The following is a 144,179-nucleotide window of genomic DNA, read 5'->3' on the forward strand; positions in this document are numbered from 1 at the left end:
TCTTGTCTCCCTTGTCATTTAGTAGAGAATTGTTTAGTTTGCATTTTTTTTTATTTTTGCTTGTCTTATTGAGATCCAGCTTTAATACTAGATGGTCAGAACATATGAAGGGTGTTATAACAATTTTGTTTTATCTGTTGAGACTTGCTCTTTGTCAGAGTGTGTGGTTAATTTTGGAGAAAGTTTCATGAGATTCTGTGAGGAGCATATATTCTTTTTTCCACATTTCTTATTAGATATTTTCTTCATTTACATTTCAAATGCTATTCCCAAAGCCCTGCACACCCTCCCCCCTCCCTGCTCCCCAACCCACCCACACCTGCTTCCTTGCCCTGGCATTCCCCTGTACTGAGGCATATGATCTTCTCAAGACTAAGGGCCTCTCCTCCCCATTAATGGCCAATTAGGCCACCCTCTGCTACATATGCAACTAGAGACACAGCTCTGGGGGTACTGGTTAGTTCATATTGTAGGAACATATATTCTGTGATTGGATAAAATATTCTCTAAATATCTCTTAGGTTCATTTGGTTTTAGATGTCATTTTGCCTCAGTATCTCTCTGTTTAGTTTCTATCTAGATGACCTGCCAATTAATGAGTAATGCGTAGAAGTTGTCTACTATCAGTGTGTGAGGGTCAACATGTGGTTTACTCTATAGTAGTATTTCTTTTATAAACATCAGTATCTTGTGTTTCCAACATAAATGTTAAGAATTGCAGTGTTCTCTTGGTAGATTTTTCTTTTGATGAATATGAAGATTTCTTTCTTGCTTCTGATTAGTTTTGGTTTGAAGCCCATTTTGTCACATATTAAAATGGCTATCTATACCAGCTTGCTTTTTGGGCCCATTTACTTAGAATATCTTTTCCATCCTTTTACTCCCAGGTGATACTTATTCTCGATGTTCATGTATATTACTTTGATGCAATAAAAGGGTGAATCCTCTTTTTCTCTTCTCCTTTTTCCTTTTAATTAGTTCATTGTGAATTTCATATCATGAACGCTAATCCCACTCATCTCTCTCTCCCATCATACCTACCCTTCACCCTTACAAGTCCCCCCTCCAACAGAAAAAAAAAGTTCCTATATTTTTCATTTCCAGAATTCCTTCAGTTTGGGATGTCTTTATGATTCTAGTTCCACATTCAGGTACCAAACAATTTTATTTATGTCTTTTCACTGCTTGTGTTTTCATAGATTTCTTTAAAATATTTATATATTCCCTCTAAAAGGACATGTCATCATATTCATAAAGGCTATTTTAAGTTCTTTGTCTTATGCTTCAACTATGTTGTAGTACTCAGGGCCTATTGTAGTAGAGCTGCTGGGTTGTAATAGAGACATATTGTCCTGGCTGTTGTCGATTGTGTTTTTGCACTACCATACAGGCATTATGGTTTGGTATGAATAAAATTATAGGTGCTGGTATCTGGTCTTGTCTTTGTTGGGTGGGTGTTTTCCTCCTTGTTTTCTGTTGACTCTTTCCTGTTCTTAGGAAGGTATTTTGGCTAGCTGTGTGTTACCTAGAAGCGGATTCTTCTGAGATCCTGCTAGGTGTGGCCACTCTAAGTTCTAAGTAAAAAGAAAGAAAGAAAGAAAGAAAGAAAGAAAGAAAGAAAGAAAGAAAGAAAGAAAGAAAGAAAGAAAAGAAAGAAAGGAAAAAGTTTTCTGAGTATTGTAAGCTGGAAACAGTGATGGGCTGCAGGTGCTGAGAGAATTCACAAGAGGGAGAAAAGCAGGTTTTCCATCAAATCCTGCTTAGCTTTCTGGGAATGGATGCAGAGAGTGAGGAGGGGCTGCAAAAATTAGACTTGTACAGTGCTTGCAATGAGACAAGGGATTGGAATTGGAGGAGACAGAATGAAGACCTGAAGCTTGCCTATTTACTTCACTACCTACTGCTTCTCAGCCAGGCTTGCCTGATGCTTTCCCAAGGAATACCTGATAGAATAACAGTATGAATTGGAAGGGATGCTGTGTAATCTTCTGCAGATGGAGAACAGAGAGGAGCAGGAAGTGCAGCAGATGGTCTTCTATAAAGCTGGGGGTAGGACTGGGGAATTGGACTGGAGGACAGGAAGGAGAAATTAAGATCCTACCTGCTCACCTGGCTGGAATGGTGTTTTCATCTGACATTCTTTTCCTCCAACACTTCCCATGTCCCTATCTACTTCCTCTCAAATTCATAACCTCTTCTTTAATTTTGCACACACACACACACACACACACACACACACACACACACACACACACACACATATCAGAATCTTCTGAAACCATTTTTGTTGCTACTATATATGTTTGTTTAGGATGAACCATGTGGGTTTGCAGAATCGATCAGGGGTCTCATGCCTGATAAAGGCTTTCATCATACACTACTTGTCTGTATCTCTTCAACTAGTTGAGTGGGATTTTTTATAATCTGTGTTGTCACATCAATTGATATTGTTATTGTTCACGTCTTGTTTAGGCAAATGTATTAATATTCTATGGGCACAGCTTTCCTATCATGAATAAAATACATAATCTTACAGCAGACATTTGAGCATCTGGCTATTACAATCTTTTCATTCCCTCATGGTGATGTTTCCTGAGCTGTAAGGGTGGTATTGCAGATCTATCATTTGGAATTGGCTGTTCTATGGTCAGTTAGTTTCTTTATTTTAACCACTTGTGCTATTCTGCAGTGTTCTTTATCTCTTGGTGATTCAAATACACAATGTAATTCTAATCATCTATAAAGAAAAATGAAATCTGTAGATATACTAAGAAACATCATAGAGAGAGAGGTAACCAGGACCCAGAAGGACAAATACTGTGTGTTCTCTCTTTTCCTTGGTTTCTAACTGTGAATCTTTAGATGAGAGCATAGAACCTGCAGTAACTACAGAAACCAGAAAATAAAAGGGTACCACACTTGCAGTCGGATTTGTTTACTCCTTAATGCAGTTTTTCCAAAAATCCATTACTTGTTTAATTATCTGGAAAATTTATCTTTTTGACATATTTTGAAGTCAAAATCAGATCTCTCATCTGATCACCTAGCTCTAGCTCATTTCATCCCAACCTCTATATTACACAAATGCATACATACATACATACATACATACATACATACATACATCATTTCATTTTCAGTTCTATTAAATCTCTACCTCCTCCTCAAATTTGTTCTTATAAATATGCATCTTGTGTCCTGACTCCTTGTACAAATGTCCAAATAGGTCTAGGCATACTTCATTCCTAAGAGTTCTCCAGTTTTTAATATTTCAAACTTCATTTTAAATTGTTTCATAACAAATTCAGATCTTTCCAAGTAATTGTTTTGGGCAACTCACAATTGTTTATACTTCCAGATCCACAGGGACTGCATGCACCAGCCCCCTGCCTTAGGTTTTAAACCACATCCATTTGAATAATAAAGTCTTGCTTAAAAATAGTTCAAAGAACCAATTGTCATAGCATTTCTATGCAGTGATTTTACACAACTTCAATCATTAGAATTACACTAAGAAAACAAACTCAGAATAAATAGTAATAAAATTTATAACAGTAAAGTTCATTATCTATGATGTATCAAACTTATAAAGAAATATAATCAACAGGGAAATGCAGAAACAAACAAACAGACAAAAACAGACCAGTAGAAAATTAATAGAGTGAGAAAAAAAATCAATTTATTGAAAGTAAAACAAAACAATGACAAACTAATAGTAATAGGCATCAAAACACCATGGTATCATGTCATTTTTTTTCTTTTCCATTTTTAATTAGGTATTTAGCTCATTTACATTTCCAATGCTATACCAAAAGTCCCCCATAGCCACCCACCCCCACTCCCCTACCCACCCACTCCCCCTTTTTGGCCCTGGCGTTCCCCTGTACTGGGGCATATAAAGTTTGCGGGTCAAATGGGCCTCTCTTTCCAGTGATGGCCTACTAGGCCATCTTTTGATACATATGCAGCTAGAGTCAAGAGCTCCGGGGTACTCATAATGTTGTTCCACCTATAGGGTTGCAGATCCCTTTAGCTCCTTGGGTACTTTCTCTAGCTCCTCCATTGGGAGCCCTGTGATCCATCCATTAGCAGACTGTGAGCATCCACTTATGTGGTTGCTAGGCCCCGGCATAATCTCACAAGAGACAGCTACATCTGGGTCCTTTCGATAAAATCTTGCTATTGTGTGCAATGGTGTCAGCGTTTGGATGCTGATTATGGGGTGGGTCCCTGGATATGGCAGTCTCTACATGGTCCATCTTTTCATCTCAGCCCCAAACTTTGTCTCTGTAACTCCTTCCAAGGGTGTTCTGTTCCCAATTCTAAGGAGGGACATAGTGTCCACACTTCAGTCTTCATTTTTCTTGAGTTTCATGTGTTTAGGAAATTGTATCTTATATCTTGGGCATCCTAGATTTTGGGCTAATATCCACTTATCAGTGAGTACATATTGTGTGAGTTCCTTTGTGAATGTGTTACCTCACTCAGGATGATGCCCTCCAGGTCCATCCATTTGGCTAGGAATTTCATAAATTCATTTTTTTTAATAGCTGAGTAGTACTCCATTGTGTAGATATACCACATTTTCTGTATCCATTCCTCTGTTGAGGGGCATCTGGGTTCTTTCCAGCTTCTGGCTATTATAAATAAGGCTGCTATGAAGATAGTGGAGCATGTGTCCTTCTTACCAGTTGGGGCATCTTCTGGATATATGCCCAGGAGAGGTATTGCTGGATCCTCCAGTAGTACTATGTCCAATTTTCTGAGGAACCGCCAGACTGATTTCCAGAGTGGTTGTACCAGCCTGCAATCCCACCAACAATGGAGGAGTGTCCCTCTTTCTCCACATCCTCGCCAGCATCTGCTGTCACCTGAATTTTTGATCTTAGCCATTCTGACTGGTGTGAGGTGGAATCTAAGGGTTGTTTTGATTTGCATTTCTCTGATGATTAAGGATGTTGAACATTTTTTCAGGTGCTTCTCTGCCATTCGGTATTCCTCAGGTGAGAATTCTTTGTTCAGTTCTGAGCCCCATTTTTTAATGGGGTTATTTGATTTTCTGAAGTCCACCTTCTTGAGTTCTTTATATATGTTGGATATTAGTCCCCTATCTGATTTAGGATAGGTAAAGATCCTTTCCCAATCTGTTGGTGGTCTTTTTTTTTATTGACAGAGTCTTTTGCCTTGCAGAAACTTTGGAGTTTCATTAGGTCCCATTTGTCAATTCTCGTTCTTACAGCACAAGCCATTGCTGTTCTGTTCAGGAATTTTTCCCCTGTGCCCATATCTTCAAGGCTTTTCCCCACTTTCTCCTCTATAAGTTTCAGTGTCTCTGGTTTTATGTGGAGTTCCTTGTTCCACTTAGATTTGAACTAAGTACAAGGAGATAAGTATGGATCGATTCACATTCTTCTACATGATAACAACCAGTTGTGCCAGCATCAATTGTTGAAAATGCTGTCTTTCTTCCACTGGATGGTTTTAGCTCCCTTGTCGAAGATCAAGTGACCATAGGTGTGTGGGTTCATTTCTGGGTCTTCAATTCTATTCCATTGGTCTACTTGTCTGTCTCTATACCAGTACCATGCAGTTTTTATCACAATTGCTCTGTAGGAAAGCTTTAGGTCAGGCTTGGTGATTCCACCAGAGGTTCTTTTATCCTTGAGAAGAGTTTTTGCTATCCTAGGTTTTTTGTTATTCCAGATGAATTTGCAAATTTCTCCTTCTAATTCGTTGAAGAATTGAGTTGGAATTTTGATAGGGATTGCATTGAATCTGTAGATTGCTTTTGGCAAGATAGCCATTTTTACAATGTTGATCCTGCCAATCCATGAGCATGGGAGATCTTTCCATCTTCTGAGATCTTCTTTAATTTCTTTCTTCAGAGACTTGAAGTTTTTATCATACAGATCTTTCACTTCCTTAGTTAGAGTCACGCCAAGATATTTTATATTATTTGTGACTATTGAGAAAGGTGTTGTTTCCCTAATTTCTTTCTCAGCCTGTTTATTCTTTCTGTAGAGAAAGGCCATTGACTTGTTTGAGTTAATTTTATATCCAGCTACTTCACCGAAGCTGTTTATCAGGTTTAGGAGTTCTCTGGTGGAATTTTTAGGGTCACTTATATATACTATCATATCATCTGCAAAAAGTGATATTTTGACTTCTTCCTTTCCAATTTGTATCCCCTTGATATCCTTTTGTTGTCTAATTGCTCTGGCTAGGACTTCAAGTACAATGTTGAATAGTTAGGGAGAAAGTGGGCAGCCTTGTCTAGTCCCTGATTTTAGTGGGATTACTTCCAGCTTTTCACCATGTACTTTGATGTTGTCTACTGGTTTGCTGTAGATTTCTTTTATCATGTTTAGGTATGGGCCTTGAATTCCTGATCTTTCCAAAACTTTTATCATGAATGGGTGTTGGATCTTGTCAAATGCTTTTTCTGCATCTAACGAGATGATCATGTGGTTTTTGTCTTTGAGTTTGTTTATATAATGGATTACATTGATGGATTTTCATATATTAAACCATCCCTGCATCCCTGGAATAAAACCTACTTGGTCAGGATGGATGATTGCTTTAATGTGTTCTTGGATTCGGTTAGCGAGAATTTTATTAAGGATTTTTGCATCGATATTCATAAGAGAAATTGGTCTGAAGTTCTCTTTCTTTGTTGGATCTTTCTGTGGTTTAGGTATCAGAGTAATAGTGGCTTCATAAAATGAGTTGGGTAGAGTACCTTCTACTTCTATCTTGTGAAAAAGTTTGTGCAGAACTGGAATTAGATCTTCTTTGAAGGTCTGATAGAACTCTGCACTAAACCTGTCTGGTCCTGGGCTTTTTTTGGCTGGGAGACTAATAACTGCTTCTATTTCTTTAGGGGATATGGGACTGTTTAGAAGGTCAACTTGATCCTGATTCAACTTTGGTACCTGGTATCTGTCCATAAATTTGTGCATTTCGTCCAGGTTTTCCAGTTTTGTTGAGGATAGCCTTTTGTAGAAGGATCTGATGTTGTTTTGGATTTCTTCAGGATCTGTTGTTATGTCTCCCTTTTCATTTCTGATTTTGTTAATTAGGATTTTGTCCCTGTGCCCTCTAGTGAGTCTAGCTAAGGGTTTATCTATCTTGTTGATTTTCTCAAAGAACCAACTCCTCATTTGGTTAATTCTTTGAATAGTTCTTCTTGTTTCCACTTGGTTGATTTCACCCCTGAGTTTGATTATTTCCTGCTGTCTACTCCTCTTGGGTGAATTTGCTTCCTTTTTTTCTAGAGCTTTTAGATGTGTTGTCAAGCTGCTAGTATGTGCCCTCTCCCGTTTCTTCTTAGAGACACTCAGAGCTATGAGTTTCCCTCTTAGAAATGCTTTCATTGTGTCCCAAAGGTTTGAGTACGTTGTGGCTTCATTTTCATTAAACTCTAAAAAGTCTTTAATTTCTTTCTTTATTCCTTCCTTGACCAAGGTATCATTGAGAAAAGTGTTGTTCAGTTTCTATGTGAATGTTGGCTTTCCATTATTTATGTTGTTATTGAAGATCAGTCGTTGGCCATGGTGGTCTGATAGGATACATGGGACAATTTCAATATTTTTGTATCTGTTGAGGCCTGTTTTGTGACCAATTATATGGTCAATTTTGGAGAAGGTCCCGTGAGGTGCTGAGAAGAAGGTATATCCTTTTGTTTTAGGATAAAATGTTCTGTAGATATCTGTCAGGTCCATTTGTTTCATAACTTCTGTTAGTTTCACTGTGTCCCTGTTTAGTTTCTGTTTCCACGATCTGTCCATTGATGAAAGTGGTGTGTTGAAGTCTCCCACTATTATTGTGTGAGGTGCAATGTGTGCTTTGAGCATTACTAAAGTGTCTTTAATGAATGTGGCTGCCCTTGCATTTGGTGCGTAGATATTCAGAATTGAGAGTTCCTCTTGGAGGATTTTACCTTTGATGAGTCTGAAGTGTCCCTCTTTGTCTTTTTTGATAACTTTGGGTTGGAAGTCGATTTTATCTGATATTAGAATGGCTACTCGAGCCTGTTTCTTCAGACCATTTGCTTGGAAATTTGTTTTCCAGCCTTTCACTCTGAGGTAGTGTCTGTCTTTTTCCCTGAGATGGGTTTCCTGTAAGCAGCAAAATGTTGGGTCCTGTTTGTGTAGCCAGTCTGTTAGTCTATGTCTTTTTATTGGGGAATTGAGTCCATTGATATTAAGAGATATTAAGGAAAAGTAATTGTTGCTTCCTATTATTTTTGTTGTTAGAGTTGGCATTCTGTTCTTGTGGCTGTCTTCTTTTAGGTTTGTTGAGGGATTACTTTCTTGTTCTAGGGCGTGATTTCTGTCCTTGTATTGCTTCTTTCTGTTATTATCCTTTGAAGGGCTGGATTCGTGGAAAGATATTGTGTGAATTTGGTTTTGTCCTGGAAAACTTTGGTTTCTCCATCTATGGTAATTGAGAGTTTGGCCGGGTATAGTAGCCTGGGCTGGCATTTGTGTTCTCTTAGTGTCTGTATAACATCTGTCCAGGCTCTTCTGGCTTTCATAGTCTCTGGCGAAAAGTCTGGTGTAATTCTGATAGGCCTTCCTTTATATGTTACTTGACCTTTCTCCCTTACTGCTTTTAATATTCCATCTTTATTTAGTGCATTTGTTGTTCTGATTATTATGTGTCGGGAGGAATTTCTTTTCTGGTCCAGTCTATTTGGAGTTCTGTAGGCTTCTTGTATGATCATGGGCATCTCTTTCTTTATGTTTGGGAAGTTTTCTTCTATTATTTTGTTGAAGATATTAGCTGGCCCTTTAAGTTGAAAATCTTAATTCTCATCAATTCCTATTATCCGTAGGTTTGGTCTTCTCATTGTGTCCTGGATTTCCTGGATGTTTTGAGTTAGGATCCTTTTTCATTTTGTATTTTCTTTGACTGTTGTGTCGATGTTCTCTATGGAATCTTCTGCACCTGAGATTCTCTCTTCCATTTCTTGTATTCTGTTGCTGATGCTCGCATCTATGGTTCCAGATCTCTTTCCTAGGGTTTCTATCTCCAGAGTTGCCTCGCTTTGGGTTTTCTTTATTGTGTCTACTTCCCTTTTTAATTCTAGTATGGTTTTGTTCATTTCCATCACCTGTTTGGATGTGTTTTCCTGTTTGTCTTTAAGGACTTCTACCTGTTTGGTTGTGTTTTCCTGCATTTCTTTAAGTGCCTGTAACCCTTTAGCAGTGCTCTCCTGTAATTCTTTAAGTGACTTACGAAAGTCTTTCTTGATGTCCTCTATCATCATCATGAGAAATGTTTTTAAATCTGGGTCTAGATTTTCGGTTGTCTTCGGGGTGCCCAGGACTAGGTGAGGTGGGAGTGCTGCGTTCTGATGATGGTGAGTGGTCTTGATTTCTGTTAGTAGGATTCTTACGTTTGCCTTTCGCCATCTGGTAATCTCTGAAGCTAGCTGTTATAGTTGTCTCTGTTAAGAGCTTGTTCTTCAGGTGACTCTGTTAGCCTTTATAAGCAGACCTGGGAGAGTAGCTCTCTCCTTAGTTTGAGTGGACAGAGTATTCTCTGCAGGCAAGCTCTCTTCTTGCAGGGAAGGTACCCAGATATCTGGTGTTCGAACCGGACTCCTGGCAGGAGTTGTGTTCCACTCACTAGAGGTCTTAGGATCCCGTGTGGAATCCTGTGTGGGCCCTTGCGGGTGTCGGGCGACTCCGCTGAGAAGGTACCCCGGGGCTCGAGTGGAGCGAAAGGGGCTTGTGCTCCAGGTCAGGCCCGGGTAGTCTGCTTCCCTATTTACCGCAGTCTCAGGTTCTGCGAGATTGGATTGGGGCAGGGGCTGTGTTCCACTCACCAGAGGTCTTAGGATCCTGTGTGGAATCCTGTGTGGGCCCTTGCGGGTGTTGGGCGAGACTCCGCTCTATCATGTCATTTCTTAAACTGAGGTCCAGCAGTGTTTTATGTTTATTTAACAACTTTCTTTTCTTCTATCTCTCTTTATATATTTATTTTATTATATATATGTATATATATATATATATAACTTACACACACACACCCACACCCACATATGTGTATATATATGCATGCCTGTATGCGTTTATGTGCATTACTTTTATACAGAACCCTGAAGAGGACAGGTTTGGGGACTGCTAACTTGGAGTTACAGGTTGATGTTATCCTCCATATGGATACTGAGAACTGAGCCCAGATCATCTGCAAAAAACATTAAAGCTTTTAGGTTCTAAGCCATTTCTTCAGCTCTACATCTACAGTGTTTTATAGAGGAGTGTTAGTTTATGAGAGATAAGTAACTTAAACTGCTAGTAAAATGTATTTGGTATCATCAGAGGAAGTATTTCAGCAAATTCTAATGATACTTGAAATGTTAAAACTAGAAAACTCCTAAAAGTGAACTAGGTATAGAAATCTTAACATAGTGAAAACAGCTATTCTACCAAAATGAATCTGAAGATTAATTGAAATTCCCATCAAAATTCCAACACAATTCTTCACAGAACTTAAACAAATAATTCTCAACTTCATATAGAAAATCAAACCAATCCAAACCAAACGAACCAAAAAAAAGAAAAAAAAAAAAAAACAAATAGTAATAAAACTCAGGGAAACTATAACAATCCTGACCAATAAAAGAGTGTCTGTTGTTCTAGCCATATCTAATTCAAGTTGTACTACAGAGCTATAGTAATGAGAGTCACATAACATTGCCATTAAAACAGACACATTGATCAGCAGAATTGATTTGAAGACCCAGACATAAATCCATACACATAAAGACACCTGATTTTTGTTTTAGATTCCAGAGATACTAGAAAAACACAGCTTTAACAAATGGTGCTAGTCAACTAGATGTTGGCATGTAGAAGAATGTAAATAGATTCATGCTTGTCAATGTGCACAAAACAAAAGTCCAAGTCGATCAATGACCTCAACCTAAAACCAGATACATTGGACCTAATAAAAGAGAAAGGGGAGGGGGGAGGAACCTTGAACAAATTGGCAAAAGAGAAGGCTTTCTCAACAGAATATCAATTGCACAGTGAGTTGTCAAGAATAGACTCAATAAGGCAAAGACACCATAGATAGGATAAAATGTCAGCTTCCAGAATGTAAAGGTTATTTTTTATCAATTATATATACCTGATAGAGAATTAATATCCAAAATACATAAAGAAATCAAGAAACTAGATATCATAAAACCCCAAGTAACTCAATTCAAAATGAGGTACGGATCTAAACAGAATATTCTCAATAGAGAAAACTCGACATTGGGGAAATGCATTGGAGAAATCCTGTTGGGGAAATGCAAATCAAAGTAACTCACAATGAGTAAGATCAGCAGAAGTGACAGCTCATGCTGACAAGAATGTGGAGTGAGTTGGATACTCCTCCATTGCTGATAGGATTGCAAGCTTGTAAAGCCACTTTGGAAATCAAAATGGTAGTTCCTCAGAAGATTGGGAATCAAAGTACTTCAATATAAAGCTATATCATTATTGGGTGTATACCCCCAAAATACTCCATCCTACCCCAAGGATACTAGCTCAAACATGTTCATTGAGGTTTTAATTCATAATGGCCAGAAACTGGAAACAGCTTAGAAATATTTCAACAAAAGAATAGATAAAGAAAATGTGATACAGTCCAAAATGAAGTATAACTCCACTGTTGAAAAAAATACGATAATAACATTTATAGAAAAAATGATTCAACTAGAGAAAACTACCCTAAGTAACGTAACCTGAAAGATAAATACAGCATGTATTTGCTTATATGTAAATATTAGGTGTTAAGTAAATGATACTAAAGCTACAATCTATAGACCCAACAAGTTTAGGTCTAGAGAGTCTAGAGTGGACAAATGGATCTTCCTCTGAGAGGGAGAATTAGAGTAGATTTTACAGGTGGATTGGGGCAGGGTGAGAACGTAAATGTAAGGATCAGATGGGGAGGGGAAGGGGACATATGGTAAAGGGAGGAGGTGTGGAGAGGGAAGCTGAACTTGAAGGAATTTTGAGGAGTAGTAAAGAAACATAGTACAGTTGGAAAATATTCAAAAGTGGTCCTAATGAGGCCTGCTAATAAATGTGAAATAAGGAGTCTTAGCTGGCCATGTCTTGTAGGCAGACAAGACTTCCAGTGACAGGTTTAGTTTGCATTCTCTTGAGTGACTGGCCAAAGGGGGTCTCTTGAATGTTTCCCCAAACCTCTAGACTATTGCTAAGACAATATTTTGCTCTCTGCAAATGACAGCAGTGTCCTATTTCAAAGGACAACACTCACACACTAACTGAACACAGAGAATCCAGGCTGGTGCCTACAAGGAGCATTTATGTCTATATTCTAGTGTTTTTGGTTCTGGAAGGTACTCTGCAGGCTACCAAAAGAGAAACTTAAACACCATCCAAGCAACAAAACCATTGACCTACAATCTGTCTTACTTGAAATATATGGCAGGGCAATGGTGGCATAGAGCTTATGGGAAGCCAACTAATGTCAGATTTGACTGAAGGCCCACTCCACAAGAAGAAACCTATACCTGACATTACTTGGGTCACAAATATCCAGAAATTAGATAGCACAGAGAACTAGAGTAAAACAAAATAATACAGGCCACAAAAAGAAATGTATCAATAAAACAACTCCTAATGATATTGTGCTATACTCATAGACCAGTGTCTTATCCAGTAATCACTGGAGAAGATTCCTATGACAGCATCTGGAAACAGATACAGAGATCCACAGCCAGACCAGACCCTATGTGGTGTAGGAGTCTAAATAGGTTATCTCCATCAAATCCTTCCCTTCAGGGCGCAGGGAACCTAGCATAAGAGGAGGCAGAAAAAGTGTAATAGCCAAAGGGGATGGAGGACTGCAGGAGAATGAGGCACAAATCAACATGCATATGAATTCACAGACACTGAAGTGGTGAGCACATGGCTTAACTAGATCTGTCTCAGGTCCTCTGCATATATATCACACCTTTTTGCTTAGTATTTTTATGAAACACCAAGTATGAGAATGAGTGGTTCTCCAATTCTTGTGCCTGCTCTTCCTCCTGTTGGGTTGACTTGTTCAACTTTTATATAATGGTTTATACTTTATCTTATTAAATTTTATTTTGTCATGGTTGGTTATTATCTCTTAGAGGTCTTTTTTTTCCCCCCTCTTTCTAATGACAGGCAGAAAGGGAGTGGATCCAAAGGAGATGGGAAGTGCAGAGGAACCAAAAGGAGTAGAGAGAGGAAGAAGTAAAATAAGTATATGTTATTTGACAAAGGAATCTATGTTTAATAAAGGAAAACATGGAAGACATTTAAAACATAAGTTAAAATGGAACATATAACTAAACACTTGTTGAGGCCGACCAGCGGCCCACATGTCTGGGTTCTAGCCTGGGAGGCATCTTGGAATCTGGAAGAAAAGAGGGAACTAGGCAGTGCGAGAAAGGATGGAACCAAGACATTAGTCTGATCAAGGTTCAATTTTACTATTCCAAGACACTGGGTTATGAAGAATGGGGAGGGGCCCATTCCCGCCAAATTATCCTTGGAGTCCAGTTTCAAATGACCACGTTGGCTCCAGAACAGCTAGGTGGCAGGTAGTAGCAGTGGGAGTGGCAGAACAATAGGGTGGCAGGCTCCACCCTGATGCTCTCTTAGTGCTAACAATCAAACAAGATCAGCCAGATTTCAGGCTGAGGTGGGGGTGGGGGAGGTTACATCTCCTCCCTGTTGTTAATATAAAATGAAAGGCTGGGCTGAGGCATAAAATTTATTTATGCTCTATAGTTCTGCCTGAATTCTTAGGGCCTAGTGAAGAAACCTGTCTCAGTGGGATCTCCTAACTTTTCTCATGGTAAACCCTTATTTGGATAAGACTGTCTTTTCTGTCCTAGTAAACAGACTAGCCCTGAGGTGTTGGCTCCATCTTTTGTAATGCTAATTAGTTACTGAATAGGTAACTTCTTTGCTGAATTCCTACTGAATTCTCAGTAGCCAGTTTACAGGGTCTTTCTAGGGCGTTGGAACACTGGCGAAGACTAACTGTATCAGGATACAATTTAAAAAAGCAGTATAGTAAGATAACACTAAAGGAGAGTACATGGATCCTCCTTAACAGCCTTGGGTGACAGGCAGGGAACAGAGAGGAGGGGGTGACTACCAGCTCCATAGCACAAGGCCATTTGGCTTGTTAGGGTGGGAGGCTGTGAAGGGCTTGCCCTTTTCATGGTATGGTCTCCAACCTCTCTCCCCCCTTTGGATTAAATTTAATAAGGCCACACTTAACTGAGGTGATCAAATGATCTTCTCATCCTTGGATGAGTGGGCATTAACCATGGCTGGGGGAGCATTGACTCGATTCCTCCCGTGGGTGTTGTTATGACTCACAATCATGGCTCTTGGTATCTTTGGGGAGGGGAGGCAGAGCCTTAAAGATACTTTTGGTTGTAACTGGAACTAGATACCAACCTCCATCCAAACCGGGTGTGTCTCTCAGGGAACTCAGAAATGGTCAAGTTGGACCTTCCACTGCAGTGCTTGGCCTCGTACCCACACTGGTACCCATACTGTATTCGTATTATCACAAACCAGCATGCACAGTTCTGAGTACTGTGCAGCATTTTTTTCTATAAGTTGTATACGCATAAGCAATTGCAAATTTGAGAATTAATAGCATCTGAGGAACGAACAATCTTAAGCAATTGTGAGCTCAGAGATAGAACATTGACTATTAATATACAAATTAAGGTTTGATTGTTCAGCATTTTCAAACACCATCTACAGCACACAACTAGATAATCTGTGCTGAAACAGGGGGAAACTCAAAAGAAAAAGCATGTGATCTAATTCACATGTACTTACTTCCCATAGAGGGGTTGTTTTCAAACACAATAATTGGGATGTATGCATGCATGAATTTATAGAAGATACAAAAGCATGCATAAAACAATTTTTAACTTATCTTTGGGATATTGATTGTCAATCTATTTAAAATAATGGTATGTAATAGGTCAATTATTAATATTTTGTAATACAAAATTAATTGCTGTATTGAACAAGGAACATACACTTAGTCAGGTATTTAAGACACAGTTTTTGTTATCGGTTTTCTAAAAATACACAAATATTCTTTACAATTCTTTATTAGAACCACAGTGGTTTTAATAGGATGTTGAAACTCTCTTTTGAGGTGAGAGCCACCTTAGCCTAGCCCACACTCAGCCTTGTTGTGGCTCCGAGGTCTTGGGCCTGTCACCCACAGGGTACCTCGGAGGGGCCCGTATGTCTTAAGTCCTCCTCTGCCCTGGCTGCCTGCCACCCTGGCATTCGGAGTCACTCTAAAATAGACTCTGGATTTTAACCCGCTGCTGAGCCCCACATCTCTGAAACACAGGCAGTGTATGTAATGTTAAGTAGCAGCTCCGCAGTCCTGTGTGCCCTAAGGCCCTGTCCCACAGCAGCCAGCAGCTAGCTGGCTCCACGTGGGCCAACGATCAGCTGGGAGGATGAAAAAAATGGCTTTACAATAATGTTTTCTCTTGCCAAGGAATTGTTGAGGGCACATTTAATAACCAATACATAAAATAGGCAGCTAAGATTTAATTCCTATTGATTATAATTGATAACAATTATAAAAGCTTTTCTTTATTTTCTGCAAACTAATTTGTGTTCTTTGCCAATTAATTTGTGTCTCACTAAATAGCACCTGACAAGGGTTTAAGTTTTCTTGTGGTGAGTTTAGGGTGAGGTCTTAGCCGATTAACATCTCCTGGAAGCTTTTGAAAATAAAATTTTGAAGCAAATCAATTTTTTCTTTTTAGATTTTCTGGACCATGATTACTACATTGTGATATTTGGCCTGCTATACCACGTGCTTGAAAAGACTCCAGAGTTGCCAATTTTAAGGCTAACTCTCTGTTACCAATGTAACAATTATTTAATCTTAACCAATAATTTATGAGCTGATACTCTACGATGAAGACACACAGAGCATATTACACCTCTAAGACCAGTAAAAAACCAAATGAAGCAGTTACACTAGACCAATCAGAAAATATTAATTTTTCTAGCTATAATCATAAAATAAAAAGCACTTTGTCATTTGCCAAACACATTAATCACGATTGCAGAGATCCGTCCAGGAAAAAAACATTTATCAGCTTTTTTACCCCAAAACTAAGAGGCTGCAGACTCTCTTTTTTCCTATAAAGAACAGTTTCTCCAGCAGGGGCCCTCCTGCTGTGTTCCTGTTTCCTGGTTAAATCGTGTGGCCACTCTTGGCTTTGATGAACCACCAGATAAAGTTTTAGCCATCTTTATTTTCAAACATGAAACATAGAACATTCATTCATTCAGACCACTAGACACAAACACACATGGATTGACATGTGAACTACTGGTGCACCAGACATTAGACAGAAACACAAAGAGGGCAGAGAACTTCTGCTGTAAGGCCCAGAGAGAACAAAGCAGGGCACCCCTAAAATTTTTCTCTGCTTCTGGGACATTTTCCTCTCGCCTGATGCAGTTTCTGACTGCGGCCATCCGCCTGATTATTAAATCCCTTTTATTAAACATTTTCTTTTCTCATGCCTAAAAAAAGCAGCTTCTGGAAGCTGTTGCTAACTGCCTGTTACGTTCTTAGCTCCTAATAATCTCACTGCTGAACCTAAGTGAATCTAGCACACAGGTTTAGCGCATTTTCACCTTAGCCTGTACCAACCTTCTCCGGTACGAATTTTCCTTAATTATTTTCTTCTTCCATGGAGCTCCAAACCAGCAGTGCTTCTTCCAAATGTCCTCTGCCCTTTCCCAGTCCTGCATTGGTTTGCCAATCTGTTGAGGCTGGCCAGCTGCCCACATGTCTGGGTTCTAGCCTGGGAGGCATCTTGGAATCTGGAAGAAAAGAGGGAACTAGGCAGTGCGAGAAAGGATGGATCCAAAACATTAGTCTGATCAAGGTTCAATTTTACTATTCCAAGACACTGGGTTATGAAGAATGGGGAGGGGCCCATTCCCGCCAAATCATCCTTGGAGTCCAGTTTCAGGTGACCACGTGTTGGCTCCAGAACAGCTAGGTGGCAGATAGTAGCAGAGGGAGTGGCAGAACGATAGGGTGGCAGGCTCCACCCCTCGATGCTCTCTTAGTGCTAACAGTCAAACCAGATCAGCCAGATTTCAGGCTGGGGGGGTGGGGGGGTGGGAGGTTACAAACACTTATATTTCATCAATTTTAATTTGATTTTTGCTAAAGATCATCCTTGGAAGTTTATATGAAAGGACTCTGTATATAATTTCCCAAATTGCAAATTAAGGGAGATTATTTTAAAGATGTTTCAACTTATGCTAAGCTCCCCCTAAAACAAGTGTATTCTTTTGTCTACGGAAATTGGGAAGAATTAAAGGGCACATTAACATACAAATCATAATTTAAAAAAAGAAACAGTGCAGCAATTAAACCTTCCTGTTGTCAATTGTAACTGTAGAAACAGCCCCATGGGGTTAGCATACTGTGGATTTTGCCAGTACGCTAAAGGTTAAACAAACTTAAATGTTAGGCAGCATTTTCTGCCCAATGTGGCTTTCAGTTCAATTTCCCTGATGGATAAAAGGAAACAGAAGTTCATGGATGCCCCAGCTCTCTGTGGGGGCTGAGTTCCATTCTTGTAGATGTTGATTTCTAAATATTAATTTCTTTCTCTTTCTGAATTTTGTTCACAGTTAATATCCCACAAATGCCAAGCCTTCATGAAGATCTCTACAGTTTGAGAGGGAGGGAATTCAGAGTTCAGTAAAGGTGTTATTTTTTTCTTTTTCTTTCTTTCTTTTTTTTAATAGGGTTCAAGAGTTGATGTTTTAAATATTGCAATTTGAAGTGCTTGTTTTGGGAACCTTGAGTTTCTTCCAGAACATAATTTTAGTCATAGTCCCTTTCTTATAAAATTGGCACAAAATACTCCTTGCATTTTATCAGTACAAACTGTCCATTGACCTAACTAATTAGAGGTGCATTTTTCTGAATTTTTTGCTTGTTTGTCCCCATATGGCTCAGAAAATTCCAGTTGGCATACTAAGAGGATGAATTTCGACTTCCAAGCTGCTTTAAAACTTAGCATAAGAATGGGTCAGCCTAAAGCAGAGCACTAGAGTAGAAAAAAGTCCTCTCCAGTGTCACCTAGCTTCACTCTTTCTTTCTTTATGCATCCTCCCTGCACCTTTCCTGACTCCCTTAGGTATGTCTTTTACAAGCAGTGCTACACACACACACACACACACACACACACACACACACACACACACACACACAAACACACATACACACACAAACTCATATGTATACTGTGCCCTTGTGAACATACACACTTGCAAACACACACACACACACACACACACACACACACACACACACACACATCATGTTCTTGTCAACATACACACACCATGGCATTGTGAATATATATACCTGCTATGCCTTTGTGAACACATACACATTCATACTCTTGTGGACCTGCCCAACACACACACACAGACATACACACCATGACATTGTGAACATGCAAACGCTGCTCTTTTGAACAAAAACACTCCACATCCTTGTGGAGAGAGAGAGAGAGAGAGAGAGAGAGAGAGAGAGAGAGAGAGAGAGAGAGAGAGAGAGAGAGAGAGAGAGAATAGTCAAAGAAATTTGATCTTTCAAAATTACCATTTAAGCAGTTTGCTGTTGTACTATGAAGCTAGATTTTGTCCACTTATAGGAAATGTGGATATTGACTTGTTTAACATCTACCAGCAATTCCACTGTACCTTTTTTCCTAATGGGCTGCCATTCTGGGCTTTGCTTTTGAGACTATTTTCTCTCCAGATCCTAAATATCCATGACTGGCAATTTATATTTGCCAAACTTTCCTACCGGAAATTGCTAGCTCCTAAGAACCTGTGTTAACTTAATTCTTATGCAGTTTAGCCTGTCCCCTGGCTGGGGTAACCAACTAGTAGTCTATAAGCTCTTAGCTCTCTGATTAAAAAATACTTAATGTAGAAAAATACAACATTGATAACTTTCTTTTCTATTAGAAATAGAATCTTCTCTTATGCAATACATACTAACCACAATTTTCCCTCCGTCTACTCTTCTCAACTCCCTGGCACCACTCCTTTTTCTCAGATCTACCAACCCTCCATTTCTTTTGGGGGAAAAAAAAAATCAGGCCACCAAGAGACAACAACCAAATATGACAAAACAAGATACAATAAGACAAAGCAGAAGCCCTGGTATCAAGACTGGACAAAGCAATTCAGTAGGAGGAAGAGGCTCAAGAGCAAGCAAAACAGACACAGAAACGCCTGCCGCCACTGTTAAATGTCCCACCAAAACATCAAACTAACAAACATAACATACACACAGAGGACCTGGTGAAGACTGATGCAAGTCCCATGCTTGTCACATCAGTCTCTGTGAGCCCATATGAAACCTACTTAGTTGATTCAGTGGTCCATGTTCTTCTTCTGGTGTCCTCTATACCTTCTGAGTCCTACAATTCCTCCCTGTCTTCTGTAGCATTGCCTGAACTTCAAGAGGAAGGACCCAATGCAACCTTCTAACTTAGACACTCTACAAAATGTCTGGCTGTGGGTCTCTTCCCTGTTTCCTATGTTCTGACAGAGGAAGCCTCGCTGATGGACTGAACTGAATCAATCTATGATTATAAGAGATTACCATTAGGAATCATTTCATTGATGGTTTTAGCTAGTCATGTATGATTCTAGGTCTCTAGGCAATCCAGTCTCCAGTTTCTTGCCACCCAGGCAATGTAAGGCATTGACACCCACCCCTCCTACAGCATGGGCATCAAGTAAAACCAAACCTTTATTGGCCATTCCCACAAGTTCAGCACCACCATTGCCCTGGAACATCATGCAGGCAGGACAAGTTGTAGGTCAGGGGTTTTGTGACTGGATTAGTGTCCAGGTTTCTCTTTCTGTAGCCTAAGCAATATCTTTTCTGATCAAAGAGACTAGAAAGTAGGCATAAAGGCTCCAGTTTAACCTCTATATCTTCAATGAACTGTGTGAATGATGTCCTTAGCAATGGAGCCCCATCTGTCTCTTTTTGGAGAGTGACCCTTTATCCTAGCGTCAGCCTGCATTGTTTAGAAATCTACACAGGGCTCTTTCGGTCAACAGTTTAACTGAATGCAACCTAGTCCCACTATTAACTTCTGAAGATGGCCAGTTTTTCCATGAGAGAGTAACTTACATTAAATATCTAAAATTAAAAACTAAGTTCTTATCACTCAGTGGCTGTATGGTAATTATAAAACAAACTCAAAGATTTACATTCTAAGTTTTAAAGGATTATTTAGTAATTGTTTCCTAAGTTTCTAAGTTTCAGTGAAAGTTAGTCATTTTACAAACCAGATTTTACAAAAAAATTATTCTTTTATAATTATAATTTAAAGAATGTTTATGATCTTTCCATGTACCCAAAAGATGTGTGAGTTTTCTGTAATTTCCCTTATGAATATTGATGCAGAAATACTCAATAAAATTCTTGCAAACCAAATCCAAGGACACATCACAATGATCCTTCACCATAATCAAGTAGGCTTCATCAAAGGGATGTAGGGATGGTTCAACATACAGAAATCCACCAACATATCCTGACCCAGGATAGGGGAACTCTAGGCCGCTGAAGCAGACGTGGATGGGTGGGTAGGTGAGCACCCTCATAGAGGCAGGGGGTGGAAGGATGGGATAGGGGGCTTGTGGAGGGGAAACTGGGAACAGGGATAACATTTGAAATGTAAATAAATAAAATAACCAATAAAAAAAATTGAAATGTGGGATGAAAAAAGTGGATCAGCACTTAACAGCATCTTCTACTCTTTTATTAAAACCAAGATTAGCTACCCGCACCCAAATCAGCTGCCCCCCTATTTTCTATAACTCTAACTACAGGGTATCTAGTGTGCTCTTCCAGCCCTTATGGGCACACACACACACACACACACACACACACACACAAAAACACACACACACAAATACATAGATAGACAGACAAATAGACAGATAGATAGATAGACATACAGATGATAGAATTACAATAAGACAATTACAATATGACAGACAGTTTGTTTTCTCAAAACATAACAGCTGAGCAGAACTGAATACTTTTAAATCCCTCCTTCGGATCATAAAACAAGAATAGTGAGTAATAAATCTACTAAGGCTCTTGGAAATGATTGCTTATAAATGTGCTCATGCTGTTTTTAATATTACTTTGCTAAAATGTACACATCTTTTTATTTAAGAACAAAATGCTTGGATTATTCTGCCATATCTTATAGCTCTGTCACCGGTTTTCTCTTTAGCAGAGCATCTGTATTAGCATTAAATAACAATGGAACATGAATGAATCTACCATCTTAGAAGTCTACATCTATATAAGATGTTAAAACATTCCAGGGTTTAAAGAAATAGTGGCTTGTATTGAGAAATATGAATGGACTTGTGTTGTTGTGAGGAATTAGATAGTTGCTTTGTTTGTTGCTTTTCATGTTCTTGAAATGATTTTTACAAGGTAAACTACAAATAAGGATAATTACCATTTGCAGATGGTATATTATTCATATGATGTAACCCAAAATTTCATTAAAATTTCTTCTAGATTCTATGATCAACACTTTTGTCAGTAGCAGGATAAAAATAACAACTTTTAAAAAATAGTCGCACCATGCAATTCAGACTGGCAGAGGACACAGAGGCGGCCCACCTTCCATCACATAGTGCAACATCAAAAGAGAAAGACATCCAGAGTCCCACCACCTTATGGCCCACCCACAGAAGGAACCACTACAATGTACAAATATGTAACAGACATAAAAAAAAAGAGAGAGAGAGAAGCAAAATGGTTTGGGCGTCATGAGGCAAGTCAAATTGGAGATGTGAGGATGGGGAGGAATAGTCTGTTGTGAGAAGGCAGCACACCCTCCCCAACCTGAGCCACGATAAAGTCTCAGCCAGTGCTGCCACTGAAGGCCATGTCTGGATAGCATGGGATCTGTGTCAATGTCCATGGCTGATATTATTTCTAAAGACAATGCAGAGTCCCTGGACTGGGCCTTGTTCTGTATGGAACAGACCTCACCTCTCACTGTTTGGAGCACCCTGGAGACTGCCAGCTGCAGTATGAGTGAGATTGGGCCCTATACCTCATATGGCCTGTGAGTTGTTTCATGGGTATTCAGAGCTTTTGAGCTAATATCCACTTATCAGTGAGTACACTCCACATGTGTTCTTTTGTGACTGTATTAACACACATACACACACACACACACACACACACACACACACACACACACAAAAATGCATTTTTAAGTACTCTTATATAGTTATGTCATATAAAATGATAATGCTTCTTCCCAAAGCCACGACAAAACTCCATGGGAAAAACAGACATAGAAAACTTCCATGAGTTGTTGGTTAGGGAAGTCCAACAGACAATATAAGCTCTTTCTTTTGCCTTTGGTTTCCTCCAAGTTTGTGAAGATAAAACTTGGTTGCTGCAGATACTTTGGACACAGGACTTAATAGAAACAGAGTTTGAACTGACTGCAAACCTCCCCATTCTGAGCACTAGCTTTTTATATAATAAGGTCCTACACACACTACTAAGGGAGAAAAGAAGTTAAAATACTAGCCTGCTATGACATCTGTGAACCATAACAATGGCCAGCCAAGCAAGATGCATTAGTGGCACTTGTATCTTGGAGGGAACTAAAGCTATCTAATTGAAATTAAAGCTCACCCAATAGGAGGGAATTCTTGGATAGACTGAAAACCTAGCTAACTGTTTATGGCTAGAGAGGTCTCAAATCCTACAGAGAAACCTATTACTGCCATTTTTCTAAATGTATTCTAACATACTTCTGACTGTATTTCAAATAGTTATGCTTATACTCAATGATAAATGCAGTTCTTATCCCTTATCAAAGAATATTCTTTTGGTAGCAGATAGAGGCTATTACAGAGATATGAAACTTGTCAAAATGCAGAGGATAGTGAGTGACATTTGCGTTCCCAACCCAAATTGATGTATTTACAACAAAATCCCCACATCTAAGGCTCATGGAAAAATCATGGAGTGGGGAGTGGAAACATTGTAAAAGTTAGAGAACATTTTTTGCTGCTAGATTCTCTCTTCCAGACATGATAGGGAAACTATACCCCCAAAATCTCAACACCGTAGTTACCTAAGCAAGAACTACATGAGGACATCATGTAATATCATTCATTAGAAAAATCATTTCACATTTCCTTAAACAAAACAAAGAATTCTATTTTTGTTCTTAAAACTCTATTTCACTCATATCACTAAGATTCCATTTTAAACATTTTTAATGAATTATTTTTAATTTTTTTATGTATGAATGATTTGCCTGAATAGGTCTTTTCTTATTTAAACCACTTGTATGACTGGTGCCCTGAAATACCAGAAAAGGACTTCAGAGCCCTTAGAACTGAACTTAGAAATGGCTGGAATCTCCATGTGGGTGCTGAGAACCACACTCCAGACTCTAAAAGGGCAGCACATGCTCTTAACTATTGAGCGAAATCTCCAACAATAAGCTATATATCTCAATGTCTTCTTCTATTGAACATATTTGCATTGAATGCTTATTACTAAGCATTCAATTATACCTTCTATTATACCAAGCTCGTCTGTAACAAGATGTATACAAATTATAATTAAAATTTAACCTGGGACTGGAACACTTTACACACTAAAAATATATTTTATGGAATTATTTCATTGTATTGTCATTAATACACAATGAAATATATTAAAATGCTGGCAATTTAAGAAAAATATGTAGCTTTTAATGAAAGCTAGAGGTGTTTTTAATTAACTTATGTATTCAAGGACGCATATTACTTGTTATTAAAATAGGCTTGTATTTCAGTACTAATTCTATTCTAATTATTCAATTTATACAGATTACATTATTTGAAATATTCTTTACAAAAATATTAATAATAGAAAGAAGTTTTTTTTATTCTTCTCTAATAATGCTGCAACTTGCTTCTACCATCCCCTGACCAAGCACCCATGCCCTCTTGTCTGGAGTATAAACAAGTATTTTTTGATATTACTATATACTATCAGTCATTCCTTCTTCCTATCAATCTGTGCCAATATTATATAATAGCATCATTCCTCTGTTAAAAAGAAATCCAAATCACTTCCGTATGTAAAACTCTTGCTTAGTTTTCCATCTCATTCACAGTGAAAGCAAAAAGCACTTACCATGACTTTCAAAATGGCATGACCTCCCTTTCTTTCTCTGATTCCACCTCTGCTATGTTTCTCAACACACCAAGACCTCTCCAACCTTGCTGTTGGTCCTGCAGTGACAAGCATCCTTTCCTATGTCTGAGCAGCAGTGTACTCGGTTTCTCTTTGTCTGGAGGTACTACTTCCTCAACATCTAGTTATCTTCCTTCCTACAAGACCCTGTCTTTTCTCTACAAACCTATACTTTGAATACCGCCCTTTTTAAAGCTCGTTCCCTCCTACAAATTATTCCCCATTGTCCTTCATTTCTTTCACCCTTTAAAAAGGCTACTGTCCTGCATATTATACATTTAACTCCTGTTATAGTTATTCTGCCCACTATGTTTTATTTGCCTCATAAAACATGTATCTTTAAAAGTATTATTAAATATTATTCAGTGCTTAGAAGACATCGTGTGCTAAATAAACCATAGAACATCACACTGGTATACCACACTAATCACATGAAACTGAACAGTGTTTGGGGGTGTGCATTAGTGAACTTGATGTCAGCAGGTCAGAAGGGTCTGTTTCACTAGGTCCTTGGATCACATGGCTGTAGGAATCCCAAGAATCATCAGACTGGCTGTGATATTTGTTGAACTTCATAGTTTTCTCTCGGGATAATTCTTATCAAAGTTCATCCTCTTGCTTTGTTTCTGATGTCATAAAGGGTATACTACCACAGTTTCTTACCCTGTGCCCTATTCACAGTGTGGTAGCTTATAAAGTCTAGGGCTAAAAAGGAAATTCCCCTCTACTCTGAGGAATCCTAGAATGTAGATTAAGTGAACATTTTCCCATCAAACCCACTGGTGGAGAGAATATTACATAGGATTTGTCAATGTAGGCAAGGGAACCATGTTGCCAACCCAGCAACCATGCATATAACAATAATTGGCTGAAAATGGGAAGATGAATCTTCTCGTATTTATGGTGTCCTGCTTAAAAAGCACTTAAAGACCCCTTTGTTTTATGTTCTCCTGTTATTTGCAATGTTGTCAAACCTCAGAAGAAAGAACTGGTTAACCGGAAAATTCACTGTGCAAGGAAAATCAATAATCTTCTCTGAGCCATTTCAGGAATCAGAGATTCTGTTAGTGGGATGCTTTAAACCTACCTGTGACCATAGGAGGTTCTTGACTACTGGTCGTTTGAATATTTTGCATTAAACATGACCATGAGGACTTGCTTACACCTATAATTGATTCTAATTGCTTCAACAGAATTAATTGACAGCCTTTCTGAGCAGAACTAATGTCCACCCACCCATGCCTAATCCCAGAGTGTCTGCTTCTTCTGATTCCTTGTCCTTTTACTGAAAGTATGTCAAGTAGCCTTCCACTTTTCTTTTCATTTTCTTCCATGTTAATGTTTTATAACAAATCCACTTTCTTCCATCTTACTGTTTTGCTTGATTTACAAATCCAACCACTGTCATTTTTATTTAGTTTACCAGTCCTTAGGTTAAATGTATAACATAAATATGGCAACCATTTCAGACACAATCTGTACTTACAAACTCCATACTGCAGGATGCATTTGTGTTTGTTGTAAACAAACATGATGAAGGTCATTCACCAGTCAGAGGGCTTGAAGTCCCATCTTTAGAACAGAGCTAACTTCCACAGACCCACAAAAGGAGAATGCTATGTGCAAATAAACATGTGCATATGATCAAATAACATCAGTGAGTATTAAACACTCAAGCAACTTCAAAGAGTGCATTATTATATTCAATGGAATTTATGCTCAAAAGTGTGTGTGTGTGTGTGTGTTTGTAACAATTGGTATTTGTATAGCAAATCAGCCTATGTAGGTGGTGTTAAAATAAGTTTGTGCAATTAGCAGAAGTGAGGATAGATGTAAAATGGCATATGGTAGGAATAAGATACATGAAGTTGAAGAAGAGTTTATATTTAGCATGAGAGCTGAAAAAGCTTCGACCACCTACCAGAAGTACATCCATTCCTAAATTCCTCTAGAAAATTATAAGTTTGAAAAGTAGCCTGGTTTATTTCTGTTCTTCTAAGAGGGTTAGTAGTTCAGGGAGTTTCATTTTTAAATAACTTAACGTGCCTTACATATTCCTAAATGCATAACTTTACCACAGAATTATAAGTACACTCAAATACCTTATAGAAATAGGATTTCATTCACTGAAATAGGCAGTGATGTGTGTTGGAAAGTACCTCAAAATAGAATTTACTGTTAATTCTGGAATTTCTAATATTTTCAATTTAAGCATTTCATTCTTGGGCTTAATCATGTTTTAATTTTTCTTTAAAGTTTAGAAACTTTACCACATTCTGCCTTAAAAACAAAACAATCCTTGTTTATTTGAAAATAATTGAAATGAGAAATTTTAATTTTTTAGAAATAATATAAGGATTAAATATATTTCATTAAACATATATAAAACCAAAATATTCAGATAGATTACTGGAATATTGGACAATCATAGACGATGATCTTTCAATCTGAAGGATCTCTGGCCATGTGTTTTCATTTTTTTTTTTTAGGAAGATAATAAATACTGATTTCCCCTTAGAAAACCACTGGAAGCATCAATAACTTTACACTTATCATTGGATAGCTCTCATGCAATTGTAATTAACTTAAGAATTGTAAACACAGTGATTTTTGTCTATTTTCTTAAGACAGAAATGACCTCAAGGGACTGGGGAGACAAATCAGTAGTAAAAAGCACTGAGTTCAGTTCCCAGAGCCCACACTCCATGGTTCATATCCACCTCCAAATCCAGCTGTAGGAAATCCCTCTTCAAGACTCTGTGGGCACTTGCATATGTGTGGCATAAAGTCACACATCCACATGCATATTCATAAGTAAAATATAAAAATGAATATTTTTGCAAAATAAAATAACTTGAAATAAATAAAATATAATAGTACAAGTTTACAGAAATGTTCTAGATGCAGACACATAAGATAAGACCAAGCTAGGAGCAACACTATATTTTCTAGAAGGTCTGTCTGTAACTCCTGGAAGAATGGCTATTGTAAACAGCTCTGTGAGAACCACTACACTGCAAAGATATCCACATGAGAAGGCTACACATTGCCTGAAGAAAGAGACCTTAAGCCGGGATGTTGTAAACTCCATGCATACACACACTATGAATGCTGCTTAGTACTTCTGAATGGGAAAAAATATCTAGTATCTCACACTGGGTTAAGTTTGTGCCACCTTCTATCACATCTTTTCCTTTTCAATGAGCTGACCTTGGAAAGAGCTTGCTGCCTGTTCACTTGAAAATGGAAACAAGTGTTTATCCATTAGATCACATTCTCAACTCTGATTGGATTTTTGAACCTCAAGGGAGTTTAAAAATGCTGGGAAGCAGACCCAACTCCTGGGTGACCCTTATGAGTTTTGCTTGATGGGGCTTGGAACTGTGTGGTTGCATTTTCTATACTTTGAGTTAATTTAGCATACACCTAGGACAGAGATGGTTCACCTTCAAGTGTGGACCTGTGCCATGTTTGTATCTTTTAAGCCCAGTATATTCTTTCACACCTGGTGTCTAGAGGTGCCTTTATTATATTTTTAATTAATTTATTTTGTGCTATTGTTTGGAAGAGTGACACCTACACATTGCCCAACAGGTCCAAATGTAGTGGCTTGATCTTCCACATAAAAGTTTGAGTTGAACCTTTTGAGGTGAGGCTACTAATAGCACTTGTCTGTGAGAGTAAAAGCTTGATTCTAAGGACTCATACAGGTCTCTGTGTCACTTAGAAATGTCATCACTTTGCACTGACACCCTCTCCTCATCATTGCAGTCCCATTTGAAGGTGACTTAGTCTAGTTGCATGCTTGAATAAGCCAGTGTATCAGGACCTCCAAAATTCTGAGGTAAATACATGTTTTGTGTTTATAAAGTATGTTAGTTATTGTTGTGGTTGTGTGAAATGCCCACATATAGACTCATGTGTTTAAATCCTTGGTCCCTGACTAGATGCACTGTTTTGAAAGGTTGTGAATCTATTATAAGGCGGTAGATAGCTGATGCAGGTATTGAGGGCTTAATGCTTCCTGCCTGCCACTCAGATATAAACCTGCTCCTTTGAACTCCTCTGCCCTGCACTGAACAAGCATTCTTCAGTTTCCAACCATTCCGCCACCAAATAGGCTATCATGTCTAATCCATGACTCAATTAAACTTCTTTAAGCTAGTTTTGTCATGTTTTTATCACAGATATGAGAAAAGTAACTTTGGGTGTTTTACTATATTAACAACCAAATAATGAAAACAACTTGAGAAGTATAAATGATATCACTTGAAACTTGAGTGTACTTCTGACTCATATGTACCTATTTATGGCTTTAAGAGATAAACCAAATTTTCTTTTGTTTCAGTCCTGTGATTAGAGGCGATGATAAAAATTTAAATGTTTGAGGCTCAAAGTCAATTTATTCTAATTGATTCTAGCACCCAAACAATTAACTGAAGTCAGGGACCCCTGTGGTTGAATTGGGGAAAAGCTGGAAGAAACTGAGGAGGAGGGCATTCTATTCTGATGGAATGAAAGTTGTGAATCATTTTACATTTTATCCTTTGCCACATTTGATATATATGAAATATTATAATTTAAAGTGACAATGAAATTTTTGGAGTGTGCTCTATAGTATGGGATCAAACCCTACACTGTTGTTTGGTCTGGAGGTGCTTGCTGACAAGAACATGGTTTGGCTGCTCCTTGGGAGGTCTGGCAAGCAAATGACCAATGCAGATGTGGATGCAATCAGATTGAGATCAGCTGCATGGCAGGGGAGCTGGCAGAAGGACTGGAGGAGCCCAGGGGGATTGCAACCTCATAGGAAGAACATCAGCTGGCCAGACCACCCAGTGCTCCCAGGGACTAGACCACCAAGCGAGGAATGTACAGCGAGGGATCCACGACTCCAGATATATATGTAGCAGAGGATGGCCTTGCTGGACAGCATTGGAAGGGGAGACCCTTGGTCCTGTGGAGGTTTGATGCTCCAGCTTAGAGGGATGCTTGAGTGGTGGGGCAGGAGAGGGCGAGTGGGTGAGCACCCCCATAGAGGCAAAGGGGAGGGGAGAGAGGGTGAATGTGGGATAGGGATTTGTGGAGGGGTAACTGGGAAGTGGGATATCATTTGAGATGTAAACAAATGGAATGATTAGTAAATATGTTATCTTCAGGAAAGCCAATAACTCCTGTGAAATGTGAACACTGTCACAGGAGTGACATATGTGCACACTGGAAGGGATATTCAGATATTCTGAGGACAGAACTGAACATATCGTTATAATACTGGAAGCTAATATCTATGAGGAAGATTTTGAAGTGACAGCAGACACTAAGTTGTGCCCAGAGGAGATGAGAGTGGCTATGGAAAAGAGATGAAAAACTGAGGTTTAAAAGTAGGAGTGGAAAGAAACTTGACCTACTATCCTGCTGCTGCTTATTCATCAAAACAGAAATGACAGGTATTGCCCCTTTTGATAGATAATTACACATATGTGAGGTATGCTAAAATGTTTATTGCACCCCTAAACAGAAAGGTATGCTTTAAAATGTTATATGTTATACACTAATGGTAGTAAATCAAATGAAAATTAATATAATTCTCATACAAAAGGACAGAATAACAAACTGGGTTAAAAATAGTCTTTAAAATGAATACACCAAATATAATGTAGTCAGAACTTAAGAGTTGTTCAAAAAAGTGCTAAGTGATTGAAATAGAACATCAAGAGTGGCAATGAGAAGAATAAATCTAAATTTGAGGATGCAGAACAAAGCAAGACAACTATGCAACATTACAATAAAACACATTGTTATTAAGAAAATATAATAGTTTAAGTCCATGGACCAAATAATGTAGCAAGTATGTGCTTGTTTTATTAGTTTTAGAAACAACTATTATGAAAATATGATGGGGACTGGAGAGATGGCTCAGTGGTTAAGAGCACTCACTGCTCTTCCAGAGGGCCTGAGTTCAATTCCCAGCAACCACATAGTGGCAAAACCATTTGTAATGGGATTTTATGCCCTCTTCTTATATTTCTGAAGAGATCTACAGTGTACTCATATACATAAAATAAAAACATCTTTTATAAAAGAAAATATAACAATAATGCATTTATGCCTTTCTCTTAGGGAACCTAACTGTGCCTTTCCTAATCTGAGCTAAACTAGAATATAAATAAGTGATGTCACTTATAATTGACTAACCCTATAAAAAACAACCTTTATTTTATATATGCAGAAACTGATTTATCTATGAGCATCGATGTTGAATATCCAGCCCAAAATCAAGAATCCAGGATGCAGACAGCACAGATCATTCTTCCATGTCAATATCTGTTTACAAGTTGAGAGTGCAAATTTGTGTCTGTGGACCTATGCATATTAGGAAATGATGTTTCTTTAGCTGGGCTCTCACTTTGCTTATTTTAATTATAATGGATAAACTGTGCCAGAACATTAACAGAAACTATTTAAAGAGATTCTAATATTACCTGAGCACAGGGTCTGAAAAATATGAGTTAGTTGCCTAAGACCCCTGAGTGTAGCTCGAGGATTAGAGCTTGCAGAAGAAAAGGGAAAAATGAGGGACCCTAAGGGCTTTTTCCAGTCCCACATCCTCCCTACAGCTTCCCCTTCCCACATGGGGTAAAGGCCAGGCCAAGTTCCATTCTCAACCCACAGGAACATTCTGGGAATGTATTGACAGTCATCTACCCTCTGGAAAGTCCTAGGTAGAGTTCAAATGCATGTCATGCTTGCTAGCCAATAGATTTAAAGGTCAATATGCTTAGCCAATAATTTTGAACTGTAATCTTGCTGATATAACCTATGCCCCTTAAAGGTATAAAAATTTCTTGTAATTACCATTTGGGTCACCTTCTAGTCACTCACCTTGAGGGACTAATTGAAGGTCGACCCCAATACACGGGAAATAAAGTTCTTGCTTTTGCATTAAAAAAAAAAAGAAAGGAAAGGAAAGGAAAGGAAGGAAGGAAGGAAAAAAGAAAGAAAGAAAGAAAGAAAGAAAGAAAGAAAGAAAGAAAGAAAGAGAGAAAGAGAGAGAGAGAAAGAGAAAGAGAAAGAGAAAGAGAAAGAGAAAGAGAAAGACAAGTATACCTGGGATTAAGTGCACTACTTATACTTCCTAACAAATGTGATGTGTCAAAAGGTATAAAATTCTAAAAAGACATGAAAGCTGAATTCATATAGCTTTATTGGTCTTTGAGAAAAAACCCAGGTGGCCCAATTCACAGACTTAAGAAGCACTACCAGGTAGTCATTCCCAAAGCATAAATACTCTTTACATTACTTTGCCTAGAGCAAAATCAGAGGCCCACATGTGGTATCCAATCACATTCTTTAGTTCTGAGGTAGATTTGCAACTGATATTAAATCACAAAGCCCTTAGTCTTCTTTAGCAACAAAAGATAAGATATTGCTCTAGTCTATAAAAGAAATTTCTAATGGCAAATACATATAATTGCTAGACAAAGAGGTATTTCTCACAGGAATTCACCATATGTGTAATTTGTCTTCCATTCCTTTTACAGTATGTGTAATTTACCTGTGGGAAATCAATGAAAAAGGGCCCTGCCATCATTGAGGCTGGTTATCAGTCAGAGCTTAGTCATAGACTACCCAGGGGAGAAGGGAAATTTTATTGCATTCTGCAGGATCTTTATGCCAAAGTCCCAGGACACCCATGCATGATTTTGCCAAGTGCTCCTACATATAATCGTTAAACTATATATTTCAAGTTTCTTTGCAAACTTATTAGAATATACTAAGAAAGAAAAATGTTATATTTCTTCCAATCTATCAAACCTTTCAATAGTTTCTAAGAAATTGTCTTGAACAAACAGAAGATCTACAAGAAAAATAAATGCTTTAGAAAAAAATGGTTTGCAGAACTATATGTGTCTAGGACAGAGACAATTAATTAGGTTTATTGATCAGTTTTATAACAGGTCCATGTGATGCAAGGTGTTTACATATGCTTCAATGTATATATACTGCAGCACAGGGATGCTTCTTAACACCTACAATTTATTGCTTAGCTTTTAGCATAAAAAGAAGATGTGACTTTATCTGCATTGATTTTGATATACCTATAATAACAAGTGGGACTTTTCTGCATTCCCAAGTGAGCAGCTGTACATGTGAGCCCTAGTTTGTCACACTAAAGCAGTCCCAAACCTACTCTTTTGTTTTCTATAAAATGTTTGAAGTTGACAAAAAATGATGTAGAAGGATAATTTGCCTAGAAATAGTAGTTATGCTGAGAAGGACCTGCTGTGATATCAGCTTGCACACCATCACTACCAAAGTTACAAGAAGAGGATGAATCCTGGAATGCAAGTGCAGGTGTTGACTTGACTACATGTGTTCATAACTCTCATAATTGGAGCATAGAGATATCATCCTTGATATGTGAAAGATATTAGTATAGTAATATATTTCTCTGTGGCTTATGTCTAATTCCTATGCACAGTTGAATATTTTAGCCTTCTTTAGCAGTTTAGGAAAATTAGGTTGCTACATGACAGCCCTAGACAACCTCAATCTTTTTTTATTTTTATTTCGAGACAGGGTTTCTCTGTGTAGCCCTGGCTGTTCTGGAACTTACTTTGTAGACCAGGCTGGCCTCGAACTCAGAAATCTGCCTGCCTCTGCCTCCCAAGTGCTGGGATCAATGGGGTGCGCCACCACCGCTCGGCGACAACCTCAATCTTTTAAGGAAAGTAAATACATTTAAAAGGTTATTGCTTGCTATTAATGCAAGTATGCAGTTGACTGCAAAGAGTTATGTTTGGAACAAAAACTGTAAATAGAATGGATGCTTGGGAAGGTTTGGGATGTCACAAATCAAAGCAGGCAGTAGCGACTGCATCTGGCAGTCCAGAGCAAAAAGATTGCAAACAAAGTTGCAATGGTTTTCATGGAAACTGTGGTAATGTGCCAGTAAATGAAAAGACTGAGATATAGTGGAAATGATTCAGATAGAAATGGGAGGAGGCTACTAATACTAGACCTGGATCAAAAGGTAAAGAGAGTAATTAATAATTAAGATGATCCAAAGATTTTTATATACCTATAATAACAAATTGTTGTATTATTGAAACGTCACTGCCTCCCAAATTTGCTGTCATTATCAAATTTAATCACCTTTGTTCTAATTCTATGAGATGATTTAAAATACCTTTTGTCCTCAAACACACACACACACACACACCCCTTCAATGGATTTCAAAAAATAAAACCCAGAATAAGAATTAGATTTGGGTGAAAATGGAATACAATAAAAGACCTGAGTGTCCCAGTGAAGTTTTCAAATGTGTATGACCAGCAAGCAGCTGGAAGCATATCTGTAGGATTGGCAAAGACTGAAAAAAAGCAGGAATAAATTTTCAATTGTTATCCATAAAGTGGCTATGAAGATGATAAGAGTTTACTGCTTTCCTCTGTAGAAATTGGATTTCTAATTATTGACATTCTTTAAGTGGTGTTTTATTTTCTAAATTTATGTCTTAGAGAGAAGATGCAGATGTAAATTATAACACCCTAAGTGTTTGAATAACCATTCTTTTTTGTTGTTGTTGTTTTGTTTTTTTTTGTTTGTTTGTTTGTTTGTTTTTTGTTTTTTTTTGTTTTTTTTTTTTTTGAGACAGGGTTTCTCTGTGCAGCCCTGGCTGTCCTGGCACTCATTTTGTAGACAAGGCTGGCCTTGAACTCAGAAATCCACCTGCCTCTGCCTCCCGAGTGCTGGGATTAAAGGCATGTGCCACCATGCCCAGCTATTGAATAACCATTCTTGTTTGTGGTGGTTAAGTTGCTGAAAAGTCTCTTAAAGCAAAATATAAATTTTAGTGTTAGAGTTTCCACATTTAAGCTAATGTGCAAGTACCAATGTGCATGTATACACATGAGAGAGAGAGAGAAAGAGAGAGAGAGAGCCCCATGTTTGGTTAGGAATACAGAAGAGCCCTTACAAATATCTCTTAAGTCATAAGAGAGGAAAGATATAATCATGACTTTAATGTGACAATGATGGGTTTTTCCCCAACTCTATTCAGTTCTGTTTTCATCCATGGAACTTTGATCTTCTTTCCTGTATCTTTCTTAAGCATAATCCATGGGCCTAACAATGTAAGACTACAATGGAAGTGTTTCCATGGGAGCAGAGGGAAAATAGGCTCTCCATGTCTTCCCCATCCTTCCTCATTCTCTTCTTGAATTAGCACTTCTCTTTCTATATCTACAACTAATCTCTGAAAGAAGAAAGATTGTTCCACAAGCTTGTTCACAAGAGTCTTTACATTCTTAGACTTGTTCTTGCTTTGCAATAGGCTGGAGAAAGATTATGTTAGTCTGATAATAACAAAGAAAACAAAGACAGAATATTCATATTCACACTAAGTCATAGCTACTTTTCACTTTCTCTGATCAAAAATATTGCATTGCTTGTTTATTTTTCATGAGACGGACCCTTAATAGTAGAAATCATGTCTAGCCAAGTCCACATGTTTAGTGAGTGTGTTATTGAATGGATTTACAAGTGAATGAACTTTTTTTCTGGAAATTAAGCATATTTAAATAAGGCTATCCACTTACAAATTATACTACATTGTCACATGGACAAAAATACATTAAGTAAATTTAGAGATGACAAATTAAATGTCTGAAGTCAAGGCTTGAGTCTAGGTACTTAATAACTTGCCTTTTTAACTCTGGCACAATGTGTCTTTTTGGAAAAACGGATGCATTTAAAATAATATAATTAGAATAATGATGTTTTAGACTAGGGAAAAGGCTATTGTCAGCCATCTAAGCCTGTAGGCATAGCACCCCAATAAACTAATTGTCACTTAGTATATCTAGCATGGCTCCCAGGTGCTTGTGATTTCATTATATGGGTTTATCTTATTTATTAGCACTGATAGGTAATAAATTAATATATTATTTGTCAACTCTAGCTAGTACTTATGAGCTAAAAGAGCAGGAATTTGCCATTGTTGTTTATTCCTGACAATATGGTATGTTGGCATGTGTGTTGGAGTGCTTCTTCTATATGTATTACTATTTTGAATATATGAACAATTTTAGAGCATCTATTATTCCAGTCTTTAAAGGTAATTTTCTCGGCACTTTATTTGTGAGACAGAAAGAAATGACATACAGAAAGATTCTGAAACAGTATGAGAGGCAGCCTGGTGTTGACGTTTTAAAATTAATGTTTATTTTTCTTTGTAAAGTATGTCCTATTTGTTTCTCCTTGCTACAGTCCAGACTTACTCCTTTCTTGCTTTGTTTCAAAAATTGTTGTATTATTAAAAAGTCACAACCTCCCAAATTTGCTGTCATTATCAAATTTAATCACCTTTGTCCTATTCTGTGAGATGATTTGAAATACTTTTTGTCCTCAAACACACACACACACACACACACACACACACACACACACACACACACATACACACACACTTTCATAATTGTTACAAAACAAAATCAACAAAGAATTTGGATCTTTAGCTACAAAATATTGTACCTGTTTAGTCAGGAAAGAGTCTCAGTTTTAAAGGCTTCTTTAAAGTCTCATAACAATTTTGGAATGTTGAAAGAACATCATCAATATTTCATGGTGATCACCTTCACTGCAGGAGAATCTAAGAGAAACATTTTGTTAATGTCTTAGTTAGGGTTTATTTGCTGTGAAAAGACAACATGACCAAAGCAACTCATAAAGGACAAGATTTAACTGGGGCTTGCTTACAGGTTCAGAGGTTCAGTCCATTATCATCAATGCAGGAAGCATGGCAGTGTCTAGGCAGGAACAGTGTTGGAGGATTCAAGAGTTCTGCATCTTGATGGGAAGGCAGCCAGGAAACAATTGTCTTCCAGGCAGCTAGGAGGAAGGTGTCAAAACTCACCCACACAGTGAAACACTTCCTTCAACACCCACTCTAACAATGCCACACCTCCTGATAGTGCCATTCCCTGGACCAAGCATATTCAAACATCCACAGTTAAATATGGTGACTTTCTTATTGCCTCTCAAATGCTATGACCATACAAACCAGACTGATTAGGAAAAAAATGGCCACATTTAAACACCCTGCTCAAGTCGTAGATTTGCTCCCTTTGCTTTTTTTTTTTTCTTTTCCATTTTTTATTAGGTATTTAGCTCATTTACATTTCCAATGCTATACCAAAAGTCCCCCATACCCACCCACCCCCACTCCCCTACCCACCCACTCCCCCTTTTTGGCCCTGGCGTTCCCCTGTACTGAGGCATATAAAGTTTGCGTATCCAATGGGCCTCTCTTTCCAGTGATGGCCGACTAGGCCATCTTTTGATACATATGCAGCTAGAGTCAAGAGCTCCGGGGTACTGGTTAGTTCATAATGTTGTTCCACCTATAGGGTTGCATATCCCTTTAGCTCCTTGGGTACTTTCTCTAGCTCCTCCATTGGGAGCCCTGTGATCCATCCATTAGCTGACTGTGAGCATCCACTTCTGTGTTTGCTAGGCCCCGGCATAGTCTCACAAGAGACTTGCTCCCTTTTCTAATGGTCTCAATAACTAAGCATCTCAATTTGCAAATGAAGATAAATGTTAATATAAGTTGTATGTTCTTACTTGTGTCATCAAAAAGATAGGTAAAGGGTCTAATTGCATAATGGCTAAAAGAAATACCCACAAAATCTTGAGACAACTTTATCTGCTTTCTATTTTCTTGGACTTTTTTCTGTTAAGCTCAGTGTTTTTATGTATTTGGAGTTCATCACACATACATACACACACATCTTACACACACATATATGTATGTACGTGTGTGTGTGTCAAAAATTACACTAGAATCAGTATGTTCGGTTAAATACATATCAAAACAATGAGGCAAACGAGTAAATTTGCAATTAGAAACTAAGTGCATGCTGTACAAAAACTGTTGTGTCTCAACCACCCCAAATCTAATCTTCCCAACATCATCACCAGCAGAATCCTGACTGAGTTCAGAGTGATAACACTGCCATATGACTTAAAACCTTGCTCAATAGATTAAAAAACACCTAATAACCTTAGCAGAGCAGAGAGATTGTGGATGTTCAGGAGGACATCATGACTTATTGTAGATACTTATCCAGCTGAAATCTTCGATCCTTTAGACTTCTTCTCATGCAGAAAAATATATCTCATTATTTAAGCCAGTAAAATTGAATTTCTGCTACATGTTTTTGAGCTAATCTTCAGTTCATAAATATATGTTTTGGGGTCATTAATATATTATTTAGTGTAATAAATACTGTGAGGATACCCACTTTATTTTTATAGTAATCTTAAAATTTCTTTATCATTTTATTATATCCAATATTTCTCAATATTCACTTTCTTCAAAGATCTCACACTGTAGCATATACATTTACTACTGTGGAATCACATCATAATCAAATTCTAGTGCTATGCCCATAGCCATAACTGATTTTTTTTTTTTTAAGAAACCATGGCTACCAGTGAGATTTATTTACATGAACCATTACTCAATGATTTAGCATCCTGGTTTTGCATGAACTTTGGTATGTCAGTGATAGTGGAAAGCATAAGAAAATCTCTAAACTTACCTGTCTATATTTTCTGACATATAGGGACACCTTACATATATAATGATTGATCTAATTCCTAAAGAAGAGAAAACTGCATAGCCCAGTTAGAATTTAGTCAATGCTTCCCAGTTTCTAATATCTTAAACCTGTGATGAACACTCTCTTACTAATATTTGAGCCTCATTTTCTAGTTATCTACTTTACAATTAGCAGAAAACAGCTATTCAATTTTCTTTTTAAGCGTATACAGACATTTATGCCAAATCTACTAGCTATGAGAATATCAAACTAATCAACTCATAAAAGTTTCACAACTTCCTGAAACAGCATTCCAGCTGGTGTGCAAGTGATCAAACACATGGTTCTATCTGGTAATTCAAACCAGAACATATTTCTCTCCTATGCTCTATAGGTTCATAGCTAGCTCATAATGCAGCAGTATATTCAATTCACCTTTAATAGTCCCTGTAATCTTATAGTTACAAAAATTCTAACTCCAAATCTGCAGACCCCGGAGATCTTTCAAACACTGGACCACCAAACATACAGCATACACCAGATGATATGAGGCCCCCAACACACATACAGTAGAGGTATTCCAGGTCTGTGTTCATTCAGAGATGAGGTACCTAACCCTCAAGAGACTGGAGACCCCAGGGAGTTTAGAGGTCAGGTGGGGTGGGGGGTGGAGGAATCCACATAGAGACAGGGTGGGGTTGAGAGGAGTTGTGGGATGTGGAGCAGTCGGAGGGTGGGAGGGAAGGGTGGAGAATGGAATATGGAGTGTAAAGCATGAATTACAAATAATATTAAATGAACAAAAGGCCTAAGGCAATCTCTGAACTGTAAGAACCTGTACATGAATAATAAATAAGTTATGTACTTCCAACATAAAATTAGCATAGATAAATTTTTCTGTTTCAAAAGAGAGAAACGTGGGTATAGCAAGAAAATATCACATTAAAGCAAGACTAAAGCCCAATATTTTAAAAGCTAGCCCCCATAACTTCATATAAAGCATCTAAGGTATCTTTTGAATACAATAGACTTGTATAATCCTAGTTCTCTAACTTAGGCATGTGTTAAATATAGACTTTCTCTTGCACTATCTAAATCCATTGTCCCAAACTGTATTAAATGAACATCATGTTTCATACATCTCCAGTGTACTAGAGTCACCATTGAGATTTCACAGCTTCATGCAACAGCCTTTCAAGACCCTTTATGGGGACTTCACCCTACAGCACATTTCCTTAGCTGGGTAGTATTTGAATCCTTCACAAAGTCACATTCTATACACATGAAAGACCGGCAGCTTGCAGAGGCCATTGCGACATTTTGCTTCTAGCTCAAGACATATTTTGGTCATTTCTACCACAGTGAAAGCAATATCTATGCCTACTCTCCTGGCTGAATCTTGGACATCTGTCCATTTGGCAGATGATTTTTTTCCTTTGTTGGCTAATAATTATTTGTTTATTTTGTTTGTTTGTTTGCTTGCTTGTTTAGCAATACACTATTATGTCAAGAATATTTTTAGTTCATGTTTTTTTCACAAATATTTTGCCATTTTACAAATTGAAGGCTTAGATGGATAGAATGACCTACTTAAAATATGTTTTTCCTAATATTCTCATAAAGAGAATATAGTTTTATTTTAATGACTTCAAACTCTTCAACAATGACTGCTCCTTTGTCTGCAACTTTAATTTCACTCTTGCATCCTCCCTGGATGTGCTGAATGTTTTCTCATACTTTTCTGCTCTGTTTTATCATTGTAATCTGACTCATGACAGTTACCATGTCACAGCCTTAATGCTATATTGTCTTGAAATTTCCTTCACTAGAAAATTTAGTGCATTTCTTTTGAATTCAGTCTCATTCAAGTCTTCAGAAAACATGAACAAGGTAGACACTTGCCTGATGGAGTCCTTCTTTTCTTCTGAAAGCTCAAGAGCATAGTCTGTATATATCTCCTTCCTATCAGCATTCTGTTTCCCAGCCTCCCAACAGAACAAACCATTGAGCTTTGTTTCTGCAGCTCACGCCTCCAAATTCCTCCACATTCACCACCAGTAAATGATTCCAAATATCTGTGAACAACATAATTCATAATTGCATTTATTCCAGAAATAGCCCCATTCCTTGGTACTAATTTGCTGTAGTAGCTACTTTACTAGGTACTGTGAATAAATATTTAATAAGAGGATTCCTAAGAAAGACAGAGGGTTTTATGGAACATTTTCATGAGAAGTGGGTAATGCATTAGGAGTTTTGTGATGTCTTGACATCCCAAAGGAGCATTTTCAGTGGGGATCCAACTGTTTACACATTTGTGCTTGTGAAGTGCATTTGCATCCACAGCATATAGTATATTAAAACACGAAAAATGCTTTGTCAGTACTAGCGTCTTTCTTGAAGGAGTATCTAAAAATGTCCACCACTTACAACAAATGTTCTACTTTCATATCTTCCTACTAAATACAAGTGAGTCTCAAAGGGGGTAAAAATTTTCATTCTTCTACTATATTCTAGTGAAAGAAGTACATACAAATAAGTATAAAAACAATTGAAAATGTTGATTCATTCTATTTATAACAGTTATATTTTTTATTTTTATAAGAACATATTTTATATATTCTCTCAGTGGCTGTTTTATTAAAGATAAAATATAGTCATATGTGGACAAATAAACTGGAAATAGGCTGAGCTTAGGACAGTTCTGACCCATCACTGTACTGATTACTCAGTTTGTCTTACTCCTCAGTAATACTTAATATCACTACTAAGACCACTTCCTAAGGCAAGAGACCATAAGATATCCGAGAGAGCAACCAAATTGGGAACACAGTGATTAACTTATTGATGATTCCTGTTCTTGCAGCAGTGAGGGCAAGTCAGGGAAGAAACTATGATGTAGATGCCGTATTGGACTGAGACAGGAGAGATCTTGGCACTGATCAAGAACCTTGGTGGAGCTACTGCACATACCTGAGACATCAGTTGAATGGACATGACTGGCAAAAGTTTTCACTGAAATAAGTCACAAAAGGAACAATGGCAACTGTAAGAAAAGGAAAAGAGGAAAAGAAAAAAAATATATAAGTCATTCAAGGTGATTCACTGAATGTAAGTGGAGAATAATGGAGCAGGTGGCATTCTCAGAAAACCATGGAGCTGTTAACTTACTTTTACTCTATGACCTTTCCTGTATAAAAATAAAATCTTAGCAATGCTGAAAAAAGAAACAATAGCATACATCAAATACTCTTAAACAAAACACTTGGCCTTGGGATCTTCAGAAGGTCATATGAGACAGTAGTGAGGTCAGTTCTCAAAAGTAGAGAATAGAACAATTATCACTAGGTTAGGAATAAAGAAGAAGAGACAACACTTTTGCTAAAGTTATCCCAGATGAATCTAAAGAGCATACATAAGAAATTGAACACACCAAAGGTTCCACCATTTAGAAAGTTATTCTCAATTTATCAAGAGCACATGTATGTTGACAAGGTACTTTCTGATTGCTAATGCCATTGTAAGGAAAATGGGAGAACAAATATATTGAGAGGCACTATTCTTTCCAGTTTTCTAGGTGATTTTAGAGCTGGTTATAGGTATCTGGGAGACACCCAGACAAGAATGCATGGTAAAATAGTGCAGAAGACAAAGATCCAGTAAAAATTAGAAAACAAAATCTTGTCACAGTGAAGTCAGAAAAAAAAAAATAAACTTCAGAAGACAGGAAAGATAAAGTATTCCTGAAACCATGCTGAACATAGTTGGGAGTTTCTGTTGTTAAATATATGCACCCCTTTATCATCTTTTAGTCTCCATCTGGGTGAAACTATGATTGAACCTTGGATAGCTCAAGCCTTGTATTAGAATAGCAAGGTGTATTGGAGAAACACCAGCAATCTTAATAAAATAATAAATAACTGAACTTCACATGTTTTGGGTGAATTCTTGGATAATTACTGATACTTCCTCAACAATGAATTTGGTATTGAGGAATATGAACATATAAAAAGTACAGTATACATTTCAAGATAGTCAGACCCTTAAGCATGTAATGTAGTCTTCCATAAGTCACCCTTGACATTAATAGAGAAGTTAGACTGCTAAAACAAACAAACAAAAATATGATATTTTGATGTACAAAAATGTAGCAACCACATACTAAATACAGGAAGCATTCTGTAATAAACACTAATATTTGAAAAACTGTAAACCATGGGTGTAAAGAAAACATGTCTTATCCTCTGGACACACGCAAAAGCAGAAGAATATCTTTGGAGTTTTGTGGTTATTTTATAAAACACTCTACCCAGAGTTTTCTGACAAATCCTTGTATAATACTAAGTACTGAAAATAAAAAATTCCTGTCTCAACAAAAATGTCAGCACAAACTCATAGAATCAGGGAGACCTTAGAAAGAATCACAAACTCGGAACACACAGATGCACAAGCAGAGTCATCAACTATGTTAAAACTCACTGGCCACACTTCCATCTAAGCTCTCAAATTGATGCTTCTACAAAGCATCCTGACACTGCAGGATATTTTCTAACAGACCAATGGGCGATAAATAAATGAGACTGGGGATTAAAGCTAGAACTCTAATCTTTCTGTTGTTTAAAATCTAAGCATAATAGACTCTCAGACCTTCATGTAGTCCCCTTCACTATGCCTCTCCTTTTATTCAGGAGGAAACAAGCATGAAGTGCTCAGGTGACTGGCCCAGGCCATAAAGCTATCAACTGTCCTAATTACCAGATGAGGGTTCAGAATATAGAAACACCTGGCAAATAAATGGTCACAAGTGAGGAAATTTATAACTATTCAGTAGTTAAGCCATGGCGCCTCATTAGATCTGTGTGACCAGAAAATTCCAGGCATGTAAACTTTGGGTTCCTAACAGACAAAGACTCCTAGGAGATAAGCCAACAGCAGACTCAGAGGTTGAGCGAAGGAATGTGACACAGACCAATTGTTTAAGTATGCATGATTTGAGCACCATAGACAGGGAGGACTAAGTGTGCCTAAGTAGCAAGAGCCCTTCTGAGTGGCTCACTATGTAGTAAGCATGGAAGACAAAGGCCTAAAGAGTTCCTGACAGCATGAGGATCAAAACAAAGAAAAAGTTGATCAAATCAGCCAGATTCTTATCCATTTTACAGCATAATCTACAGATTAGCTACTCATTCAGTCATCTCCATGGATTTCTAACTATTTCAGAAGTCTCTAGAATCTTAACACCTTCAAACTTGTCTCTTTAGAGCTAAAGCTTTGTGTCATTGACTAAATGGATCTCAGTCAACAAGAAGGTAGCTAAGAAATTATAAAGATCACAGCTCCATTCATGTAGATCTATCTATTCCATTTAAGTCCTTAGATTGCATCTCTTCACTGTCACATGGGAAGTCTAGGGTAGATACTTTTTATTACTGAAGACTTTATGCTATGTAAGTGCTGAAACCTATGATGACTGTGTCTCTGCTTGCCTACTATTGTATTAGGGGTATAATCACAGACTCAGATTTGTGTTATCCACTTCTCAAGACATGATCTGCAGACAGACTCTCTTGCTTGTCTGTTCTCATGATGGGGTATGTGGTGGTTTGAATATGCTTTTCCCAGGGAGTTGCACTATTAGCAGGTGTGTCCTGTGTGGAGTAGGTGTGTCACTGTGGGTGTGGGCTTTAAGACCCTGGTCCTAGCTGCCTAGAAGCCAGTGTTCTCCTGTTTGCCTTTGGAACAGTATATAGAACTCTCAGTTCTTCTTACATCATGCCATGCTCCCTCCTTGATGATAATGGACTGAGCCTCTGAAACTGTAAGGCATCCCCAATTAAATGTTGTCCTTTTAAGAGTTGTCCTTAAAAGATACCTTGGTTATGACATCTGCTCACAGCACTAAAACCCTAAGAAAAATTCAAAGTAATGCTCAAGTTGTGCATCACAAGCAGGACCCACACCAGCAGCTCACACACCAACAGGATGCACATACTATTTCTTCTTATATCCCATTTTTGAGGTAGTAATGTCTCTTCAGGATTTCCTTGGTAAATTGAAGCTGAAGATCAATTCACATTCTAACCATGCCACTTGATACTGAAGACTCTTCACGTTTAGACAAGGCCTTAGTAGACTTAAGCACTTCATGTGGCCAGGTGACACCACAAATGAGCCTTACTTTGTTCTTCAGCAGCTCTGTGATGACAAATGACAGCAAGAACAGTTTGGGCATCTAGGTCATTGGATTTCTTTGAAAGATGTCCAAAAAGAAGTTTCCTATGAACCACTTGTCTGTCAATCATAATGGCATAAGCATCTCTTCCATCATGTGTCCACTTTCAATCACCCCAGTGATTCTATTTTTTTTTTGAATAATGTCTCATTCTTCCTGTAGTCACAAGAAATTGTCTATCAATGTAAATGATCAGTCCATAACGTTCTGGACTTTTGTTTTTAAATTTGTTCCATCATGAGATGCCTCTCCATTGAGAGTAGTTAAACTATTTAGCTGTAGGGTCCATGGAATTTTCTTGAATTTTGAAATAGACATGCACCAACTTATTTGTTATATAACCAGCTAGCAGGGAATCAGCTGCACAGTTTCCAACTCCCTTCTTATATTCTGCCAAGAGTTCATGATGTTTTGCTAAGGATGGCAGTCTTAGATGAACCATGGCCAGAACCCCATGAATATTATGCAGCATGTGCTGGTCGGGTGTCAGGCACAGTCAGCCTTGGTGTACAAAAGATGTCCTGGAATGTCCTGGAATGTCCATGCGCAGCCCTCTGCTGCCCAGGTTATTCTTTTTCTCGACAACAGACACTAACAACCTTGATAAAATTTAGCTTTATCCTTCAGAATCCTTCTATATCCCTGAAGCAGACATAGAGGTTGAGGCAGCCTCTCTTTGCTTGGGGTGTGGCTGATGCTCACATAATTTGAAAAACTGCAGATTTCTAAATTAATTCCCCCTGTTAGAACTCTCAAACTCCCCTCAGGGCATTATCACCTTACTAGCAAATGTTAAGTATTATTCTGGGTGCTCTATACTTATTATCTAAATTACTTCACTTCATTATAAGATAGGAGCTATTATGAAACACATTTTTGTGACAAGAAAAGTTTCCAAAACCTCTGAAGAAAGCAGCAGCACCTGGGAACTACATAAGAACTACATAAGAACTACATAAGAACTACATAAGAACTACATAAGAACTACATAAGAACTACATAAGAACTACATAAGAACTACATAAGAACTACATAAGAACTACATAAGAACTACATAAGAACTACATAAGAACTACATAAGAACTACATAAGAACTACATAAGACTCCTTGGTGGGGGCTGGAGAGACGGCTCAGCAGTTAAAGCACTGACTTTCCTTCCAGAGGTCCTGAGTTCTATTTCCAGCACCCATATGGTGTCTCACAACCATCTGTAATGGAATCCGATGCCCTCTTCTGGTATGCCTGAAGAGAGTGACAGTGTACTCAAATAAATAAAGTAAATAAAATTTTTAAAATGTTAAAAACCAGATTTCTTAGTGTATGATATATTCAAACTATAATATTCCAATAAATATTACAGTTATGTATATATTATGTAATATGTGCTATATTATATAATATAAATAATTAAACTAAAATATATTACTTATTTATCACTGTTATGATGGCTTTAAAATTCTACAGCTGAAAAAGTGCATACTGGTTTTCGATAGAATTAAAAATCATTGGTCCTCCAAATTATTTCTTTCTCAAATTTCTTACCATAAATGCTGGTTTCCTGACTATCTCATTGGTTTTCAAAGAATTTTTAAATTTTTTAAAAAATTAAAGGGCCACAATAGTGAAATTAATGACCTCACCAGTCCTTGAAGGTAGCATTTAAATCGTAGGAGTCATGAGACATGGATTTTAAAATAATGCACTAGCAATTTAAACTTAAAAATTCTATTTGTTCTCTCTAGATGCCTTGAACTTTCCCATTTTCCTAAAATAACTCCATTAACCCAAGAGCAATGCTTGTATAAAAGAGACACAGAAAAATTAATTAGAAAGTAATATATATCATATTTCTGATAAATTTGGAATGTTTTGTATTTTACCATTTTACCATTTAGCCTCATTCTTTCTTAAATTAGTGTTAAGAATAATATGATGTTTCCCTGGAGAAACAATTGCTTTGCATGGGATTTCAAGTTATTGCTAACACCAAGTCGGGTTGGTAACTGGCAAGAATAGTTCCAGCCTTGCCTGTCAGGCTGACAAACAGAAGTAATGAGTGGTTCAAGTATGCAATCCATACTGTCTTGTTCTGCAAATCCCAACCAACCTCTCTAGTTTGACTTTCCAAGCTTCACTTCATTGCTTTTGTGTAGTCTGGTGATTTGAACTGTACAGCTTCGATCTGTATTTCCCTTTTCTTCTACTCTTACCTCTTTATGTGGGCATAAAATCACAGTGAAAATGCCCTTGTGGGGCTAACCATTTGGATGAGGCCCCAGTCTTTGAATTCTTGTCTAACCGCATGTTCTGCTATTGGGAAGGAATTGTATGTGTTCATTTTATTACTTGCTCACATTTGTCTTCTGCCTGATATAGTTCATGTTCAATTAAGTGCTAAATGTGCTCTATTAGGACATAAGAGAAGGAAAGTACACAAGGTATGTAAAAACAGAGAGCAAATGGTTCTCTGTGCTTTTGGGCCTCCTGGATGCTTGCTTTCCCTGTTCCCCTCTCTGCTCTCCCTCTTCTCCCTCTTTCCCATCTAGTGCAGATCAGTCTCATTATGACCACTCTGCACTCTACGCCCCTGCAACTAACTACAACCTTCCTTTTATCTCCCCCACCTCTGCCTTTTGTTAACTCATCTGATGCCAAAACTCAGGAATAACTTAAAAGAGTTTTCTTTCAAGGAACTGTGTTGCTCCAAACACGCTGCTGAACTAATTCTCCTATGGTATGTACAGATCCCTTTATTCTGCTGCCTTTTACCATCCACCAAATTTTGCTCTGTATTCCTGTCCAGTCTCTCCTTCATTCCACCTCCCCTTGCCTATTCAGCTCATATTCTCTCTCTCTCTCTCTCTCTCTCTCTCTCTCTCTCTCTCTCTCTCTCTCTCTCTCTCCTCTACAGCCTTTTGGGATCCCCACAACACGGATTTGCTCTCTGGGCTGCCTAAAACCTGGGTATGTTCTTATTATGCCCTTTTGGGCCACCCACCATGTGGGCATCTCTCTTCTATGCCGTTTTTGGGTACTCACCCTGTAAGTATCTCCCTGGAATGATCTCAGGGTTCCATCGTGTCGGCATTTCTACCTAAGATGCTGTACCTCTCCAGTTATTTTCTCCCCTACATACTCTAACCACTTGTCTCTCCCCTATTGGATAAGTGTCCCTTCAGATGTTTATGTTTTTGACTATTCTTACTATGAGAGCCACATCAGGGTACCAGGAAGGCTCCTCTTGCCCTGCTGTGCACCCATCGTATGGAAAGAGTTGCTTCTTCTCTGTGACTTGGGACATTTTCCTATGACAAGTCTCTCAGTTCACTTGGAGATGCCCTGGATTGAAATTCTTGGTAGCAAGTCACTTATCCACTCTGCTCCAAAGGACATGATAAAGCAGAGAAGTACAGCAGAAGCTTCCTTAAACATGACAAAGCTGGACATTGGGTGAAAAATTCCCTTCAACTTGCCTGCTGCCAGGACCTTCTCTAAATTGTGGACAAGCAGGACACTGGCGATTTGGTTGCCCCATTTTGCCTGGACAAAGTAGGCTAGTCCTCCAAAGTTCCCACTCCACAGGAAAGTCTGAGATCTTCTAGACCTGGCAGCCTAAGACTGATCCTCTCCTGGGTCTCCTGCCCCCAGTGAGTACAGAGGAACCAAGGGTGACTGCCCAGATAGCTGGTAAATCTCTTCCATTTTTAATGGATTCTGGAGTCGCTTGCTATGTACTTCCTGCTTACTCAGTTGATATTTAATGGTCTCAGCTCTCTGATGATGTTGCTAACCAAGTGAAAGATAGCTCTGTCAGTTTATAGGCAGCAACCAAGGCTTCTCCTGCCTTCCCAAGTTCTTTTCATGTGTAAAATTCAGGGTTCAAGCCTTACTTTCTTAGGCCTCCAACTGAGAAAGACCATTTAGCTTGCTACCAGACTCTGAAAATAGAAAAACTCACAAAATAGCTTTTAAGGTGAAATTTTACTCTTCTTTTATTGAGAATAAATTGGTTTATGATGACGGCTTTCTGTAATCAACCACCTGTGTCTCATGGGATATAATTGGATTTTTTAAAAAATTATTTAAGATATATAAAAATAAAAAATAAAACACTTCAGATTTCTTTTCCTCACTATGCTATTATTATACTAATACTTCAAAGTTCAACATTTTAACATTAATCAACAGAGTTCTGATAATCTATTAATCTAGCTCTGGTAAAAACATGGCTAATGATTTCATAGTCACAAGCTAAATTTTCTTTGGTTGTCTAAGTATAATAATATATAAAAATTGCTACTGCTTGTGATAAAAAGCATCTATTCAGTCTCTCTATGCCCAGTCTTGTGGATAGAGGAAAGAATGTTCATGCCTTTAACCCAAAATCATTTTTAGGTCTCCAAGATTTTATTATGATTCAAAGGCTTGAGTCTATTGATCTTTGTGCAATGTAAATTTTAATAAAGAATACAATCAGTGATAATACTAACATAATTAAAAAATGCCTCCTTTTATAAATTAAAAAAAAAGATAGTTTCAGGGAATCAACTGAATCCACTTCTCACAGGTCAAACTGACTTCAGATAAACACAATTAATCAATAATCTGTTCCTGAGTGTGGAATCTCTCTCTCCCCTGATCTTTGGACTTTTCTCCCCCAACCGCCCGAACCATGGGCCTAAAAGTTTCAAATTTACAACCTGGATAAAAACTTCCCCCTAAGATTCTTGACTTTACCTTCTCTCCCTATTCTTTTACTCCAAACTCTACTACCTCCAGCTCCAGACAAAACCAGGAAGTCTACAGTGTCAGCAAAAGAGATAGAAAAAGGGAAAAATATGTTTTTCTGAGTAAGGACTCAAGAACACAAGTGGGTTTAGGTTGGGACCAGGAAAAGAAGCCTTTAAAGTGAAGGAACATGCTAAAAGAAAGCCAAGCCATTTGTAGCAAGAAGGTAGAAAAGAAGAGGCCTGAAGGGTATCCCAGGAACTGACTAGGGCCTGTCCAGCATAAACTCAAGGATGTCAGTGCTCATTTAAAGTATTTAGCTTTGAGAAAAGAGTTCTCAGGACTCCCTATTTTCCCAGGACTGGCAACATTTTCCCGTTTGTGGTACTGGCACATAGAAGTTGTTATACCTATGATCCAAAGGGGTGCAGCTGCTAATCTAGCCTATGACTTGCGATGCACATATGCTGCTGCCTTTCTAGGGACTCAAAGATAAGAACTTGCCTTGAACTTAGAGCAAATTTTGAACTTGGAATTTTAAATAATATTAAAAATGTATGACTATGAACTCTTGGAGTTGGCCTAAATACATTTTGCATTATAAGGTAGATATGAAAATTTTGGAACTCAGAGTAGAATGTTATAGTTAACGGGACATGTTTGGGAATCAAGATGACAAGAAGTAGAAATCTGATGAGTCATCTTTACTGTCAACTTCAATAGACTTAGAAACTAGGTTAGCAAAGCACAGCACTGCCTACATCTGAGGACATAAACTTGTCCTGGATGGTGGCACCCCACGCCCGCCACATTAGGCTGGGATCTAGGTGAAACACCAAGAACAAAAATAATCCCTACTAAATTCGCCATTCTCTTTACCTCTCCTCCACGATCAAAATGCTACCACATCTTCCTTACTCTGATGGATTAAAACTCTGAATCAGAGTAAATTTTTCCCCTTTAAATTGAAAAAAAAATACTGGAAGCACATGGGAACATAAATTATAAAGATACTGGCACATTGTATCCCCAGATATAGAGTTACTACAAAATAAGTAGTTACACAAAGTAGAAAGAAAGATATCCCAGAAATATATAAGGTAAGTAAGTGGAACAACTACAAGCACAAAATGACAAATGTGGTCAAAATAAAGAAAATACATTATAGACATAAAAATTAAGATGAAGCTCTGCTATACAGAGCAGTAGTCCCTCTAAAATTTAAACCTGATAATGGGATTCTCAGTGCTGATAGGGAAACAGGTAAGTATAGTTATTAAACATGTTGACAAAATAAAATTAACCCCAATGATTGTGACTTGTTCATCTTCTAGATACCCTATGGTGTATGGCAAATGAACATGAGTTAGAAGATGAAAGAGATACACTGATTGTATGAAGTTTAAATTTTTACATATCTCTGAGTATACCACTGTTATTGAAACCTTGAAGTGAACACTTGCTATGTGAACTCACAGTTGTCATTTGCTTCTTATTCATTTCCTCTCTATCTCCATGTTTCCAAATCCAAGGTAACTTCTCTCCAGGGATTCCAATTAATATTCTGTACATAACCCATGGTAATGATTTTTCAGTCTTCTCTCAGAAACACTTTTATTTCACCATGACTTTTGAAGGACTTTTTCATTCAACATAGGACTCTAGCTTGCTGATTATTACAATTTTTAATTATTATTATTGAAGAATTGTTCTTTTTTTATTAGATATTTTCTTTATTTACATTTCAAATGTTATCCCCTTTCCTGGTCTCCCCCTGAAAACTTCCTCGACTTACCCTCTCCCCCCTCTCCCTGCTCACTAACCCACCCACTCCACTTACTGGCCTTGCCATTCACCTACACTGGGGCATAGAGCCTTCACATGACCAAGGGCCTCTCCTCCCATTGATGACCTACTAGGCCATCCTCTGCTGCATACGTAGCTGGAGCCATGAGTCCCACCATGTGTACTCTTTGGTTGGTGGTTTAGTCCCTGGGAGCTCTGGGGGTACTGGTTAGTTCATATTGTTGTTCCTCCAGTGGAGCTGTAAATCCCTTTTTAAGTCTAATAGTTTCCAATTATCTGACTTCTTCAAATCTCTTGAGAAGTCAATCAATTATTGTTAATGTCAGAATTAATATATTTTTGCCTTAGATTCTTTATAATTTAAAATTTATCTTTGTCTTAAAATAATTCTCTGATAGAGCTAGTGGATTTTCTTTGTATATATGTCTAATGTATCTGAGTTTGTTTTCAAAGATCTTTACAAAACTCCAGCTTCATTTCTTTTATCATTTTGAAACATTTTCACACATGTTGGCTTTATACACTTTCCCAGAAGCTTTCTGTCTTTCTTCTGTGGTTTTATACACACACACACACACACACACACACACACACACACACACACACACACCCTTTCTGTTCTGTGTCCAGGTATCCTTCATAGTTTTCTGTCATTTCATTTGTAGTCTTAACTTCTGTAGTTCCATTTTTTATGTGCATCATTTTTTAAACTATACCCTTATGCTTTTAAATATATTAAACATCTTTGAGTTAGAATTTTTTGTTTACAAATGCCAACTCCGTAGTTAATTGACTTGGCAACCTCTATCATCTTGAACATAGTACTTTGCATTCATTTAAAGTTTTAGCTTTCCTCCTGTGTCAGTGTATTTCAGGCACAAGGCAATTTCTGTTGCTTTTTATCTTTGATAAATTCCCTGATATATCATGAACTTTTAAGGACTTCTTTTCATTGAATACAACAGACACACAGACTATATATAGGACTCTAGACAACCAACCTTCAGTACTATCCATCATACTGAGTCATAGGCAGAATGCTGACAGATTATCTCGGCTTTAAGAAAACTTATATTTTCAGATATTTTAGGACTTGGATTTTATCTTCTTGTGTGTAGAACTATAAGCATATGGTACTTACAATGGCCTCTTCTTCAGGGAGAACTTTTTTTTTAACTGTAGTTATTAACTTACCAGTGAGGAGCTTGCTTAAATCCAGTTGACTTCCATCTTTTGTTTAGTATTATATTTCTTGTTGTGGATACCTATAAAGGAAATAGCCGCCTTCTTATCCCACTTTGAATAATGTTTCCTATGTATCATTTATCTCAAAAAACTTGCAGGTCTCTGCCTTACCACTCATACTGGATATGTTCTTCAGGATGCCGTGCTGTGCTTCATTAATAGCTACTTGGTTAAGAGCTGAAACTGTTCAACTGCCAAATATTAAAATCTCTCTTGAATATTTTTCTAGTTACATAAATGTATTAATGGTCTTTTAAATGGATTTAATGGATTTTTGTCATGCCAAGTACTAATAACTTAGATTTCTTGTTAATCAAAATAATACAGAAAAATAAAATGGAAATCCAACCACCCTCTTGACTTTTAACATTCCCATCATGTAAGAGATTACTGTTCAGCGTTAGTTGAAACCCTGTTTACTTACTTATGGTTTAAGGAAAAAAGTTTTTGTTTTCAAATGAAGGATGCTAGTGGAGCTACATTTAGAACTTGGGGTGAGGAAGGTTTCACTCTAAGTTTGCAAAGCTTTTCCGTAAATGTCTGTCACATAATCCAGATATCCCGATTTGGAACTGTTTTTAAACATTTCAACTCTGCACAAAAAAAAAAAATGCCCTTATCTCTTATTCTTTGCTGACAGAGCATCTATCTAACATCATCTGGTAAATCAAAAGATTAAAAAGCCTGTAAACATGGGTCTAAAATTACATTCATGAAAATATGTTATCCATTATAAGCTTCATCAGTGCTTGGATCTGTCATGTACTGAGCTCTCTAGAGTTATGACTCTCCTCAAGCTCCTGCTAGCAGTAGCCTTTTACTGAAAATACTTTCTTAAGACAAAAAAAGGCTATAACTTCTAAGAGATTCCTATAAAACATTAAATAAGTTTTGATTGCATTCATAGAGAGTTTCCATCTAAGTAGTCCTTAACAGCAGACTTGTCATTGGTTGATATTTTAAATTTGGCTCCAATGCCTTCCGTTGGCTCCTCCTTCAAACATCAAAGCTACAAATTTGCTTTCGCTGCCAGTGGACTAACCCTGCCTTTGCAGCTGCACAACCCTCTTGCCCAGATCACTTCTGTTTTAGTGTTTACTTTTTCTAAAAAGGAGAAAATATTTTGTCTATAAATTCCTTCAAGGATATCAGATATTTTCACAACATTTCTCAACTGCTTAAATTTTATCATAATTTCTGACTGAGTGTGAAAGTCACAAACTTTCATTAAACTGGTCTCCCAGCTGCCTTTGCTGCACTTTCATATTTGTGTTCTAGCTTTGGATCACTGTTGGGTGATACCCTCAATACATCAACTTTAACTATCATTTCCAACTATGAGGAAAAATAAACACCTCTACAAAATACCTAAGAATATGTCAGAAATTATGTATATGGAAAGGCTCTATTTATTAAAAATATAAGAATAATCATAGGAGTGTAATGAAAATATCCCAGAACATTAAAGTGAAGCACTACTTGTGAAAACTTACAAAACTTGGGGTCAAGTTGATCATATTAATGAAGTTTATAGCCTTAGCTTTCTCCTGATACACAAAAGCATAACTCTCTCAAGAATGAGCTAGAAATAGAAATCAAATAAAGTGAAAATCCTCACTAGTTTCTTTAAGGTGTGATTCTACTTGACAACAGAGAGTATAACGAAATGCTTTAGTTAAAATGAGGCTGTAAGTGTAGGACCTGCTCTAACCTAACTTGTGTTTCTGTAAGACAAGGAGACTTGAATAGCTAAAATACCATGGCTTGTTCACAGTCAGGAATGCTCACATTAAGATGTAGAGAGAGGAAATTTGCAAACATGGGAGAAAAATAATTTACCACTACTTCCATCTTAGATTTCCAAACTCCAGAATGTCAAAAAATAAAAATAAACTGTTGTTAAGTAAGCATCTATTCTGTGACATTATATTCTAACAGCCCCAGAAAGCTAACATGCTCCAATAATAGGAATCCTAAGTAATTTTTGAATCCTAAAAAACAGAGAGGTAAGAGAGAAACCCACCATTAACTTTAGGCAGCAGATAAGTGTCCTTTTCATGCCAAATATGTAGAAGACTCAATGAAACCAAATGTTACAGCCATAGTGTTTTCCATAGTTACTAAAGTGGGATTCAAATTTCCACTGCTCCCTTCCATAATTCAAGAAAAATGACTTAAAATCTTGCCATTTTAAGAAGGTATCCATTAAGATTCTCAATGAATGACATTTGTACTGAGATTGAAAGCAATGTAGTCACATTGGCATCAGCCAAAAAAAGAGAAAAAGAAGTACACACTAAGGTCCCTGGGTGAGCCTACTTTCTACAGTGGCTCTGAAAGGGCTATGCTCAGTTCCTGCATTTTTGTGCCTCCTATCTAGTCATGGTATGTGGCTCTCTTTCTGGTGATTATACGTGTGACATGTCAACCAGGCTACAGTGTGCCAAATCCATTACAGAAGGTAGTGATATCAGTTCACATCAGGCGAACATGAACACGAAGCTTTGCATTTAATATTGCCAACACAATATACATGTACAAATATTTCTCCCAAACAGCAAGACGCAGCTAAGTATGGATATGAGCACATCTCTCAGGCCAAATACTGTATTCTAAGACAAAAATCATGGAATGAAGTATCCTAATACACGTATCTTAGGAGGTATACGAGCAAAGTACAAAGAAAATGAAAAAAAATTGAATGATTCTGATTTTCCAAAATAAATGATTTGAAATTCGTAGATTCGGGAAAGTAAACATATCTTAAATGGAATATTATATAATTTCAAAGCTTATAAGTTCAAGAAATATAGCGTGGGAACATAGAAACAACAAAGACATAAAATGGATCTACAAAAAGTAATTTCAGGTGATCCTTCACCTTCCTTGAAAATCCTGAATGACTTCCATTACTTAACAGAAAATCTGCATGGGCAGATTTTTTTTTTTTTTACTAGAGTTTTCCGATGTATAACTTTACTTTTCAATGTCTCAGTAAATCTATCTTCTCTGTGTATAGGCTGTTGCCTGATAGATATGCTATAAACAGAATTCTAATTGTGTTTTGTGCTATTCAGCTCAACACTTAAAATCTTATCTGTGGTAAGCATCACAGTATGATTTCATCTGCCCTGATCCTTCCAGACTACTCTATGCCACACACTCTGTCATGGCTATTTGATGGGATATCAATCTTATAATAGGTGTGTGTGTCTGCTCAATTGCAATTCTTTAAAGGACATTTAAATTGACAATGGTTTAAAGGTGTGGTTCTCACATTTGAACCTAATGGATACATATAATTCTGGGCCATAAATAATTTCTCTCTTATTTGGTTTCTCTCCTCTGGCCCCAAGAACTACAGCAGAGAAAGAACAATACAAACACCTACTATCCCTTAAGTATTCAAATCAGAAGTATTCTCTGTGCTTATTTTCTAACTTTTAGGATCCCAGATAGGCTATTAAATGTGTTTTGAATATAAAGAGTACTGATTCTTATGGGTTAGATCTAAAACTTTGTTCCCAATATCTGTATGGGAAGGATGAGGTGTCACATGGTGGGCTTTTGAAAGGCAATTGGATTATAGGGAACCTAAATGCCCAGTGAATTAACTAATAACTGAGTAGAAAATGAAATATGAGGCTTGGGAAATAGGTCACTGCTGGCATGACTTTGTAAACATGTTTTCCCTAATTCTTACTCTCATCTTTTCCCGTTTCTTGACATTGTTCCAACATATGCTCCTCATCACAATATTAAATTTTCTATTGTTAAAGCAATGCAAATTATTTATAAACTATTTTACCCTTTTAAAAATAAAAACAAAATTATTCAAAAATTCTACTCTCAAAATAATTGTGGGTAGGTTGATATATAGTCCCTTGGAGCATTTCCTAAATATAAGCATACCTTTCTAATTTGTAGCAGGAACGGAGGGTCCACCTCTATGTAAACAGTGGGGGCCATGCAGATGCAAAAGCATCTCTTGCAGGAGGACCTAATTGAGAACTGCCTGAGAGACCAAGGATTGGTGGCACAGACAATGCCAGCCAATTGTCATCTGTTGTTTAGAAGAGATGCTTTCTTGGGACCACTAGGCCATGTGTGGCAGGTATTAAAGGAGCTTGCAGCAGCATGCACATGAACTCTCATGAGGTGTGTCTCACCTGCTCCCAAAGTCTGTGTCATTGGTTCTGTGCCACCTCACCTCCAATCCCCATGAGCAGGTAGGGTCCAGTGGCTTGTAGTGCAGGGCACAGGCAGCATTATTTGCTAAAGAATATCTTGATTTCTTTCTATCTATATAGCCTGCATAATTTCCAAAAGCATATTCAGAGATCCTTTTTTTTTTTTTTTTTAGTAACAAGTATGTTTATTGTTCAGCCAGTTCAAGTTCTTTTTTTTTTTTTTCATTTTTTGTTAGGTATTTAGCTCATTTACATTTCCAATGCTATACCAAAAGTCCCCCATACCCACCCACCCCCACTCCCCTACCCACCCACTCCCCCCTTTTGGCCCTGGCATTCCCCTGTACTGGGGCATATAAAGTTTGCGTGTCCAATGGGCCTCTCTTTCCAGTGATGGCCGACTAGGCCATCTTTTAATACATATGCAGCTAGAGTCAAGAGCTCCGGGGTACTGGTTAGTTCATAATGTTGTTCCACCTATAGGGTTGCAGATCCCTTTAGCTCCTTGGCTACTTTCTCTAGCTCCTCCATTGGGAGCCCTGTGATCCATCCATTAGCTGACTGTGAGCATTCACTTCTGTGTTTGCTAGGCCCTGGCATAGTCTCACAAGAGAGCTACATCTGGGTCCTTTCAATAAAATCTTGCTAGTGTATGCAATGGTGTCAGCGTTTGGATGCTGATTGTGGGGTGGATCCCTGGATATGGCAGTCTCTACATGGTCCATCCTTTCATCTCAGCTCCAAACTTTGTCACTGTAACTCCTTCCATGGGTGTTTTGTTCCCAATTCTAAGGAGGGGCATAGAGATTCTTAATAGAAAATTATATAAAATGATAACTGACATATGACTGTGAGTGTTTTATGGTGATGGGAGGGTCAATGAATGACACAAAATCACACCACTCAATGTATCTCACCTGAGAAATTTTGGGGCGAGATGGGTAATACAAAAGGCTGCCTCTGAGAGAGAATGAGAAAGAAAGAGCAGACTGTGAAGGTGTGGGCTTTGTAAAGAGTATGGATCATGCCAAGGTGAAGCCTCATTCTTCGGGAACCAGGGACAAGGTGGCTGATCTCTGTGTCCTCTGAAGCTTAATGGAGCAGAGGCCTGTTGAGGTTGATGTGGAGGAAAGAAAGTTACCTTGAGGTGGGGGAGTAAAGGGATTGAGGTGGGTTATGTGAATCCAGTGAGGAAGACCCTCAAACTTAATGGTTGTGGGAATTACAAAAATTACCTTGAAGGGGCACTTCCATTAAGAGGAAAGAGGTGAAAAATTTTAACCCAAAAGAGATAAAAGAACAAGATCTCCAATGCTGATTGAAGGTGGATAGCATATGGCCAGTGTAGATAGTAGTCAGTAGCATTCAATAGGAGGGAGTGGAGGTGATAGAACAAGGTAATAAATAGGTGATCATGGAGAGATGAGGATTTGGATAAAACACTGAGGACCACAACTGATTTTCTATGCATGAGCTCAAATGGTAAAATGGAACAAGGTCACTTGGAAAAAGATGGTAGACTGAGAAGGACCAGTGGTAGGATCTTTACCTATTCTAGATGAAGTTCTTGTGAAAGTTTGACAAAAATGTCAAGAAAGTGGCTGTGAATGGTATGGAATATGGAAATGGCCAAGGGATGTTGAGGGCTTTGGGTTGGCTTGGGAAATCTGAGAGGTGAATTCAGGGACATTGTCTGACTGGAGGGAAGCTAAGATTCCAAGGTGTGGAATGATCCCCCAGAGAAGAAGGTTCAAGATTGTCTGATTCCTTTTATTTGTGTTAGGGTATGCCCCCACCCACCCTGAGAAGTTGTCCACCAAGACTAGTTAGTAAATAACCCATTTAGCTGCGGGCATATGGGTAAAGTCAATTTGCTAATAGGTTCTGTAGTTTCTGGCATTCTAAGTAGGAAAAGTTGGTAACTGGAGTTGGGGTCTGACATTTGATGGACTTTACAAGATGCAGTAATAGCCCGAAAAAAAGACATGTTCTCAGGGATGGGCTGCAGTTGGGACTCAACTAGGTCAGACAATGATTGCTAGAATAAAAGAGCAGCTGCAGATAAGACAGAACTTGTGGAGTATCAGGGGATGACAGTGAAGATGAGGGTTGTAATGGGAGGACGTGCTGTGTTAGGTGAGAATCTGGGTCTCCAAGGTTCACAGCTCTAGCTGACTTGTTACCTCACTTATTTCCCTGAGAGATGATGGAACTGTAAGTCTGGTGGAACCAGCAGTGGATAATTCTTATAGTTGTAGGAGATGGAAGGCTTTTGGCGTGGCCATGATTTTTTTTTTTTTTTTTGGAAGTAGTTCCCTCTGTTTCTAATGAAATTGTAATACAGCAGATGTGAAAGGCACATCTGGAATCTGTGTAGAAATTTAGGGATTGTCCTTGTTCCATTTGGAAGGCACAAGTGAGAAGCATTAGTTATGTTTTTACATTCACAACTAAAGAGTTCAGAAGCTGCTTAAGTGCATATTAGGGTGCCCATTTCTGGATAGTATAGTCTAATTTTACTTTTGGACAGGTATCACATGAGTACAAAAGAAGATCTCAGTTGTTGGCCTGTGACCCTGAAGGTATATTTCTAATTTTTATTGTTGCATGGAGGGAGAAGGGAAGGGTTAGGTCTGGAAAATATATTTCCAGGACCTGAAGCAGGGCCTATCAGAGCTTGGTGAAAGAAACCAGTGTGAAATGCAACTGAATGATAGAGTCTGGTAAGTTTGATGAGGCTTCCCCCTACCCAGACAAAAGGGAAGTAAACATGAAGATGGGTCTCTAAAACTGTCAGAATGGAATGACTGGTCCCAGTATCCAGAAAGAAAGAGATGGGTTGCCCTAGTACTTTTTTTTTAATTAGGTATTTTCCTCATTTACATTTTCAATGCTATCCCAAAGGTCCCCCATACCCACCCCCCCCCAATCCCCTACCCACCCACTGCCCCTTTTTGGCCCTGGCGTTCCCCTGTACTGGGGCATATAAAGCTAGAGAAATTACCCAAGGAGCTAAAGGGAACTGCAACCCTATAGGTGGAACAACAATATGAACTAACCAGTACCCGGGAGCTCTTGTCTTTAGCTGCATATGTATCAAAAGATGGCCTAGTCGGTCATCACTGCAAAGAGAGGCCCATTGGACTTGCAAACTTTATATGCCCTAGTACTTTAATGGCTGCCTGGGACTCTCTTTCGGGTCAAGGGAACCCAGATGCCTTTTGTTGTCCATGCCCAGGCCTATGAGATCAGCCGGAGGGTGATCTGGGTCTGATGTCTGAGTATCTCAAAGGACAAAAGGTAGGAGGCAGTCAATAGCCCAGTGACACTTTTGATAACAGTTTGGACATGGCCAGGGATATCAGGCAAGCCTGTGTCCATTGACACCCCCCTGACACACACATCATATTTAAAGCCCAGGCAGTTGCTGAAGTTGGTTGAGTGACTTTGGCCAGCATTTGTTGTTTTTGTTTACATACTTTTTCATCTCTCCAATATTATACCTTAAAGGCCAGACCAAGACTTCTGCCTGTGGTGTTAGGGATCCTTTCTCCATGCACTTAAGCTTGGATCTTGTATTAGGAAATCTCTAAGGAAAGAAATAGGGCATGAGGAGTTGTTTGCCCTATAGGATTTGGGTCTAGATTGATATACTATAAGAGGGCATTTGTAAGGCACTCTAGGAATTAAGAGGGACTTTCATGCTTGTCCTTGATGACCTCTTGGAGTTTCTCATAATTTACTGGTTTAATGACAGCCTTACAGAGACCACCCAAGAGGCAAGTTATAAATTCATCTCGAGTTAGAATGTTCCCTGCCCCAACTCAGAGTTTTGTAGTTCCATTAGGGATCTCTCTTGGGATGACCCAGCTGAGTGTTCTGAATTAGTTTAGTGAATTTTGACTGCATGTTCTCTAGCCTGTTCCCAAACTAATCTGTGATCTTTTGGAAGTAAGTTGTCAATTAGAATCATATGTATGCCATGAAAATTGAGACTATAGGATTGGATAATATATTAAATTCTTCAATGAAAGTAGAGGTAGGTTTCAGACATCTAATACCATATGTATTTGGTTTGGGTTTTGGGTTTTGGGGAATTGTTTTTCCTATTTGAGAACATTCAGGTCATGAGAATGAGACAAGCACCCTGACCAGGCCTTCCATATTGGCAAACTCAAATAGATGGAGAACTGGGGCCAGGTTAGCCCACGTAAGAAGAGCTAGAGATGGGTCTCACTGCAGCACAGGTAAGAAACAAGATCAGTTCCTGGAATCTAAAGAATCCTTCCTCCTATTCCTCCATAAGGGTCCCTAAGCTTCATCCATTGTTTGACTATAGGTATGTGTATCTGGCTGAGATAGGTGGGGGGTAGAGTTTCCCAGAGGACAATATGCTCCTGTTTGCCAGCATAACGAGAATCATTAACAGTGTCAGGGATTAGTACTTGACCATGGAATAGGTCTCAAGTTGGACCAGTTATTGGTTGGCCATTCCTTCGGTCTCTGCTCCATCCACCATGCCATGCCTGCACTTCCTGTAGACACCATATATGGAAAAATAGGAGGAAGGATTTGGGGCTCTGAAGGGGAGAGAAATTCCACAGGAAGACCAACAAAAACAACTTACCTGGCCCCTTTGGGCTTTCAGAGTCTGAACCACCAACCAAAGAACAAACGTGGGCTGTATCTAGACCTTCTTGTACATATGTAGCAGATGTACACCTTGATCTTCATGTGAGTCCTGAACAATTGGAATGAATGCTATCATAAAACCTGTTGCCTGTACATGGGATATATTCTAATAGCTGGGCTGCCTTGTCTGGCCTCAGTGGGAGAAATGTCTAACCTAACAGGGACTTGATATGCCAGGGTTGGGGGATAGCCAGAGGACCCAACCTACTCAGAGGAGAAGGGAAGAAGGGAAGGATTGTGGGAGGAGATGACTAAGAGGTGGGTAGTGAGAGGTATGTAAAGTGAATAATTGAAAAATAAAATTAAATTTAAAAAAGAAAGAAAGAAGATCTGTGGAGAGGGCTGATATCAGGTGTTCTACATGTCAACCAAAGGCTGAAAGAATAGACCTAATCTTATTGTCTTTGTCTTAACCCATTCTGATTGATAGAGCCTTGCTGGGAAGTCTAGAGACTCAAAAGCCACCTCTATACTCACCTCAGATTATCCTCAGCTTCTGTGAAAGAACACAGTCCTTCCAGGAAGATTAAGAGTTGTTCTGTTAAATCAAACATGAAAAGCTCCCAGCATTAAAACTATAAAAACTTTACTACAGATGAAGTAGAAAATATCTTTAGCCTAAAGCCAAATAAATAGATAAATACGTAAATATTAAATGAAGAATTCTAAAGGGCATTTGCTACATAAATGAGAAGAGTATTTTAAAATGTTTGGTGTGCTCAGCAGGATATGAAAGAATCAGTCTTTTTGAAGCAGAAACAAAAGGTTCATAAAGATAAAATAAAAGAGGTAGCCAGAGCTAGCTATTTAATCAATAGAGAATTATTTAAAATTGAAGGCTTAAAAACAGAAGCAATAACCAGAACAACTGATGTGCCAGAAAATCAATCATTTCTCCTCAAAGTGGAACAATAGGTTGTGTGGAAAGCCTTTACCTTCTACCTTAAACATAAAATCATGTGTATATTACATTGATTAAATATAAACAATAGGATGTAAGGTTGAAGTTCGAAAGTAAAAGTGAGCAATCTATTGTACCTGAAAAGGAGAAGATGTTTAGTATACTGTGATAGATTAAAAAAAAAATATGCTATAAGCATCAGAATTTCCCATGTCAAAATGCCTGGACTGAAGACAGTTTCCTTGAGATGCTTGTACTGGCCAGGAACATACTAAGAAGAGACAGAAATATGTTTCCTAAATAAAAAGTAAATAGGGTGAGGGTTATGTGTCCATTCTCAAATTCCAAAGACTGCTCACTGAATTTGTGGTATGGACACAAGTGATTCTTATCTCCATAGTCAAGGAAGAATTTAGCCTGAAGAAAATATAAAACACAAAGTTGTAGTAACCATTGCGAATTTGCCTTTTGCCTAGTGTGGAAGACATGAAGCTAAGCTATGACTCTAAAAACTTGAAAGACAGTTTTTCCATTCAGGCCACTTAGTCATCCACTAGAAAGAAACTCTCACTTACTGAGATCATGGTACACTTTTCAGCTCTCACTGATAAACAGATGAACTGTTATCTGGAAGATGGAAAAATTGGAAAGCCTACATCTCATTAATCATTTTATGAAAACCAAAGAGAATATCAAAACATAATCAAAATATTGACAGATGAAAGTCATATAACCCAAATTTGGGAACAGTCAATGAGTAGGCATGAAAAAGGAAACCATGTGTATAAAATGCAAATTCAGAATTAAATGATATTTCATTATCATTTACCACTCAAAGTTTAAGGTGCTATGCTGAACTGGCTAAGGAGGAAACTGATAAAATAATAGATAACTGTAAAGAAATCACAAAATATGCAGAATAGCTTGATAAATGGAATGGAAAACATGAGCAGTCAGATATAAAGGATGAGATTACCTCATTTATTTTTAACATAGTTCTGTGATAAAACTTCAGAAGATGAAAGATAAGCAATACTTGAGAAGATAGAAATAAAAAGCTTTTTAGTCTTGAAGTAAATACAAGCACTCTGATTAAAAAATTTTGTCAATTCTTGAGTAGGATAATTTGGAAAATAATTACTATGTAGACTAATCATACCATGATCAAGCCTTGGAACATCAGAGCCAACAAGGAAATGCTGTAAACCTAAGAATATAGATGTCTGTTGCCAGTAGTGATCAGCAGACTATCAGCTAACTTCTTGTGAGCAAGAACATTCCCTCTATAGGTAGTCACATGAGTCAACATTACCTTATTGCTAAGGAGAAGTAGCATCATACTTCTCTTCAAAACTCATTTCCATTTGAAAGTAAGGGTAAAAATCACCATATCTTCAGATATACAAACTTAGTAAGATGCCAGATGCTTACAGAAAGAACCATTACAGAAGAAGGGTATAGTACATACAATGAAGGACACAGACTGCCCCTGTGAAAATATGTGATATAGTATAAGGTTAGTCTTGTTAGATCTGTGAATAAAACAATTAAAAATGGTGGTTCTTAATTTGGTGTACTTTTTTTCTCTGCAGAGGAAACTTTATTCAGCAATGGCTGCAGATACTTTGGTACTTCAGGGTGGCAGGAAGGAAGACATGAACTATTGTCATCTAGTGGGAAAACAGCAAGCGAGATGCTTAGTCCCCTAAAAGAAAAAATGGCACTTGCTATTTAGGTGACAAAATCATCACTACTAGGAAATCTGGTTCACATAAAGAGCATAGAAAACATAACTTTGATAAAAAGAAGCTTAAAAATAAGAATGTTATCCAGTAAATGCATGAGTCAACAGAAGGAAGTCATGCTGTACAAGAAGGAAATGTTAGGAAGGGAACCAGTAGCAATACAAAGTATATGTGCTCAACAGGCAAATATTATTAAACTGAATAAAAAGAACTAAAATTAATCTACAGATACATTCAGGATTTAGTGATATAGAAAACTTCAATGCAGAAGAATTGGCGTGATGTTATGCACTCTAATCCAGATATTTGAGATTCTGAGGCAAAAGCAAGAGGATCATGATTTTGAGGTACATTTGAACTATGTAGTGAAAATTGTTCTCAAAGTAATAATTTTCAAAAGAGTAAAATTAAAATAAATGAGTGGAAAATGATAACAGTCAATAAAAAAATCAACATATTAAATGAAAACTTTTGAAACTTCCAAATAGATAAACCAAAATTTTCATTTTCACAAGAAGTGACATATTTAGAAGGAAAAACAAGAATGAGGTTAGAGGTAAGTTGTAGACAGATTTGACCAGTTTGACCACATGCAAAGAGTGAGTACTGAGAACCTGATTGGTCACTAACTTGACAAATAAACATTTACAAGAATGCATGCGCACATCTGGGTTATCTGGGACTGTGTGTCCCAGCCTCACAACTAATACCCCAGAATACTTTATATAAAGCTAAACTCGGACCAAGGCTTGCTTTGTGTCTTTTCAACTTGGAAACCAGTACTTATCCCAATCTGCTGCAAAGTTTTTAAGAAGAGTGCTCAATTAACAATTAACTACAACTGTAAAGACCTCTGTAAGAGCTCTTATTTCAGTGGAGCAAACAAACAATAGATAGAACTTCAGCCTAAATTTCTGAGACTAACTCAGTGACCACAAAATAAACGCTAAGGACTGCTCTGCTTTTTATTTCAAACTCTCCTTATAAACTGTAATATGTTTAATCTTAAACATCAATTTAATGAATGAAATTTTTAAAGAAAACCAAATGTCCACTGTTCGAAGTTGATTGTGGTTAGGGATATTTACTCTGAAATCCTCAGTAGATCAATATTTAATCATTTTCGAAAAGAGCCAAATGATTCAGGAATTATTTCAATTTCTCCAGCTTTACATATTCCAAAATAATAGCACTTGTTGAAAGTGATGCAGAATTCTGTCAGGGTTGAAGAGGAATTTTTCATTATGTACTGATGAGTGTAAGGCTGAATGTTGTATTGTTATGAATACAGACACCAATGCACAGGACAACAGTCCTCAAAACTGTTAAAAACTCATATAAGCAAGGTTGTTGAGTCATACATCTCCACGAGGTAAGCAACACAGACTCAGTATGGAACAAAATTGTGCAAATTTTAAGCAAGAAAACATATTCTACAACTAATTTCTCAAGTAACACATTTATTATAGCCAAACTCAATACGATTGAATTCCATCAGTGTTTGGAGAGGCATGTAGAACTAGTATACACCAGAAGATAGGCGAAAATATAACGTGAGAAATTAATTTACTGTTTAAGTGTGATTGTCGCTCTTTAAAGTATCTTTATGATGTCTCAATGGAGAATAGAGAGAACAGGTTTTGCCACTATTATGAAAACCTCCATACCATTATTAACAACAATAAAACTTAAATTAAACTTCATTATGAGCTGGAAGTAAGAACTATGTGATTCTGAGAGTGGATATGTGAGAAATTGTGATGGATGTTGTAACCGAAAGAGAAAATCTGGCTGTGCTCAAAATTATACTCCTTCAAATTTAAATACTAAAGACATACAAAGGAGAAATTAAAAGAGATATAGAAACTACATGGAGTTAATGCTTCAGACAGTATTTTCCAAGTAAAGTGGTATTTACATCTGAGGCTAAGTAATAGGATCCCAGTGTTTGCTCATGTAGCAATATGAAAAAATACATAAGGATTATATTTCCCTTTGAATCATCAAAACTCCTCCTATAGTATACTGCATGTTCTACCATTAAAATTATTTTGTGCTTTAATAAAATGTCTTCTCATTTTTTTAATGTATCATTTTCTTTCATTATAGCCATGTTCTCAGGGTTAGAGAAGGTTAAGACTTTAGATTGTAACAGTATCTTTTTTTAAATCAAACACATTTTATGCTTATATTTTTATCATTTCTACTCTCAAGAGATGTATTCTCATGCTTTGATAAATCACTTGCATTTCAACATACTAAACACTATATTTCAAGCTTTGAAATTGCCCCCTTATCAAGTATCTGTATATCCTATCACAAAAGATCAAGTACACTTTATTCGTATATTTGTCGTATTTAATAACGGAATTTTCAGGAGCACATAACTCTGTAGGCTTTTTAATACAAGGCAATAAGAAAGATTTAGCAGATGAGGACAGGGCCCAGAAAAGTAGCTTAGTTGAAAAAAGGAACCTTCCACCAACCCTGAATACCTGAATTTGATCCCAGAACCTTCATGGTAGAAGAAGACCTACTCCTGCATGGTGCCCTATGAACTCAACACACACACACACACACACCTAAAAACATTAAAATATATAAGGACAAGGACTGAATGCAATACAAACAATGTAAAACAGTACATACATAACATTGCATTATGACTTGTTCTAATTTGCTTTCCAATGCTGTCATGAAACAGTGAAGGAACATCCATTTACCTACACATTTCATAATTTTACTGTTTTTTATTTAAAAAAATTTTACACAATATGTTTTCATCATGATTCTCTTTTGTCAACTACTCCCAGAGTCTCCCACCTCCTGCCCACCTAATTTTATGCTCATTTGCTCTATCTCAAACAGAAAGAAACACAATAAGACAAAAACTACATATAAAAAATGGAACAAAAACTTCATAATATAAAAACCTTAGCTTCATTTTGTGTTGGTCAATTCTATTGTGTATATGTACCATATTTTTCATTCCATCTATCAGTTGATGAACATCCAGGCAGTTATCAGTTTCTGGGTACTATGAATAAAGCAGCAATGATCACTGACAGATGCTAGGGTGGGCATACATTTTCTTCAAGAGTACAGCTACGGGGGGCTACCGATGCTCAGTAGACATTCCTTCCTTCATGCATATACAGTAAAGGGTTTCAGTGGATTTAGAGAGAGATGAGAGAACACATGAGGTTAGGATGAAATCCTGGTGTAGAGGAAGGGATGGAATTATATGGGGTGGAATAGATTTCATCAAAACATATTATATGTATGTCTGAAACATGGAATTTAAGAAAACATAACTGAATGTGCCTGGGTGTGTACAAACAGTATAAAAACAAACATTTCAAACTAAATCTTGACACAGTAAATTAAAGAGGATTATCTTATTGCAGAACAAGTTTGGGAAATACACTGTCAGGGCATTTTGTTATTAAATAACTGCTTAATGTTAGAGTTACTGCCAAGCAGTTTTAAGAATGGATGATTCTTTATTGAGTCTTCTTCTATGATGTAGGAGTGGTCCAGACCTTCTACATTCTCTTCAGCCCTTGTTGATGTTATAGTCTTTCTTTTTATCAATTCTAATAGATTTATGGTGGTACCTCACTGATTAATGGTGTCAAACACCATTTTATATGAAGATGGCTTTACTGATAAAAATCCAGTCATTCTTTTGTCTGTTTTTACTGGAATTATTTCTGGTTTTGCTATTGAATTTGAGATTTCCTTATATTGCAAAAAAAAAAATAGGTCCTATTTTTTGTTCTAAATATGGTTTACAAATATTTTCTCCCAGTCAGTAATTTCAATTGTAATTCTCTTATCAGCATATTCATAGAATGAAGTATGATCATATTCACCCCCACTGCCCTCCTCCATTTCTCTGTATTCAGACACAATATGACCTACAATTCTTCACTTATTTTCTCTTTCTTACTTTTAACATTTTTGTGTTATTTTTATATTTATTCCACTAAATTCAATGGGTGCTGCCCATATGTGCATGAGTGAGAGTCATCCACCGGAGCATGAGAAACCTACAGGTGGAAATACCCTCAAATAAGGATTCTCTCTCTTTAAGTAACTGAGACACCAATAGCTCCTCAGTGTTGGAAAGGGCTGGGAGAACACTTCCTCCAGCAATCTGGAGCTCTGCTTGGTTTAATCTTGTCCAGGTATTGTGTAGGCAACTAGAGCTGCCATGAGTTCATGGCTGTGATAGCCATCTCATATCCAGAAGACATTTCACAGCACTTTTTCCCACCCTCCGGCTCATACATTCTTTCCTCCTGCTCTCCATTCATAGTCTTTGAGTATTGATGAGCTTAGGTATTTATAAAAATGAATCACTTGGAGCCGAGTATTTAGTCTCTTACACTCCGGCCTTGGCCAATTATGAGTCTTTGTATTAACCACCACTCACTGGATAAAGGAGCTCCTGTGCCCATTATTGAGGGCTTTCCAGATCTGTGAATGTAGAAGTTTAGAAGTAAATTTGACAACAAGACTTTTTATCAAGCTAACGATAGTGGGTAGCAACCCTAGGCTATATGTCTTTATTAGCTTTTGGATTTTGACCATGGTTTCAGTACCAGGCATCCAAATCCTTCCTGTGGAACAGGCCTCACATCTAGAGAGTGGTTGGTTACCCACTTACATACCAATTGTTGCTAATGTACTTGTGGGCACAATTTTCCCTGGATGTTGATATTGTATCATGAAAAAATCAAGCAGGAAATAAGACCACTAATGTCTCTTCTTCCCCAGCAGTCTACATAGCACCTTACAGCACTGACTGCTAGCCAGAGGAGAGAAAGGTTGTTTTTTTGTTGTTGTTTTTGTTTTTTTTTTTTTTCCATTTTCATTTTCAGTTGACTTTTCAGTTTTATCAGTTTTTGTTCCACAAATTTAACAGTCAGGTGCATGCACTTTAAGATCACTTATCTCAGTTCTGTTGTAGAGAATATGCCTAGCATGTTTATGGGTTTAGTTCTTCAGGAAATAAAACAATATTGTTTATCTTCCAAGATAACTATTTTATTACTATTCAATTTCTTTCTCCGAGTCTATATATCTTATTAATGTCAAAAGCTACACAAATAAAATCTCACCAACAAGACTGCATAAACATTTCATAACCAAGAACAATAGACATACCAAGAAGTGGGTTATACAAAAAAATTACAGGGAACTAATGAATGCTGAGAATGGGACAAATAGTCTCCCTCAGAAAAAAGCTCATCAATTAGTTATCCAATACCAAATAGTCCTGAAAACATATATAAATTATACAGACTGAACAGATTATATTTAGGAATATATATGTATGTGCATGTACATATTTACATGTAAGAGAATTTAATGAAAAGAGGGGTATAAATTTGAACAAGAGCAAGGAGGGATATATGGGAAGGTTTATAGGACAGGAAGAAGAGAGGAATTCATATAATTATAACCTCAAAAATAAAAGAAATAATAATATCTTTATTATAAACTAATAATCTTTGTTCTGAAATCTACTCAATCCCAATATAAACCATATCTGACTTTCTTGATTAATTTAGGTGGGCAGCATCCATTTGCAGTGGTCTAGATATAAAGAGTTGTGAGGGAAAGGCTGTGTGCTGCTTTCACTTGTCTATCTTCACTGCTTTCAGGTGAGTGTGCCTTCACTGTTGTTCTCTATATCAAGATCAGATTTTGCTAACCTTGAAACTGTGAATCTTCAGCCTCCCAACATGAACTGAAGCCCAGTGTCCCTTTAGCAATCCCCTTGGCCTTTATCACTAGATGGTGATTGCTAAAGCATCCAGCCTTCTGGCTAAGCAGTTACTGGGTTCCTTGCCTCACTACTTGCCAGCCATGGATTAAGTATCCAGTCTATACTGTGCAAAGCCCTCTGGTAATATGTATTTATTCTATTGGTTCTGTCCTTTTAAATTATCATAACTAATACAGTATATTAGGGCAAAAGTTGAAATAGATTTTTCTTTTATAGCTGTTCTCCATTTATCTATTTTTCATATATTCAATGAAACACAAATGCTTAGAATTCTGTGTTAATATGGTTATAATATTTGAGATGATCTTCCTGAATATATGTTTGATGATCATTCTATATATTACATTCTTACTCAGTAATTTGTTAAAGTACCAAGCTGTGCTCTATAATTTTGTCAAGGTGATACAAGCTTAAGTCATCTGAAAGGAAGAAACCTTAATTAAGAACATGCCTCTATAAGATCAGGTTGTAAATAAGCCTGTAGGATAGCCTTCTTAATAAGTGACTGATGGGGAAGAGCTTTGTTCACTGTGGATGTTTCCAACCCTGGGCTAGAGCCCCTGTGTTCCAAGTGAAAGCAGGCTGAAGAATCCATGAGGAGCAGGCTAGTAAGCAGCATGACTCCATGGCCTCTGCACCTTCTTCTGCCCCCAAGTGCTTTCCTTATTTGAGATTATTTCCTGACTTCCTTCTATGATAAACTACAATATGGACGTGTAAGCTAAATAAACCCTTTCTTCCTAACTTACTTTTGATCATGGTGTTTCATCACAATGATAGAAACCCTAATGACACAGACTTGCCATTTAATCAGTTGAAAAAAAAATGTGTAGTGTTAAACCTAACCTCTCCTTGTGTATGTTTACCCTCTCTCATTTGTAAAATAATTGTCTTAAGTGTTTGTCTACATAAATAAGGAACTACATTAAACAGTGTGATAATGGTTTTTCTTTCTTTCTTTCTTTCCTTTTTTTTTTTTTTTTTTTTTTTTGCAACTACTAAATATATTTGGACAGACTCTAGGGGAGGAAGGAGTGTCACTTCTGTTGTGATCTTACTCTGTTGTTCATTTATCTGTTACCTTGATTATAGTATGGGCCTCATTACCAAGATGCTACAACCTTGTCCCTTAAATCTCATCTCCCATCTATTTTTTGCACCATTATGGAATGATTCTCTATATAGTATCACTTGTAAGAATGTAAGAACAGTAAAACTTCTCTCTAATGCTTCCCTATAGCCATGAACCTCCTGGCAGGAAACAGATGGCATCCTCAGTTGGAGTGAAAATTTGGAAGCTTGATGTTCCTCGGTGCTCCTATGCTCATTTTTAACATTTCTTATCTGTTATAAGTTACTTTTAATATACTTTTAAATTTTTTGAAACTATAATACAATAAATACCATTCCCCTTTCCTTCTTCCAATCCCTCCCAGCTTCTCCCTTGCTCTCTCAAACTCATGCCCCATTTTCTTGTTGCTATGTTTGTGTGTGTTCCTAAATATATAAATACAACCTCCTCAGTGCATGTACATAACTTGCATGTATATGTTTTCAGGGTTGACTATTTAATAGTGAACAACCAATTGTTGGGCTTTTCCCTAGGGAAGACCATTTGTCCAACTCTCAGCATTCCTCAGATGTTCTGACTTCTTTGCCTAGGGTTGAGACCTCATGAGCTTTCTCCAATCCAAGTTAGCATATCTATTCATGTGGTCCTTATTAGGGTATGTGTAGGCAGCCATGCTAATGAAACTTTATGAGTATAGTTTCTGACATTTCCAGGAGATACAATCTCACAGTAAACTACTTTTTCTTGATCTTACAGTCTTTCCACCCTCTCTTCCACAATGATCCCCTAGCCTTAAGTGTAGGAATTGTGTTGTAGATGTATCACTTGGGACAAGGCTTCACAACTTTGCATTTTTGATGGCTTCTTGTATTCTGTAATTGTCTCTATCTGTGCCAAAGTGGAGTATCCTTGACAGGGCATGAGGAGTACACTTATTTGTGGGCATAAGAACAAATACTTAGAGAGTAGTTAGGTGTTGTGCTAGTTGTAGGTTTTCCTCCCAGATCCATCACTTTCATAGCACTGTGAGGTTGCTAGGTTTCCGCTACCTGGCACAATTTTCCTCTTGTTAGGTGACCTTTTCCAATTAGAATCCTGCTGGGTACTGTCAAGCTACTTGCTACACTTTTGTACTCTGTTATCATGCCATGAGGGTTCTTTCTGTGGTTTATAGGTAACACAGTTATGTAGTACTACAAATGTGTCCTTCTTTGCAAGCTTGTACAATTACTTCTGGTACAATGAAACCTAATCTTCTGTGAGGAGGCTTTCAGATCAGATCCAGCTCAGGTCCTCCGAACCTTGGTTTAAAAAGCATTCTGTATTGACCAATAGGGAACTATGTTCTATCTCTGTGGGCAACCAAAGTCAATAACAATAGTCTACAGCGTTGGGGAGTCTCTTGAACACTGACCAACAACTCAAAAGAAACAGCTTCTCATGCCTAGTGTTGGAGGTTTTGTTAGATAGTCTATAGTTCTTGAAGGGAGTATTGTCAGCCCAGACGTGAATATGTGAATGTGTGTGTGTATAGGTAAGGGTATAGGTATAGGTATGGGTATGGGTATGGGTATGGGTATGGGTATGGGTATGGTTATGGGTATATAGGTATATAGGTATAGGTATAGGTATAGGTATAGGTATAGGTATAGGTATAGGTATAGGTATAGGTATAGGTATAGGTATAGGTATAGGTATAGGTATAGGTATATATTTTCACACACACATTTTTAGGTCAATAATTAATAGTCTAAGTCCTTATGACCTTTTCATGCATCCTTACTGTTATTTTACCCCTTTCCCTCCTTCTGTATTTCTATCCTCTGTATTTAGATCCATTTTTTTTTAATTAGAGCCCCATTTTTTTCTTTTTCCCCTTGAGACCATTGGTATCCTGCTGTTCTCCTCTCTGTTTTTCCTGCCACTTCATTTCTCCACAACTGTCCTTTGTTTTCCTTTCCTAGTTTCTGCAGTTCCTACAGGTTGTATTTTGACACCTAAGTATTTGGAGCTGCTAACCTCAGATAAAAGAGAACAAACGTGTGATGTTTATCTTGCTGGTTCAGGATTACCTCTCGAGAGAACTGCTATCACTCATTATTTGAAGTTAGGTATAGTGGTAGCAGAGTTTGTTGTTTCTCTCTCATCTGAGTCTTGATTTCCTTCTCTCCAGTGAACACTGGTTGGTCATAAGAGTATGGGTTGTATTTTTGTTCCCTTCAATGTTTGAAATACAGCGTGATGTCTCAAGTTTTTGTTGTTCTTGTGAGATTCTGCTGTTATTTAATTTTTTTCCTTGCATTTTTGAGTAAAATGTCTTTCTTCTCCTTTCACCTTTTTCATTGAGCTTAGTTCTTACATTTTTATTGTGGTCCATCTTTTATATATTTCTTTGATTTTATCATGATGGTTGGAACTCACTCAGTTATGTGAATCAGAGAGTTTCTTTGTATTAACAATCAGAAAAGCTTAAACTATTGTTTCTTTGAATACATTTTAATGCCCACCTCTTTTATTTTTTCTTCAGACAATCTCATGAGATAATGCTATGTCCCCGATTACTTCTCTATGGGTCTCTGAGAGGTTGTTTATGTTTTTAAATTATATTTTCTCTATTATTAAGAATGGGTAATTGCTACCATCTAAATTCTTCTCTCTCTTCTCTCTGCTCTCCAGCAAGCATTCTGGGCTTTTATTGTCTTTTTTTTTTTCATGCCCTCACCTCAATTTTCTTCTATCCTCTCTTCCTAGTCCATCTCCACCACCACTACCCACTTCATCCTCCCCATCCATTGTTCCTCCATTTCTATTCAGAAAAGGAATGCCCATGAAGATCAACCAGCCATGGCATATCAAGTTTCAGTAAAGGGAAAATTTCTCAAAGGCAGGTTCCCACTCTTAGGAGTCCAAAAGGAATACCTAGCTATACAGCTGTAACACATATGTAGAGAACTTATGTGAGTCCCATGCAGGTTCTCTGGTTGGCAGTTCAGTCCCTGTGAACCCCTATGAGCTCAGGTTACTTGATTATACGAAGTTTCTTGTTGGTGTCCTTGAGTCCTCTGGCTCCTACTATTCTTCCCCATCTTACACAGGATTTCCCAAGATCCACATAAATTTTGGCTGTGTATCTCTGCATCTGCTTCTATCACTTACTCTGATGAAAATTGGGTTGACATGAATCTATGAGTAAAGCAGAATATCATTAGGAATAATTTCATTGACTCCTCCCTCCCAAGATTTGTTTTATTCAGCCATAGGACTATGGGCTATTTAGTCTCTGAGTCCTGGTCATCCAGGCACTGTCAGGGGTGGGCTTCCTCTCACAGCATGTGTCTCAATCTGGACCAGTCATCTGTTGGGTACTTCAACAATTTCTGCATCATCTGTACCCCAGAACATCTTGTAGGCATGACATATTGTAGGTCAAAGGTTGGGTGGCTCAGTTGGTATCTCAATCCCTCCACTGGAAGTCTTTCCTGGTAACAGGAGAAAGCCAGTTTAAGTTCTGTATGTTCCATTGCTTGGAATCTTAGCTGGGGTCACCCTCATAGATTCCTAAGTTTCCCTTGAACTAAGTTTGTATGAGCTATTGTAGCTTTCTATTATAAATACCAATTTACTATTTCTTTGTGTTCTTTTCTTCTTTAATTCTTTATTTTCATAGTATTCTATTTTTGTACATATGGCATTTAATGCTCATGAAAGCATTTAATTGTGACTGTACTGTCAGATAATTTTATCTTCTCATTCATCTTAGTGTTGTTACATATTACCTGTTTTTTCTTCAGTTACTCTGAGATCTTGTTTTTATGCTGTTTTTTTCCTTTTTTTAATTAAGTATTTTCCTCGTTTACATTTTAAATGCTATCCCAAAGGTCCCCCATACCCAACCCCCCAATCCCCTACCCACCCACTCCCACTTTTTGGCTCTGGCGTTCCCCTGTACTGGGGCATATAAAGTTTGCAAGTACAATGGGCCTCTCTTTGCAATGATGGCCAACTAGGCCATCTTTTGATACATATGCAGCTAGAGACGAGAGCTCCGGGGTACTGCTTAGTTCATATTGTTGTTCCACCTATAGGGTTGCAGTTCCCATTAGCTCCTTGGGTAATTTCTCTAGTTCCTCCATTAGGGGCCGTGTGACCCATACAATAGCTGACTGTGATCATCCACTTCTGTGTTTGCTAGGCCCCAGCATAGTCTCACAAGAGAGAGCTATATCTGGGTCCTTTCAGCAAAATCTTGCTAGTGTATGCAATGGTGTCAGCATTTGGAAGCTGATTATGAGATGGATCCCTGCATATGGCAATCACTAGATGGTCCATCCTTTCATCACAGCTCCAAATTTTGTCTCTGTAACTCCTTCCATGGGTGTTTTGTTCCCAAATCTAAGAAAGGGTAAAGTGTCCACACTTTGGTCTTCGTTCTTCTTGAATTTCATGCGTTTGGCAAGTTGTATCTTATATCTTGGGTATCCTAAGTTTCTGGGATAATATCCACTTATCAGTGAGTACATATTGTGCGAGTTCCTTTGTGATTGGGTTACCTCACTCAGGATGATACCCTCCAGGTCCATCCATTTGCCTAGGAATTTCATAAATTCATTTTTTTAATATCAGAGTAGTATTCCATTGTGTAAATGTACCACATTTTCTGCATCCATTCCTCTGTTGAGGGGCATCTGGGTTCTTTCCAGCTTCTGGCTATTATAAACAAGGCTGCTATGAACATAGTGGAGCATGTGTCCTTCTTACTGGTTGGGACATCTTCTGGATATATGCCCAGGAGAGGTATTGCTGGATCCTCCGGTAGTACTATGTCCAATTTTCTGAGGAACCGCCAGACTGATTTCCAGAGTGGTTGTACAAGCTTGCAATCCCAACAACAATGGAGGAGTGTTCCCCTTTCTCCACATCCTCGCCAGCAATTGCTGTCACCTGACTTTTTGCTCTTAGCCATTCTGACTGGAGTGAAGTGGAATCTCAGGGTTGTTTTGATTTGCATTTCCCTGATGATTAAGGATGTTGAACATTTTTTCAGGTGTTTCTCTGCCATTCGGTATTCCTCAGGTGAGAATTCTTTGTTCAGCTCTGAGCCCCATTTTTTAATGGGGTTATTTGATTTTCTGGAGTCCACCTTCTTGAGTTCTTTATATATATTGGATATTAGTCCCCTATCCGATTTGGGATAGGTAAAGATACTTTCCCAATCTGTTGGTGGCCTTTTTGTCTTATTGATGGTGTCTTTTGCTTTGCAGAAGCTTTGCAATTTTATGAGGTCCCTTTTATCGATTCTTGATCTTACAGCACAAGCCAATGCTGTTCTATTCAGGAATTTTTCCCCTGTACCCATATCTTCGAGGCTTTTCCCTACTTTCTCCTCTATAAGTTTCAGTGTCTCTGGTTTTATGTGAAGTTCCTTAATCCACTTAGATTTGACCTTAATACAAGGAGATAGAAATGGATCAATTTGCATTCTTCTACATGATAACTGCCAGTTGTGCCAGCACCATTTGTTGAAAATGCTGTCTTTTTTCCACTGGATAGTTTTAGCTTCCTTCTCAAAGATCAGGTGACCATAGGTGTGTGGATTCACCTCTGGGTCTTCAATTCTGTTCCATTAGTCTACTTGTCTGTCACTATACCAGTACCATGCAGTTTTGATCACAATTGCTCTGTAGTACAGTTTTAGGACTGGCATGGTGATTCCACCAGAGGCTCTTTTATACTTGAGAAGAGTTTTTACTATCCTCGGTTTTTTGTTATTCCAGAGGAATCTGCAGATTGCCCTTTCTAATTCGTTGAAGAATTGAGTTGGAATTTTGATGGGGATTGCATTGAATCTGTAGATTGCTTTTGGCAAGATAGCCATTTTTACAATGTTGATCCTGCCAATCCATGAGCATGGGAGATCTTTCCATCTTCTGAGATCTTCTTTAATTTCTTTCTTTAGAGACTTGAAGTTCTTATCATACAGATCTTTCAGTTCCTTAGTTAGAGTCACACCAAGGTATTTTATATTATTTGTGACTACTGAGAAGGGTGTTGTTTCCCTAATTTCTTTCTCAGCCAGTTTATCCTCTGTGTACAGAAAGGCCATTGACTTGTTTGAGTTAATTTTATATCCAGCTACTTCATTGAAGCTGTTTATCAGACTTAGGAGTTCTCTGGTGGAATTTTTACGGTCACTTATATATACTATCATATCATCTGCAAAAAGTGATATTTTGACTTCTTCCTTTCCAATTTGTATCCCCTTGATCTCCTTTTCTTGTCTAATTGCTCTGGCTAGGATTTTAAGTACAATGTTGAATAGGTAGGGCGAGAGTGGACAGCCTTGTCTAGTCCCTGATTTTAGTGGGATTGCTTCCAGCTTCTCACCATTTACTTTGATGTTGGCTATTGGTTTGCTGTAGATTGCTTTTATCATGTTTAGGTATGGGCCTTGAATTCCTGATCTTTCCAAGACTTTTATCATGAATGGGTGTTGGATTTTGTCAAATGCTTTCTCAGCATCTAACGAGATGATCATGTGGTTTTTGTCTTTGAGTTTGTTTATATAATGGATTACATTGATGGATTTCCATATATTGAACCATCCCTGCATCCCTTGGATGCAACCTACTTGGTCAGGATGGATGATTGTTTTGATGTGTTCTTGGATTCGGTTAGCAAGAACTTTATTGAGGATTTTTGCATCGATATTCATAAGGGAAATTGGTCTGAAGTTCTCTATATTTGTTGGGTCCTTTTGTGGTTTAGGTATCAGAGTAATAGTGGCTTCATAGAATGAGTTGGGTAGAGTACCTTTTGTTTCTATTTTGTGGAATAGTTTGTGAAGAACTGGAATTAGGTCTTCTTTGAAGGTCTGATAGAACTCTGCACTAAACCTATCTGGTCCTTGGCTCTTTTTAGCTGGGAGACTATTAATGACTGCTTCTATTTCTTTAGGGGATATAGGACTGTTGAGACCATTAACCTGATCTTGATTTAGCTTTGGTACCTGGTATCTGTCTAGAAACTTGTACATTTCATCCAGGTTTTCCAGTTTTGTTGATTATAGCCTTTGGTAGAAGGATCTGATGGTGTTTTGGATTTCTTCAGGATCTGTTGTTATGTCTCCCTTTTCATTTCTGATTTTGTTAATTAGGATGCTTTCCCTGTGTCCTCTAGTGAGTCTGATTAAGGGTTTATCAATCTTGTTGATTTTCTCAAAGAACCAGCTCCTGGATTGGTTGATTTTTGAATAGTTCTTCTTGTTTCCACTTTGTTGATTTCACTGAGTTTGATTATTTCCTGCCTTCTACTCCTCTTGGGTGAATTTGCTTCCTTTTGTTCTAGAGCTTTTAGGTGTGTTGTCAAGCTGCTAATGTGTGCTCTCTCTAGTTTCTTTTTGGAGGCACTCAGAGCTATGAGTTTTCCTCTTAGGAATGCTTTCATTGTGTCCCATAAGTTTGGGTATGTTGTGGCTTCATTTTCATTAAACTCCAAAAAGTCCTTAATTTCCTTCTTTATTCCTTCCTTGACCAAGGTATCATTGAGAAGAGTGTTGTTCAGTTTCCACGTGAATGTTGGCTTTCTATTATTTATGTTGTTATTGAAAATCAGCCTTAGTCCATGATGATCTGATAGGATGCATGGGACAATTTCAATATTTTTGTATATGTTGAGGCTTTTTTTTGTGACCAATTATGTGGTTAATTTTGGAGAAGGTACCATGAGGTGCTTAGAAGATGGTATATCCTTTTATTTTAGGATAAAATGTTCTGTAGATATCTGTTAAGTCCATTTGTTTCATCACTTCTGTTAGTTTCACTGTGTTCCTGTTTAGTTTCTGTTTCCATGATCTGTCCATTGGTGTGTTGAAGTCTCCCACTATTATTGTGTGAGGTGCAATGTGTGCTTTGAGCTTTACTAAAGTTTCTTTAATGAATGTGGCTACCCTTGTATTTGGAGCATAGATATTCAGAATTGGGAGTTCCTCTTGGAGGATTTTACCTTTGATGAGTATGAAGTGCCCCTCCTTGTCTTTTTTGATTATTTTGGTTTGGAAGTCGATTTTGTTAGATATTAGAATGGCTACTCCAGCTTGTTTCTTCATACCGTTTGCTTGGAAAATTGTTTTCCAGCCTTTCATTCTGAGGTAGTGTCTATCTTTTTCTCTGAGATGAGTTTCCTGTAAGCAGCAAAATGTTGGGTCTTGTTTTTGTAGCCAGTTTGTTAGTCTATGTCTTTTTATTGGGGAGTTGAGTCCATTGATATTAAGAGATATTAAGGAAAAGTAATTGTTGCTTCCTGTTATTTTTGTTCTTAAAGTTGGCATTCTGTTCTTGTGGCTGACTTCTTTTAGTTTTGTTGAGGAATTATCTTCTTGTTTTTTCTAGGGTGTGGTTCCCGTCATTTTATTGGTTTTTTTCTGTTATTGTCCTTTGAAGGGCTGGATTCTTGGAGAGATAATGGGTGAATTTAGTTTTGTCGTGGAATACTTTGGTTTCTCCATCTATGGTAATTGAGAGTTTGGCTGGGTATAGTAGACTGGGCTGGGATTTGTGTTCTCTTAGTGTCTGTATAACATCTGTCCAGGCTCTTCTGGCTTTCATAGTCTCTGGTGAAAAATCTGGTGTAATTCTGATAGGCTTGCCTTTATATGTTACTTGACCTTTTTCCCTTACTGCTTTTAGTATTCTATCTTTATTTAGTGCATTTGTTGTTTTGATTATTATGTGTCGGGAGGAATTTCTTTTCTGGTCCAGTCTATTTGGAGTTCTGTAGGCTTCTTGTATGTTCACGTGCATCTCTTTCTTTAGATTTGGGAAGTTTTCTTCAATAATTTTGTTGAAGATGTTTGCTGGTCCTTTGAGTTGAAAATCTTCATTCTCATCCACTCATATTATCCGTAGGTTTGGTCTTCTCATTGTGTCCTGGATTTCCTGGATGTTTTGAGTTAGGATCTTTTTGCATTTTCCATTTTCTTTGATTGTTGTGCAGATATTCTCTATGGAATCTTCTGCACCTGAGATTCTCTCTTCCATCTCTTGTATTCTGTTCCTGATGCTCGCATCTATGGTTCCAGATTTCTTTCCTAGGGTTTCTATCTCCAGCGTTGCCTCACTTTGGGTTTTCTTTGTGTCTACTTCCCTTTTTAGGTCTAGTATGGTTTTGTTCATTTCCATCATCTGTTTGGATGTGTTTTCCTGTTTTTCTATAAAGACTTCTACCTGTTTGGTTGTGTTTTCCTGTTTTTCTTTAAGGACTTGTAACTCTTTAGCAGTGTTCTCCTGTATTTCTTTAAGTGAGTTATTAAAGTCCTTCTTTTTGTCCTCTACCATCATCATGAGATATGCTTTTAAATCCAGGTCTACCTTTTCAGGTATGTTAGGTTGCCCTGGACTGGGCGAAGTGGGCGTTCTGGGTTCTGATAATGGTGAGTGGTCCGGGTTTCTGTTAGTAGGATTCTTATGTTTACCTTTCGCCATCTGGCAATCTCTGGAGTTAGTTGTTATAGTTGTCTTTGTTTAGGGATTGTTCCTCTGGTGATTTTGTTACCCTCTATCAGCAGACGTGGGAGACTAACTCTCTCCTCTGAGTGTCAGTGGTCAGAGCAGTCTCTGCAGGCAAGCTCTCCTCTTTCAGAGAAGGTGCAGAGTTATCTGGTGTTTGGACCTCCTCCTGGCTGAAGATGAAGGCCCAAAACAGGATCTTTCCCAGAAGCTGTGTTGCTTTGGCCAGGGAGGTAGCCGGTTGTCTGGAGCCAAAAATGGAGCCGCCTCAGAAGGTCTCTGGCTCTCATCTGTCCCAGAAACTGCTGGCCTCTGTATTCCACCCCCTCACCCGTGCAGCCTGCCCTCCCAGGGGTCCTGGAACCAAGGTGCCTCCCGTGGAGCCTGAGGCAGAAACCTCTCCTGCTGGGCGGACCCCTGTGCTCTCACCAGGAAGGTCCTTTTTATGCTGTTTTATATGTTTATATTTTTCATGAAACTTAGAAAAATTGTTCTGCCTATTTCTGAATTGTATTTATTTCCTCCATTCAGTTCTTAGATGAATAATTGTGGCAATTAATAATTTTTACAAATTGTCTTTCTTCTAAAAGCAAAAGTAACACAGAATAGCATGTCATTTTTTAAATTAATGATGAATTGTTCTTGCTTTTACTTGTAAGTTTTTCAACCAGTTTTTTTTTTTTTTAATGTCAATTCCAGTGCTGCAAAATGGAACAATTTGTATCCTTCCCACTGCATTTTAGTCCCCAAATAATTGTCCCGTATTATGGAAACCAGAATTCAATCTACTCTGTTCTTTAGTTGGTGCAACATTATGGAATGGCATATGAATGACCTCATGCAGTATCACTTTTCTTTGGCATATTCCATCTAACATAACCTCCTCTTCTATCCATATTGTTAGGAATCACAAAATTTCTTCTCCCTTCTTTGATATGGTTGAATATTATATCATTTTCACACTTCTTATGTTTACATTAATAACTTTTATTCACTGAAAATAGACACATTCCATATATTTATATAACATACTTTCTTTTTTAAAATATTTTTATTAGGTATTTTCCTCATTTACATTTCCAATGCTATCCCAAAAGTCCCCCATACCCTCCCCCCCTACTCCCCTACCCACCCACTCCCACTTTTTGGCCCTGGCGTTCCCCTGTACTGGGGCATATAAAGTTTGGAAGTCCAATGGGCCTCTCTTTCCAGTGAAGGCCGACTAGGCCATCTTTTGATACATATGCAGCTAGAGACAAGAGCTCCGGGGTACTGGTTAGTTCATATTGTTGTTCCACATATAGGGTTGCAGATCCCTTTAGGTCCTTGGGTACTTTCTTTAGCTCCTCCATTGGGGGCCCTGTGATCCATCCAATAGCTGACTGTGAGCATCCACTTCTGTGTTTGCTAGGCCCTGGCATAGCCTCACAAGAGACAGCTATATCTGGGTCCTTCCAGCAAAATCTTGCTAGTGTATGCAATGGTGTCAGCATTTGGAAGCTGATTATGGGATGGATCCCCGGATATGAGAATCTTTAGATGGTCCATCCTTTTGTCACAGCTCCAAACTTTGTTTCTGTAACTCCTTCCATGGGTGTTTTGTTTCCAATTCTAAGAAGGGGCAAAGTGTCCACACTGGTCTTCATTCTTCTTGAGTTTCATGCATTTAGCAAATTGTATCTTATATCTTGGGTATCCTACCTCCTTCACATTCTTATAGTGCCCTTCGTCCTTCCTCCCTTCCAACCGTTTTTTTTTAAATTAATAACTCCCCATGTCCATTTGATGCTAATATGTGCATGAATATGATGCCAACCATTGGGGTGCGTGCATTCTACCAATCTGCCAGTGGCCATATTTTCAAAGAATAGTGACTCTCTCATTCATCAGTAATTAACTTCCAACAGTTCCTTAGATGGGGTGGGACATTCAGGGGCACCCTCTCCCATCCATACTAGATATTTGCCTGGACTAATATCATACATGTCTTGTCAGATAGCTATAGCTACTGTCTGTTGATATATGCAGCAACTATGTCATGTTTAAAAGTCATCATTTCAAAGTTCTCCTCCCCATCCCCTACCTCTTATATTCTTTCTGCTGCCTTTCCAAAATCTTCCCTGGGCTTTAAGTAGGGAAATGCTGAGCCATCACAATGAACACTTACAGTTACTTATAATTTGCCTTTGACCAGTTATGAGTCTCTGAATTAGCAACTACCTACTGCAAAAGGAAGCTTTTGCTGACTAAAGGTGAAAACAGCACAAATCTATGAGTATAAAGTAATTAAAGGGAAGCTTGATTGATGAACATTTGGCAGAACAACAGTAGAGTCTCCATTAAGGCCTTTGACCTCCCCCAAAGCCATGGGTTTTGACCAGGTTTTCAGTATAACACTTTGTATCCTTCCCTTTCGAGTGATATTTTTATTTGTGTTACTGAAATTTTCATTTTGGGGCATCATTTCAGTTTGAATTTTCTTCAACAATTCTATTCATTGAATTCTTGAATTGTCTTTCCCATTTCATTCATCCCTTTGTTTCTGTTCTCTTGGGTAATGTGCATATGTTCTTTGAGCTGCTTGCACAGAGTTATAATCATTCTTTGAAATTCTTTGGAACTTCTTCCAAGTTATTCTCATTGGGATTCATTATTATAAGATTGGAGTGGACATATTATCTTGGATTTTTGTGTTAGTTTGCATCTGCTCTGGGATTTGTGCATTGTAAGTACTTTGTTGATTGAGCATTTATTTGTTCATTTTACTTTGTTAAAATCACCTTCTTTCAATTAAAGTGTGTACAATTATCGGGAGCAGATTAATTATAAGAAACTGTGCTGGGAAGTTTTGTCAATCAGACACAATCAAGACATAACTAAGAAGAAAAAAATGTCAATTGAAGTGTTACCTACATTGGATTGGCTTGTGTGCATATCTGTGGAGCATTTTTTGTTTTATGACTAATGATTGATGTGAGAGGGCCCATTCCACTGTAAGCAATCTCAGCCCAGAGGGTTATTGGATGTATAGCAAGTAAAGCCCTCTGAGCAAGCCAATAAGCATCACTTCCCTATGATCTCTCATTCAACTCCTCATTCCAGGTTCCTGCTCTGACTTCTCTCAATGATCAATTTTGACTCAGACATATAAGCCAAATAAACCCTTTCTTTCCAAGTTGATTTTGATCATGGTATTCATCATAGCAGTGAAATGAAACTAAGACAGAGGTTATGGTGTTGTTTCTGTCTATTGGATTCATTGAGAGAAACAGATGCTTTTCTTATTCTTCTTCTGAATCTTCTGATCCATATACAGATATATTATTCCTTTGGCCCACAGTACAATGAGTCTTTTAGAAGTCTATTACTGTCTGGTCTAATATTCTCTATGCAAGGAACAGTACACTTCTAGCAATTTCTGTAATATGGATACAGATGCCCTCCTTTAAATCAGCTCTGGTCTGATCCTTGCTGCCTCCCTCTCTCATACCTATTGTGGTAATCCTCAAGTTTTTTCTATCATATCTCTTTCCTTGAGTCGACAGTTTGGAACTCTTGGTACCTGTGCACCTTTGTTCTTGTTAATTTGTGGCCTCAAGTACCCCAAATTGTGGCAATACACAGTCTGCATATCTCTGCCCTGTATGAGACAGCACTCCTTTTTAATGGCTTGTATATGCCTTTTTCTATCTTATGAATTAAAATTCCTTGTAAATAATGTATCCATTGTATTTTCTTTTTTCCCATATTCTTGATACTCTAAATTCTGAGGTCATGCTTAACTGGAAGAATGTGTCTTTCATAGGGTTATTCAATTCTTAGAAACAGAAAACAGCATCTTTCTCTGCATCTTTGATAAGAAAGCCAATCATTCTCAATTCCATCTCTCCTATCCCCCACCACTCTTCTCTTATGAGGCCTTGAATGCATGTGTACTATTCCTCTGGTCAATTCACTATAAGGCCAGATGGCACATAACTAGAGATCATCTCCACTTCCAGAGTTTATACAATTTTAAATTTTCTTAGTTTACACACCATAACTCGCTTGTTTTTTCCACAGTTAAAACACATGCTTTCTCTCATATAGGGAAAGTAACAACTTTCAGACTCCTGAATGGCTCATGCCCTCTCTCTTGGGAACTATTCTGTAATACATTTTTCTTTCAAGGCAGTTATCAGTAGCTTTTTTAAAAAAAATCTTATTATGGCAAGTTAATTAAAATACTGATAAGTTTTAAAATAGGGATCTTGTTAAATTAATGTTTCATAGGTGAGTGATGCCTATCAAAGGAACAATAGTCATTTTTGAAATGAGATTGAAAAGCCTAAATTATAAAATGTGAAATATAAATTGTGAATGATTTGATTCAACATAAAGCCCATGTTATACACTGGGATAACCATCTTTTTAATCCATTGGCTGTTGTAATGCCAAGAGTCATAATATGCCATAAGAAAATAAGTCACAACTGAAAATGTCAAAGCAAAACTTAAGTGAAAGTCTAGAAACTGAACTCTGTGGCTCTTACACCCGACCATACCCTCCCTGCCTTTCTGCTGGGCTCTTACAGTTCTCAGATTTAATCAGGCACTCCTAGAAAAAGAAAGAAGTCTTTGTAGGTAAATGTATCACCTTCGGATAAAAGATATAGGCACTAATCTTTTCATTTATTCAAAAAGATTCTATAGCTAACTGATTTGCATCATCTACTACCAGTTTAATTGACACAGCATCGTGATTGCAGTGCCCTAGTCGAAAACACCATAGAACATTACATTGATACTTCAGTATACTAGGCTGAAAAGATGTTAACATTTTTCACAAGAAAAACTTTTTAGTTCTTCTTTCTGAAATACAGGGTGCATCATACCTTCTGAGGAAAGGTTCACGTTGAGGTATTAGAAATCTTCTTCATTTGTACTGCTGCAAAAAAAAAAAAAAAATTAAACCAAGCAGTTTATTAAGAATAGGAACTGATTTTTTTCCTAGCTTTTTGGACTAAAGTGTTGAATGAGGACAGCTTTCCCCTTCCTGTGAGTCACCTTCATGTTACATCCTGCACAGGGAGGGATACCATATTCTCTCATGACAGCTAGAATGGGAGAGGATAAATATCTTTACACACACACACACACCCTACAAAGGTGGATCCTCTCTTGTTTACTCTATTTATGAGAGGAACAACCACAGTGGCCACTAAGTTCTAAGACCTAAATTTTTGAAGTTAACAAATCAACTACACCGTAAAGTCTAAGACATTAATAGGCAAACTGGATATATGAAGAAAGAGAAATATGTTAAACATAAGAAAATGCCACACACAACCAATCACATTCTTTCTTCATTTATTGTTTGAGAGTTTCATACCTGTATATAATATACTTTTGAATGTCTATCCTCTCCCTTACTCCACCACCACTTTTACCTCCAATTTCATTTTCTATTTTTAAACTAAATCTGCCTAGTGCAGCAAGTATGTGCATAGATGTAGGACCATTCTCTAATGGGTGGCTTGTTATGGCATTCTTTTTTAAAAATAAGAACAAAATTAGAAATTTCAAAATAAGCCTGAAAGTCAACAGAATCTCCCAGAGAAGGAGAAAAAATGCACAGGAATGAAATTCACAGAGAGCAAGGTAAGGATGGTAGAAGATCAGTCAATAAAGTCCAACATTAGACAGGCATTCCACATGACAGTAATTATATATATTATATTCATATATATATACATATATATATATGTATGTATGTATATATATATGTATGCATATGTGTATATGTATATGTATATATATATACAAAAAAAGAAAGGAAGGAAGGAAGACAAGAAAGAGAGAAATACTTTTTTTTTCTTCTGGAGTGCAGTCATGCTAGGTCCCTTGTTGTGAGGGCTCCATAGCCTCAATCATGTGTCAGGCCTTAGGACCTCCCCTTGACCTGGGTCCCATTTTGGGCCTGTTGCTGGACCTTCTTTTCCTTGGGTGAGAGGAATATTTTGTATAAGACATGAGAACTAAAAGAACACTGGATTTCTTCAAAACAAAACCTATAAGAGACAATGGTGAAATGTCTTAAACTTAAAAGGAAAATGATTTCTAAGTCCAGGTCTAGTTCAATTTAATCTCTGAAGTGTCATGGACACATAAATGTACTCCATACATCCGTACTGTGAAGTGGATTTACTGTGTACCTGATAGCATTTGTGTGACTTTAGTGAAGAGAGCACGCCCACACCACATCATTCTCTGATCATAGAGTTATTGAGTGGGAAATAAACTGACCTGCCTTTGTTTTATCACTTCTTGTGATGCTTAGGCCTTAAAGGGAGAGCTAATATTTTTAGTGTCAAATATATGAAATGCGATAGGTAACCATATATATGTGTGTAAATTATGTAATTATTTAGTACATATAAGAAGTATTACATTTTGTAATAGACTAGAGAGATAGATCATCATTTAAAAGCATGTACTCTCCTTCCAGATAACTTGCATTTAGCTTTCAGAATTCACATCAGATTACACATTATCAGCTGTAGCTCCAGTTCCAAGGAAATCCAATATGTTTAGCCTCTGAGAAAAACTACCCACATGCATGTATGTACACATATACCCCCATACATGTGCATGTGTGGAGGGAGCAGGGATCAATCAAAGTGAAATAAATATTTTTTCAAATTTTCAAAAAAGACCTGGATAACATACATTGTCATTTTATTTTCCTAAGTAAAGAAACTGAATACATTAGATTCAGTAAATTGACATCTTAGTTTTCTATTGCTATAAGAAATATTGAAAAGAGAAAAAGCTTTTTTTCTTTAATTCTTTTTTATAGTCCAGTCTTTATCACCATCCTGGTTTGTCCTCTGACTGTTTCTCATTTCATACCTCCTCCCCGACCCATCTCCAAGAGGATGTATCCATCCCCTCAGCCCCACCCCACCAGACCTCCCCACTCCCTGAGGCCTCCAGTCTCTTGAGGGTTAGGTGCATCTTCTCTCACTGAAGCCAGACAAGGCAGTCCTCTGCTGTATATGTGTTGGGGGCCTCATATCAGCTAGTGTATGCTGCCTAGTTGGTGACTCCGTGTTTGAGAGATCCAGTTACTTGAGGCTACTGGTCTTCCTATGGGGTCACTCTCCTCCTCAGCTTCTTTCAGCTTTTCCCTAATTCAACCACAGGGAAAGAAAGGTAAGAAAGAGGAGAAAAATAATGATAATGAGGAAAAACCTAAGATTGAAGATGTGGGATCAGATAAGGAGGGTGACAGTGGCAAGGATAGGAAAAAGAAAACAAAGATCTTTAAGGAGAAATACATTGAACTGGAAGAGTTGAATAAGACTCAGTCTATTTTGATGAGAAAACCTGATAACGTCACTCAAGAGGAATAAGATGAATTCTATAAGAACCTCATCAATGATTGGTACGATCACTCGCCAGTCATGTGCTTTTCTGTGGAAGGAATTCGGGGCATTGTTCTTCATTTCTCAGGATGACATTTTCTAGTTCCATTCATTTGCCTAAGAATTTCATGAATTCAACATTTCTAATAGCTGAGTAGTACTCCATTGAGTAAATGTACCACATTTTCTGTATCCATTTCTCTGTAGAAGGACATCTACATTCACATTGATGGTTTTTTGAGAACAAAAGAAGAAGAACCAAATAACCCTATTAAAAAATGGGGAACAGAACTACACAGAGAATTCTCAATGGAGGAAATGCAAAGGGCCGAGAAGCACCTAAACATCCTTAGTTCAACACCCTTAGTCATCAGGGAAATGCAAATCAAAACAACCCTGAGATTCTACCTCACACCAGTCAGAACGGCTAAGATCAAAATCTCAAGTGACATCAGATGCTGGCAAGGATGTGGAGAAAGAGGAACACTCCTCCATTGTTGGATGGATTGCAAGCTTGTACAACCACTCTGGAAATCAGTCTGGCATATCCTCAGAAAATTAGACATAGTATTACCTGAGGACCCAGCTATACCACTCCTGGGTATATACCCAGAAGATGCTCCAATATGTAATAAGGACACATGCTTCACTATGTTCATAGCAGACTTTTTTTATAATAGTGAAAAGCTGGAAAGAAACTAGATGTCCTTCAACAGAAAAATGGATACAGAAAATTTGGTACATTTACTCAATGGAGTACTACTCAGCTATTAAAAATGATGAATTCATGAAATTCTTAGGCAAATGAATGGAACTAGAAAATGTAATCCCGAGTTAGGTAACCCAATCACAAAAGAACACAGATGATATGCACTCACTGATAAGTGGATATTATCCCAAAATCTCAGAATACCCAAGATACAATTCACAGACTACATAAAGCTCAAGAAGAAGGAAGAGCAAAGTGTAGGTGCCTTGGTCCATCTTAGAAAAGGGAACAAAATACTTGTGAGAGCAAATATGGAGACAAAGTGCAGAGAAGAGACTGAAGGAAAGGCCATCCAGAGACTGCCCCACCTGGTGATTCATCTCATATATAGTCACCAAACCCAGACACTATTGTGGATGCTAAAAAATGCTTGCTAAAAGGAGCCTGGTATAGGTGTCTTCTAAGAGGCCCTGCCAGAGCCTTACAAATAGAGTCGAATGCTCCCAGCCAACCATTGCGCTGAGTGTGGGGTCCTCAGTGGAGGAATTAGAGAAATGGCTGAAGGAACTAAAGGGGTTTCCAATCCCATAGGAAGAACAACATTATCAACCAGACCCCCCAAAGCTCCCAGGGACTTAACCACCAACCAAGGAGTACACATGGCTCCAGCTGCATATGTAGTAGAGGACAGCCTTTTCAGACATCAATGGGAGGAGAGATCCTTTGTTCAATAGATGTAGGGGAATTGAGGGTGGGGAGGCTGGAATGGGTGGGAGGGTGGGTGGGTGGGTGGAGGAACACCCTCATAGAAGCAGGGAGAGGGGGATGTGTTGGGGGTTTCGGGAAGCCAGGTGAGGGGATAACACTTGAAATGGAAATACATTTAAAAAGAAAGGAAGGGAGGGAGGGAGGGAGGGAGGGAGGGAGGGAGGGAGGGAGGGAGGGAGGGAGGGAGAGAGAGAGAGAGAGAGAGAGAGAGAGAGAGAGAAAGCAAGCAACAACAGCAAACTGTATGTCCATCACGTGTTCATCACAGTCAGTTGTGATGAGCTGATACTTGAGTACCTCAGCTTCTTCTGTGGTATGGTTTCCTCAGAGGACCTACTGCTGAGCATCTCCTGAGATGTACTCCATCAGAGCAAGGTCCTGAAAGTCATCTGCACTTTCATTCAAGACACTGTGAAGAAGTGGCTTGAGCTCTTCTCTGAGTTGTCTGAGTATAAAGAGAACAACAAGAATTTTTCATCTTTTTATAATTTATTATTTTTAATTCATATTACATCTTAATCTCAGTCCCCCTACCTCCTCTCTTCTCGGTTCTGCCTTTGCAAATCCCTCTCCCAACTACTCCTTCCCCCAATTACTCCCTCATCTTCTCTTTAGAGAAGGGGAAGCTCCCCTTGGCTGCCACTTCACCCTGGGACATTTAGTCCCAGTAGGACAAGGCACTGCCTCTCCCACTGTGGTCCAATCAGACAGTCCAGGTAGGGGAAGAGGATCCAATGGCAGGAAAGAGAGTCCTAAATTTTTCTCACTCCAATTGTTAGGGACCAACATGAAGACCAAGCTGCATATCTGCCACAAATGTGGGAAATGAGCCTAGGACCAGTCCCTGCGTGCTTCTTGGTTGGTGTTTCAGATTCAGTGAGCTTACATGGTCCCAAGTTAGTTGACTCTTTAGGTCGTCGTGAGGTATGCTTGACTCCTCTAGCTTGTTTGATTTTATCCCCAACTCTTCTACAAGACTTCCTGAGCTTTTTCTGTTGTTTGTCTCTAATACTCTGCATCTGTTTCCATCCACTGCCCGATGAAGCCTCTCAGGAAGCAGTCATGCAAGGATACTCTCTGCAAGCATAACAAAGTATCATTAATAGTGTTAGAGGTTGGCTTTCTCTCATGAAATGGGTTCCAAATTGGGCCAGTCATTGGATGGCCATTCCATCAGCCTCTGTTCTTTGTGCCTGTGCATCTTGTAGGCAGGATAAATTTTGGGCTAAAAGTTTTGTGGGTGGGTTGATGTCCACCTCATTACTCTAGAAATCCTGCCTGCTTACAGGAGGCAACCCCTTCAGTTTCTATATCCCCTGCTGTTAGGAATCTCAGTTAGGATCACTCCTATAGACTCTCTATAGTCTCCCCCATTCCAGGTCTCCAACTGGTCCCAGGGATGCATGCCCTCACTAAAAAAAAAAAAAAAAAAAAAAAAAAAAGTTTCCATTCTCACTCCCAGCCCTCTCTTTCTCTCCTGCCCCATTTCCCCACAGCTGATTTCTATCCCCATATCCCTCCACACCCCTTCTTCTACCCAGTTTCCTCTCACCGTGATGACTATTTTGTTTCCCCTCCTTTCTACTTCTGAGTGAGATTCATACATCCTTCTTTGGGACTTCCTTCTTACTCATTTTTCTTTTGGGTCTGTGGATTATAGCATGGTTATCCTGTACTTCATGACTAATGTTCAATTATAAATAAGTATATACCATATGTTTTCCTGGATTTGTGCTACTTCACTCTGCATGAGATTCCTAATTTCTACCCATTTGCCTGTAAATTCCATGAAGTCTTTTTTTTTAAATAGCTGAATAGTATTCCATTATGTAGATGTCCCACATTTTCTTTATCCATTTTTCAGTTAAGGAACAACTGGGTTGTTTACAGTATGTGGCTCTTACAAATAAAGCTTCTATGAGAATAGATAAACAAGTGTCCCAGTGATATAGTGGGCATCTTTTGGGTATATACCCAAGAGTGGTATAGCTGGGTCTTGAGGTAGATCTGTTCCCAGTTTTTTAGGAAACTTCAAATTGATTTCCAAAGTGGTTGTAGAAGTTTGAACTCTCAACAGTAATGGAAGTGTTCCCCTTGCTCCACATTCTCAATAGCATGTGCAGGCACTGGAGTTTTTGATCTTAAGACAGTCTAAGAGGTATAAGATGAAATCTCAGAGTTGTTTTCATTTGTATTTTCTTGATGAGTAAGGAGTCTGAATATTTTATTAAGTGCTTCTCAGTCCTTCAAGTTTTTGCTATGAGAATTTTCTGTTTAGATCTATACTCTGTTTTTAAAATTGAGTTATTTACTTTGATGATGTCTAATTTCTTAAGTTCCACATATACTGTCGATATTGGTCCTCTGTTGAATGTAGGGTTATTGAAGATCTTTTTTCATTCTGTATGCTGCCAATTTGTCCTATTGAGAGTGTCCTTAGCCTTGCAAAATCTTATAGTTTCATGAGGCCCCTCCCGTTTATTAATTGTTGATCTTAGTGTCTGAGCTATTGGTGTTCTGTTCTGGAATTTGTTTTTGAGAGATAAAGGATAGAAAGAGGAAACAGTGGTTAATTGAGAGTAAGAATCTACAACAGTACTGTAAATGTTTAAATTCAGCCAAGAGAAAAGATTGTAACTAGGTTGCAGAATCATGAGGTTCAGTATATGAGAGGCTCATAATTATGATGTGGAATATTTTATATGATTTAAAAGTAATGTTTATTTTTCATTCATAAACACATTTTATTGTAGAACCGCAGTTGGTAGTTGCTGGGAGAGGGAAAATTGCACTTCTTTGTGGATACGAACATAGCTAGTTTTGCTCCAGTGCATGGTCTCACACACACACATACAGGCAGCACTAACCAACTTTAATGGTCTATAAAAGGAAAGGACATGAGGTCAAGAAGAAAATGTGTGGAAATAAATATTATGGAGTTGAAGGACTAAATAAAGGGAAAATATCACATTTCATTGTACATATGTATGAAATTCTCAAGAATATAGAAAAATTTAATGTAAGAAAACAGTCTAGGTAGATCTATGTATCACAGAGTGCTAGTTCATGGGAAAGGCTGTTCCTCCTATTACAGACATTGCTATATGTTACAAGAAGAAAATCCCCTGTGCCATGTTACAAACATTAGAAGCATTCCTTTTATACAAAGGGCAACCCAAGGCATTTGGTCTGAGCGCTTGCAACATAGATTTACTTCATGCTTCACTTACTGCCACCCTGTGCAAGCAGACTGTGATGAGTTTAAGAAAGATGAGGGAACAAAGAAGACTGCAAAGTAGAATTTTCTTTCAAGGAAAATACCTTGGAACTCAAAAACCTTTCAAGTATGACATAAAGTGTATAGTACACCTTTCAATAAAACAAGCATGCAGTAATGTAATCAGTATTAACAGCATTTCATGAAAAAGATAGCTCTTCTTATCCTAAAACTAGAGATGAAAGAATTGAGAAGTCTAGTAATTGATGAGATTGCAGTCAATAAAAGGTATAATTTACAAATTACACGGCCTGCTTTTCCTCACTAATCAATAGAACTCCTTGGAGAACCATTCTTGAGCCTATGTCTCTTTCTGGTGTTAGACATGAACAAGAAAGAGAACAACACAAGAAAAATAGGTATGGCCCAAAGTGTGTTAGGCATTTCTATGTTGTCCTGCACAGAGAATATGTAAGTGAATGTTAGTAATCTATAAATTCAAACTGAAGATGATTGCTGGTAACTAGACATGAACAAAAAGTTATTTATAAATATTTGCACTCTGAAATTCACACAAAATCCTTTTACAGGCTGGCATGCTGCCTTCCCCCCTCCTCAAAAAACAAACAAACAAACGACAAAAAGCATGTCAGATATAGAAAGCGCATCTCTGGTCTGAAAGTAGGAACAGTAGATTTAAGGGACTGCAGAGTGGGTGTTTTAAAACCAATAAGGCATGCCCATGTGTTGAATTAAATATTTATTGAATTAATCCCACCGGCTGTTTAGCTACCTGCTTCAAAGCTTAACATTCCCCAAAGAACAATACACACAGCCTTTATATTTTGATATGCCTTAAACAATGCAGTAGCTGAGCCACTTCCTAACCTCCTGATGATAATCCTGAGTTGTCATTTTCTAAATTCAATATTCTACCTTGGCTGACATGGAAGCAGTTGGGCAGCCCTCTGGGCCATACTCTCCTGGTACCTACATGGTGGACCTCTTTCTCCTTCTTCTATCCTAAGCCTGAGAATCCTAAAAGTCCTGCCTCTGTCTGCCCTGCCCAGCCATTGGCTGCCAGCATCTTTATTTTCCAATGACAACCAACTGGGGGGCAGGGTCTCTCAGTGACTTACTGGAATGGCAGACACTGTGTAAGCAGTTTTGGAGACCAAAATTAACTTTATAATAGAAACAGCATTAAGCCAAACCCATTATAGTCATGCTGTTTGCTCTTCAGCATAGAAAAGCTTAAAATGGACAAGTCTCAGAAAGCCAGGCCAGAAGGACTGAGAGTGAAGGTCTATGAAAATGCCTGTGGGCTTTAATGTTGTTTGAAAAGAAAAAAGGGGGGAGGGGGAGAATGTATAAGAAATGAAAAGAGCAGTTTTCGAGATCTGAGTGACAGGGACCAGATCAGGATGAACCATCTATAAATCAGTTCAGTTGTCCCAGATTATCAGTAAACCGTCCCAGTGTGACTGGCTGCCTAATTCATACCTGAGGTAGGCCAGTGTCTTCCAAGGTTCCAGAGCTGCTAAAAGAAGCCTGTTGGAACACAAGGAAGATGAGCAGTGAAGTAGTACATTGCTAACCGTCCCCCCCCCCCCAATTCCTTCTTCTTTCCAGCTGTGCTCAGGATCTTGGCTGCTGGCAACAAAAACTGGAGAGGCTCAGGACTCACCAGAGAACTGCAGCCACTGAGCCTTGCCTCTGGGAGTTCTACCTTCAAGGAAAGCTTACTCCTTTTTCGTTTTTTGAGACAGGGTTTCTCTGTATAGGCCTGGCTGTCCTGGAACTCATTTGTAGACCATAAATCTGCCTGCCTCTGCCTCCCAAGTGCTGGGATTAAAGGCATGCGCCACCACCGCCTGGCTGGGAAGCTTACTCTTTTTTTTTTTTTTTAATTACGTAATTTCCTCAATTACATTTCCAGTGCTATCCCAAAAGTCCCCCATACCCTCCCCCCATCCCCCTACCCACCCATTCCCACTTTTTGGCCCTGGCGTTCCCCTGTACTGGGGCATATAAAGTTTGCCTGTCCAATGGGACTCTCTTTCCAGTGATGGCCGACTAGGCCATCTTTTGATACATATGCAGCTAGAGACAAGAGCTCCGGGGTACTGGTTAGTTCATATTGTTGTTCCACCTATAGGGTTGCAGATCCCTTTAGCTCCTTGGGTACTTTCTCTAGCTCCTCCATTAGGGGCCCTGTGATCCATCCAATAGCTGACGGTGAGCATCCATTTATGTGTTTCCTAGGCCCCAGCCTAGTCTCACAAGAGACAGCTATATCAGGGTCCTTTCAGCAAAATCTTGCTAGTGTATGCAATGGTGTCATCGTTTGGAGGCTAATTATGGGATGGATCCCTGGATATGGCAGTCTCTAGATGGTCCATCCTTTTGTCTCAGCTCCAAACTTTGTCTCTGTAACTACTTCCATGGGTGATTGTTTCCAATTCTAAGAAGGGGCAAAGTGTCCACACTTTGGTCTTCGTTCTTCTTCAGTTTTATGTGTTTTACAAATTGTCTCTTATATCTCGGGTATACTAAGTTTCTGGGCTAATATACACTTATCAGTGAGTACATATGATTTGAGTTCTTTTGTGATTGTGTTACGTCACTCAGGATGATGCCCTCCAGGTCCATCCATTTGCCTAGGAATTTCATAAATTCATTCTTTTTAATAGCTGAGTAGTCAGTTATTGGATGGGTCACACGGCCCCTAATGGAGGAGCTAGAGAAATTACCCAAGGAGCTATAGGGAACTGCAACCCTATAGGTGGAACAACAATATGAACTAACCAGTACCTGGGAGCTCTTGTCTTTAGCTGCATATGTATCAAAAGATGGCCTAGTCGGCCATCACTGCAAAGAGAGGCCCATTGGACTTGCAAACTTTATATGCCCCAGTACAGGGGAACGCCAGGGCCAAAAAGGGGGAGTGGGTGGGTAGGGGATTGGGGGGGTGGGTATGGGGGACCTTTGGGATAGCATTGAAAATGTAAATGAGGAAAATACCTAATTAAAAAAGATAGCTGAATAGTACTCCCTTGTGTAAATGTAGCACATTTTTTGTATCCATCCCTCTATTGAGGGGCATCTGGGTTCTTTCCAGCTTCTGGCTATTATAAATAAGGCTGCTATGAACATAGTGGAGCATGTGTCCTTCTTACCTGTTGGGACATCTTCTGGATATATGCCCAGGAGAGGTATTGCGGGATCCTCTGGTAGTACTATGTCCAATTTTTTGAGGAACCGCCAGACTGATTTCCAGAGTGGTTGTACAAGCGTGCAGTCCCACCAACAATGAAGGAGTGTTCCTCTTTCTCCACATCCTTGCCAGCATCTTCTGTCACCTGAATTTTTGATCTTAGCCATGCTGACTGGTGTGAGATGGAATCTCAGGGTTGTTTTCATTTGCATTTCTCTGATGATTAAGGATGCTGAGCATTTTTTTTTTTCAGGTGCTTCTCAGCCATTCGGTATTCCTCAGGTGAGAATTCTTTGTTTAGCTCTGAATCCCAATTTTAATGGGGTTATTTGATTTTGTGGAGTCTACCTTCTAACCTATGGGACACAATGAAAGCATTTCTAAGAGGGAAGCTCATAGCTCTGAGTGCCTCCAAAAAGAAACTAGAGAGAACACACATTAGCAGCTTGACAACATATCTAAATGCTCTAGAAAAAGGAAGAAAATTCACTCAAGAGGAGTAGAAGGCAGGAAATAATCAAACTCAGGGGCAAAATCAACCAAGTGGAAACAAGAACTATTCAAAGAGTTAACCAAACGAGGAGTTGGTTCCTTGAGAAAATCAACAAGATAGATAAACCCTTAGCTAGACTCACTAGAGGGCACAGGGACAGCATCCTAATTAACAAAATCAGAAATGAAAAGGGAGACATAACAACAGATCCTGAAGAAATCCAAAACACCATCAGATCCTTCTACAAAAGGCTATACTCAACAAAACTGGAAAACCTGGATGAAATGGACAAATTTCTAGACAGATACCAGGTACCAAAGTTAAATCAGGATCAAGTTAACGATCTAAACAATCCCATATCCCCTAAAGAAATAGAAGCAGTCATTAATAGTCTCCCAGCCAAAAAAAAAAGCCCAGGACCAGATGGGTTTAGTGCAGAGTTCTATAAGATCTTCAAAGAAGATCTAATTCCAGTTCTGCACAAACTATTCCACATAATAGAAGTAGAAGGTACTCTACCCAACTCATTTTATGAAGCCACTATTACTCTGATACCTAAACCACAGAAAGATTCAACAAAGATAGAGAACTTCAGACCAATTTCCCTTATGAATATCCATGCAAAAATACTCAATAAAAGTCTCGCTAACCGAATCCAAGAACACATTAAAGCAATCATCCATCCTGAACAAGTAGGTTTTATTCCAGGGATGCAGGGATGGTTTAATATACGGAAATCCATCAACGTAATTCATTATATAAACAAACTCAAAGACAAAAACCACATGATCATCTTGTTAGATGTGGAGAAAGCATTTGACAAGATCCAACACCCACTCATGATAAAAGTCTTGGAAAGAACAGGAATTCAAGGCCCATACCTAAACATGATAAAAGCAATCTACAGCAAACCAGTGGGAAGCTTACTCTTAATCTTTGCTCCAGTTACTGCACTTGTCTGATTCTTGCAAAATAAATTATAAATCGCACAAGAATTTGCAGTTCCTGGCTACTGAATATGAAAATTTCCGCAAACCAATGAGTTCTGTTTTAGAGTTTGGAACACCCAGAGGGCAAAATTGCAGCTTGGCAGCTGTGAGCACCTGGGATCCACACAGGGGGTGCTGAAGACCTCCTGGTGCTTCTGCCTCGGGTCCTGCCCCATCCACTTAGACATTACTCTGATGGTGGCAATCCAGTTTTGGAAACTGACTCTTATTATTGACATTTTTAGGGATTGGCCGTAAAGAAGAAATTCATTACTTTAAAGGAAAGGAACATCTGAAGAAGACTGTGTCTGCCAAATTCTATTTCAAACAATGCCAAGGAAAACGAGAATAAAACATTTTGTCAGGCCTCTGTGAGCAGAGATGTCTAAAGAACTTATTCTCAGGATATAACAGATCAAAGGAACAGCAAACTGCTATGACGTCATAATGAAAATGTTTTAGGCTGTAAGGTTTTTACTTCCATCACCAAGTTACACAACACACTGCTGGCTGCTTTGAGTAATTAGAAGACTGTCTTTTTCTTCAAGTCCCCATGTGTCTGTAATGCAAACATCTGTCCAACATCTGCCCAGAGGAAAAATGCACATTTGAGAAAATTGCTTTTGTTCATAAAAAAACAAACCTTCTATGACAGTTGGCAGAAAAAGAAAAAAAATAATTTTTATTTTGTTTAAATTTTGTAATTGATTCCCAACATTACAAAAGAAGTACTTAAAATGCAAATTGACTCACAGTGGGCCAACTAACTGAGGCCAGCTGTCCCTAGATAGACTTGATATCATTTGTTCTGTTTTTTTTTTTTTTTTTCTCCACTCTCTCCATAGGCACTTCTCAGCAATCAGCAAATCCAGATAGGATTCTATGTGTAACTAAGATGCAAAAATAAATAAATAAATAAATAAATAAATAAATAAATAAATACAAACTATTCACAATTTACAGATTCCCCCAGAGGAAAATGTTTCCAAAATGTCATGGGGATACAAATTTTAACAAAATGAAAAGTAGCTATTCTATAAAATGTGTGTTTTTGCTAAAGTCCTGTGTTATCCAGTGTTTTAATAGAGAAATAGAAGTGTTTTTTAGATCTTAGAAACTTTAACTCATGAAATTGTGGCATACTGACACAATCATTGTGGGTGTGAATGAAGCTGGGAATCTAGATGGCAGTGTTGTAGAAAATTTCAATCTCAATCCAGTGGTTCTATCCCACCTTGATCATTCAGTACCTGAATAAAAGACACACAACTTTTATTATTTACAGTAAGCCTTAAATAGCACAAAAGCTGGGCAGATATATGCCTTTATGCTAGTAGAATCTACTTTTCTGTCAATAACCCTTAGTTATTTCTTACTATGTTTCATCTGGGTTGATCTTAACTCCAATTGCCCAGGCCTCAGGGCCACGTTATCATAACACAAATGGCACATGGCAGCTTCTCCTCCATTCATCTTCCTTTCCCCTCTCTATCATGGTTTTCTGCCAACCTCCTAAGTCCCTCCTATGCCTCTTCTGCCCAACCATTGGATGTCAACATCTTGGTTTATCAATCAGAAATAACTGAGGCAAGGCCACATAACATCATTTTGGTCTACATGTACACATTCTCCTTTTCACTTTGCTCTGGGGCAAACTCTCCTTGAAGAACCAGTATTAGTTTTAGAATACAAGCAGCATCAGGCTAACACATTACAGGGCATTCTGAAGAGAGAGGGAAGAGACTGACTTTGAGAATAGAAGAGTTAACTGGAACCTAGAGGAAAGGATGCGAACCTATACTAGTCTTCCACCACCAATCCTTGTACTTTGCTGGTTGAGATTTCTAGATAGAAAGCTGGCACTTGTCAGCATAGAGCTAAATATTGACCTTAGTAGTAGGCAAAGCCAATGGGAATGTTAAGCTTGTTCACTATGCTTTTCATCTGAACAAAAGCATATAATTGTGCATGCCTGTCTTAGCTTGGGTTTTACTGCTGTGAACAGATACCGTGACCAAGCCAGCTCTTATAAGGACAACATTTAATTGCGGCTGACTTATAATAAGTTCAGAGGCTCAGTACATTATCACCAAGGCAGGAACATGGCAGTATCCAGCCAGGCATGGAGCAGGAGAAGCTGACAGCTCTACATCATCATCTGAAGGCTGCTAGCAGAATACTTATGTCCAGGCAGCCACAATTAGGGTCTTAAAGCCCACACACACAGTAGCACACCTACTCCAACAGGGTCACACGCTCTAATAGTAACACTCCCTGGGCAGAGCATATATAAAACATCACATTCCACTCAAAGACAACAAACAAAAACCCATAGAATCAACTGATCTGGGCTCATAGTGGCTGACAGAGACTGCACTATCAACCTGCCTGGGACTGACCTAGGTCCTCTGCACATACATTACAGTTGTTTAGCTTGGTTTTCCTGTGGGACTCATAACAGCAGAAGCTGGAGCTATCTTTGACTCTGTTGCCTGCCTTTGAGATCCGTTTCTCCTACTGGGTTGCCTAGTCTAGCCTTAATAAGAGAGGATGTGCCTAGTCTTACTGCAACTTGACATGCCATGGCTGGTTGATATCCACAGGAGGCCTGCTCTTTTCTGAAGAGAAATGGAGGAGCAGTGGATTGGGGAAGAGGAAGGGGGAGGAACTGTGATAAGTTAGAGGAATATCTATGAAAGAAAGAAAGAAAGAAAGAAAGAAAGAAAGAGAGAGAGAGAGAGAGAGAGAGAGAGAGAGAGAGAGAGAGAGAGAGGAAGGAAGGAAGGAAGGAAGGAAGGAAGGAAGGAAGGAAGGAAGGAAGGAAGGAAGGAAGGAAGGAAGGGAAAGAGAGAGAGAGAGAGAACAAACAGATATGGATGACTCTTGTTTCTGCTGTTACTTCTATACCTGGCGTACAGGGGAGGGTTATCTACTGCTTGTTTTACCTCAAACATAAACACTCAGGAAAAATGAAGCAAGATTTAGCTAATAAGCTTTCTGGTAATTTGTATTTTGATTAATTTTTCAAATATGCAAATATGTAAAGGCAGTTTGTTTCATTCAGGTTGTTTCATTAAGGCTTGCGTGAGGAGGAGGATTGACAAGCCTTATAACATCATGATCCCATGATGTATTCTCCATCTGTCTTCCAAGTTTGTGTTTCCTTTGGTGAGGCAAACTCACTGAGATTCACTATGGGGAATGTGTGACTTTTGAGCAAATCAAAATTTATGGAAATTGTTCCAGGTTGTAAAATTAAGGTTGTAAAGTTAAGTGGTTAAGAAAACTTTAGAAGCTCCTTAGGATTGCTTAACCCTCCTTAAGCCCCTTCTCTGCCCACCCCTCCACCCTCTCTAGAGTTGAACCTATGTCCACATTGTTCCACTTTTCACTTTATATTATTTTGTCTTCCTAAGGATGGATGTTATGAATGCTGAAAATCATCTTTTAAAACTATGCACGTTTGTTATTTTAAATTTTCTACTACTAATTGCTTTAAATCGATTCATAAGCAATTGTTTCCATGACTATGTGAGCTTACCTATCTTATTTCTTCTTTCTCTGATTTAAAGATGCTGTGATTTAAAGGACTGTGAGACTAAATAAATCATTAGATATTCTACATGAATCTTCTAGTGACAACTATTCAAAAATAATGAAACTTGAACATCAATTGCCAACAATCTATGACTGAGATAATATCAGTTTCAAGGAGAAAGATATTTTTAAATCAAGCAGTTACACTTATGTAAAGACAATTTCAACAGCAATTCCGTGTTGCCTTTTTAACCAATTAATCACTGTCTTCTAGTAATGTCGCTTGAGAAAAGAGACTATAGATATACATTTTCCCTTTTTTTCTCTCCCTATTTCTCTCTCCCACTCTGATCACTGAATTTATCATAAGTGGTTCTTTTGTTGTTGTTTTTTGAGACAGGGTTTCTCTGTGTAGCCCTGGCTGTCCTGGAACTCACTTTGTAGACCTGAAATCCCCCTGGCTGGCCTCGAACTCAGAAATCCCCCTGCCTCTGCCTCCTGAGTGCTGGGATTAAAGGTGTGCAACACCACGCCCAGCAAGTGGTTCTTAATTTAGCGGAAATGAGAACTTTTACAAACAGTGCAAGCAAAGATAGCCTATTGGTGTGAAGACTTTCCTTATTAAAAGAAAAAATCCAATTTTGCTTTTATACTGGTTTCCCAAGGCTAAATTGCCATTGTCAACATTATTAGTAAATAGACTGATTGATAGCAATGTCTCTGGTTTCTAAATCAGAATTCAGACATTCTTATTAGAGCTAAATTAGTATGCATTTGAAAATGATAAATTAGTTATTTGTTCACTTATTAACTTTATTGACTTTAATTTTTTAATTATTAAAATATAGTAACTTTGAGTGCACAAAGAACAAGGTCATATTTGGAGTCATAGAAATACTTGTTATCCAATACTTGTTATGATGGTGCATGTGAGTCACATAGCAGGTTGTTCAGGGTATACATTGGTTGCATATGGAATCTAAATGTTTTAAATTACTTAAAATGGGTAAAACAAGTGTATAAAACTAGATTAATTATCATCAGTTATGTTTGCTTAGAAGTTGGTTATACTATTCTCAATACAGTAAATTATACAATAAAAAGAAAATTAGTTCATTTACTTCTATCATTCAACTCTTTCCTTTATAATAGTAAATTCACATATAGAGATTCACTTTATTAATTATATAATTATAATTCTGATGTCATCACAGTGATTATATAAGGAAATAAACCAAATGTCTAGATCTGTCCAACAATAGAGACCTAGGTTTAGGGTCCTTAACTAGGGTTAAGATACTAATGGAAAAAGATACTTTGTGTGTGTTAGGGACATTTAATCAGCAGGAATCCATACTGAAACAGGGGAAAGAGGGAAAGTAACTCATCAAGTTTTACATCAATAACAGGGACAGATTCAGAATCCACTCTAGATTGAAATCTCCAAACACATCATTGTCTATAAACTAGACTGCAAAAATTCCAGGTGAGAGCTGGGCATGGTGGCGCACACCTTTAATCCCAGCACTCGGGAGGCAGAGGCAGGCGGATTTCTGAGTTCCAGGACAGCCTGGTCTACAAAGTGAGTTCCATGACAGCCAGGGCTATACAGAGAAACCCTGTCTCGGAAAAAACAAACAAACAAACAAACAAAATCCAGGTGAATTACTGAAAAAAACTTTCAATAGGCATCAATAATATTAATGTGTTGACAATACTATAATTTCAAAACATAAAAAAGTCTTCCCCTATGCTATTTGTATAAGTGTCACCTAAAGTAGAAATAGATATGAGATCATATGCAGGTTTGACAGGAGCTGAAAAAGAGGAAAAGAAAGAGGTGAAAGAAAGAATTAGAAAGAAGAGAAGGAGGAAATTTGTAACAATATTAATCTGAAAATAAATAGGTCAAAGTAAAAAAGTATCAAAAGGAACAAAGTAGTTGTTTGAGGAGGTACAAGACATACAGAAATCACAAAATCTGTGAGCCCAACAATGGAGCTTCAAAGTGTATGAAATAAAATTATTAATCTTCAAAAAGAAGAAATACAACCTTTAAATGCCTCCTTTACCCTCTGAGATATAATATCTGTATATAGCCCAGACTGGCCTAAAACACTGACTCTTCCTGCCACAGCATCTAAAGTACATGGATGTATAGGGCCGTGCTATTCTAAAACCTCCTTTATAAACTATCATCAGAGACACAGAGAACCAAACTCCTCAGAGGTCTATCTGTGCAGCATTGGCTGCTTCACCTCCCTTTGTGCCAGCCTGTCTGGTCATTGTGATCTGACATTCTGCCAACACAGACCATTGTAGCTGCCCCTGCTGCCCTGCTTTTCCTGGAAGAAACACAGAAAGTAGGAGAAAAACAAACAGTCTCTCTTCCCAAGCAAGTAAATTCAGATAGCAAATTGTTTGGGAAGTTCTGCGAACATCTTAATCCTATACAGTCACCCCCCTCTGTTACAGAGGCACGTAATACTAAATGGAGAACTCATAAAATCATTAACTAAATCTATGAAATGCTTCATTAAGTTACAGGTCTTACAGAGTAGGTCATTGCTCCAATTTCAGTGCATGTGTTGCTTAAAAAAAAAAAAAAGTGGAACAATACCATTATATCCTTTTTTTCTTTTTTTTTCTCCTGTTTTCTTACTTTTAATCCCTAGCATACAGGCAAGAGGTAGTAGGGACTAGATATCTGGCAGGCCAGCAGCCATTTACAAAGCCACAGGTCAAGGACAATAGTCAATTGTATTTGTCCATGCCTTTGGAAGGTGAAAGGGCTTATAGCCATTCTTCCTGCATATCTATTTTTGTTGGAGTAACAAATGTCCTTGTGCCTACAAAGCACTAGGGAAACCAGGAATGTTAAGCTAACAGGTGTCTCCTCAACAGAGAAAATACCTGCATTGCACTCAAAAGAGTGGGAGTAGATGTTGTTAATTACTTGGTTACCTTTTGTCATTTGTAGAGCCAGACCTCACCCAAATCCTCCAGAATGTGTATCAGACTCTCTGTTCCTAGACTTTTTTTTTTCCTCCCAGTTAATAGAATCCATCCTTAGGAGATAGGTTCTTTATAGTCTGCTGACTTCTGTGCTATTTCAGTGAGATATAACACTAGATTTGGGGTCTTTAAACTACAGATCCTATCTTCATGGTCACATGTACTTTGCAAAGGAGTTTCTATGTAGTCACACCTAAGTCTTATTATGCACCTAAAATGGGAATGATTGTCACCTGGAACCCCCCTTTTTTCCTTCAAATTCTACTGTATTTAAATACCCTTACAATAAATTGCTTAGCATCAGACTCTCTAGAACTTTAGGTTGTTATTTTTTTTTTATTAGATGTTTTCTTTATTCAAATATCAAATGTTATCTCCTTTCCTGGTTTCCCCTCCAAAACCCTCTCTCCCCTCCCCCCAACCCCTGCTCACCAACCCACCCACTCCTGCTTCCTGGACCTGGCATTCCCCTACATGGGGAAGGGGGTGGGGGGTTATTGAGCCCTCACAGGACCAAGGGTCTCTACTCCCATTGATGACCAACAAGGCCATCCTCTGCTACATATGCAGCTGGAGCCATGAGTTCTACCATGTGTACTCTTTGGTTGGTGGTTTAGTCCCTAGGAGCTCTGGAGGTACTTGTTAGTTCTTATTGTTGTTTTTCCTATGGGGCTGGAAACCCCTTTAACTCCTTGGGTCCTTTCTCTAGCTCCTCCATAGAACCTTGACCCAGACAACTAAGTATGAACCGTTTTTATTCTTACATCTTTGAGATTTGCTTCCTTGCCTGCCATGATGCTTGCAGAGATACCACTACCACCATTTAAGTTTTTCGTGATCTAGTCCTCCACTACTGCTATTGCCTCACAAAGCTTTAAATTTCCTGGAACACATCTCACTTAGAATAACCTAGTTCAGAATATAGAAATTCCCTGACTCTCACAGACAAACAACAGCTAACTTTTTGATCTCTGGCCTCTGGTTCTCACTCCTCACTCTCCATTGACATGTTATGAGTGACCTCCTAACTGCTGAGTCCAATGTAAGGTCTTGTCCTTCAACCACTTCCAACACTATGCAACCCAACTTCCATGAAGCACCTTTCCCTTGGTCTCAGGTAAACAACAGGAGCCACACCCCATTCTGTACCATCACCAAGTCTGTGTTTCACTTTGCTCCTTCTGAGATTTTACAAACATGCAGATTATTTTCTTGGCCACTATTGTTTCTATGTACCAGCTTGCTTTCAGAGATAAGCTGGTAATGCTCGTATCTGTTTCCAGCTTCAGACTTACCCAGCTTCCTGAGAGCTGAGAGACCTGTAAGCAGCCTGCTCTTGGTGTGTGAGACATTAGATGAGTAAAGTCCCTAACAGAAACATTCTTATTCTACACTACATATTTCTAGAAGTAGTCATGCCATCCACATACAAGATATCTAATGGCCATCCTTAAGATTTCCTTAATGTTAACTCCACAGACAATATACAAAGGTCTTTAAAATCAACTGTTTAATCCATCTGCTTTTCCACCTCCAAATTACTTCATGGTTTCTCTGAAGTAAGTTCCTGACACTCCTAATATTTTTCTCTAACCTACAGAAGTCCTGTTACAAGAAAAATGCTGTTCGTACTCCTGCTATATCTTAAACTTCCAATTCCCCTTGTTACTTCTTTAATCCTCCTGCAAATAGCTTACCTACCACACAGTTACCAGCACAGAAAAGAATCAAGTAATCACAATTTTGTAGGAACCTCTGTTATGTAGTCCTATTACTCTTGTGTTTTCTAAAATAACAGTATATAACAACAGAAACATCTGTGTTAAAATTCAGTTTTATTTACACATGTAAGTAAGTACATCAGCACTTATATTTTAGAGTGTAATACAATTACTCTTCTGTTCTTTCCTTTATTGTTAAACAATACTAACCTTGCAAAGTCTACTTTGGTGTCAACTTGCCTCCAAATTCTCATCTCATTGGTTTTTAACACATGCATAGTATTTAAGAATCGGCCTGTGGATTGAATAAGCAAAATTATTATGACTCCAAAGACATAACAGTAAAAGATTCTTGCATTTTACTGTCTTGGAAAAATGTAAAAAGTGAGATTAAATTATACCAGGTAATTTGAAAGAAGGAGTGGGAAGACTGATAAATTCAAAGTTCATATATAACTTCTGAGAAATTCCTTCACACTGATGTTCTCATAGAGGCTGTGGTTGCATGCACAAGACTTTCAGAAGATCAAACCAATCAATATTCTAGCTGAATGGGGAGGGACTTCTAGGTACCACCCCTTGCTGAGGATACATAAAAGCTGATGGCTACTGCAGGAAGGAGAGTAAATTTTATTCAGAAATGTAGCCCTTGGTGAGTAGAGGAATTTGAATTCCAGCAACATGACTACTCTGGCAAGGGGTAACATTTAAATACATGATCCAGTGGTGAGGCAGATATGCTCTGATTACACTATGATCTGGCTGGAATACAGACACACCTTTAATCTGTAACAATGAAGGTAAGGTTAATTTGTAGAAGGAAGCAGCCATGTTTAAAAGTGACATCTTATTGCGAGGCAGAAAAGTAACAAATCCAAGGAAGAGTTGACAGAATGAGTCAGAGATAGGATACGTCCAACTCACGTGAGAACAGTAGAGGAAGAGTGGCTACTTAAAAACAGTGAGAGAAACAAAAGGTGGATGTGGTGTGGTGGTGGTGGTGTGTGTGCATGTGTGTGTGTGTGTGTGTGTGTGTGTGTGGTAGTTTTACCAGGCTAGTTTTACCAAGAGAGGTTGCAGAGAGAACAAGCTAAACACAGAAGACAGAATAAGCCAGAGGATGAGAACTAGCTAGATAATTAGAATATATTACCAAAGTGACTGTGAGACTAGACAAAGCAATTCATTGAGAAGTGTAGAGAAGCCAGGTTGAATCAGTCAGCTTGGAAGATTAGATTGCACTGAGTCTAGAAGCTTCCAGGCCTAGGTCTATGGATAGAACAGAAAAGGAGGTGATCAGTTTAGGTACAGCTCTCATCACTTCATCTGCAGAAATAAGAATGACATTTACATGGATAGATTTCCAGTGGTGCCATGGATGGCCCTACATCCAAGTGCATATTTAGGCAGCACACATTAGATTCAGTGGGTTATATCAAAGAAGAGGAGGAAGAAGAGTTAGGAATGACTTATATTGGGAGGGTCTGAGAGAAGTTGAAGGAAGGGCAATGGGAGGTGGATATGATAAAATACCTTGTATATTGTTTATAAAATTTTCAAAGTATAAATTAAAATTATTTTTGAAAACTTGCCAGATCAACTAAATAAACATAAAACATATCAATTTTATAGCTGCATATCAGTTATTTTTAGTTATGTAACATATATAAGCTAAAAAAAAAACTCTTTTTTTCTCACATTATTTATCTCATAGTTCCTCTGCTCTTATAGAAGCCACTAAAACACCTGCACTGAGCTACATCAACATCACAAGACTAACTCCCTCTGATATCTGACCATTACTGCTTAAGTTTGGCTGGCTTCCTAAGTTCTTCTCCAGGAAATTCTCATCTTCAGTTATACTCAGTTTCAGGGCAGCATCAAAGATGACAAAGAGCTATTCCATGGCCTTTGGAGACTTGTGTTCTGAAATGTGCCTCAATTCAAACCACAAGGCCCAAACTCTAGAAGTAAAAAGTACAATCTACTCAATACTCATTAGTAATCTTAGTATAATACTACTGAGTTTGAACAGTCTTTCTCTCTGAGGATGACTCTCCTCTTTTCATCTTTACTGTGACACTTGTATCCTTTTTTTAAAGTTGAATATTTAGCAGTATTTATTTAATTATGCTTAACAAACTTCTTTAAAATTTTTATCCTACTTTATATATTCATCTAATTTTGTTCACATTTTATCTTTCTTTTCCTTTCTTTTTAAAAATTTATCCTTACTTTTAATTTATTCACTTTACATCTTGCTCACTGCCCCCTCCCAATCACAGCTTTGCACAGTCCTTCCCCATGCCTCCTCCCCTTCTCCTCTGAGCAGGTGGGGATACCCTTGGGTATCCCCCAACCTCGGCCTTTCAAGTCTCTGTAAGGCTAGACTTTTTTTCTCCCACTGAGGCCAAACAAGGGAGCCCAGCTAGAAGAACACACTCTATATGTGCAACAGCTTTTGGAATAGCCCCTACTCCAGTTGTTTGGATCCACATGAAGAGCAAGCTGCACATCTGCTACATATGATAGCACTTGCATTCTAAACATTAAAGTCTTTTCTTTGATACAATGAGACTCATTTTAAGAAGTAGAAAAGTAAAGAAGCTTGAAAACTAAACTAAAAACAACCCTCTGTAAAAAGCAGGTTTAGCTTAAAAATGGTGTGTTTTGATCTGTGAGTTCAGACCCCATAGGCATTTTCACACTGTATACAATTTCTGTTCATATGGAGAATAAGACTTTAAGCTCCAGGGGAAATCTCTGGTCTTCAGGGTTACTTTTTCTGATTCCCTTCATTCATGAGATATTCTTGCTCAGACTGAGATAACTGATACTGGCAATAAATGATAAATGATAATCAGTAAGATAAGATCTATCTTACTGATTATTTTATATCCTGTTTTAGACTGATCAATAGTAAGTAGTATATCCAGAAATTCAACCATAAAGGATTGCTGTGACAGACTTGATCATGGGTGGCAGCATTTGAACTTTGGTCTGAAAAGGCATGTTGAGTATTTCAAGTTCAGTGTGCTCTTATGGGAGAGATCCTTAGACAAGAATGTAAAAAGAAATCAAGATGATGGAGGCCTGGCTTGTGAGGTTTCAGAGGGAAGTTTGAAAGTTCCTTAATGACTCTATTGGAACCCATTCAATATTTTGGATTAAGAGTCTGTGGTTCTCTTCCAGGCAGTGGTGGTGCACGCCTTTAATCCCAGAACTTGGGAGGCAGAGGCAGGTGGATTTCTGAGTTCGAGGCCGGCCTGGTCTACAGAGTGAGTTCCAGGACAGCCAGGGCTATACAGAGAAACCCTGTCTCAAACAAACAAACAAAACAAAACAAACACAAAAGAGTCTGTGGTTCTGTTCAGCTGGGGCTAAAGAATTGGCTGGCATTAACAAGAGACCAGAACCACAAAAGTATAAACTTTACTGGCACAATCTGTACTGGTCAGTTGCTATTAAGAAGAGACCAGCACCACTGACTGGCACCACTGAGGTGAAATCTTGGGAAGTGTTTCCTCAGGATCAGCTTGCAGAATCTTAGGTCCAGAGGGAGCCAAGGCTGCACCTTGTGGTGGCACCTGAACTTGATAATATGTAAGAATTCTCAGATGGTATTAGCTTTGAAGGCATAAAGTGGTCATGAGGAACAGCTGAGGCTTGGCACTGTGAGAGACCACGAGAGGCCAAGTGGTTAGGCTGCAGCCTCAGGCACAGCAGAGGCCCCAATATATTACTTTAACAGAAACCCTAACTACCCCATTAAAGCCAACCAAGGCAGAAAACATATACTAATTCCTTAAATTTTCCCTGTGATAGGTTAAGCAACAATCTATTGCTGTTTTGAGGCACAAGGTTTTTAATTCTGACTCGTTCCAATTCCCCTCTTTCTTCTCACTATATGGAAAGCTTCAAACAAAAGACAGATCGTCCTTCCATTGGAACTGGCCAATCAGCCTAGCTTAACCATCCATTTCCAGACAAAGTGGAAGAACTTGTCTCAAAAAAACCAATGTATATGGCACCTGGGAAAATACACCCAACACTGATCTCAGACCTCTGCTTGTACATCTCCGTACCAATGGCACCCAACACACACACACACACACACACACACACACACACACTCTTACATGCATGCACATTTACACATGCAGCAAAAACTCGATTAAGCTTTAAAGATGCCGTCGTCATCTGAGGCCAGATCTTAGGTAATCATGTTTAGAACTTTAAAGTTCTCCTCTATAGAGAAGAGCTCTGAGATTTTTAAAAGTTACTTGTAATATTTGGAGATAATATCCACACTAAATGCATAGTAAGTAGGCACATAATGGAATAATTAGTTAAAGTTGTTGCAATATGACTATATTTGACAATATTAAAATAAATATAGAAATCTATATTTACATATTATAATACGTGAATACAATATTCATGTAATTGTGAATAATAATGAATTAATATTTTATAAATTTATTCTATAACCAAAGAAAGCAATAGCGAGTATTTAGAGACTTTTCATTGGTTCAGTAGTTGCTTATGCAATGTCTACCATGTTGCAATATATTCTGTTTTCCCATAGAAACAGGTTATTTTCCCCCTAAGATGCATTCAAGCAGGTGCACCTCAGGTGGTTAATTTGCCTAGCCAAAATTGAAATGAACTGATGAGTGTTGAAATGAATTAATTGTCACTTAGCCAGTAATGAGTCACTTATATTCAAGCCATTCATGGCAGATTAAGCTCTATTCTGGAATGCATTTTAGGTGCAAGTCATTCCTTGGAGAAAACAAACTACATTGAAATTTATAAAAGCCAATCATTCTGGATGATGAATAGCCTTTTCTAAACTACCAAATAAAATTTATCATGATATTGGAAACATGGTTGTCATAATTGAATATAATTGACAGTCATACTAAGGCATTTCATTATAGATGCCATGGTACATCATGCAGAAAATTTTCTGAGTCTGAGCTATGAAGCAATATTGCTTCTTAAAATATGAAATATTTAATCTTTTTTCTAATAATGCTATATGGAAAACAAAGCAATATCACTTATTCACAGATTGTCAGAGAATCTGTGGTTTGCAATTCTGGTAGAAAGAAAGGAGACAAGTTGGAGTGGGCATAGAAAAACAGAGACATGAACTGAGATATCAGATGTATTCACATTTAGGGTTATGGGATAGTTCAAGTAAGTTTCTGATGCCGTAAACCCAAAGTTATTAAATTATAATCAATAATGATAATTACTAGAAATTATCCTTGTAACCATTCTATAAAACATATGCATTTAAATGAGAAGCCTAAAAACCCTAATGAAATATGTAATAATATAGAAATTAAAATATTATTAGATTTGTTAAAATTGGAGTTGATTTGCTGAGATGAATCAACGATGTGGGTAAAAGTGAACAGTGTCAAGTTTCCAACAACTGTGGTAAATGTTGTGAAATCTAACTCCAGCCTCATGATCAGTAGTGAAGACTGCACTGGTCCCCACATCATGGAAAGCATTGTCACATTTGTGCTTGCTCTCTCTCTCTCTCTCTCCCTCTCTGTGTGTGTGTGTGTGTGTGTGAGAGAGAGAGAGAGAGAGAGAGAGAAAAGATGTGAGGGAGAGAGGAGAGAGGAAGGGAAGGAGCGAGAGAGGGGAAGAGGAAGGAAGGAAGGAAGGAAGGAAGGAAGGAAGGAAGGAAGGAAGGAAGGAAGGAAGGAAGGAAGGAAGGAAAGAAGGAAGGAAGGAAGGAAGAGTGTGCACAGGCCAGTAAGAGCTTTCCATGGCCCATGTGCAACATCAGAGAACAACTTGCTGGAGACAGTTCTCTGCTTACACAATATGGATTCCAGGAATTAAAAGTTTAAAAGCTTAGCAGCAAACACTTTACTGGGTGAGTCTTCTCTCCATCCTCCAATGATACTTAAAGGATGTCAGAGTCTTAAAGAAAATATACTGGCTTTCTAAGAAAAATGTGTATATGTTCTATTTATAGATGTAAAATGTAAGAAAGAAAATGTACTTTTATGTACATACTCTCAAACTCCTTAAGCTAGGATTCTGTTTGGAACCCAAGAACTACCTTCAATTTATGAAGGGATTCGAGGTCAAGGAACAAACAGAAGGAATCCCACTTCTATTCATTGGCCTTAAGGCAGGAAAGATCACAGTTAATTTCAACCACAAACTCACACAATATTCTTTCACAACTGTTCAAACAACTCCTTGTGTTCCAGGTCTCAACCTAGACATTTGAAATACTTCTAAAAAAGGAAAGTCAGCATGGTCCCTCTCTTTTCCTGTTCAGTTTCCTCCCTCTGTCTCTAATCGATTCATTTCCATACACTTCTATCTCCTTATCAATTAACTCCATCGCTGCTACTTTTCCCTCTGCTTGGTTGAGTCTACTGTTGCTTTCAAGTATGTTTTTACTGATCGACCATCTCTTTTGTCCTGAATATTTACGATTGGCTCATTTTTTAACAACTTGTTATTTCTCTTCGTGTGTCTCAGAGGTAAGTGCATATGAAATCATGAGTGCAGATGCCCAGGGAGTCAGAGATCCTGGATGCCCCAAAGCTGGTGTTGCAGAGAGTTGTAAGCCACTTACCTGATGAGGATCCTGGGAATCAAACTGCCATCCTCTGAAACAACAAGAGCTCTTAACTGCTCATGGCTTTCTGTTAGAAATTAAATTTTCTTGCTAAATTTGTTTTATATTCTCTCTCTAGAATATCAACTTTTTGCTTGCCTTTGGTTTCATTTGTCAAGACACTTAAGATTTTTGAGATGGCTTTTGGCTTACTTTTACATAGTTTTGTTTCTATTTTGTAACTTACGCATCTGTCATTGTGGTGGTTTGAGTATGCCAAGCCCAGGGAATGATACTATTTAGAGGTGTGGCCTTATTAGAGTAGGTGTGTCACTGTGGATGTGGGTTATAAGTTTCTCATTCTAGCTGCCTGGAAGTCTGTCTTCCACTGGCAGCCTTCAGATGAAGGTGTAGAACTCTCAGCTCTGCCTTCACCATGCCTGCCTGGATGCTACCATGCCCCTGCCTTGATGATAATGGATTGAACCTCTAAACCTGTCTGTAAGCCAGCCCCAATTAAATATTGTCTTTATAAGATTTACATTGGTTAGGGTGTCTGCTCACAGAAGTAAAACCCTAACTAAGACAATCCAGTCAGCCCCAACCCCTGTTAAAAATGATTTGAGACATTGAGCCTCCACAGGACCAAGGGTCTCCCCTCCTACTGATGCCAGATAAGGCAGTCCTCTGCTACATATGCAGCTGGAGCCTTGGGTCCCTCTATGTGAACTATTTCATTGGTGGTTTAGTCCCTGGAAGCTCTGGGGAGTCCAGTTAGTTGATATTGTTGTTCTTCAGCTCCTTCAGTCCTTCCTCCAACTCTTTCATTGAGGGTGGTGAGGTAGGAGTCACTGGGTGGGTGAGGGATCATCTTCATAGAGACAGGGGGTAGGGTATGGGATAGAGGGGGTTGCAGAGGAGAAACTGGGAAGGGGGACATTTGAAATGTAAGTAAATAAAATAACCAATAAAAATAATCATTTGAGACAGGGTCTCATGCAGTCCAGGTTAGCTTTAAATTCCCCATGTTGCTAAGGATGATGTTAAACTTCTAATCTTTTGCTCTTCAGTCTCAATCATTAGGAATACAAGTGTGTACCATCACACTCAATTTCTATATCCTGCTTTTTGATAGTTGCTTTGTTTTAAATTTTTGTCTTACTAGTAGGTATTTTTATTTGAGCTTATGATCTTTACTACTATGAAGGTCAGAAATGCAGACATCACTAATAAGAACAATTATTTGACACCAAACCTTCCACCAAAATAAACTAAAATGAAATGCTTAACTTCAGTCATATTCTTAATAATATTAGGAAACAAAAGAGATAGAATCTTGTAGTAATTGGTATTTAAACTTAACTAAAAACTCTAATTAAGAAAAACAGAGAAGCATCATTAATGAGATGTGAGAGCTTCCCTTGTTTTGGGGTAGAAAGATGGATATTTAGAAATTGTGTTATTTTAAGTTGTTCTTACTAGTGGATGTCTTTAGTTGGGTTTATAAGCTCTATCACACGTTGAGTTTTTTTGTTAGGTACCCTATGCCTGTTGTGGACATTTTAATGCATTAAAGTTGGTTTCCTGCTAGAGCATATGACCTTTTCAACCTTGGGTTCTTTGCTAGGTTTACAGTACAGCACGGGTTTCCTCCAACTGAGCAGACTTTCAGCCCAGTCAGACAGATGTTGGTTGTCTGTGCACAGGACCTGGAGAACTCAAGCTGGTACTGATCTCTTCCCCTAGAGTTAGCTCCCATAATGTCAGAAGGTGCTATGCAAGTTGCCAAGAAGAAAAGTTATTAATAGCTTCATTAAACTGCAAGGCATGAGATCCACAATAATGATAGAACCAGCAAAATAATCAATATCCTCCCATTGTGTAGTGTAGCTGCACACACACACACACACACACACACACACACACAGTGTGAATATTTTTAAGTAGGTATATAAAATAATAGTGTTCACAGTGGCTTTTTCAAATATCCTTCCTGCTATTTATCCCTTTTCCTTCCCCTCTCCCCTCTGAGTTATATTTTATATTTAACTCTATTGGAGAATAGCTGCTTTCTCCTTTGTCTTAGTTGGGGTTTCAAGTGATATGATAAAATAATTTTGGGAAGAAAGGGTTTATTCCATTTATACTTCCACATCACATTGAAGGAAATCAGGGGAAGAATATAAGTTGGACACACAAGGCGGTAACTGAGGCAGGAGTCATGGTGGGTTGCTGCTGAGTGGCCTGCTCCCCATGGCTTCCTCAGCTTTCCTAGAGCACCCAGGACCATCTCACCTAGGAGTGGTACTGCCCCCTGTGGGCTGGGCACTCCCACACATATCATCAATCAAGAACGTTTTCCAAGGCTTACCCACAAACCAACCTGGGCATTTTCTTAGCTGAACTTCCTTCTTTCCAAATGACTCTAGTTTATATTGACATAAAACTACCCATAACATCCTTGGAGTTCAAACAAGTTATGCAAGAATAAGTTATCTGCAGTCTGCTTTCAGTCTCTTCTCCTGAGTTGAGTCCTAAAGCAAGAATCAGGAGCAAATTATTACTTTCTGCTGAAAAGGAGTCTCCCTGTCCTTAGCATATAGGATACTCCTCAGGCCAATGTCACCATGGCTGCTGCTATCTTGCTAGGCTGTTCTGCTTTTCATACCTGGATTTCAATACATAAGGTTCTGAGAGGCTGCATTTGCATCTGTGTTTACCTTTGTGGATAGGTAATCTCATCTCACCAGAGGTCACATTCCTTTCCTGCCAGCATCCTTTGTCTTTCCTGAGTATATTTATGTCCACTGAATATGTTTCTTAGGCAGGTTCCAGTGGTGGTTTCCATGGTTGTTGCTGGTTTAACCAGTAGATATAGGATATTTGGCATTTGGAGACATAATAGTGACATGTTTCTTCTTCTTCCTTGTTGAGAATCATCTTTCTTCTTTACTCCATCTGAAAAGGTGGACGACAGACATGTTGATCCCCTGTGTCTGACTCATACAGTTCATGGACCTGCCATCTAAACTGTGTTTGTATAGGGATTGTTTCTGGAGGATTCACTTTTATTTTTTTGTTTTCAGTTTGCTTCTGTTGTGACTATTATAAATGTAAGGTTCAGTCTCTGGATTTTTAGCTGGTGTGTTACCACTTCCTGTTTCCCATGAGTTCTCCAGGCTTTTCCAAGCTTCTCACCCAGTGTGCAGGTACTAATTAGATGTTTTCTTTCAAACTCACTGAGACACGGGAGTTTGCTGCTTATTATTATCCTGCCATCTTCTAGAATGACTGGCATTTTCACATAAGGTAAAGCTGGATATACAGAGAGGAGAAGACCATTGGAAGGCAGAAAAGTGTTGCTGATGCTCGCATCTATGGTTCCAGATTTCTTTCCTAGGTTTTCTATCTCAAGCATTGCCTCACTTTGGATTTTCTTTATTGTGTCTACTTCCCTTTTTAGGTCTAGTGTGGTTTTGTTCATTTCCATCACCTGTTTGGATGTGTTTTCCTGTTTTTCTTCAAGGACGGCTTTGGTTGTGTTTTCCTGTTTTTCTTTAAAGACTTGTAACTCTTTAGCAGTGTTCTGTATTTCTTTAAGTTAGTTATTAAAGTACTTCTTGATGTCCTTTACCATCATCATGAGATATGCTTTTATATCCGGGTCTAGCTTTTCGGGTGTGTTGGGGTGCCCAGGACTGGGTGAGGTGGGAGTGCTGGGTTCTGATGATGGTGAGTGGTCTTGGTTTCTGTTAGTAAGATTCTTTCATTTGCCTTTCACCATCTGGTAATCTCTGGAGTTAGTTGTTGTAGTTTTCTCTGGTTAGAGCTTGTTCCTCTCCTGATTCTGCTAGCCTTTATCAGCAGACCTGAGAGACTAGATCTCTCCTGAGTTTCAGTGATCAGAGCACTCTATGCAGGCAAGCTTTCCTCTTGCAGGAAAGGTGCACAGATATCTGGCATTCAGACCTGCCTCCTGGCAGAAGATGAAGGCCCGTAACAGGGCTTGTCCCAGAATCTGTGTTGCTTCTGTAGTCCACACTCTCACCTGCGCACACTAGTCTTGGATGGATCACAGGGCCCCCAATGGAGGAGCTAGAGAAAGTACCCAAGGAGCTAAAGGGGTCTGCAACCCTATAGGTGGAACAACAATATGAACTAACCAGTACCCCGTAGCTCTTGTCTCTAGCTGCATATGTATCAAAAGATGGCCTAGTCGGCTATCACTGGAAAGAGAGGCCCATTGGACTTGCAAACTTTATATGCCTCAGTACATGGGGAACGCCAGGGTAAAGATGTGGGAGTCAGTGGGTAGGGGAGTAGGGGGGAGGGTATGGGGGACTTTTGGGATAGCATTGGAAATGTAAATGAAGAAAATACCTAATTAAAATAAAATTTAAAAAAAGGGGGGAAAAAAAGAAGGCAGAAAACCGAAGATAAAAGCAGAGATGGGAGTTGCCTACAAATAATCCAAGAAACAGCTGGACTGATTACAAGCTGTAAAGGAAAGAGAAGCTTCATAGGGACCATGACTTCGCCAAAGTTTTGACTTCTGACCTCCAGAAGGGTAACTAGAATATATTCTGCTAAGTCACTCGATTTATTATATTTGCCATGGCAGCCCTAATAAGACAGTGGAAATACATTCAACAGCAACGACAGCAAATTAAATCAGAAGCAGACACAGTCAGGGTTTGGGCAAGTGGATGAATGATAGAGACATCTCTGGCTGGCTCTCAGAGCCTTCTTCATTTTCCCCCTTTTGCCTTATGCATGACACTTGTTTCATTAATAAAACTGGTGTGAAGACAAGTAATGTCAATATGTACTCCATCGGGTTCTACATCCATTCATCAAGTAATCAGGACTTCCCAAGCTGGGCCAAAGCCCAGTGGCTCCTTAAATGATGCCCAAACTATGGATAAGGGTAGATTGATTCTAGCAAAGAGCATTTAGAGTAGGGGATTCTGCCTACTATTTACTCCTTATCTTCATAATAGATTTAACACAGCTGAGTATGGAATCACGAATTCAATATTAAACAGCATTCTTGCTTTGTAAAACTCAGCAAGAAATAATGACTCTGGAAATGATTAAAATACAAGCTCAGATATTGATGTGTTTTCATCTGTTTTGTTTAAAGAAAGCATCGAAGAGTTAGGTATATTTAGTCAGTTGGTGAAAGGAAGGTATTTGCTGTCAGCTTTTGTGTGCTTAGGGATTATAGCACTGCCAACATTATTATTCCTGCCAGTTCATATGACTCCTTGACAACCTCTTATGTATTTGCATTTCCAGTGATCTTCTAATAGTCTAATTGGGAGGGTTTTTAATTACCCCAAACTGGAAGGCTAGAGAAATCTATGAATGCTGGTTATATTGTTCTGAGTGATTATAGCTGCTTTCTTATTGTCACTCATAAGCTTGAATTCAGATATAATCAAAACCACTCGCTAGATATGAATAATACCACTGTGGCATATGCATTTTACTATGTTGGCTCAATAGCATTACAAAAAGTTCTTATTTCTACTAACGTGCACCCATATATTATAAAGTCAATGAGAAGGAAATACTGACAAGGGAGTGAGTGGCTCTACAATAGCACAGATTTTTGTAAAAAAAAAAAAAAATCTGGCACAAAGGAGAAGATAGCTATCAGCTTGCAGGAAAAATAGGGCAAGGGAAAAGGAAGGGAGGAAAAACAGTGAAGTCTCTTTTATGACCACTGGTTGGCTAATGTTAGGAGTAACGAGGGAATGATAAATTTAAAAATGCCATGGAGTGTCTATATACCACGAGAAAGGATAATTGACTGCTAAAGGAAAAAAAAATCAAAAGTAAGAAATAAATACTTACCTTCTTAAAAACATTATGGCTTTCTCTCAAAATGGCCATAATTCATTGCTCTGGGCATCAGAACAGGACATCAGAAGTAGCCCAAAGGAACAGCATAGCTGTGACTGGGTGTCCCTCCTACATTTCTTGCACTGGACTAAAAACACACCCTATACTTTAAGTCTCAATCCCCCCTTTGAGATCCTATATGGGAGCCCCCCTCCCATGCTGCCTAATCTCCAGTCTGGTATCTTAGGTGAATATGGCCAACATAAGTTTTTTTAAATCCTTAAAGGCCTCCATAGGGTCCAGAAGCAACTCTGGCCTCCCAATTGCCAGGTTTATGAGTTTTCTCATCCCTCTAACCCCCACTGCTTTGAAACATGTCTCAAAATCTAGATTAAGAGACAACCACAGGACTCTAGAACCTTACTGAAAAAGGACCTCTCACCATGATCCTGATTATGCCTATGGCTGTTAAGGTGGACAGGATCAGGATGTGGATACACCACTCCCATGTTAAGCCTACCAAGAGAGAGATGATCCAACAGTTGAGTTCCCAGGAAAGGACACTTTCAGGTGAACCACCACAAGAATGATGAAAGGTCACTACCACCACCACCATCCCCCCCCACACACTCACACACAGAGGCTGTAGATATGCTGAAACTGCAATTTCAGTGCTCCTGATCTTGCTTGCTTGCTGCTTTGCTCCAGTCTATTCCCACCCCTGCAACTGCACTGTAACCCCTACTGTTGTTGCAGGATAGATGCTGTCCCTAGAGAATGCTTGCTGGGCTTGTACCTCAGGGCTGACTCCATACATTTTATGGGCTGGTTATAAATATGACAGGATTTTTATATTCTAGAACAACTTGTACCCAGAGTGACTTATTACTCTGAAGAGGATGTCTTCAACCAGCTAACACTTAGTTAGCTTTGTTTAGTTTAGTTAGGTTTGTTATGGAACAGATTTCCACACTTCAAATGATGATTCTCAGACCACAATACTAGTCCACAGAAACATCTCAAAGATTCAAGATCACCCAAAACTAAAGGTGGTAATGAGACAGGCTAGGCTGACTCCATGACAGGCTTCAAACTGGCAGTTCAGGAGACTAAGCCTCAATCTCTGTTTTCCAAGAACTTGGACAAGGCCAAGCAAATCCAGTCCCTGCCATCTGGCCTGAGGTAAGGATAATGGGTCAACAGGAGTTTCCAGACTTACTTAACAACAGTTTCCAGCCCCTGCCCCATGCCCCAACAATGGATCTAGAATGTGCCTTATCTGGGGTCTCATTCTTTGGTGAATCATGGATCCTTACAGCAGAATTAACTCCCAGGGTTTCCATCAACATAACCATCTCTTTAAGGTTTGACAGTTTCCCTTTTTCCTGACATTATGTACGTTGCAAAATTATACAAACACAGAAGCTGATGCATAGATCTCAGAACAGTGGTAGGCCATTTCTTTATCATAATATGTTTGAATATCTGCATGTATCCTAGCATTGCCTACATTTTGATTAAGTAGTCTTCCTTCCAAGTAATTTTTCAAATGTATATAGAATCTATTATGATTAGAATAAAATTAATTTCAAAAAATGTTTATAATGGTTCTTAAAATAGTGTTCTCAACTATTACATTTAAAAAGCAATTATAAACTCAAAGGACCAAATACAGAGACAAAGTGTGGAGCAGAGACTGAAGGAAAAGAGACTGCCCCACCTGGGGATCCATTCCACATACAGCCACCAAATGCAAACACTATTGTGGATCCCAAGAAGTGCTTGCTGACAGGAGGAGGCTGATACAGCTGTCTAAGAGTCTCGGCCAGAGACTGACAAATATAGAGGTGGATGCTTGTAGCCAACCATTGAACTGATCACAAAGTCCCCCAATGGAGGAGTTAGAGAAACTTCTGAAGGAGCTTAAGGGGTTTGCAATCCCATAGGAAGAACAACAATATCAACCCACCAGAGCTTCCAGGGTCTAAACCAATAACCAAGGAGTACACATGGAGATACCCGTGGCTTCAGCCATATATGTAGCAGAGGATGGCCTTGCCGAGCATCAATGGGAGAAGAGGCCATTAGTCCTGTGAAGGCTAGATGCCCAGTGTAGGGGAATGCAAGGGTGGGGAGGTGGGAGTGGGTGGGTGGGTTGGGGCACTTTCTCATAGAAGCAGAAGGAAGGGGATGGAATGGGATATTTCTGGGGGCAGAAATCAACCAGGAAAGGGGTAACATTTGAAATGTAAATAAATAAAATGTCCAGTTAAAAAAAAGCAGCTATACTAACATAACTACACTTGAATATCATGAATTTATTTAGAATAAATAAATACTATAATGAATACTTACATTTTAAGGATTATTTCAAACATGTAATCTTTATTTCAATTTCAGAGTAAAACTTGTAGTATTAAAAATCACAAATACTGAATGTAGCCAGAAAACTTATTCTTCTAATGCCAGACTTCACAAAAGGCAGGATTAAAGTTCTCAGGGGTTAGAGGAAATACAAATCTGTTAGCCTCAAGTAAAATCCATATAATCTCTTCAGCCACACCACTAACATGCTGTGCAAACCTAAATACCTCAAAATTTTGCAGTGCTGTTGTTTAAATATGTTAAGTTGAATTTAGTTACAGGATATTTTCATCGTGAAATAGTGCTCTGTCTCTACTTCCCATCACCCAAGACAGCTGGTCCATCAACAAATCACAGGAGACAGAAGGATTAAAATTATGATTGCACTTTGGCTCTAATGGGTCAGAAATTTTGTCTCTTCAAAAATCTGTCAAAAGGAGACCTGAAGAAATACCTTCGAAGACAAGAGCACTTGCTCGACACAGCTTCAGTTCCTAACACCCACATTGCTGGATATGCTGTCTGTAAATCTTAGTTCCAGGGTATCTGAATCCCACTTCTGGCCTTCATATTCATCAGGCATACACATTGTGCCTATATGTATATTCAGATAAAGACTCAAAACTCATAGGATAAAAGTTTAAAAAAATATTAAAAAGGAAAAAGTCTTTTTTAAAGAAGAGTCACTAAAAGTAAAGAAAGTTTCCCAACGGTATGAGTTCCCTTATCAATATATTCTGATATGCAGAAGGTTTGGAAGTTCAAATTAACTTTTTCCATAATGTACAGCATTCAAACTGCAAAACCACACAGTAAGAGGAATGAAAACTTCATTTCTCTAGTTTTCTAGTTAACTTACTCATTAAACATATTTCATTCTCCATTTTGAAAATTTTATTTTTCTTTATTTTTTTAAGTCAAGAAGGCTTTTTACCTCAATCATGAAATAAAGATCATTAACTAGGGTGAAAATGTAACATTCTCCTTTTTGCTGTACATACTATGTGCTAAGTTCTTGCTTAAGCAGGAGAGTTAATCATGGCCTGCTGACTGAAATCACTTTTCCAACATCAACCTTAAAAAAGCTTTCCAAAAAGACCTTCCTTAGTTCATCCAAGCTCAATCTTATAGATAAGCTTTTTTCAAAGCCATTGACCAATGGCTGCATAATTTTATACATTTCTGGTTCATAAATGGAATATACCATGAGCTTATTCATCCAGGTGTAAGGAGATTCAAATCACAGATCAGCAGGCTAGCTGAATTTAACAGGATGCATCTGTTCTTCAATATCCTCTCATATTTCTTTGTCTCTGTCTCTGTTTCTCTGTCTCTCTCTCTTTCCCTCTCTCTCTCAACACACACACACACACACACACGTACATACACACATACACACTATCTCTCTCCCACTTCATCTCCCCCTTCTCTGTTTTTAGTGTATGGACTACTGTTTAAAAATTAACATGAAATTTCTTTAGCGCGTGCGCACACACGCACACACACACACACACACACAAACATACACACACACACACACAACTGCAGAAAGTAATCTACTCAACAATAACCTATATTTCACAAAAGCCTTGTTGTCAAAGAAACAGATATCTTGGAGACAAGATACTGTACAAACTGTTCAAAGATTACATGTTTGAAAGGATAGTACGACTAATGATTATGAAATTTCCTTTAACAGGAAAGAAAGCATAAACAATATACTGTTAAAAACACTTTAATAGATAAAATGTGTATTTGCTAACCTACCTCAAATTAATTTCCACTTAACCACTGTAGTGTTAACAATTATAATTTATGATATAATTCAACTTAAAAAATAAACTTTTTATTGATTTTTTGTGAGTTTGATGCTTCACATTATGTACCTCAGTCCTTCTCATCTCTCCATCCCCTCATATCTATCTGCCTTTCATCCTTAAAACCCCATCAAAATAAAACACAAAAACAAAAGAACAACAACAATAACAAAGCATAAAGAACATAGTGTAGAGGCTATAGTTTGTCACAGTGTTTCACAGTGTATCCCTCTGTCCACACATCTTCATTTGCAAATGTTCATTGCAATGAGTCATTCTTTTGGTTCCAGATCTGTGGCTTTTGTAACACCATCAATATTGGATCCTCATCAGGAATACTTCTAGTCATCCTGTTCTCCCTGTGTTATGGAGATCAGCAAGACTGGCCCTTTCACCTGTCCCAACCATTTGCAGATGATATAGATTTTGGGGTGTGCCAATTCAGAGCCCTGGATCTTGGCCTGGGTAGGAACTCAGGTGAGAGCCCTATAGCTCTCCCTTATCAACATCCCAGGTCTATATTTCCAGCACTGCTCTGGCTAGGCCACCCATTGCTGCCAATGGCAGGAGGCAGGGTCAGCTCTCCTGTTCTATGCCCTTGGAGTTGGCTCATCCAAATCCATCCCTCCAGAGAGGCCCCTATGTTGTCCAGTCAAGCTTGTTCATGGCCTACTCTCCCAAGTGCAACAGCCTGTGAGGGGCTGACATAGCTCTCTAGCTCTTGGTTTTTTAGAGTTGTAGCATCCATGCCTTTATCCTCAGGGTCATCTCTACTGTATTTCCCAGGTGAATTGCAGGGCCTGCTCTCCTGAATTCTATTGCCAGTCAGAGGGACAGGGCATTTGTGCTTTTCTCATGATGTGGATCATCTCTCCAGTCTACTGCAGATGGTGGATTTGGAGAAAGGGAATCATTCTTGCCCTCATACTACCTCACACAAAATGAGTAGGGGATGCAAGAGGCAGCTCCCCAATGATCTCTTTGTAGGGGCCAACTCACCTTTGCCCTCTCTACTAGTGCAGGCTCTGCTCTGCTGTCCAGACGAGGTACAGAGTGCTGCAGCCAGCTAGGGGCAGGAGCAGCTCACCTACTCTCAGCATCCCAGGACCATTTCTTCAGATTGCCGCAGATGGTGAGGCTCAATGTGGGGAAGAAGATATCACCTCTACAGCCACACGACCTCATGGCAGATGAGTGGTGAGGCCTGTTCCCCCTTGCTCTCTCTTTGGAGCTAGCTTACCTACGCTGTCTGAACTAGGGTCAGCACTTCTATGTTGACCAGGAGAGATGCAGGGCCCATTATTTTGAGTGTTTCGCCTTCGAGAGGCAGTGTTAGTTCTCTGACTGCCACAGGTGATATAAAGTGCAAGGGATACAAGGCATCACCTCTGTGCCCATGCTAACACATGGCAGATGAATGGCAGCATCAGCTCTCCCACATTCAGTCTCTTGGGGATGGCTCACCTGTAACCCTACTTCCAGGACTAGCTCTACTATGTTGCCTGGGCAAGGCTCAGAGCATGCTCGCCCAAATACTGCCACCCATAAAAGATGGGTCCAGCTATCTAGAATGTCATATCCAGTGATGGGCAGGGCCAGATATGCACAGTCCCTGAATATTCACATGGTCCCTGCTGGCTGCCCTGACCAGAGACATACTCATGTTCTCTATTGATAATATGAGCCATGGACATTGAACAAAGTCCCATACCACTGCATAGCCATGGACTTGGGGACTCAGACACAGCTCTCAATGACAACTAGGGCTGGAACCTCACCATGGTCCCAAGTGGTGGGGATGATCACTCTCCACTCTGAATGGAGAAATTCCAGTTCCATTTTTATTCATAATACTCAAACTGTTCCACTTGTTTCTCTCCCATCTAACTACCACATATTCACATATCTTCCATCCATTCTACATGGCTTGGTGACAAGCAATAATCTATGGCCTTCCTGTGCCATGCATTAGAAGGGAGGTCTGTGGGTAGCATGGCAGTCTGCTTGTCTATGTATACCTCCTCCTGCACTGAACTGCCTAGATTTGATTTGATTTCTTTGACTTTTATGAGTCCTAGGCATAAGACAGCTTTGGATACTACATCAGGCATCAAGCTAGGATGAACAAAAGACTACCATCTATTCTACACATGACTGATATAAGAACAATACCAACATGGTGTCTCTTTGCTCACTGCCAGGGAGGCAAATTCAATTTTTAATAAGCTCACTAATTTCATTTATGGTGAAGTTAATACTGAGGCTGGACTATTCTACCTGCTATCACTACAAAAATACCAACAAAGTATATAAAATATGTTTTCAGATGCTGTGCAAGAGGTATTACAAGACATTCTCAAAGATGTGTCAGGGAAGAAATACTAATGGGGAAAGGCCAAAATGGGCCCAGTGCATTTTGAGCAGAGGAAAGAATGGGTATATGATGCCATGCCTTAAATTGGTGTTCAAATGAATGACAAGATGTTATGATCAGATAAAAGGAGTTCCTTCAATCCCCGGGGCATGCAAGAGACACCACAGAAAGACAAATGCAGAGAAGCACTCCAGTTCAGCAGAATTTTCTTGAAACTTCTTAGAGAAAAACTTGGAACACAGAAAATCACCCAACAAGGTAAAAGAATGTCAAGCAGAAAAAGAAAATCCAGATATTCACAGAACCAACTTCTCCAAATCCAGAATCCTGTCAGGTCCTTTTAGAGAAGAAAAGAAACAAGAGAATACTTCTCAGGTGATTAGAATCAGAAATACATACAAGTAACGTGCAGACTGGTTAAGTTACATTTAGGAATGTATATGTGTGTTTGAGATACACACACATATACATATAAATATACACACATATATGTGTGTATATATATATACATATATATGCATACACACATGAAAAATGAAAAAATAAACTATACATTTGAAGAAGGTCACCTAGTAAGGAGGAAAGAGAAGGGGAAATTTATTTAATTATATTATACTATTAATTATATTATACTATTAAAAATAAAATAAATACGCTTATTAAAAATAGAACTAAAATTTACAAGAGTAATTCCATTAGCAAAGACCCTGAAAAACAGAACTATGAGAATGTTGATAGAGTTTTTAAGCAAAACACTAACAGAATGAGCAAAGAATGAATTTCAATAAGAAAATATGAACAAAACAAAAGAACCACATGTAGATTCTGCAAATTAAGCATAACTAAAGGAAAATGCATTGTAGGGATTTAATGATGACTAGGTTCTAAAGAGGAAGAGAATAGTGGCTTCTATGATTGAGCAACTGATACAGAGCAAAGAAAAAATGTTTAAAAAATTAACTGAGGCTTACAATTTGAGTAATGATTATAAATTCAACAAAATCATATTCAGATTTTAAAACTAGAAAAAGGAAGAAGAAGAAGAGAAAGAAGAAGAAGAAGAAGAAGAAGAAGAAGAAGAAGGAGGAGGAGGAGGAGGAGGAGGAAGAGGAGGAGGAGGAGGAGGAGGAGGAGGAGGAGGAGAAGAAGAAGAAGAAGAAGAAGAAGAAGAAGAAGAAGAAGAAGAAGAAGAAGAAGAAGAAGAAGAAGAAGAAGAAGAAGAAGAAGAAGAAGACAACAGAAACACGGGGCAGAACACACACAGAAATATTTGAAGTACCAAGTACTCAGATAATCACAGTTTTAACCTACATGCAAACACAAGTCTAAGATAGTCACACATCAAAAACAGAACAAAAGAAATCACAGCTTAAGCACATAATAAATCAAGTTGCTGGCAATGAAAAATAAAGAAACAATTCTTAGTAAAATAGCCAAGAAGAAAAGGATAATAACACATACCAGAGGAAAATGTCAAAATGATCTTTGACTTGGCAGCAGAAACAAAGTCAGAAAAACAGAAGAAAATGATATCCCAAAGTGCTTAGAGTAGATACCCCTATTCTAAATCAGAAGGTGAATAAGATAGCACTAGGAGCAATATCAAAATACGTTCTTCAGAGAGTGGGGCAAAATCTAGAACTTAATTTCTCACACAAAGATAAGTATCAAAACAGTAAACATATGAGCAAGTATAATTTATTTTCCTCATTTTAAAAGTTCTTTAAAAATATAATTAGGTTCTCTAGCTAAAAGTAAATGTACCATATGATATAGTTGTACCTTACCTTGGCATATACTCAAAAGACTCAACATCCTTTTCCACAGCCATTCTCATTGCTGTTCTATTCAAAATATCTAAGAAACGGAAGCAATTCAAATCTTCAACTAATGAATGGCTGATAAGAATTGAATACATATACACTAGCGAATACTATTCAGCTATGAAAAAAATGAAATTTGGTAGTAACTAGATGAAATTTGGTAGTAACATACTGTACTGAGTGAGGACCCAGACCTAAAAGGCAAATGTCCTGTGTTATTTCTCTTTCGTGGTTCCTAACTTCAAATCTGCAGATGTGAGTTCATAACTTGAATTAAACCAAGATACTGGGAGGGTAAAGGGGAAGGTAGGCAGGGTTGAAGCACCTCTACAGATAGGAATAGCAAGAACCAAGTGATGTGAAGGATAAAGTGAGTTGGGGAGTCAATACAGAAGGAAAGAAAATAAAGAGGGACAAACACTTTAAGGATGTTTGGAAAGAACATAATGAATCATATTATTTTATATTGACTTAAGGTTACATATACATACACATATATAGCTTAAATGAAGTTATGTCACTTGGGCTAACAATACTCCCCCTCAAAAGCTATAGACTATTTAATCAAGATCCTAGTAGCTACCAAGCATTAGAAGCCTCCTATTGCATTGATTAGAAGAGACTAAAGACTCCCCGAACAGTATAGGCTTGTGTGTGTATGAGTGTGTGTGTGTGTATGTGTGTGTGTGTGTGTGTGTGTGTGTGTGTGTGTGTGTGTGTGAGAGAGAGAGAGAGAGAGAGAGAGAGAGAGAGAAAAAGAGAGAGAGAGAGAGAGAGAGAGAGAGAGAGAGAGAGAGAGAGAGAGAGAGGAGTAGTTTAAAAAATCATATATTTGAGTAGGAGGAAGGGGAGAGGGTTCGAAATGTTGGAAAAGGGGGGAAATTATGTAATTTAAATTAATTTTTAAGACGTTTACATTTTAATGTAAAGGTATTTATCTTTTTGAACCATAAAATTTAATGAAATATTATAAAGTTTATATGTGGGAGTAAAATAAACACAAACAAAAAGAAAAATAAAGAATCCTGGAAATCCACTGCTATTCATTCTTAACTTCAAATGAGGGCATACGTTACTGTCAATAGACAATAATAAGCTGTAAATGCTTAATTCAAAAAAAAATCTTTTCCACGACTAGTCTGCTTCTCAGGAGGCCAATATCCTATAGACCTCCAGTCTTGTGACACTTGTATATAAGTGCCTATTTGTCTAACCCCCAGATGCCAGACATTCCTGAAAGCTGACTCTATCCCACTTTCCCCTCTGGTTATAAATTGGCCAATGAATAATATTTAAAGATGGTGCTCCTACCACTGGTGTAAGACACACTGGCCACCTACCTTAGAATAAAAGCCAAATGAATTTACCTCCACAGTGTTCTTGCTCACCTAGCTTGTTTCAAACTGTATCCACCCCACAATCAGCATCCAAACACTGACACCATTGCATACACTAGCAAGATTTTATCGAAAGGACCCAGATGTAGCTGTCTCTTGTGAGACTATGCCAGGGCCTAGCAAACACAGAAGTGGATGCTCACAGTCAGCTAATGGATGGATCACAGGGCTCCCAATGGAGGAGCTAGAGAAAGTACCCAAGGAGCTAAAGGGATCTGCAACCCTATAGGTGGAACAACATTATGAACTAACCAGTACCCCTGAGCTCTTGACTCTAGCTGCATATGTATCAAAAGATGGCCTAGTCGGCCATCACTGGAAAGAGAGGCCCACTGGACTTGCAAACTTTATATGCCCCAGTACAGGGGAACGCCAGGGCCACAAAGGGGGAGTGGGTGGGTAGGGGAGTGGGGGTGGGTGGGTATGGGGGACTTTTGGTATAGCATTGGAAATGTAAATGAGCTAAATACCTAATAAAAAATGGAAAAGAAAAAAAAAGAAACATAATTGCTTGGCTTGTTGTCTTTCTCATTGCTTAATTTTTGGAGTTCTTTTTGTTTTCTAAATGAGCCTTAGAGTTCTCAAAACAGAGAGTTCTCAAAAGGGTATGATACATAGCTGAGAAACATTTAAAAATATGTTCAACACATCAATTGGAGAAATGTAAATTAAACTACTATAAGATTGTATCTCACATAGTAATAATTGTTTTTGTCAAAACTTCAAATGACCACAAAAGCCAGTGTTGATGTAGAGGAAAAGAGAGACTTATTCATTGCTTATGGAAATGAAAGAGGGTAAAGCTTCTATGGAAATCAGAGTGTATATTCCTCAGAAACCTAAAAGTATATTTTCCTTATGATCCAGCTATACCACTTTTGTAATATATCACAAATTACTTCATATCTGAGAGATACGTGCTCATCCATGTTCATTGTTGATCTGTTTATGGTAGCCAAGAAATGAAAATAGCCTAAATAGCCATTAACTCATGTATGTACATTAAAATATATTATATTTACATAGTGGGACATTATTCAGCTAATAAGAAAAATGAAATGATGTAATTGACAGGTGAATTGATTGAGTTGGAAACAGTCATTCTGAGATCACCAGATCTAGAAATATATGTGTTGCATTTGAAATATTTATAGAAGCCTCTTAGGCTTACTAAGGGGTATTGGGGAAGAGCATTCATTAAGAAAAAAACAATAAAATACACTGGTATGAAGGATTATAAGAAATTTATGGAAAAGGAAGGGTTAAAATTGGACCAAAAGTAGAGTAAAGGAAGAAGTACAGGGAAGAACAAATAACATTAAATGCCTTAAAAAACATGTATACATATGTAAACTTACTTCTATAAAAGCTATACATACACACAGCACACACACACACATACAGATATTAGCAGGAATTACTCTACACCATTGCCGACAATGCAGTTGCTTTGGCTGGCATTGTCTGCATCAGCAATCCCTAGTCTCTCAGGCAGGCTTCAATTAGGTCCTCCTGCAGGAGATGCCTTTGTGTCTCCTTGCTTCCCCCACCCAACCCCGACACTTATACAGAGGAGGACACTGTTGTTCCTCCTATAGCAACCCACTGATTAACATGTTCTACATGAATGAGTATTCCCACAAAAATCCAAAGCCTTGGGAAGCTTTCTTTGTGTGAGCTGTTCTTCATCTTGTAGGCTTCCTACAGGTATCAGGTCAGTGGTAAGAGAAAAAGCTAAAGAGATATGCAACCCTATCGGTGGAACAACATTATGAACTAACCAGTACCCCAGAGCTCTTGACTCTAGCTGCATATGTATCAAAAGATGACCTAGTCGGCCATCACTGGAAAGAGAGGCCCATTGGTCAGTCAAACTTTATATGCCCCAGTACAGGGGAACGCCAGGGCCAAAAAATGGGAATGGGTGGGTAGGGGAGTGGGGGGGGGACTTTTGGGATAGCATTGGAAATGTAATTGAGGAAAATACGTAATAATAAAAAAAAAAAAAAAAAAAAACGAAAACTCATGCCACCTCTTGTGAAAGTCTCGTCATATGAATGCTGAGCTTGTGTACACTCTAGAGATCACCAATTCCAAGAAATAAACAATTCCTGGCTGCAGATATACGTCAATATATATAAAATTGAAAGAGAAACTGATTCTTTTAAGTTCTGAACCGAAAAGAACAAAGACAGCTGACACTATGGTACATTTTGTACAGATTCTACATTGTTTGATCTTAGAGCAATTGCATACAGAAAGATTGAGAATCTGTAAAATTGTCTCAATTGGTGTGAACTCAAGGGCATGCAAGACATTATTCTAATCAAGAAGATATAGTGTGGGGTCCTCCTGGAAACAAAGTAAAAGGATTGGCATGGAAGTAAGGACGTGAACTCTTGAATTTTGTTTTTCTTTCTAGCCCACCTCTAAAGAAATAGATCAGAAACTAGAAATTGTGCCCCTGTGTATGTTCTAGGGTGCTACTTATTACCTGTACTTACTCATGAATATTTTTATAACGCTAATCCAATGTGTAGCCTTAGTTACTTTCCATTCTTCCTTTTATTATCTTGTAAAAATATTTTATATGGTAATACACAAACATGGATTTTATGAACTTAAGCTTCAATGTAATATTTACTAAATGGTTGTCTGATATAGACACACACATACACACACACTAACTCATCAAGACTGGTTAGTGCTTTACCTCATATGCAGCCTATGGCTTTTATTGTTGGGTCTATAAACCTAGTTGCTTATTAAAATTATGCCTAAGCCTTCTGACTGTAGAAGAATTGTAATTCAGAACATGGTTGCTCTGTAAGAACTTCACATTCAAAGAACTTCTAGGTCCGTGTGACCCAGCTAGAATACAGACACACCTTCAATCCCAGGAGAAAGAGTTCAGATCTCTGAGTTCAAGGCCAGTCTAGTATAGAGCAAGTTTCAAATAAAGAAAAACTTAGGTCTAGGTGTTGGTATACATCTTTAATCTCAATACTCAGGAAACAGAGGCATTCATATCTCTGAGTTCAAGGCCAGTCTAGTATAGAGCAAGTTTCACATAAAGAAAACCTTAGGTCTAGGTGTTGATATACATCTTTAATCTCAGTACTCATGAAAGAGAGGCATGCATATCTCTGAGTTCAAGTCAGCTCTCTTCAGTCAGTTCATGGAATTCAGAAGCAGTGTTAGCAGGAGAGCTTTACAGACTCAAGTTGAAGTGAGAAGCTAGACACAGGTAAAGACAAAATGAACTAGGGAATGAGAAGAAGCCAGAAGATTAGAACAGAATGCTAGAGTTAGTTTGAGGCCAAGCAGGGCAATTCAGTGAGAAGCAGAAAGAAACCAGTTTCAATCATTCAGGTTGGAGAGGAGGTTTTAGCCAGAAGAGTTGAGTTTAACCAGCCAGCCAGGGCTCACAAAGGACTAGAAAGGATGAGTTTATTCATTATTAAATCTCAGAGACTGAAAACATTCTAGGCCCAGGTTAGATTGAACAGGGGCTAGAAGCTTCCAAGACTAAGCATAGGTTAGCAGACTAATGCAGGAAGCCTGGGAGATAAATTACGACAGAAGAATAAAAGTTGCTTTGGTAACTGACCAGGATAAAAGGCTTTATTGCTGTGATTGAAGGCAGGAAATAATTTTATTTGGATTCATAGTAATCAGACATGGCTCAACTTTGAGTTAAATTTGCTGCCTTCAGATTCAGAATTTAATATTTTTATTTAACTTACATCAAGGATTATCTTGTGAGCAAGTACTAAAATCAATATAATAGGTTTCCTTTATCACTGGCCTCTCTACCCATAAGAGAATATGTCAGAACTCACCTAACTAACAATTACCAGTTATGGACACAATAGGTGGTAGACAAGACAGAAGCATTTGAACTTTTATCCCCAAATATAAATATTCCCTCCCCAAGGAGGTCCTTTTCCCATGCAATGTCACTTTTATTTCTATAGAGAATACTTTTTAGGTAGAAATTTAACCTCTTATGAATTATCTTGGATTAGTATGACTAATTTATGGTTGATTAATCATTTTAAGAAACAAACCAACACAGGCATTTGCATAAAAGAGAGAGAGAAAATATAACACTCAGACAAGATATTCTTAGCTTTATGGAGAAGGTCTGTGATCTACTCTCAAAAACATACAAAAACAAATTCAATTCCAAAGTAAGCCATCAGAAGTAACATGTGTTTACCCTATGACTGATATGGCCACTGAAGTCAAATCAACAGCATAAAATTAACATTTGTATAGAATCCATACAGAATATTGTTTCCGTGTTATGGTTTTATGTCTTCATTAATTTTTCAGAATTATTTTACGCAAAGAATGCAGTTCTATGTACTTGTACAATCATGTCTCAAAGTCATAAATAAAGTAGCAAAGCAATTAGCAGAAAATTAGAAATAGACATTTATACCTCATTGTAAATTTCCACACTGTTTTATGTCAATCTAGTTTTGCCTTGTGGCAAAATAATGCATAATTAAACTTTACTGCTGCAGAAATGTTAGCAGCAAAGTGGACCAAGTCAGTCACTGTTTAGAGATGAAATAATCAAATCCAATTTCTCCCTCTAATGAACTCCATGCACTAATAGCTCAGGCTCTCAGGCTGGCCAGATAATTTGGAGAAGTACATAGACAGCTAGTCTTCTCAGTTTGCTTTGGAAACCCTCAGAATTCAAAAGTAGGTATAACATTAGTTGAGGGAGAAACTGCAGTGCAAAATAAGATGCAGATATGCCAGTGAAAAGAGACTGAACAATGGATTCTGTAGGACAGTTCAGAAGACGTGTGTAAGAATGTTGGCACACAACAAGCTTGATCATCTCTCTAGACCCCTTACCTGGCTAAAGGAAAATGTGTTGAAAAAGTAGTTTTATATTCTCAACCTAGCACACTGCTTGCTAAATAGGCAACCTTAAGTCAGCATTTGATGTCTCTGTGTCCCTCAATTTTCTTGCCCCTAAAATGGAAGTAACAACATGTACAATGCAACAATGCAAGTTTCTATGAACTCAAATAGTGGTGTACAGACAAATAAATGGACATAGCACCTTCAAAAACATACTGCACAATAAGCCTCATGATTGATGATTTCTGGCATTCTAGAATCAGTGAATTCATGCTAAACAGTTGTTATATTAGCTCTCTCAAATCTTTCCTGTATTCACCTTTCAGGATCAATGTCCCAATGTATCTTTTCCTATTACTGATCCTAGACACTTATGGAGCTTTCTTGTCCTTTCATAAATGGTTCTCATCTTTGAATGTGCAGCAGCACACTGTCCTCTGCTCCTTAGACTCTCTTCATCATCCTCCTGTGCGGACTTAACACTTCCCCCACTATAATCCCACTGCTACCACTAGCGATGTAAGTATGTGAGGAGGTCTCTAGCTTTGTTTGTTTTTTCCTGCTTAACCATAAAGAAGAAATGGCATGAGAGAGGGATAAAAAACAAGATAAAGTGAAAGAATTTCATATTGTAAGGCCCTCAAAATCCATTTTGTGATGTGCACTTTTTTTTCCATTTTTTTATTAGGTATTTAGCTCATTTACATTTCCAATGCTACACCAAAAGTCCCCCATACCCACCCACCCCCACTCCCCTACCCACCCACTCCCCCTTTTTGGCCCTGGCGTTCCCCTATACTGGGGCATATAAAGTTTGCGTGTCCAATGGACCTCTCTTTCCAGTGAATGGCCGACTAGGCCATCTTTTGATACATATGCAGCTAGAGTCAAGAGCTCCGGGGTACTGGTGAGTTCATAATGTTGTTCCACCTATAGGGTTGCAGATCCCTTTAGCTCCTTGGGTACTTTCTCTAGCTCCTCCATTGGGAGCCCTGTGATCCATCCATTAGCTGACTGTGAGCATCCACTTCTGTGTTTGCTAGGCCCTCACATAGTCTCACAAGAGACAGCTACATCTGGGTCCTTTCGATAAAGTCTTGCTAGTATATGCAATGGTGTCAGCGTTTGGATGCTGATTATGGGGTGGATCCCTGGATATGGCAGTCTCTACATGGTCCATCCTTTCATCTCAGCTCCAAACTTTGTCTTTGTAACTCCTTCCATGGGTGTTTTGTTCCCAATTCTAAGGAGGGGCATAGTGTCCACACTTCAGTCTTCATTCTTCTTGAGTTTCATGTGTTTAGCAAATTGTATCTTATATCTTGGGTATCCTAGGTTTGGGGCTAATATCCACATATCAGTGAGTACATATTGTGTGAGTTCCTTTGTGAATGTGTTACCTCAGACAGGATGATGCCCTCCAGGTCCATCCATTTGCCTAGGAATTTCATAAATTCATTCTTTTTAATAGCTGAGTAGTACTCCATTGTGTAGATGTACCACATTTTCTGTATCCATTCCTCTGTTGAGGGGCATCTGGGCTCTTTCCAGCTTCTGGCTATTATAAATAAGGCTGCTATGAACATAGTAGAGCATGTGTCCTTCTTACCAGTTGGGGCATCTTCTGGATATATGCCCAGGAGAGGTATTGCTGGATCCTCCGGTAGTACTATGTCCAATTTTCTGAGGAACCGCCAGATGGATTTCCAGAGTGCTTGTACAAGCCTGCAATCCCACCAACAATGGAGGAGTGTTCCTCTTTCTCCACATCCACGCCAGCATCTGCTGTCACCTGAATTTTTGATCTTAGCCATTCTGACTGGTGTGAGGTGGAATCTCAGGGTTGTTTTGATTTGCATTTCCCTGATGATTAAGGATGTTGAACATTTTTTCAGGTGCTTCTCTGCCATTCGGTATTCCTCAGGTGAGAATTCTTTGTTCAGTTCTGAGCCCCATTTTTTAATGGAGTTATTTGATTTTCTGAAGTCCACCTTCTTGAGTTCCTTATATATGTTGGATATTAGTCCCCTATCTGATTTAGGATAGGTAAAGATCCTTTCCCAATCTGTTGGTGGTCTTTTTGTCTTATTGACGGTGTCTTTTGCCTTGCAGAAACTTCGGAGTTTCATTAGGTCCCATTTGTCAATTATCGATCTTACAGCACAAGCCATTGCTGTTCTGTTGAGGAATTTTTCCCCTGTGCCCATATCTTCAAGGCTTTTCCCCGCTTTCTCCTCTATAAGTTTCAGTGTCTCTGGTTTTATGTGAAGTTCCTTGATCCACTTAGATTTGAAGTTAGTACAAGGAGATAAGTATGGATCAATTTGCATTCTTCTACACGATAACAACCAGTTGTGCCAGCACCAATTGTTGAAAATGCTGTCTTTCTTCCACTGGATGGTTTTAGCTCCCTTGTCGAAGATCAAGTGACCATAGGTGTGTGGGTTCATTTCTGGGTCTTCAATTCTATTCCATTGGTCTACTTGCCTGTCTCTTACCAGTACCATGCAGTTTTTATCACAATTGCTCTGAAGTAAAGCTTTAGGTCTGGCATGGTGATTCCACCAGAAGTTCTTTTATCCTTGAGAAGACATTTTGCTATCCTAGGTTTTTTGTTATTCCAGACAAATTTGCAAATTGCTCCTTCCAATTCGTTGAAGAATTGAGTTGGAATTTTGATGGGGATTGCATTGAATCTGTAGATTGCTTTTGGCAAGATAGCCATTTTTACAATGTTGACCCTGCCAATCCAGAGCATGGGAGATCTTTCCATCTTCTGAGATCTTCTTTAATTTCTTTCTTCAGAGATTTGAAGTTTTTATCATACAGATATTTCACTTCCTTAGTTAGAGTCACGCCAAGATATTTTATATTATTTGTGACTATTGAGAAGGGTGTTGTTTCTCTAATTTCTTTCTCAGCCTGTTTATTCTTTGTATAGAGAAAGGCCATTGACTTGTTTGAGTTTATTTTATATCCAGCTACTTCACTGAAGCTGTTTATCAGGTTTAGGAGTTCTCTGGTCGAATTTTTAGGGTCCCTTATATATACTATCATATCATCTGCAAAAAGTGATATTTTGACTTCCTCTTTTCCAATTTGTATTCCCTTGATCTCCTTTTGTTGTCGAATTACTCTGGCTAATACTTCCAGTACTATGTTGAAAAGGTAGGGAGAATGTGGGCAGCCTTGTCTAGTCCCTGATTTTAGTGGGATTGCTTCCAGCTTCTCTCCATTTACTTTGATGTTGTCTACTGGTTTGCTGTAGATTGCTTTTATCATGTTTAGGTATGGGCCTTGAATTCCTGATCTTTCCAAAACTTTTATCATGAATGGGTGTTGGATCCTGTCAAATGCTTTTTCTGCATCTAACGAGATGATCATGTGGTTTTTGTCTTTGAGTTTGTTTATATAATGGATTACATTGATGGATTTTCTTATATTAAACCATCCCTGCATCCCTGGAATAAAACCTACTTGGTCAGGATGGATGATTGCTTTAATGTGTTCTTGGATTCGGTTAGCGAGAATTTTATTGAGGATTCATAAGAGAAATTGGTCTGAAGTTCTCTATCTTTGTTGGGTCTTTCTGTGGTTTAGGTATCAGAGTAATAGTGGCTTCATAAAATGAGTTGGGTAGAGTACCTTCTACTTCTATTTTGTGAAATAGTTTGTGCAGAACTGGAATTAGATCTTCTTTGAAGGTCTGATAGAACTCTGCACTAAACCCGTCTGGTCCTGGGCTTTTTTTTGGCTGGGAGACTATTAATAACTGCTTCTATTTCTTTAGGTGATATGGGACTGTTTAGATGGTCAACTTGATCCTGATTCAACTTTGGTACCTGGTATCTGTCCAGAAATTTGTCCATTTCGTCCAGGTTTTCCAGTTCTGTTGAGTATAGCCTTTTGTAGAAGGATCTGATGGTGTTTTGGATTTCTTCAGGATTTGTTGTTATGTCTGCCTTTTCATTTCTGATTTTGTTAATTAGGATTTTGTCCCTGTGCCCTTTAGTGACTCTAGCTAAGGGTTTATCTATCTTGTTGATTTTCTTAAAGAACCAACTCCTCGTTTGGTTAATTATTTGAATAGTTCTTCTTGTTTCCACTTGGTTGATTTCACCCCTGAGTTTGATTATTTCCTGCCGTCTATTCCTCTTGGGTGAATTTGCTTCCTTTTTTCTAGAGCTTTTAGATGTGTTGTCAAGCTGCTAGTATGTGCTCTCTCCCGTTTCTTCTTGGAGGCACTCAGAGCTATGAGTTTCCCTCTTAGAAATGGTTTCATTGTGTCCCATAGGTTTGGGTACGTTGTGGCTTCATTTTCATTAAACTCTAAAAAGTCTTTAATTTCTTTCTTTATTCCTTCCTTGACCAAGGTATCATTGAGAAGAGTGTTATTCAGTTTCCACGTGAATGTTGGCTTTCCATTATTTATGTTGTTATTGAAGATCAATCTTAGGCCATGGTGGTCTGATAGGATACATGGGACAATTTCAATATTTTTGTATCTGTTGAGGCCTGTTTTGTGACCAATTATATGGTCAATTTTGGAGAAGGTCCCGTGAGGTGCTGAGAAGAAGGTATATCCTTTTGTTTTAGGATAAAATGTCCTGTAGATATCTGTCAAGTCCATTTGTTTCATAACTTCTGTTAGTTTCACTGTGTCCCTGTTTAGTTTCTGTTTCCACGATTTGTCCATTGAAGAAAGTGGTGTGTTGAAGTCTCCCAGTATCATTGTGAGAGGTGCAATGTGTGCTTTGAGCTTTACTAAAGTGTCTTTAATGAATGTGGCTGCCCTTGCATTTGGTGCGTAGATATTCAGAATTGAGAGTTCCTCTTGGAGGATTTTACCTTTGATGAGTATGAAATGTCCCTCCTTGTCTTTTTTGATAACTTTGGGTTGGAAGTCGATTTTATCCGATATTAAAATGGCTATTGGGTTGGAAGTCGATTTAATCCGATATTAAAATGGCTAGTATGGTTCAGTCCATTTGCTTGGAAAATTGTTTTCCAGCCTTTCACTCTGAGGTAGTGTCTGTCTTTTTCCCTGAGATGGGTTTCCTGTAAGCAGCAGAATGTTGGGTCCTGTTTGTGTAGCCAGTCTGTTAGTCTATGTCTTTTTATTGGGGAATTGAGTCCATTGATATTAAGAGATATTAAGGAAAAGTAATTGTTGCTTCCTTTTATTTTTGTTGTTAGAGTTGGCATTCTGTTCTTGTGGCTGTCTTCTTTTTGGTTTGTTGAGTGATTACTTTCTTGCTTGTTCTAGGCCGTGATTTCCGTCCTTGTATTGCTTCTTTTCTGTTATTATCCTTTGAAGGGCTGGATTTGTGGAAAGATATTGTGTGAATTTGGTTTTGTTGTGGAATACTTTGGTTTCTCCATCTATGGTAATTGAGAGTTTGGCCGGGTATAGTAGCCTGGGCTGGCATTTGTGTTCTCTTAGTGTCTGTATAACATCTGTCCAGGCTCTTCTGGCTTTCATAGTCTCTGGTGAAAAGTCTGGTGTAATTCTGACAGGCCTTCCTTTATATGTTACTTGACCTTTCTCCCTTACTGCTTTTAATATTCTATCTTTATTTAGTGCATTTGTTGTTCTGATTATTATGTGTCGGGAGGAATTTCTTTTCTGGTCCAGTCTATTTGGAGTTCTGTAGGCTTCTTGTATGATCATGGGCATCTCTTTCTTTATGTTTGGGAAGTTTTCTTCTATTATTTTGTTGAAGATATTAGCTGGCCCTTTAAGTTGAAAGTCTTCACTCTCATCAATTCCTATTATCTGTAGGTTTGGTCTTCTCATTGTGTCCTGGATTACCTGGATGTTTTGAGTTAGGATCCTTTTGCATTTTGTATTTTCTTTGACTGTTGTGTAGATGTTCTCTATGGAATCTTCTGCACCTGAGATTCTCTCTTCCATTTCTTGTATTCTTTTGCTGATGCTCGCATCTATGGTTCAAAATCTCTTTCCTAGGGTTTCTATCTCCAGCGTTGCCTCGCTTTGGGTTTTCTTTATTGTGTCTACTTCCCTTTTTAGTTCTAGTATGGTTTTGTTCATTTCCATTACCTGTTTGGATGTGTTTTCCTGTTTTTCTTTAATGACTTCTACCTGTTTGGCTGTGTTTTCCTGCTTTTCTTTAAGGGCCTGTAACTCTTTAGCAGTGCTCTCCTGTAATTCTTTAAGTGACTTATGAAAGTCCTTCTTGATGTCCTCTATCATCATCATGAGAAATGTTTTTAAATCTGGGTCTAGATTTTCGGTTGTGTTGGGGTGCCCAGGACTAGGTGGGTTGGGAGTGCTGTGTTCTGATGATGGTGAGTGGTCTTGATTTCAGTTAGTAGGATTCTTACGTTTGCCTTTCGCCATCTGGTAATCTCTGAAGCTAGCTGTTTTGGTTGTCACTGTTAAGAGCTTGTTCTTCAGGTGACTCTGTTAGCCTCTATAAGCAGACCTGGAGGGTAGTACTCTCCTTAGTTTCAGTGGGCAGAGTATTCTCTGCAGGCAAGCTCTCTTCTTGCAGGGCAGGTACCCAGATATCTGGTGTTCGAACCAGACTACTGGCAGAAGTTGTGTTCCACTCACTAGAGGTCTTAGGATCCCGTGTGGAATCCTGTGTGGGCCCTTGTGGGTGTCAGGCGACTCTGCTGGCAAGGTAGCCCGGGGCTCGAGTGGAGCGGAAGGGGCTTTTGCCCCAGATCAGGCCTGGGTAGCCTGCTTTCCTATGTACCGCAGTCTCAGGTTCCGCGCGATTGGATTGGGGCCAGCCCTGTGTTCCACTCACCAGAGGTCTTAGGATCCCGTGGGGATTCCTGTGTGGGCCCTTGCAGGTGTTGGGCAAGACTCTGCTGGCAAGGTAGCCCGGGGCTCGAGTGGAGCGGAAGGGGCTTGTGCCCCAGGTCAGGCCCGGGTAGCCTGCTTCCCTATGTACCGCAGTCTCAGGTTCAGAGTGATTGGATTGGGGCAGGCGCTGTGTTCCACTCACCAGAGGTCTTAGGATCCCGTGGGGAGTTCTGTGTGGGCCCTTGCGGGTGTTGGGCAAGACTCTGCTGGCAAGGTAGCCCGGGGCTCGAGTTGTGGTGTGCACTTTTTAAATTAATCTTTCTTTAGCTTAATAGTCGCTTAACTTTCATGAGGGAAATGGCACTTGGGCCTTTGTCACCTTATGGCTCTTTAACTATCTTTCGATGATCATTGCCCCTTAGAGACCAAGAGAGCTACAAGACCCATAGCTGATCTTATCACTTAATATTTTCATATGATAGTGCATATTACATAATTGGGGCTTTTCTTAATGTAGATATTCTCAGAAAATTGAGTTAGTTTATAATTCTGTGGGTTTTAAATCATGAATAAAACACATTGTTCCTCATGGAATTCGTTCTTCTTAACCCACTCAGTTTTCTTTCTCCTGCATATAGTATGTTTGCTGATAGAGGTTGAGGACAGGGTTTCTGTCTGGTCATGAAGTTCCTATTCAACACTGGGATCAGCTAAGGATAGTGATGCACAACTATAATCACAAGAGATGAGAAGCAGAGGCAGAAGAGAGTTAGGAAGACAAGCTTATGCTACAAAGCAAGTTTCAGGCCAGCCTGAGCTATATAATACATAATGAAACTCTGTCTCAAATCAAGTCAGATCAGTAGTGATTAAAGATAAGAATGAAGCAAGTGAAAAGCAAAATAATATAACTTCCTTAGGGCCTCAACATTGACTCTTAGGAATATATTCTTTCAATGAAAGCAAATCTATGAATTAGTGAATTGGTTCCTAAAGAGGCAAGGAACTAAGCACAAAGCCTGAACACAAAGCCAAAACTCACCTTAATAAGAGTTTGCCCACTTTACTTCTGTCTTTGGAGGCTATGTTTCTAAAAATGGTAATGCCCTGAGCCTTCACACTGTCTACTGGTAGGACTTATTAGCCTTGTGCTAAGGTGTTGCTTCCAGTCTACAAGAAACCATTTTCTCTGTTTGTTACACATGATAAGAGCTGCATGCTACTGTCATGGCTTTTAGAAACAAATCTCTAAGAAAATTAAAAGCTAATCATACCCAAATGCCACAAAATTGTCTCAAAACATAATAGTGGTTTTATGTCCAAACAGCAACTATTTGGTGTATTTATAAAGAATTAAACAAATAGTTTTTAAGCTAAATGGAAGCTTGCTGTTTCTCACGTTAAAAGCATATTAATACAAGATGGGTGTTATAACCCATACTATACAAGAATGGTTACCCAACTGGAATGTTTTATCTATGGAATACCAGGTTGTCTTCCCAATAGTAATGTACCAATGTCAGATCTGGCCTAAATACACGGTGTTCCAAAAATAAAAGACCCATAATCAGTATTTCACAGAACTCTTGCCAGTTGAAAACTTAAGGGAAAAATAATCTTCATTGGTGGAATAAAAGTGGCCTTCCATGAAAATGGGTGTCTTCTGATTCCAGGGGAGTTTAGAATCAGCTCAGAAATGTTTACCATAGCCTAAAATAAATAATCATTTTGACTATGCTGTGAAGAGTCAACCTTTCCCAGTAAGAACCATATTTATTATTCTTCGGCTCTGGGAAGTGGTCTCTATGCCCTTAATAGTTTCTGCCTGATAAACATGTCTGCTTCAGCCTTTGACAAAGACTCTGATCCATACTGTATCATACTGATTTTCTGGGCAGCCAAAGAAAGGTATCCATCTGGCTTCCAGGACAGGCTGAAAATAAGCTTAGCCATGTAGGGAGTTAGTGGTGATGCCAGCACATCTAGGAAACAAGGAGGTAGGATAAAGAAAGGATGAAGCTACAATGGCATCCAAGCAGAGTGGGTTGATACAACAACAATTGGAGTGCTAAATTAAACTCACTAAGCTCTTGGTAAGATTTGGGGATGCAATTGTTTAGTCTAAGCAATCCTAAAAGTGTGCCATTACTTATTCCTAGTCTATAGTGAAGGAAGGCAAAAAGTACAGATAGCTGTCAGGGAAAGACAGTGTCTGGATTGTACATAGCTCTCTTTACTCTAAGTTCAAAACTTGATACACAGCACTTGGCATGTTTTTAACTCCAACTCCTTGAAAACTGACTACTCAGAAAACCTATCAGAGAATTTCTGATTAGCTGGAATATGCATTTAAGATGCTCACTAATGACTCAAACTTCTTTACAGCCCAGAAGGATGTAGGAGGCAGCAACATGTTCAGGTCTGAGTGTGTTCAGACTTCATCAATCTTCCCTTCATCTCTGGTACCACAAGTCAATAACAATGAGAAGTTGAATAGTTGTTTTCCTTAAACCACCAAATCTTTTTAGACATATTTTCAGCCAAGAAATTATATAAGTGGGATTATCGGTAAAACAGTCCACTTCAGATCCTTTCTGAAGCTATCCTGGGCCAAATAGATATTTTCTTTTAGCATGAAACCTTAAAGTATAAACACCAAGTCCACCGTTGTATGATTAAGCACTGGGAAAAAAAATGAGACACTAGTCCACCTACAGGTTCCATGAGTCCACACAGACCATAAAATATTGTAGTGTGAAAGATACTCACCTTGATTATGCTTACAGATTTGACTAACTGTATGCTTCCCTTCTCTGTCAATAAATCAAGTTGAAATATAAATAAGCAAATGAATGAAGAGAGAGAGAGAGAGAGAGAGAGAGAGAGAGAGAGAGAGAGAGAGAGAGAGTGTTGAGGGGGATTAGTATCAGCTGAGAGACAGAGACCACATCAGGCAGAGGGTATTATTGCAGAGATAGTAGCCATCAATTTCTTTTTTTACTAGATATTTTCTTCATTTACATTTCAAATGCTATCCCCAAAGCCCACTATACCCTCCCCCTGCCCTGCTCCCCAACCCACCCATTCCCACTTCCTGGCCCTGGCATTCCCCTGTACTGGGGCATATGATCTTCGCAAGACCAAGGGCCTTTCCTCTTATAGATGGCCGCCTAGGCCATCCTCTGCTACATATGCAACTAGAGACACAGCTCTGGGGGGTGCTGGTTAGTTCATATTGTTGTTCTTCCTCAATTTCAGGTTCATCAAAGGACAGAAACTTTTCAAAGACAAATTTTCAAGGTAAGTGAACATAAAATCGCAGAAATGTCAAGTCAAACAAAACAAAACAAGAGAAAAAGAAAACATGCATTCTACCCTAAGTTCCCCTCCCTTTCTAGCTGTGGAGATGTGGTGTAATTGTCTTCATGCTGTGATGCCTGTGCAGCTCATATTCTGTCAATTATAACATATTTTCCTCTCTTTCCCCATTCAAGCTATAACATACACAAAGTGTTCCTGAGTTTGTACAACCCTACATTTAATTATAATCTCTCTGCCTATGATTCTTTTTACAATATATTCTCTTAGGTTTATTGAATTTAAACAGTTATCCTAGGTCACTGCTGTCAGTCTATGCTATTTTTGTAATATTTCCTTTTTTACTTCCTCTACAACTATAACTTTGTTTACTTGTATTCATATAAAATAGATTCACATTTACCATCTAAGTAAGGATTTCTACACTTTGGTATTTCCTTTACTACACTGGATAAGTTTTTGAAGATATTTTTAACTGTACGTTCCTTTTTCCTAAGTATTATTAAAAATGAAACTGTTGGTTTTTCCATACTATCAGAACAGAGAAAGTCTGTGGAGACTGTAAGATTAGTGACTATAAATCTCTTTATGGCTCATCGTGCACCAGGTCTTAGGATGCATTCCCTTTCACTAAACAAATACCTTAATAGAAAAACAGGCATTTGAAAGATTTTGCAGAATCGTAAGAAAAAATATAACCTATAAGGATTCACTCTAAATACTTGCCTAAAATATGTTTGCTTGTTTATTTGTTTGTTTGTTTACTTATTTATATATAAGTGTGAATGTGGACAAACACATGCCATGGCATACCTGTGAACGTTCCACAGTAATGTTCATTTGGCAGTTCTTTTCTTCTCAAATGTAGGTTCTGGGAATTGCCTTTATATTGTTAAGTTTGGTAGTATATTGCTTTACTAGATGAGCCATCTGGTCAACTGAACACGTAAAAAGTATATCAACATCAGCAGTATAGACATGGCTTAATTTACACATTTTCAAAATGATAGATGAAAAAGTTAATTTCTCCGAAGTCAAATATCTTTCATGATTTAAATTTTCCACAGCAACTCTTGCAATTCCAATATCCTGATCAAAGTGTGAAACCTAATTTATTTGTCTTGGCTAATTAAATTCTACCTGCAACAGCAAGTGTCACCACTGCTTGTCGCTAAATTAGAAATGTTAATTATAAGAGAATATTCAGTGTTACCATGCATGGGAAGTCGATTGCTATAGCTGTGTTTTTGAAGGCTTAGGCCAAAGTCACTTTGAACTGAAAAGTTATAATCATTCTGCCAGAATACCAATGAATGACTCTCTAAACCCAGGGTATTTGCCTAGCTTTTTTCAATCCCTAGCTGAGTATCTGTTATGTAAGCTGTAAGTTTCTTGCCATGCATCATCATCCAATCATGTAAGCTATAAGAGCATGAGAATACATGCCAATGTTGTGTAAAAGATTTACAAATAGGAACAAATAAAGTTGAGCTGATAATAGCACTAAGAGGAATAAAAACATAACCAGGCACATGCATGAAATATGTATTTAATTCTAAGTGTTTTAGTTGAATGACAAAGTACATGGCATAAATAACTTAGGCATGAGGGATGTCTTGGCTCATGGCTTTAAAGTCTCTGGTCCTGGTCCTTGACACTATTCTAGACCCACTGTGAGTCAGATACCATTGTAGTAGAGGCATGCAGCAGTAATTGCTCTCCTCCTGGCAAAAGGAAGGAACTGAAAACCATTTTTAGTCTTCAAAGCTGTGTCTCGAGTGGCCAACATCCTCAAGCTAGGCCTCCACCCCTAACATTTCCAGAAGCTCCCTACATAATACCACCAACTAAGGTGCTTCATTTATGAACCCAGGGGAACATTTCCTATGTAACCCATAGTACTGTGGTTTCTACAAAGAATGATTATGTAACTTCCACATTTTTAATAGACACCTTTGTTTCCTTTCTAAGAGCCATCTTACATTATATGATGTTATAAATCAAGAATAAATTCTAGTC

Source organism: Mus musculus, chromosome 3 (genome assembly GCF_000001635.26).
Source record: "Mus musculus strain C57BL/6J chromosome 3, GRCm38.p6 C57BL/6J".
NCBI classification, from domain to species: domain Eukaryota; kingdom Metazoa; phylum Chordata; class Mammalia; order Rodentia; family Muridae; genus Mus; species Mus musculus.